This window comes from Aedes aegypti, chromosome 2 (assembly GCF_002204515.2).
Source record: "Aedes aegypti strain LVP_AGWG chromosome 2, AaegL5.0 Primary Assembly, whole genome shotgun sequence".
NCBI lineage: Eukaryota > Metazoa > Arthropoda > Insecta > Diptera > Culicidae > Aedes > Aedes aegypti.
In genome coordinates this window covers 86,620,555-86,741,695 of record NC_035108.1, presented here as the reverse complement: position 1 = coordinate 86,741,695, position 121,141 = coordinate 86,620,555, and the positions used below count along the sequence as shown (strand labels likewise).

Sequence of the window (121,141 nt, the reverse complement as noted above, 5' to 3'; positions counted from 1 at the left end):
TTATTTTCTGCTCCCGTGAATTTGAGAATAACTAATTATCTGTCAACTCTGTTCTGAAATAACTACTCGACTGTCAAAGCTCAAATGGGTCGACCGCAAAGTTCAATTTAACCATTTGAGGGGAAAATAACTATCGAAATGTCAAATTTTAACTAATGGTTAAACGAATTGGTGAAACGGTCCACAGCCTTAACTATAAAACTTGTAGCCAAGAAATGCCAAAATTGAAACACCCCTTGTTGAATTATAGCTAGCGTGAAAAGCTGGATATCTAATTTTGGTATGATACCAAAATATGGTATGCATAAGTTATTGGGGAGTTATTTGTTCCTCCTTGGGTATATTTTTCTGGAAAAATACCTGGAACAATCCTTGTACAAATTGCTAAATTTATGGAGAATTACCTGGAAAAGTCTGGAGAAATCACCAGTGAAGTCTCTGGTAGAACTCTGTGGAGAAATCCCTGGAGTAATGAATTACCCAAGTAACACATTTTGTCATAAACGTGGTCAAAATACACCTTTCATACATCGCCGCTGTTTTAGTTCGAATGTGCAATACTAAATATCATACACCTTTATAACCGAAAAAGCGCAGACGGTGAATGATTTAAAACATCTTTCATAGTCCAATTAGATGTTTTAAAATACATACTTCATACTTCTCATAGCATTCTGTTGTGTTATATCAAAGTTATATCATACATCATTAAAACCTATAAGTTGTTATCAAGTTATTAAGACGTGATTATCCGTATAAGAAAACAAGTGCATTTGGGGTGTTAGGTGTTTGAAATGTTTTGACAGCTCAAAAAACAAAAACAAAAAAAAAATATCATTCATTGAATTCCAATGGTGCAGATAACGTGATGAAAAACAAGCATCTTGCTGCATGAGATTTACTTGGGATATTTGTTTTTTTCAAGTTACGAGTTTGAAAATATAAAGTAATATTTGTGCATGTATGGTGTATGTTTTTTTAGGTGCCGTATTAGATTTTAGGTGAAACTGAGTGTTGTACTCCTCGTTTATTGATGCGCCACTTAAAACATGCGCAATTGCAACTTATGTTCAGTGAAATATATCCGATTGTGTGATTTTTTTTTCTTTGGAGGAACAAGCGAGAAACATGGTGGATTCAACTAGATGCCTAAAACTTCAAAAAGGTTAAAACTTTTTGTAATGGTTATTGGATTAGGTACTTAAAAATACAATTGGTTGATGTGTTTTTTTTTTTTTTCAATAGAACGTAATATTTAAAAAATCAAACTTTTTAGCTGGGTCGAACATATTCCTGGCGTTTCGTGCTGAAAACCGTAATTCAGCTAAATGTCAATTGCTTGCAATGAAAGCTCTACAGTTATTAATTTTTCTGATCGGTGCTGTAACATGGCATTGTTTTAAAAGACACGGGTGTTGGAAGCAATTGTGTGTTTGAATGAAGTTATAACTACGTATTCAGTACGTGTTCAAAATAACAAATATATATGCTGCTCAATTCATTGAAAATGTCAAATTTCGTCGTTGAGATGAAATGCTCTTTGCCATTGAAAAAAAATCACATCTGAAGAACTTTCATTTGCGCACCATTTTCGTGTATATGTTCAGTCATTTTTCTTCTCCGCTTGCATTAACTATCATTTTACTAATTTGTTAGATACAGATTTAGTTTTGCTACAAGTTTCTGCATCCATCTTCGGGGAGAAACTGAGATGTCATAGAGACACATGCTAAAAATGTTTTTCATTTGACAGAAAAAAACATAACTATAACATCTCTATCAAAACAATCAAACAATAATGTACGAAATATGTATTCAAGAGCAACTTTATATCAAAATTGGCATAAACTGAAGTTTGGTTATGGGGAGTGCTTTAATTAAGTAATATATACGTTTGTCAATTAGGAATATAACATAAACATTGGATCTGAGTTTGCAGAATGGATATGTTCTTCTAAAACATCTCGGGAACGGTTTTAGAACAGAAGATGTATTGGATTTCATCTTTAACATCTGATTATAACATCATTTTCGGATAGCTCACCGAGAAGATGTTTTCTGTGTTACTTGGGTAATTCGTTCTGGCTTCCAAACAAGTAGGGGGAGATCCCCCCATGCCGGACAGCACCCAATACCGGACAAAGTTGAAACATTGAGAAATCATGGTCCAATCAAGATGGTGTATTAGTAGAAAAGAAAGCTATTATGTAGACTAATGTTTGCGTAGAATAACACATCCTTGAAATATGCATCCCTTTTTAAAAAAGTAGAAAAGTTTGAAAATCTTTAAAAAATTGACGTGTCTTCTTAATTTTGAGCCTATTTAGTAATTATTTTGAATATGAAAAAGTAAGAGGTTGTTTCATAGATACGACCGCCAAGTTGACGTTGGATAAAGTTTGCTTCTTCTATTTCCGGGCTTGAGATCGTTACGAACTTATAAAAGATTCTACTTATATAAATCCAATAAATTTTCATACTATTTGTTGCATGTCAATTCTGACGTATTATGGACATTGTGTGTTATTATTTGGTTGATTCGGTTACCACTTCAACACCGATAGAATCGGTCGATGGAAGAAGGAGCATGAGCGGTAACTCTTGCTCCCTAAACAAAGATTCCGGCTGAACGTTAGGTCCAACGTGAATGGTAATAACCTAGCCGGTCGGAAATTTATACAACATTTTACTCAAATGGAGAAAACTTTCGATTTTTGACGATAGACTGTCGAAAATTGGGAAAATGTGGAGCCCTTTCTTACCCAACCAAAGTCATTCATATTGTCTTCCTCGATTCCTTTGGGTTGGCTAGTGCACTATAAAAGCAGATCAATTTCTGCTTCTTCGCGCATTCTTCTTTTGACGTTAACTACGTCTTACGGCGATATATTGGGTGTCAACTAAAAATCTAAAATGTTGGGACCGTCACGATATTATGTTAGAGTTTGAACTAAAAGAAGGCTGCAACTATGAAAATCGACTAAAATTCAAATGCAAAAAATCACTTGGCGTAGTTAACGTCATGCGGTCGTTTCTTGTACACAACCCCCTCTGATTTTTTTAATAAGTAGCTCTCTATTGCAGTCGATAGATTACCGGAGGATTTATTTTGAATGGATACATAATTTTCCATATAATCGAAAGTTGGTTTTCTGTTTTGGTGTAACTTTGATAATGGAGCATAATTCAAACAAAATTGAATGAATAATGAACATTTGTAGGGCATTGCATACCTCTAGGCGTTTAACGTTATATGGAAATTTCTGACTTATATTACAAAAATGGTCCCAGTTTGTGAAAATGCTTTTCGCTAAGCGATTTGAGGCCGTATTCAAGTTCTATGATAACTAGGCTGTCAAAGATAAGTTGCCAACTATTCAAAACTACATCAAATAGTGAGCGTAGAACAGATTGTTTGTAAGCGTTTCGAAAATGCTAAAATTGTGTCAATTTTAAATATTCGTATAAAAAGCCTCAAATGTTCTTGATTCAAAGGAAAACCGCTCTTACATGAAGTGAATATTCTTTAGTTTTGCATTCGTTTTGCTTAACTGATTAACAGAAATTTTGATATATCGGTTAGTTTGTGGTGGGTTACGCACTATCAAAGTTACCCGCATTATCTAAGATACCCCGTTTTACGGTACATGAAACTACAAAACGTCAAAACCTTATAACAGCAATAAAATGTGCTTTTCTATGAAAAATAAGACATACCTCGATATTTCCCAATTTTTCAACAGTTTAGTCATGAAAATCAATAGTTTCCATTGTTGGAGTCGATTCGTAGAAAAATTTCCAATCGATTGGTGCATGAACCATGAAAATCTATCCCGGCGTCAGTAAGTTATTAACAGTCAAAATCTAACCACTTTTCGTGACGCGAGCGATTTTTCGTTTTTCGAAATTGTACCCCAGTATGTTGCCGTAAGACGTTATCCAACGTCAAAAAAAAATCAATGTCTAGGTAGGACTTGGCATCTGTTCCTACGAACTCAGGCTTCAGCTTCATGGCTGCTAGTTTTTCAAACTCTGGGTTCTTCTTCACCCCTTGGAGCTGTGCGAGGGAGGCTTGACCCGTCTGGGCAGTGCTTTAACGCTTCCAGGACAGGGCCGCACATCCGAGTGTTCTGAAGTTACTCTGCGCAGTCAAGGTTCCCTTCGGGTCTATCAACTTGTAAAATCTCCAAGAGGTTCCATACGTAGACACCAACTGATGCATTGCTTTCTGCCATTTGGGAAGCTCTACCAGAACGAGGGGAGCTACGTGCAATCTGGTGATGTCAGTTGTCAACCAGAATTCGGCGATAAGAGAAAATTTAGTCATGGATGTCTCCTGAAATATGAGATTCATATGTTGAAGCTCGGGCGTGTACATGTCCAAAACTGGGACAAATAGCGCCTTCTTCAACCGGGGAAAGAATCCCAACTCCCTATTCAACTTCCTAAGGTCCTCTTCCTTGAATAAAGGCTTAATAGTTTCCTCCCACGAGATCGACTTGGCTTGCAATCCCAGAGTGTGACATAGAGCACGGATGCGTCGGTCTATGAAAATGTCCATTTGATTGACCGCGTACACATTGATGGTTTTGATGATCATTAGTAACGCAGCGTAGGCAGCGCATGTCATTGTTGCTGATGTATGCTTCGCGTAAGAAGCTGCTGACGCGCCAGTGTAGCCTGGGTGCTCCTTTGCCATGATCTCAAAGATTCCTTCAGTCTCGTTTTTCAATTCCACTCCAGTAGTGACGTCATTTCTATCGCAATCTCGAACGAGTGCAAGAGAAAGCAAAGCCTCTCTTTTTCTATCCTTCTAGACCCATGCTGGGCCCTGATCGTTGAACAGATTGTTAATAAACATTTTGAAACTTTGAAAAACTTATTAATTTTTTATATTCGTATATAAAGCCCCAAATGTTCTCAATTCTAATGAAAACAGCTTTTACATCATACCGTAAAACGGGGTATCTTTGATAATGCGGGTAACTTTGATAGTGCGTAACCCACCATATACTAAACAAAATATCATAATTTCTGTTAATCAGTTAAGCAAAACGAATGCAAAACTAAAGAATATCAGTATGACACTTCATGTAAGAGCGGTTTTCATTTGAATCAAGAACATTTGAGGCTATTTATACGAATATTAAAAATGCACAATTATAGCATTTTCGAAACGCTTACAAACAATCTGTTCTACGATCACTATTTCATGAAGTTTTGAATAGTTGGTCACTTTTCTTTGACAGCCTAGTTATCATAGAACTTGAATACGGTCTCAAATCTCTTAGCGAAAAGCATTTTCACAAACTGGGACCATTTTTGTAATCTAAGTCAGAAATTTCCATATAACGTTAAACGCCCAAATATACTGGGTGTCAATTAAAAATCTAAAATGTTGCAACCGTCACGAAATTATGTAAGATTTTAAATACTAATAACTCAGCCATTTATCGGTAGATTTTCGATATTTTCCCACTAATCGGTCGGAAATTTATACAACATTTTACTCAAATGGAGAAAACTTTTGATTTTTGACGATAGACTGTCGAAAATTGGGAAAATGTCGACCCCTTTCTTACCCAACCGAACTCATTCATATTGTCTTCCACGATTCCTTTGGGTTGGCTAGTGCACTATAAAAGCAGACCAATTTCTGCTTCTTCGCGCATTCTTCTTTTGATTTTAACTACATCTTACGGCAATATATTGGGTGTCAATTAAAAATGTAAAATGTTGGGACCGTCACGATATTATGTTAGAGTTTGAACTAAAAGAAGGCTGCAACTATGAATATCGACTAAAATTCAAATGCAAAAAATCACATGGCGTAGTTAACGTCATGCGGTCGTGTCTTGTACAAAACCCCCTCTGATTTTTAAAATAAGTACTGGCATCCTAGCTCTCTATTGCAGTCGATAGATTACCGAAGGATTTATTTTGAATGGATACATAATTTTCCATATAATCGAAAGTAAACAGAAATGGGGTAACTTTGATAATGGAGCATAAATCAAACAAACTTGAATGAATAATGAACATTTGTAGGGCATTGCATACCTCTAGGCGTTTAACGTTATATGGAAATTTCTGACTTATAATGTCACCCCACAGTTATGGATCAACTAATGGTCATTTTTCAGAACAATATGTGATTAATAATCATGGTGAAGCTGTACAAAACAAAATTACCTTCCTGGCACTGCAGAATATATTTGTTTTTGGGAATACACCTTAAAATTCCCGATTATTTACGAAAAAGTATCAATTTTGCTAGAAATTTCAAACGATGTTCACCCCACAGATGTGGATCAGTGGGAGAGGAGGATCCTTATTATGGATCAAATCGACTCATATTATGGGTCAAAACACTATAACAGCAATTTATCTGCGAGGAAAACGAATGGTGTTAGGCGGCAACCACATATTACGTAACGCTCTAGGGGAGGGGGAAGCGTTACGGCTCATACAAAAATTTAAAAAAAATCGTACAAAAAGCGTTACGGAGGGGGGGAGGGGGTCAAAAATGTCCAATTTTAGCGTTACGTAATAAATGGACGCCGCATTAGTGAAAGCATACGTTTTGGCGTTTGTTTCGGAATCGTCTTATCGTTGATTCATAACTGTGGTATGGTTTTCATTGCCCCACAGTTATGAATCAATGCTTCTGGGAATACGGTTAACATTTTATTTCGTAGGGACGGAAAAAATATGCCAGAGCATATTATAATTGATTGCGATGCTATGTAGATTTATGGTTCACGTAGGTAAAATGTGTTTTGGGTAATTCTAACTATATTTGAGAAGATATTCCAGTTTTAATGCAACTTTGATCCATATCTGTGTGCTATCTATAACTGTGGGGTGACTGTATTACAAAAATGGTCCCGGTTTGTGAAAATGCTTTTCGCTAAGAGATATGAGACCGTATTCAAGTTCTATGATAACTAGGCTGTCAAAGATAAGTTGCCAACTTTTCAAAACTACAGTCACCCCACAGTTAGGATAGCACACAGATATGGATCAAAGTTGGCTTAAATTGTGAATATCTCATCAAATAGAGTTGCAATTACGCAGAGCACATTTTATCTACGTGAACCATAAATCTGTACAGCATTGCAATCAATCATAATATCTTCGAGCATATTTTATTCGTCCGTATGAAATAAAATGTTTTCCGTATTCATAGAATCGTTGATTCATAACTGTGGGGCATTAAACCCGTACAGTCACCCCACAGTTATGGATCAACTAAGGGTCATTTTTCAGAACAAAGTAAGATTAAATATCATGGTGACGCTGTACGAATCAAAATTACGTTCCTGACACTGCAGTTTTTGGGAATATACATCAAAATTCGCGATTATTTACCAAAAAGTGTCGATTTCAATAGAAATTCCAAGTCATGTCCACCCCACAGATGTGGATCAGTGAGAGAGGAGGATTCCTATTATGGATCAAATCGACACATATTATGGATCAAAGCACTATAACAGCAATTTATATGCGAGGTAAACGAATGGTGTGTTAGTGAAAGCATACGTTTTGGCGTTTCTTTCGGAATCGTCTTATCTTTGATTCATAACTGTGGTATGGGTTTCAATGCCCCACAGTTATGAATCAACGCTTCTGAGAATACGATTGACATTTTATTTCCTACAGACGGAAAAATTATACTTAAGCATATTATGATTGATTATGATGCTGTACAGATTTATGGTTTACGTAGGTAAAATGTGTTCTGCGAAATTGCCCCTGTATTTGGTGAAATATTCCCGTTTTAATCGAACTTTGATCCATATCTGTGTGCTATCCATAACTGTGGGGTGACTGTACCAAAGTTATGAATCAACGATAAGACGATTCTGAAAGAAACGCCGAAATGTATACTTTCACTAACACACCATTCGTTTAGTTCACAGATAAATTGCTTTTGTAGTGTTCTGATTTATAATACGAGTCGATTTGATCCATATTAGGGACCCTCCTGTTCCACTGATCCACATCCGTGGGATGGACAACGTTTTAAATTTCTATCGAAATCAACACTTTTTCGTAAATAATCGCGATTTTTTAAATGAATTCTCGAAAACAATCATATTCGGCATTGCCAGGCGGGTAATTTTGTTTTGTAGAAGGTCACCATGATTTGTAGTCATATGTTCTTCTTAAAAATGACCCTTAGCTGATCCATAACTGTGGGGTGACTGTACATCAAATAGTGAGCGTAGAACAGATTATTTGTAAGCGTTTCGAAAATGCTAAAATTGTGTCAATTTTTAATATTCGTATAAATAGCTTCAAATGTTCTTGATTCAAATGAAAACCGCTCTTACATGTGTCATATTAATATTCTTTAATTTTGCATTCGTTTTGCTTAACTGTTTAACAGAAATTTTGATATTTCGGTTAGTATGTGGTGGGTTACGCACTATCAAAGTTACCCGCATTATCTAAGATACCCCGTTTTACGGTACATGAAACTACAAAACGTCAAAACCTTATAGCAGCAATAAAAATGTGCTTTTCTATGAAAAATAAGACATGCCTCGATATTTCCCAATTTTTCAACAGTTTAGTCATGAAAATCAATAGTTTTCATTGTTGGAGTAGATTCGTAGAAACATTTCCAATCGATTGGTATGAGAATCTTGCAAATCTATCCTGGCGTTAGTAAGTTATTAACAGTCAAAATCTAACCACTTTTCGTGACGCGAGCGATTTTTCGTTTTTCGAAATTGTACCCCAGTATGTTGCCGTAAGACGTTATCCAACGTCAAAAAATACTTTGGATCCCGCAAGCATGATCGAACATAATCCTTATTTGATAGTATGAATGTATTTTGTACCATAATTGAAGTAAATATGGACAAATTACAATTTTGGTCAAGCACTTCCTGTCCCTCAGTTTCGGACAGCTTGATTTGTTATATGATATCTTTGTAATTATTGCATCAGTGTCTCAAAATACTTTCATTTTTCATGGGTTCCGTCGACCATGGTATCAAACATGCAATAAAATTAAGAAGAATGAACATTCATAACAACATCGTAAAATGTGCTATTTTTCATCATATATGAAAGAGGTTTTTGATAGGCATCTTGCAAACTAAGAAAAACTCAAATTATTTTTGTAAATGTTGCAATTGCATTGAATTGGTAATTATAAACTATTCCTATAGTGTACACATTCAATGATGTTCAAATTTACAGAATTCGAGGCATTTCCAGATCGTGTCCGGTATTGGGTGCCACCTTTCAAGATCGATCAATTTGGTACTAAAATACATCATCAAAACACAATGTCAAAATTCATATTTATATTTTCAAATTTATTTTTGTACACTATAAAAATGATAATATTTATCATAAACGGGTAACACGAGCCCATAAAATCAATATTTTTCGAATTATGAATTTAGTGGCTTAAGTGTCCGGTACTGGGGGATCTCCCCCTATCTAGGGATTCCTCTAAGAGACCCCCTCCTCCCCCTTGGAGCGTGACGTAATTTGTGCATGACCCCTATTGACTGCAGTTGATAGACTGCCAAAAGATTTATTCTGAATGGATATATAATTTTTCATATAATCGAAAGTCGGTTTTCTGTTTTGGGGTAACTTTGATAGTGGAGTATAAATCGAACAAAATTGATTGAATTACGGAACATTTATAGGGCGTTGTATACCTCTAGGCGCTTAACGCTATATGGACATTTATGACTTAGATTACTAAAATGGCCCCAGTTTGCAAAAATGGCTTTCGCTAAGAGAATTGAGACCGAATTCATGTTCTACTACAACTAGGCGGCCAAGGATAAGTGACGAACTCATTATGTCTTCATCAAATAGTGATCGTAGAACAGATTGTTTGTAAGCGTTTCAAAAATGCTAAAATCTTATACAATTTTAAGAATTGCATATAAAACCTCAAATGTACTTTATTCCATCAAAAATAGCTTTGACATGAAGTATCATTCTAATACTCTTTACTTTTGCATTCGTTTTGCCCAACTGATTAACCTAAACATAGTTATTTCGTTTATTATGTTGTGGGTCTCGCACTATCAAAGTTACCCGCATTATCAAAGTTACCCCGTTTTACGGTAAATCAATTAATTTGATAAAACCTCGTTAGCGATGTAACGCCAATTTACTCGGTCCATGGCTGTGTCCCTCCAATTTCGAGTTTGGCCCACGCTCTCCAGATCTTGTTGGACCTGATCAAGCCACCTCGCTCGCTGTGCTCCCCGCCTTCTTGTGCCAACCGGATTCGACGCGAACACCATCTTTGCAGGATTGTTGTCCGGTAGTCTTGCAACATGCCATGCCCAGCGCACCCTTCCGGCTTTTGCAACCTTCTGGATACTGGGTTCGCCGTAGAGCCTAGCGAGCTCGTGGTTCATTCTCCGCTGCCACACACCGTTCTCCTGCAATCCGCCAAAGATCGTCCTAAGCACCCTTCGTTCGAACACTCCAAGTGCTTGCAGGTCCTCTTCCAGCATGGTCCATGCTTTATGTCCATAGAGGACCACCGGTCTTATAAGCGTTTTGTACATGGTACATTTGGTGCGTGGGTGAATCTTTCTCGACCGCAGCTTCTTCTGGAGCCCATAGTAGGCGCGACTTCCAATGATGATGCTTCTCCGTATTTCAAGGCAAAACCGCTAACAAGGATCCGAGGTAGACGAACTCATGAGATCCACCTCAAAATTATTCCCGTCTATCATCGTAACGCTGCTTCCTAGGCTGGCTCTGTCGCGCTCGGTTCCGCCTATCAGCATGTGCTATGTTTTTGACGCATTCACCACCAGGCCGACTTTTGTCGCTTCTCATTTCAGGCGCGGCTAGATGTTGTGAAAATCGTTCCTCGGTTATCGAACCAGGCTCTCCGTATGACACCTTATAGCGCGATGTTGAACAGCAGGCACGAAAGTCCATCATCCTTTCGAAATCCCCGGCGGGATTCGAACGAACTGGAATGTTCGCCCGAAATCTTCACGCTATTCTGCCCACCGTCCATCGTTGCTCATATTAGTCTTGTGAGCTTCCCGGGAAAGCTGTACTCGTCCATGATTGTCCATATCTCTTCGCGGTCGATGCTATCATAAGCCGCTTTTAAATCGACAGGTGATGCGTTGGGATTTGGTATTCACGCCATTTCTGGAGGATTTGGTCCGTCGTCGAGCGGCCGTTGATGAAACCAGCTTGATAACTTCCCACAAACTCATTTGTTATTGGTGATAGACGACGGAAGATAATCTAGGATAGCACTTTGTAAGCGGCATTCAGGATAGTGATCGCACGATACTTTTCACATTTCAATTTGTCGTTCTTCTTGTAGATGGGGCACCTGCTTCCACTCCTCCGGCAGCTGTTCCGTTTCCCAAATTCTGACAATCAGCCGGTGCAGACAAGCGGCCAACCTCTCTGGGCCCATTTTGATGAGTTCAGCTCCAATACCATCCTTACCAGCGGCCTTGTTGTTCTTGAGCTGGTTGATGGCATCCCAAGCAACCAAAATTTCGGATAACAGGGCATGTTTTGGCTTAATCAGCTCACTTTTTAAGTCATTACCCGAACTTTACAGTTCGCATAAGGTTCGTTTAAGTTGCCTTCAAACCTTCAAGTAAGATAGAAGTGGCGCGGTAAATGGCTGGGCATGGCGTACCATTGGTACCTCGCGTATCTGCAGGAATAAAATAGACCCCTTTGTGCGGTCCTTAGCCTCTTGCCCAGCAACTCCTATCCCTACCTCCTCGTGGTACTGGCCGGGGTACGAGTAGCCTTGGGGAAGATCGGGTAACCAACCCCCGGTGGGAACTTTGGTCGTATGCTGACAGGGAAGGGGGGGTTTGCTTTTGCAAACCTGGAGCGTCTGTACTCCACGTTAGGAGCGGCTCACAACAGCGTCTGTTCCCCATGTCAGGGGCGGCTGATCATCGTCCGAGTGCCAGAGAAGGACTCTAAGCTAAACTGCGCACTATGGCCCTCCGAACATTTAGGGGGAATGGTCCTCCGGAAATCTAGGGGGTTGGTGTCAGGCCCTGCAAGCCAACCGTTAAAACACATCAGCACAGGAACGTCAACGAGAGAATACGGACCGGAACAATCGGCAAAGACCACAGCGACGAAAATGGGCTAGCGATTGGAAACTCGGTACGTGGAACTGCAAATCTCTCAACTTCAACGTTTAGAGGTAATCATACCATCTACCAGAGCTGCGGCAACACACGCAAGCTGGGAACAGCTTTCATAGTGATGGGTGATATGCAAAGGCGCGTGATCGGCTGGTGGCCGATCAATGAACGAATGTGCAAGTTAAGAATCAAAGGCCGATTCTTTAACTTCAGCATAATCAACGTGCATAGCCCACACTCCGGAAGCACTGATGATGACAAGGACGCATTTTACGCGCAGCTCGAACGCGCCCAAGCCACGACGTCAAGATCATCATAGGAGATTTGAACGCTCAGGTTGGCCAGGAGGAGGAGTTCAGACCGACGATTGGAAAGTTCAGCGCCCACTGGCTGACGAACGAGAACGGCCTACGACTGTTAGATTTTGCCGCCTCCAAGAACATGGCCATTCGTAGCACCTATTTCCAGCACAGCCTCCCGCAGACAGAATCGCAAATCGACCACGTTTTGATCGATGGACGGCACTTTTCCGACATAACCGACGTCAGAACCTATCGTGGCGCCAACATTGACTCCGACCACTACCTGGTGATGGTGAAACTGCGCCCAAAACTATCCGTCATCAACAATGTACGGCACCGACGCCCGCCCCGGTACAATCTCGAGCGGCTGAAACAACCGGATGTCGCCAATGCGTACACGCAGCATCTTGAGGCAGCGTTGCCGGATGAGGGCGAGCTCGATAGGGCCCCTCTTGAGGACTGCTGGAGGACAGTCAAAGCAGCCATTAACGACGCTGCCGAAAGCGTTGTCGGATATGTGGAACGGAGCTCAAGAAACGATTGGTTCGACGAGGAGCGCCAGGAGGTTTTAGAGGAGAAGAATGCAGCGCGGGCTGCAATGCTGCAGCATGGTACGCGGCAAAACGTGGAACGACACAGACTAAAGCGGAAACAGCAAACCCGCCTATTCCGGGACAAAAAGCGCCGCCTGGAAGAGGTGGAATGCCAAGAGATGGAGTTGCTGTACCGTTCTCAAGAAACGCGGAAGTTCTATCAGAAGCTCAACACATCCCGCAAAGGCTTCGTGCCGCGAGCTGAGATGTGCCGGGATAAGGATGGGAGCATCTTGACGGACGACCGCGAGGTGATCGAAAGGTGGAAGCAGCACTACGATGAACATCTGAATGGCGCAGAGAACACAGGCACAGAAGGTCAGGACAGCGAAGGCGATGGCTACGTCAGCACAGCGGACAGCGGAAATCAACCAGCTCCCACGATGGGGGAAGTTAAGGATGCCATTCAACAGCTCAAGAACAACAAAGCCGCTGGCAAGGATGGTATCGGAGCCGAACTCATCAAGATGGGCCCGGACAGGTTGGCCGCTTGTCTGCATCGGCTGATAGTCAGAATCTGGGAAACGGAACAGCATTCCGGAGGCGTGGAAGCAAGGCGTTATATGCCCTATCTACAAAAAGGGCGACAAACTGGAGTGTGAAAATTATCGTGCAATCGCCTATAAAGTGTTATCCCAGATTCTCTTCCGTCGTCTATCACCTATAGCAAACGAGTTCGTGGGAAGTTATCAAGCAGGTTTCATCGACGGCCGCTCGACAACGGACCAGATCTTTTCCGTGCGGCAAATCCTCCAGAAATGCCGTGAGTACCAGGTCCCTACGCACCATTTGTTCATCGATTTCAAGGCGGCATACGATAGTATCGACCGCATAGAGCTATGGAAAATCATGGACGAGAACAGCTTTCCCGGGAAGTTCACAAGATTGATCAGAGCAACGATGGACGGTGTGCAAAACTGCGTGAAGATCTCGGGCGAACACTCCAGTTCGTTCGAGTCTCGGCGGGGACTACGACAGGGCGACGGACTTTCGTGCCTGTTGTTCAATATTGCGCTTGAAGGTGTCATGCGGAGAGCCAGACTTAACAGTCGAGGCACGATTTTCACGAGATCCGGACAATTTGTTTGCTTCGCGGACGACATGGATATTATTGGGAGAAAATTTGAAACGGTGGCAGATTTGTTCACCCGCCTGAAACACGAAGCAACAAGAGTCGGGGCCAGGGCCCGCCTAGGAAGCAGTGTTACGATAGACGGGGATACCTTCGAGGTGGTGGACGAGTTCGTCTACCTCGGATCCTTGTTGACGGCTGACAACAATGTTAGTCGGGAAATACGAAGGCGCATCATCAGCGGAAGTCGTGCCTATTATGGGCTCCAGAAGAAACTGCGGTCAAGAAAGATTCACCCCCGCACCAAATGCACGATGTACAAAACGCTCATAAGACCGGTAGTCCTCTATGGGCATGAGGATGGGACTATGCTCGAGGAGGAATTGCAAGCTCTTGGGGTTTTCGAACGCCGAGTGCTAAGGACGATCTTCGGCGGCGTACAGGAGAACGGCGTGTGGCGGCGAAGGATGAACCACGAGCTCGCTCAACTCTACGGCGAACCCAGTATCGTGAAGGTAGCTAAAGCTGGAATGATACGCTGGGCAGGGCATGTTGCAAGAATGCCGGACAACAACCCTGTAAAGATGGTGTTCGCTACGAATCCGGTCGGAACAAGAAGGCGTGGGGCGCAGCGAGCTAGGTGGATTGACCAGGTACACCAGGACCTGGAGAGCGTGGGTCACAGTTGAGGATGGAGAGAAGCGGTCATGAACCGAATGAATTGGCGAAATATTGTTGGCGAGGCTTTATCAAGATAATTGATGTAAAGCCAAATAAGTAAGTAAGTAGAAGTTCAATTCAAACTTGTTCTGAATTTTTTAGTTGACGAACTTTTGGCGGAAAAATCTGAAAGCTATTCAAAATGGCAATCTAGTCTCATCCCGGTCAGACAATTGTTGAGGATTATTCCGAATTACCTACTGTAGTTTACTACATTCTGAATTTCAACCAGATATAGATTGTTTGATCCGGTTTTATATTTCTATATCTGTAGGTTTGCATGTTACAAAAAAGATAATAAATATTTATCATAAGTGATAAATAACACGATAATAAGATCACATAAAACCAATAATTTTGGCATTATGAAATTAATATGCTTAGTTGTCCGGTACTTAGGAATCTCCACTGATTGCCCGGTCTACTCATACGACGTTCTGATTCCATTCGATAAAGTCTATAGTCTGCGTAAGTGCAGTGCACGCGATTGGTGCTACGGGCAACCGGCAATACTATGCCAGCTGAATATTAATGAGACGAGGAGGTCCTCATCAAATTGACAACATATTTACCCCATCAACCCAATCCATTAGTGCACGCTGACATTAAATCAGGTGGAAGCACGTACAAATTTGGCGCTATTACAACAGTCCCAGCTATACCAACCACGCGCGATGAGTCGGTATTGTCGAGGTCGTGAAACTATGAAATAATCGATCCACTGGATCGTACCACCGAAATCATGGTGTTCTTCATTCGAATAGTGGCAACCAGGACAGTTACTCGGATTAAACAAGTGTTAATTTGATAGAATACCATTTTTTTGGAGTGAAATATGCGCATCTATCTGCAAGTGAGTGAATCAAAGGAAATTAAATCTAAGTTAGTGAATTAACTAACAAGTTATTGTTCCCTAGATCTTCGTCGTCGTTGCGACATTTGTAACGGTCATGAAAGGACATTCCATTCCGGATCCACTGCGGAATTATAATGTGGACCTTCAGAAATTTGAATTCTTCAAATATCCCGGCAGATTAACACCGTATGGAGTGAGGCCGGGTAATCGTAATCCTTCGTTTGCGCAGAAGGCCGCAGCTGTGTTCACATACTTCAGGAAACTTGCCATTGGACCTCCGATGCAAAACTTCGGCGTCCGAGTCAATCAGAACAGAGCGCTGCATTTGAGGGCTGCCTATCAGAAACAGTTTGGCTACCGGGGCAAGAATCTCATAGCACTGATCGGAAATGGACATTCGCTGCAAGAGTTGAGGTATTACGGTGCGATAGGGCGTGATTTTGGCCCATATTAGTTAAGGAGCAAATTGATAGTTGGTGTATGAGTGAATGAAAACTGGTGAACTATTTATGTTTTGTGTGAAAACAAAGATAAGTCTTTTGAAATCTTTCAAATGTGAAAAACCATGAGCAATTCTCGCTGAAACCAGGCCGATATCGGCACCCATCGTTAGAATTGCAATTTTATGTCACCCATATGGTTCTCAACCTTTTCGGTGCTGTGACCCCCTTTGAAGTTTTATAAACGTCTCGCGGACCCTCAATCAAATGCAAAAAATCTGCTATTTTCCTTTGGAGGAGTTTACTAATAATTGCTAGGAATGTAGATTTCTGACTACTAGTATATTTTCAAAAGTATGACAAGGAACGATGTTGTCAAAATCCAACAAAAAATAATGCAGGGCAAGTAGGATAAACCCCTTGGGAGCCCTAAATTCTTTCACTTTAACATTGTGGATTTTTCTCCATCCGAAGGTCTGAAACTCTGCAGTACATCGCATTTATGTCCGGTTTTAGAATAGAGTAAAGAAATACTTGGGACAACAAAGATTAAGATGGTGAATTTTCCTAGGCTGAAACTTTGCAATTAAAATGCTTCTTCAAAATAACGCATTTTAGCACAAATATGAGCTCAATAGCTTTCAAAATATCCTGCCGACGTGAAACAAAAGTGCAATGAATAATATACATTCTTCAAATTCCAAATCCCACTAGCTTCTCAACCAGGGTGTCGACCCAATTTTGAAAATAAAATTCCATGACTTCCCCGTCGTTTTCCAGAAAAAATTACAGACCAACATGGATCTGTTTGTTTGGTAGAGTTTATGTTTTAGGTCGTATGAATAAACTGAGCAATAGTTTTAATGATAATTTTCATCAAGTTGATATGATAAAACTGAGCACTTAGGTATGTACTTTTCACACATGATAATTCGTATTAATAAAGCGGTAAAAGCTGAGTAGAAGCTAAGTAAATTTTGAATCATCTACTGATCATATTGAAATCTTCAAGCGCAAAAGTTACTTTTAAAATTGTAGAAAACGATGTATTTGGATATTGAACTACCTTAGACATTATTTCACAAGTTTCAGGCATAAAGGACAATTTTGGACACCTTGCATACATACCTACATACATAAGACGTCACTCTATTAAGATCATTACTATGCTTTGTTATTGGAAGAACTTTCTTCCTGAGTTTTTTTTATCCATTTCATTTGAAATTACAGCCATTGTCAAAAAACTTTTTTTGAAAAAATCATCAAGGAATTCAACAAAAAATTCTCAGAAATTCCAATTAAAATTCTTAAATGTATTTTTCCGAATATTCCTCCAATACTTATTTCTCCAGGAACTCCTCCAATATTTCTCTCAGAACCTCCTCAAATGTTTTATCCAATGACTTTAATATCACAAAAAAATATGTTTTAAGAACTCTTACGGTTTCCTCTATAAACTAGTCCAAAGATTTCTAACTAGCTTAAGAATTTTATAATTACACCTCTAGCAGGCTGAAGGAAAGAAAATCTTCTTGCTGGTGAATGATGGAAAAAAGTTTCTTCTCTTTGAAGAAATTGTTCACCGGAATTCACCTACAGGAATCTGTATTGAAGAATTTTTCAGTCATGATTTTTTTTCCTAGAAATTAATTCAGAATCCATAGGAATATTACAGAAATACTTCAAAAAAATGTTTAGGGATCACATAGACACTTTTTCCAAAATGTATTCATTTTTTCTTAAAATTCTTCACCATGATTCCGATGTAATTTTGTTTTAATTCAAGCAACCGTTCTCCCCAGAAATTTATTTAAATATTTTAACGGAATGAATTTTGGAATTGAATAACGCGCTAATAATAAGTTTTCAGAAGTTCGTTTTAATGTGTCGTGCTTCCAACAATCCTCGATTTGACTACACTAAGAATGAGTACTCTATGAGTATCTTCCAAGTACTTTTTTCGGGGGTTTGTGCTAACGTAAGAACTTCATGTAAACTCACAGAACGCGATGCGAGAACGGAAATAATACATATTGTTATTACAAACAATTAAAAAAGGATTTAAATTTACCTTTTTATTCGACCGATTTCGAGCTCGGTCTAGCCCAACTACGGGAAGATGTCCAACTCACCTTCCAAGTAATCTCACAAATTATCAAAGGATTATCGAGCAGATTCCTTCAAATTAATTTCCTGAAAGTTCTGCTTCCATGGATTTTATGGATTCATAAAGATATCTTAGATAATGATCTTTATATTTTTTGGAGAATTTTCTTTATATTCTCAGAACAAAAAACAAACTGGACATATCTGTAGGTAAGCTCCTGAATAAAATCCTGAAGTAACGCTTAGAATTCACGATATTTCCATAAAATCCTGGAAAGTTGAAATTGAAATACCAAAATTGAAATAGATAGCAAATTCGAAAATATCAATATTAGAGCACTTTGCGGTATTATCTTTATTGTTTCCAGAAACGACATGATAAAAATTTGAGTGCTCTTGAGATTTTGAGATACGGTTTTCATCTTCACCTAAATACGAGAATCTTCATTGGATGTTCTCTATATTTCGTTTTATCAGTTAAACTAGGATATGTTGGGCAAACTTGTAAAGATTGACATGATTTGATGAATTTAATCAAGATTTTGAAGAGAAGACAATGATTTGATCTATCAAACCTTAGAACTAAATATTAATAAAGCAAGCTACGCCAACTTTGAAGAAATTGTTCAGAGAGCACTCTTGATGCTTTTCATTTAAGAATTTTTTTATTCTAAGAAAGATAGTAAAGTACAGCTTACTCTTATATGCATATAAGCATCTTCTCAATCAACTTGTTTGATGTTCTTCTTCTTCTTCTTGGCGTTACGTCCCAACTGGGACAAAGCCTGCTTCTCAGGTTAGTGTTCTTATGAGCACTTCCACAGTTATTAACTGAGAGCTTTCTTTGCCGATTGACGATTGTTGCATGCGTATATCGTGTGGCAGGTACGAAGATGCTCTATGCCCTGGGAATCGAGAAAATTTCCTTTACGAAAAGATCCTCGACCAGCGGGATTCGAACCCACGACCCTCAGCATGGTCATGCTGAATAACTGCGCGTTTACCGCTACGGCTATCTGGGCCCCATCTGTTTGATGTTGTAGTATTGAATATTTTTCCCTGACCTTTAGTAAAATTCCCTGACTTTCCAGGTTTTTCCAGGTAGTCGACACCCTGTCAACAAAAATATTCCCAGGAGGCAATAGAGTCCAAAAGCCCTGTTTCAATTGTAGTACCAAACGCTTAAGTTTAGGCCAGAAATACATATTTACTCAATATTTTAATGCATTTCGTTGGTTTACGGTCAAAAATTTTTTTCCTTTTTTTTTTCCTAATTTATGAGATTTTGCCACACCACTTGATTTATACTTAAGTTTCAGGTGTGTTCTGTTCTCCCTGTCCCTTCTGAAATGTCAGATAGAAACAACCCCAGTGTTAAAAACATGAGCCTCTGTGGAGTTTTTGTCGACTAAGTGAACGTCAAACATGATCAAATGTGTCAAGGTTCAAATTTGAACCCATTTTTTTTTTTTTAAATTAAAGAATAAAGATGATATAGCTGCTATTTGCAAAAATAGTAACAAGAACACGCTCTACCGTGTTATTTAATAAAAATAAGTTTTTATCAAAAATTTAAGGACTCGATTGAAGATTTCATCAGAGATCGTCAGCTCTGGATAATCTGCACTGAATATATTAAGAGACTCGCTAATGGGCTTCTATGCTCTGCTATATTCTGCAGTGGGGAGAATTTGTCAAAAGTTACGCCAGGAAATCTTCGAAAGCAAGCGGATATCTATCCGTAAGGAATCTTCGCAGAAATCTACCGAAGATCACACAATCGATCGAAAATTTTACTTGAAAACTTAATGAAAAATCCACAAGACTTCCGCGGTTTTTGTAAAAGCTGTTAAAAAATTGCTTTATTCACTACTTCCAATAACCAACAAAGTTCTGAGAAATTTTTGGAGGATCTTGCCAGGAAGCTGGCAAAATCCGCCAAGAATTAAACTATTTTCAAGTCCACACTGAATTGAACTGGAACGGATCAGCGTTAAGTAATGATCCCTGGCTTTTTATGTAAGCCGACAGAATGACATTGAAGGTAATTTCACAGTATTATCACAATTGAAGGAAACAAAAAAGACAGCGTACATTTATTACGTAATGCTAAAATTGGAAATTTATGACCCTCTTCCGTAACGCTTTTTGTATGAAAAATTTCAATTTTTTGTATGAGCCATAACGCTTGGGCCTACTCCCTCTTTCCCCTAGAGAGTTACGTAACTTGTGGACGGTGCCTAATATATTACGAATAGAAAAACGACACTTATTCTCATTGGCTTCACGGACCCCCTGAGAGCTCTTCACGGCCCCCTAGGGGTCCGCGGACCACCGGTCGAGAAACCCTGTGCTAAAACTAAAGGGTGGTCGTTTCGGTTTCCTCAAATTGGTGGACCCCTCGTACGCCAGCTAGCTAACAGTTTACGAAAAAGCCCATTTTTTGGTAAAAATTTAATATTTCTTCAGGTGAAATGTTTCATTTTTCCCTTGGAACACAAAGCAAACTTAGTGTCATCGTATAGAGCCTAGAGGCTAGCTGTTGTAGCGAGTCATTCCACAGAAATAGTGCACGAATTGCATTGAAGTTGCGTGTGTGCTTATTCCAACGAGGGTCCTAATGAAATCCATTTTGAAGTGCTATTGTCTTATATACGATGAATAACTACTAGACACGACAACAGTGCACTATCAAACTTGTTACGTAACAGAAACAAAAGCGGAGGGCGCGATACGCAATACGCATCCACTTGCGGCAGTCACATATTCTGCAATCAAAAATCGCGATATGACCCACCCGCAGGGGCTAAACAAGTGCACCGCACTTTGGCGATCGGTTCGATAAAATCCAATGCACGCAATCTGTGCTATGGCCAACCGGCAATGTCATCCCAGTAGAATATCAATGAGATACACTCTCGTGCAAAAGTTTGGGGTCACCGCGTAAAAACATACAAAAGTGTTTGGTCCATATCTCTGTGATTACACGACTAATTGACACCTGAGAGAGACTCGCGAAGAGGAAAAATATCAACGTCATATGCAGCCAAGTTTCCCCTCTCACGAAACGTCAAATGCAGCCCACCGTTTTTATGGCTGAAAAAGTGAAAAGTATTGTGTTCAAAGTAAACTGTTATTAAAAACCTCAGTCGACGGAGCAGTTTTTTCCAAAGTTGCTGATAAATCTAAGCAGAAGATTAATTATTTCTAATGGCTGCTACGTTTGCTGGCATGAAATTTCACTCAAACGGCTATCTATGATTCGATGTGATGCAAACTCAATCATTTTTTGCTGAGAAGTTCATGTGAGGATTTGAACAGCATGCGCATAATTGATATAAACACAAAGTGGAATAAGAAAAAAACTCAGCAATCACAGAAAAAGAAGACCGTCTTCGCGAGTCTCGTCTCCGATTGACACTATCTATGGTTCATTCGAAGGGCAATGAGTAAATTTTACTTCGTAGATATTTTGACATGAACATTTTTGGATTTTTTTTAATCTTGTAGAAATTTAGCTACTTAAGATGATTGTAGAACGAAGCCACATTTCGAATTTTCAAGATCACAAGACTTAAGAACCAAACAACGATACGCATTGAAAATTTGATCGATTTTCAACGCGAATGTTGATATCGAAATATCTACGAGATCAATTCATTACCTTTGGAATGAGGCCATAGAGAGTTTCAATTCGACATGTAATCACAAAGGTATGAACAAAACACTTTCGTATGTTTTATAGCGGACGACCCCAAACTTTCGCACGGGAGTGTATAGGCGCTCAAAAAATTGTCATCGCATCTCGAATCAGGGTAATCCAGTAGGGCTAGTTTGCATTGGCTGTGCATTCGGAATTTGGCGCAATTGCAACATTCCCCGCCGAAAACCACGCGCGATGAGTCGTCACCATTGGAGTCATGACGAAATTGGGATCGCACCCCTCCAAAATCAAGGAGCGTTTCATTCGAATGGTGGCATCCAGAACAGTTGCTAGTTAGAATTACACAACTGCGAAATAAGTGAATTTTTCAACGGCGGATGGAAAATGAGAATCCTTTTACAGGTGAGTGAATCATTGTAAACCCAATCAAATCTAACAAATGAAATAACAAAATATCACGTTCCACAGATATTCGTTATCGTTGCGTCGTTGACAACGGCTCTAGGACGAGATACCATGCTGGAATCATTTCGGAAGAACAACAATTTGGACATTCATGAGTTTAAGTTTTTCAAATATCCCGGAGTGTTGACACCGAACGGAATCAAATATGGCGATCATAATCCAACGGTGACCGAGAAAGCTGCCGCGATCTTCAAGTACTTCAAGAATATCTTCATTGGAGTCCCGATGCCGGACTCTGGCTACAAATTCGACGAGGACCGAGCTCTCAGCCTGAGGGATGCCTATCAGAGGCGGTATGGGTATTTGGGTGAAAATCTAGTGGCACTGGTTGGGAATGGTTATCCGGCTCGAGATATGCTACGTTACGGTGCAATAGGACGTGATTTTGAGTCATTTTGAGTGTGTGATCAAAGGTATGAAAGCATTTCTGTGATGTGGATTAAAAACTGTTAAAACTAGTTTGGAGTTGATGTTATTGAGAGAAATCCTTATTATGTTCGTTGCTGTTCATTCTAAATGTCGGGAAATCAGTTAGATATAAAACCTACCTAGCAAGATATGTAGCCAAAGAAAGCAATTCTTATGCAAATTGGGTCATCACTTGATATTCTAACATTCATGGATGGTGTCAAAAAAATTGCAAGAGATTATAATGGTCTGACATGCTACGCCCAGTAGCACAATCGAAATACTTTCCTGATTAAACGTTTTCCGAACTGCAGTGAAAACAGAACCCACACTTCTTAGCACTGTGCGGCTAAATGCTTGGCAACACTTGGTCATTAAACGCACCAAGATGATGTGCCAGTTTCGTCTAAAGGGCATAGATACTTGATACTTGATGGGCTACAATCCGCTATGTTGAATCTACCCCGAATGGATAATTCTTCTCTACTGGGCTTGGTCCTGAGCCAATCGCTTCCAGTCACCCTGAACTTTGAGTGCCCTTAAGTCCTCTTCAACTTCAAAAAGCCAAAATGTGCGTGGCCTACCACGAAGCCGATGGCCTCGTCCGGGTTCTCTACTGAATATTATTTTTGCTTGTCATTCTTCCGGCATTCGTACCACGAGACCAGCCCAACGCAGCATGCCGTGTTTTATGAGCTTGACAATATCCACTTCTTTATATACTTGGTACAACTCATGAATCATGCGACGACGCCAGAGCATAGCATAGACTGACTGTACATGTCAATGGTTGCTACTCCGTGATTGATCGAACTGGTAAGAATTGCACTACGATCCAAATGAATAAGGGATGGGAGTTTCCGCTTACTCTCGAAGTGCAATTTTAGCAGATCTAATATTATTGATCAATAACGGCGCCGGCCAAGTCCTTACAGTCAGTTGGGATGGGGAAGGAATGTTAGGGTGTAATGATTGTTGCTTCTAGAGACCGAGAATACCTCTGCATCTCCACAATCACCACGGGAAGGATGTTTATTAGTGAGGGAGGAAAAGATCTGGGAGTCACCTCTGGTCGGTAATGCGATCCATGGACAAGGGGGAAATATACGACTTGTATTTAAAGCTAGTTTTGTATTTTTGTCTCGAGAAGTTTTTGGAAAAAATACGTCAACATCTATAATGTCGAACAATTCAAAATACGTTTTTATTAATGACGAAAACTGAAAATTACATGTATATATTTTAACTTATATGAAACAGGAATAATGCCGACACTTGTAGTGACGAACCATACATAGTTTGTTTGAAAATTACATATGAGTATTACTGTGCATTTTGTATCGATATGGTAGAAGTTTTAGAAAATACGTCAACATTCACAATGTCGAACAATTCAAAAGATAATTTTTAATAATGTCAAAAAGAGAAAAATATATGTATATTCAAATTGTATAAGAAAAAAGCATAATGCCGACACCTATAGTGGCAAACCATATGTTTTAATATTACATAAAAGTTCCGCTTTCAAGAAAATATGTGTTATCATAAGCATGAAACGAACTCACCAGTTGGTAATCCATTCTCGACTGAACACAAAACTGACACTGACAGCAAAACTTCTTGGCGTCCCGAAAATAAACCGTCTTGCTTGGGCCTTCCCAAATACGTACCCAGCAAGACGCTTCAAAACAGGGGAAAAAAATCTCCGGTGACGAAAACACGCGCGAATCCGTCAGCAAAATCAATCGGACGACGCAAAACCGAACTCCCCTCATGGTTCATATAGTGCAAATCAGAAAAAGCGCCCCTACCGGCCAAGCTCCCAACTAAAAGGACGATTCCCAACTCCTAAAGGTAGATCGTACTTTGTACTGAAACTTCGCCGAAGACAGCACTGTACTATCTCTTTTGGCATACGAGATATTCAACGACACCCCCAAAGTGATGAAATCCCACAAGCCCTGGGTCTCCTATAACGTCCTGGTGTGTCTTATAGGAGTGAGCGTAATAGGAGTGAGTTTAATAGGAGACCCGACTGTACTAAGAGAAAGCCTACCAGATTCTTTAACGTTCAATGCTCCGTCATCGTAATCATCGTCATCATAGAAACTTCAAAAGCATTTTTTCTGTACAAAACTAAAAATTATTTGATGAAAATGTGTTCACTGTATTTCGGATGGCGAATAGAACACAGTGAACACATTTTCCTGTAAATTTTTTCGATTTTGAACGATAAAATTGCTTTTGAAAAATAGGGGGCAGGAATTTTAAGGATCCTATAGGAAATCCGTAAAAGAATCACCAAACAAAATCCTGAAAAAATCTTTGGCATAATATCTGAAAGAAACTTAAATCTGAAACCTGAATTATTTTGCGTGATTTTTTCCAGTTCATGGTTGGTCGGATTCTCTTATCAATCCTTGTGAAAACAGTTTGGTTTATTTTTTTCATGATTCTTGTTATATCTTTTTTTTCAGTCATTTGGTCTGGAAATTAATCACATGTAGGTTTTGTTTGAAGCCCATCCCAGGTAAAGATTTAAGAATTACATTTTGGTTTGAAACAAAAATTAAAATAACTGAAAATACTAACTAAATTTGGACCTGGAACAACATGATAATTTCAAATCAAGTTGTTGAATGGCAAGCTAATAGTTCTGAGTTATTGGTTTGCATTCAAAGAACTAATATTAACATTACCAATTCATTCAAGGAGCAAATTTGTTATTATTTTGTTTTAACTTCTATTTCGAATAAATTAATAACAAGTTTAATTTTCTGAAACATAATCTGTAGTCTATCTCTACCTACCCAAGATTAGTGTTTAATTCAGTTAGCAAAATTATCTTCGATAACTTCAACCTAGAATTCTTTAGAGGTATCTTTCTAGAAACACTATGTAGGGCTTCAGAAAAGCCCTCAAGTATTCATCTAGTACTTCTTCTCGAATTATATCCTTCTATTTTTTGACGTAGGACTACGTCTTTGTTTTCTATATTGGGGTGCACTTTAAAAGTACGGATAATGAGACCTGTAACGAAATTAGGGGAGATTTTGAACGTTAATAACTCTGTTGTTTATGAACCAATGATTACGATTTTAGTATCATTCGATCAGAAATGTATCTACGCATCGTTAATAATATATCCGATAAGTGAATTTTGTTGTTTAACTATTGAAAATTTGATAAATGTCGACCCCTTTCTTATCCAACCAATCACGTTCGAGCATTTTTCGACGGTATCGCTTCCCACTATAAAAGCAAACGGGTCCCTGCTTCTTCCCTCAGTCTTCTTTTTGCGGTCGGACTGTGAACACGATCGGGCGAGTCATTCTCGCTTTGCTTTTGCACCAGCGTCACAGTCCAATTTGTGTCGTCGGAATAGGAAGACGCAAGATTGATTTGCGGCGGCGATGACGATGGCTTGGGCGCTTCTCCGAGCGGCGGACTACTGCCGCTCGGAGAAGCGTCCAAGCCATCGTCATCGCCGCTGCAAATTTATCTTCGCTCCCAGATTTCGACTCGGGATCGGTGGTCAAGGAGCAAGCCCGTTAGGAGCCAAATACCAGAAGCCCCCAGAGTTGCTGATCCGAGGAGCTGCTGCTAATCGAGCGTCGGACTAGTGAAATCGCTCAAGATTTCAAGAGTGAGCATCGTTTCCAGATTTCGACTTGTGCCCGGGGATCCAATACCCGTTGCTGTTGTGCGCCATCCACGTCACGAACCATTCAGCTGGTTCGTCGTATAAGCAAATTCCCCGTTTGACCATGGCAATCAACTGATAACATCCCGTAGTGCTATTTATCTGTGACCGTATCGAGGCTAAGAAAGGCATCGGCCCTTGTCAGGGCCAGGGCTGGCATCTCCTCAGTGAAAACAGAAAAACACAAAGAGCGCGCACTTTGTGTTGATCATGAATTTGAGTGCAGTGCGACAGCTACACTTTCTCACTGGTTCTTCCCTCTTTGACGCCTCTTTGTGTTTCTGCTCTCGCTGCAATGCATCCTTCGACACAAAGTGTTGATGGAAAATGGTGAACACACACTCTTTGTGTGGCTCATTGAGTACCTACCGAATGCTTCTATAGGAGCTTCTATTGGAATATATGGGAGTATTTTTGGAACGGGACCGACGAGTAGATGCCGGAAATCGATGTCCGTTGTCGTTTTGGAATCCAAGATGGCGACTTCCGGTTTGCAAAAATCCCTTCAAACCCATGCAATATGGGTAGTTTTGGAACGGGACCGACGAGTAGATGCCGGAAATCGATGTCCGTTGTCGTTTTGGAATCCAAGATGGCGACTTCCGGTTTGCAAAAATCCCTTCAAACCCATGCAATATGGGTAGTTTTGGAACGGGACCGACGAGTAGATGCCGGAAATCGATGTCCGTTGTCGTTTTGGAATCCAAGATGGCGACTTCCGGTTTGTGAAAAGCGCTTCAAACCCATGCAATATGGGTATTTTTGGAACGGGGCCGATGAGTAGATGGCGGAAATCAATGTCCGACGCCATTTTGGAATCCAAGATGGCGACTTCCGGTTTGTGAAAATCACTTTGAACCCATGCAATATGGGTATTTTTGGAACGGGGCCGACGAGTAGATGACGGAAATCGATGTCCGGTGTTGTTTTGGAATCCAAGATGGCGACTTCCGGTTTGTGAAAATCACTTTGAGCCCATGCAATATGGGTATTTTTGGAACGGGGCCGACGAGTAGATGGCGGAAATCAATGTCCGACGCCATTTTAGAATCCAAGATGGCGACTTCCGGTTTGTGAAAATCACTTTGAACCCATGCAATATGGGTATTTTTGGAACGGGACCGACGAGTAGATGCCGGAAATCGATGTCCGTTGTCGTTTTGGAATCCAAGATGGCGACTTCCGGTTTGTGAAAAGCGCTTCAAACCCATGCAATATGGGTATTTTTGGAACGGGGCCGATGAGTAGATGGCGGAAATCAATGTCCGACGCCATTTTGGAATCCAAGATGGCGACTTCCGGTTTGTGAAAATCACTTTGAACCCATGCAATATGGGTATTTTTGGAACGGGGCCGACGAGTAGATGACGGAAATCGATGTCCGGTGTTGTTTTGGAATCCAAGATGGCGACTTCCGGTTTGTGAAAATCACTTTGAGCCCATGCAATATGGGTATTTTTGGAACGGGGCCGACGAGTAGATGGCGGAAATCAATGTCCGACGCCATTTTGGAATCCAAGATGGCGACTTCCGGTTTGTGAAAATCACTTTGAACCCATGCAATATGGGTATTTTTGGAACGGGACCGACGAGTAGATGCCGGAAATCGGTTTGAAGCGCTTTTCACAAACCGGAAGTCGCCATCTTGGATTCCAAAATGGCATCAGACATCGATTTCCGTCATCTACTCGTCGGCCCCGTTCCAACAATACCCATATTGAATGGGTTCAAAGTGATTTTCACAAGCCGGAAGACGCCATCTTGGATTCCAAAACGACACCGGATATCGATTTCCGCAATCTACTCGTCGGCCCCGATCCAAAAATACCCATATTGCATAAGTTCAAAGTGATTTTCACAAACCGGAAGTCGCCATCTTGGATTCCAAAACGACAACGGACATCGATTTCCGTCATCTACTCGTCGGCCCCGTTCCAAAAATACCCATATTGCATGGGTTTGAAGCGCTTTCCACAAACCGGAAGTCGCCATCTTGGATTCCAAAACGACAACGGACATCAATTTCCGGCATCTACTCGTCGGTCCCTTTCCAAAAATACCCATATTGCATGGGTTTGAAGGGATTTTCACAAACCGGAAGTCGCCATCTTGGATTCCGACAACGACAACGGACATCGATTTCCGGCATCTACTCGTCGGCCCCGTTCCAAAAATACCCATATTGCATGGGTTTGAAGGGATTTTCACAAACCGGAAGTCGCCATCTTGGATTCCAAAACGACAACGGACATCGATTTCCGTCATCTACTCGTCAGCCCCGTTCCAAAAATACCCATATTGCATGGGTTTGAAGCGCTTTCCACAAACCGGAAGTCGCCATCTTGGATTCCAAAACGACAACGGACATCGATTTCCGTCATCTACTCATCGGCCCCGTTCCAAAAATACCCGTATCGCTTGGGTTCAAAGTGATTTTCACAAACCGGATGTCGCCATCTTGGATTCCAAAATGACGTCGGACATCGATTTCCGTCATCTACTCGTCGGCCCCGTTCCAAAAATACCCATATTGCATGGGTTTGAAGCGCTTTTCACAAACCGGAAGTCGCCATCTTGGATTCCAAAACGACAACGGACATCGATTTCCGGCATCTACTCGTCAGCCCCGTTCCAAAAATACCCATATTGCATGGGTTTGAAGCGCTTTTCACAAACCGGAAGTCGCCATCTTGAATTCCAAAACAACTACGGACATCGATATCCGACATCTATTCGTTGGTCTCGTTTTAAAAATACCCATGTTATAAGGTAAAAAGAGCCAAATTGTGTACACTTTGAGCATGTTTTGCCAACACACTCCGTCAGCATTACTCTTTGCGTAATCGCTTACACTCTCTTTCCTACTGCGTGCCCTCATTGTGTTCGTGTTGTTACACTTTGCGCGCGTCTGTCTCCTCTTTGTGCAGTGGTTAAATTCTGCTCTTTGCGCGCATTGTGCGAGTTTATGCCAGCCCTGGTCAGGGCCATCAAATTTGTGGAAAAGAGTTGAAGGAATAATATTTCCGACCTTATTACATCTTATATTCCTCAATTAATCTCTCAGTTTCGTACAAAATTTAATTTGTCATGAATAATTGATGGCACGACAATTTGAGACTATTCTTGGACGCTGCTGCAGTGCCGTCGGGGTGAGTGCTCAACATTTCACAACGATTGTAAACTAGAGTGGCATTTCCAACAGTGTCTTTGATTTGCCATATTTTATGAGAGCATTTCGATTATGAAAATTATCACATGTAACAAAATTGCGACATATTTAGAATGGTTTTCAAGAGAAGTTTTGATTGAACAATTTTCATCATTTTGGCACTCATTAATCAGAAATTCACCTTCATACTAATGAAAACTATTGATTATCAATAACTAACTATAGAATATTTAGTAAATGTCAAGCATTCCAACTATTCATGTTTGTTCAATTTCTCACGCATTATCATTTTTCGCAATTTAAAGTAATTCTAAGCCCAACACATTATTGGCACATACCCATTTTCCAGATTGGTCGACTAAAAGAGAAGAGCACGAATGGGAGGAGCATCATCTGCTAATCTAAGGGAAGCATGCTTCCTTCGCCGGATTCGGTTTCATTCCATTTTCGCTTTCGAGCTGGTAAGAGCTCCTCTGAACCTGCTTAACGAGGAGCACCTCATAGCCAGAAGCCTGCTGAGCTGTTGATCAGCATCTGGTTTATGAGATTTCGGCTCGTGATAAACTCATCTGTGGTGCAGTCAAGAATCAAGCAAGTTAGGCATCATTACGACTATTATTAGACAAATCGAGCGTCCGGCTTGTGGTATCGCTCAAGATTTCAAACATAAGCTACTTTTTCAGATTTCGACTTCAGCCGTGTGATCTAATACCTGTTGCTGATGTGTGCCATCCACACCACGAAACATTCAACTGGTTCGTCTTATAAGAAGAGAACTTATATAAATTTCCACACTTGCGTTGGGGATTCTTCGTTTAACCATGACAATCAACTGATAACATCCTGTAGTGCGATTCATCTATGACAGCATCCGAGCTAACAAAGCCTTTGGCTCTTTTCAGGGCCACCAAATGTGTGTAAGAGAGTTAACAGAGTAATATTTCCGACTTTATTTATCACATTGCCAAGCAATGAATAATATTTCCCTCAAACCATAAGATTAACAAAGCGATGACTGAAGCTTTCATTATAATCCTCGAATAACTTCCTATAGACACATTGCTGTTAAATATTCTTTAATTAGAATTACTTAGATTTTGCTTCAGCATGCTGAACAAGCCTCAATCACTACTGTTCTTTCCAATGCTACCATATATTTCAAAGGAGGTTACTAATATAATTTCAAAATGATCATACAACCTGAAGTGAAATTTCACATTTTCATAGATAAATATGACGAATTCATCGGATAAGGATAATGTATATTTGGGACATGATTAAACGTACACTTGGCTGCAAATCGTTATATGCATACATATTTACGAAAGTTTAGAGCACTGAAAACAGTATGAAGTCAAAACGAGCAACAAGAACGACATCAAATTCAGTTAAATTAACCATCGTGGTCCTACGTCACCAGTTCGTACAACCCCATAGGGATGTACCCTTAAAGTTTTTTGAGATTCTTTCCGAAAATTCTCCAGAAAATAAACAGAATATTTTTTATGAATCCTAAAGATATTACTCTTGAGATTTCGTTTGAAAATTGACAACTCCAATGAACCCTGTTAAGTCCGGCTCTCCGCATAACACCTTCAAGCGCAATATTGAACAACGTGCGCGAAAGTCCATCGCCTTGTCGTAGTCCCCGCCGAGACTCGAACGAAGTTTTGCATACCGTCCATCGTTGCTCTGATCAATCTTGTGAGCTTCCCGGGAAAGCTGTTCTCGTCCATGATTTTCCATAGCTCTACGCGGTCGATACTATCGTATGCCGCCTTGAAATCGATGAACAAATGGTGTGTAGGGACCTGGTACTCACGGCATTTCTGGAGGATTTGCCGCACGGAAAAGATCTGGTCCGTTGTCGAGCGGCCGTCGTTGAAACCTGCTTGATAACTTCCCACGAACTCGTTTGCTATAGGTGATAGACGACGGAAGAGAATCTGGGATAGCACTTTGTAGGCGGCGTTTAGGATGGTGATTGCACGATGATTTTCACACTCCAGTTTGTCTCCCTTTTTGTAGATAGGGCATATAACGCTTTGCTTCCACGCCTCCGGAATGCTGTTCCGTTTCCCAGATTCTGACTATCAGCCGATGCAGACAAGCGGCCAACCTGTCCGGGCCCATCTTGATGAGTTCGGCTCCGATACCATCCTTGCCAGCGGCTTTGTTGTTCTTGAGCTGTTGAATGGCATCCTTAACTTCCCCCATCGTGGGAGCTGGTTGATTTCCGCTGTCCGCTGTGCTGACGTAGCCATCGCCTTCGCTGTCCTGACCTTCTGTGCCTGTGTTCTCTGCGCCATTCAGGTGTTCATCGTAGTGCTGCTTCCACCTTTCGATCACCTCGCGTCCGTCCGTCAAGATGCTCCCATCCTTATCCCGGCACATCTCAGCTCGCGGCACGAAGCCTTTGCGGGATGTGTTGAGCTTCTGATAGAACTTCCGCGTTTCTTGAGAACGGTACAGCAACTCCATCTCTTGGCATTCCACCTCTTCCAGGCGGCGCTTTTTGTCCCGGAATAGGCGGGTTTGCTGTTTTCGCTTCAGTCTGTATCGTTCCACGTTTTGCCGCGTACCATGCTGCAGCATTGCAGCCCGCGCTGCATTCTTCTCCTCCAAAACCTCCTGGCACTCCTCGTCAAACCAATCGTTTCTTGAGCTCCGTTCCACATATCCGACAACGTTTTCGGCAGCGTCGTTAATGGCTGCTTTGACTGTCCTCCAGCAGTCCTCAAGAGGGGCCCTATCGAGCTCGCCCTCATCCGGCAACGCTGCCTCAAGATGCTGGGCGTACGCATTGGCGACATCCGGTTGTTTCAGCCGCTCGAGATTGTACCGGGGCGGGCGTCGATACCGTACATCATTGATGACGGATTGTTTTGGGCGCAGTTTCACCATCACCAGGTAGTGGTCGGAGTCAATGTTGGCGCCACGATAGGTTCTGACGTCGGTTATGTCGGAGAAGTGCCGTCCATCGATCAAAACGTGGTCGATTTGCGATTCTGTCTTCTGAGGTGATCTCCAGGTGTACCGATACGGGAGGCTGTGCTGAAAATAGGTGCTACGGATGGCCATATTCTTGGAGGCGGCAAAATCTCTAAGTCGTAGGCCGTTCTCGTTCGTCAGCCGGTGGGCGCTGAACTTTCCAATCGTCGGTCTGAACTCCTCCTCCTGGCCAACCTGAGCGTTCAAATCTCCTATGATGATCTTGACGTCGTGGCTTGGGCAGCGGTCGTACTCGCGTTCGAGCTGCGCGTAAAATGCGTCCTTGCCATCATCAGTGCTTCCGGAGTGTGGGCTATGCGCGTTGATTATGCTGAAGTTAAAGAATCAGCCTTTGATTCTTAACTTGCACATTCGTTCATTGATCGGCCACCACCCGATCACGCGCTTTTGCATATCACCCATCACTATGAACAGTTGGCAACCGCTCTTCGTGCGCGATATACGTGTTTCTCCTTAGCTCCAGTTGTTCGAAATTATCACGGTTTCTTGTGTGACAGAATTTTTGCATTCAACGCAAAATGACTGCGCACAGGAAAAACACCCTCGTTGTGGACTTCAGTACCCTGCCAAAGCGACCAGTTTTGGACCAGGTGGAGGAATTCCTCAAGAAAAAGCTCCAGCTTGACATGGCCGATGTCAAGAGCATCCAATTGCATCACCTCGAAAATTGTGTGTTCATTGAGATGAACAATGCAAGCGTAGCACCACGTCTTCACAAGCAACACCATCTACGACACTCGTTTATCTACGAAGGCGTGGATTATTTCGTCCCGGTGTACGTGGACGGTCCCACCACTACTATCAAAATACACGACCTGCCGCCGCAGATGCCGAATTCGATCATCACCAAAAACCTTCAGCAGTACGGCAAGGTACTCTCCATCCAGAACGATGTTTGGAAAAACTATTTCTCGGGCGTTCCGAATGGTGTTCGCGTAGTTCGTATGAGGATGGAGAAATCGCTGCCGGTATACATTACCGTTGACGGCCATCGCAGCTACGTTAGCTATCCGAAGGAACAACAACGAACTTCGTCGAGTAGTCGCTTTCTCAACTGTTGCAGGCCGTTTGCAGAAAAAAAGTGTTCGAAAGAGCTACGAAATCTCACCGAAAGCACCATAGATAAACTGAAAGCGGCTGGTTATGCTCCAATGTCTACATTGAATACAAATTTACGCATTTGTACGTCCTGCCGTTTAAACGTTGACAAACGGGCAATCTGTACATCATCGGTGGATCAGGTTGCAGGAAGTTCGAAAACAACAACAACTGAGGAATTACTAGATGCACCGACAACAACTGAGGAGTTACCAGAAGTACCAAGTGCAGATAGTCTTGCCACGGTACCATCAGCGACATCTGTTTCAACAAATCAATCAGAAGATGAGTGCATCCAGAAGGTCAACATCAAACGCTTCAACGAAGCTGGAATAAAAGTGACTCCGATTAAATGGACGAAGATGGGTTACGTCAATTATCCCGAGAAAAAATACCGTGAAATCAACGAAGCTGTACGAAGAAACCTCTTCAAATTAGGACCTGAGGATGTGGAAAATACAGACTACGATGAGGTAATTATGAATATGAAGGAAAGGTTCTCGAATCTAGCCACGACAAGGAAAGAAAAATTATTGATTTTGTCGATGCTGCCAAGCTCGTGGTCTATTCAAGACGCCATTGATGAGTTCAAAACCAATAGAAATACAGCAAAAGAGGCAAAACAATTCAAAAATAACTGTCTTGCAACCAAAAATGCTAGGTCGAGTACTTCATTAACAGATGAGACAAAAGAAAAAATAATTCAATATTTTGAAGACGATGAAGTAAGAAGAGCTATGCCTGGAAAAGATTATGTATCTGTAAAAAAAGATGGAAAGCGTCAAGCAATCCAAAAACGATTAATGATGACTACTTTGAAAGAAGCGTATACACGCTTCAAGGAAATTAACGAAAATATTAAGGTAGGTTTTTCCTCATTTGCAAGCCTTCGTCCAAGGCAATGCAAGCTTCTATCCAATTCAGGAACACATAATGTTTGTGTGTGCACAACACACGAAAATGTTAACCTAATCTTACATAGTTTGAAAAGAATCAATTTATCAAAGGATATTAAAATGTTAACTGGTAGTCTTTTGTGTGAAAATACAACATCAAATTGCTATCTACGATCTTGTTCGGATTGTCCAGATTCTTCATCATTGGAAAATACTTTATTCGCTGAGTTTGAAGAAAATTATATTGATCAGTTATCATTTGAACAATGGGTGACCACGGATAGGTGTGACCTAGAAACTATTGTAAAACCTGTAGATGAGTTTGTGTCATTTTTTTGCTTGAAATTAGAAAGTTTAATTCCTCACGACTTTATTAAAACAGAGCAATCCCGCTTTTTAAAAAATACGAAAAATACATTACAAGATGGTGAATTTTTAGTCATTTGTGATTTTTCTGAAAACTATAGCTTTGTATTGCAAGATGAAGTGCAGTCCCATCACTGGAACGTACAACAAGCTACAATTCATCCATTCGTTATTTATTTCAATGGAAGTACGCAAATTGAACATTTTAGTTTTATTGTAATTTCCAAAGATTTAAGACACGACTCAGTATCTGTAAATTTGTTCAAAATGATTAACTTTTTACGCGTTGATAAGGATAAAGAAATCAGAAAGAGCTCAGCGAGCAATATAATAACGCGAAAACGATCCAAGGAACCCAAAAATTTCACTGTTTCATTCCATTGTCAGAAAATAAAATTAAAGCAAAACTATACTCGAACTGTACTGATAATGATGCAAAAGTGTTCGATATTGTAAAAAAATTGAATAACAATAAATAAATAAATAAGTATTAATAAAATGTTTTCATGATCTCGCATACCCAAATCCAAAACTTTTAAAGTTTATATATAACATTTAGAAACTCATCGATCATACTCTAAAAAAAATATCCTGGTAAAAAAAAAATATTTTCGTGTAATCTGTTAATTCATTTTAATTTATACATATATACATATACATATAATATTTATACATATACATAATATTTATACATATAATATACATAATACTAATGAATACATGAAAACGACTTGTTTAATTCACGCAAGGCCCTTAACAATAAAATCAGCAACAAACTGCGGTTCCCGTAATAATTTACACCGAAAAAAAATTTTTTTTTTCTACTAAATGTGAAAATTGTGACATGTTTGAAATGTCATAACTTTTTTGTTTATTGGTTTACCATCACCAAATTTGTATGGTAGATAGCTAATATAATGGACCGTTTTCCCTCAAAAAATTACGTTGGGGTCCGATAGGGTTTTGAGATATTTGAGTTTTTGTGTCAAAAATTATGTTTTTTAATGCAAAAAAAAAATATTTTTTTTACTGTGTGTATTTTTTTTTGGAATCTTTATTTAGTTGTCTAACTTTGTTTCTTTAGTTGTCTAACAATCGAACGAACCGTTTTTGCTGTGCAGCTTTTTGAATATTTTTGAACCATTTTCACATACACCCTTTTGAAAAGTTAGTCGTGACTCAACTTGAAGATTTGATATCGGAAAATGACGATTTAGATGGAACTGGAAAACTGTGCAAAGTTTCAGCTCAATAGAAAAAAATGAATTAAAAAATTTACCAAATTTTGGTGCTATTGCTTGGAATCACTCTAATGGTAAATCTGGTCCTCGTTGCCTTCTTTTTAAAAGGCACAAATGCCTCTTCTACGGTTCGACGATCAATCGATATCGTCCGCAAAATCCAGGAGCATACGCAACCCGGTGACGATAGTACCGCTTCTTTGCACGCCTGCTCTCCTAATAAAGACTGGAACGCGCAAAAATTGGTAAAATTCAAATTGATGTCTTTCTATTGCAAATGCATTCAAAAAAGAAAACGTGAAATGCTACATTTGTAAGATGAGTGTATATACAACGGTTGCTATGATGAGTTTTCACCTTTTGCTCTCCAGTTTCCAAAATGACGTCCAAGTAAGAGGAACAGAGTGTCAAAATTTTGCTCGTGCTGCAAGAGAATCCGACGCTCTCGCACGAAATCTATGTGAGGGCGGATTTCAAGCAGCTTCTGGGACAGAAGTTTTATACCGCATCAGGAAAAGGGAAGATGGCCGAATTTTTCAGAACCATCAAACTATCGATATTCCCGAAACAATACCTCGTTCGGCATGTCATATGCTCGTGTGGTCTAAAAATTGACATTTCCATCACTACGAGAACCATCAATCATGATATTTACATCTAGGAGTGCCTCGAAAAGCGGCTACCCGAGCAATGTTGAATAGCGAAATTATAACAAATCATGTTACCTGGTTATCATTATTTGATAACTGATTTTTGACAACTACCGAAAAACTAAACATTACATATACTTTGCAATTGGATTAAATGGACAAATTGATGTGAAGTTTTGCGAAAAAGTTACACGTCTTCTCGGTGAGAATCGAACTCACGACTCCCTGATCTCTAGTTAGGGCGCGTTACCCCTACATCACGACAGGACTTATGGACGCAGAAGTTAAGGCGAAGTAGCCCGTCATTCGTTTTGGCAGCAATGGTGACTTTGCAGCGTACAATTTCAAACTGATAAAACTCATTCTTGATAGTTTATTTTGACTTGGAAAAGTATCACTGTACGCACCAACATACATAAACTATGCTGATACTTTTTCAGCTGTATCAGTGCAAAATCAACTTATTTGCTTTGATTTGAAATCGTGAGATGAATTAGCAACCATCATCAACGACGCGTGCAAATTTGAATGACGGCCTACTTCTCCTTAACTTGAATTCGATTTCAGCTCAATAATCTCGTGGCCCTTTCTCGCAAAGTGCACAACTCTTTCGGGAGAATTAGATGCCCATCCAAACCCAATGCTTTTTAATTATATCCCATGCCTAGCTCTCGGACTATTTTTCGTATTATTTTTTAGGTTTTGAAATAACACACCACACTCGCCAACGACTGTGCTTGTTTTGCTATCATCTTGGCTGAATTAACTGCCAACATAACAAAAATGAGAACTTAAATTTTGTTTGTCGAATAACAAAGTAATAGTAAATTACGTAAATTATTTTTATGAGTTTTATGGTATAAAATTTCGGAAAAAAAATGAGAGATGAGTGGTTTGGATTGAACTTAAGCTTCAAAGAATTTTACAAAATATTGTGTGACGAAAAGTCAACTTTGTCTACTAACACACGCATTAAAAAAAATGTAATGTGAAAGATGTGTGATAACATATGTTGTTATCAATCTGTTCTCATGTAAAAATAAAAACAATTCATATTCCTCTTCAACAATTGAAAAGGTCCTTAACATCGCAGAAAAAGACTCGTTGTAACCGAAGGTGGTTGCTGATGATTAGTCTGTTCTCAGACGCCCTAGTGTTCTCCCATCCGTTCAACAAATGCTCAAAGTACTTTTTCCACCTAGCAGCCACCAAGATTTTGTCTGTCAGCAAGTCACCTTCACGGTCATTGAACATGACGGGAGACGGCACTGTTTTTCTCCGTACGCCATTGACAGTTTCGTAAAATCTCCGCATATCATTTTGGCCCATGTTGTTGTTTGGTTCATCTTCTTTATACTGCTTTTTATTTCCACGGTGCATTTTTTTCTCGGCTGCTCTAGCTCCTTTTTACCGCTCTCTAGTTTGTCGGGTACCCACACAGTGTCGTAGCGTGCGGTTGGCCAGGTTGGCGACCGCCAAAGGCGCAAACCATCAGGGGGCGCCAAAATAATGACGCGTTTGGTAAAATATTTGGAGATGAATATTGAGTAAAGTCACCTCTTAAGTCAAAGTTGCAAGAAAAACATCGTTGACAAAAACATGACAAATTGAAAAAGCTTTTGATCGAATTCAAACAAAATATATTAGAAGCATTCCAAAAGTGGTTAGAGAGTTCGTTAATTGGAAATTATTTCAAGAAGATTTTATTGTTTTTAAATTTATTAAAGATTTTCTAAAATTGTTTTTTATGGCAATAATTTGTAAATCAGTTATGGGAGAAAATATTTTAGAAAATCAGTAGATATCTAGAAAACAAACACCTATCGAATGTTTGCACTCTGAAAGAAAAAATAAGGTAAATCAGTGAATGGCGAAGGATCAGAGAATTGTATAAAATTTAAATTAGAATATGAACAGCTATACTTTTTTATTTCTCCAAAAGAAAGAATTCCCCAAAAATTCTTGCATGAAAATTCTTGAAGTAAATTTTTGATTTTTTGTAGTGAGAATTACTTAAGAAATTCTTTAAAAAAACTGTTTCCGAGCGATTTCGAAGCTCAACGAAATATGGCTAATAAATTGCATTAAAAGGTTTCCTGAATATTTCGTTAGCAACATTGACCACATGTATCAGAAAACTATGTAAAAAGTCTACAATAGTTTATTTAAGAATAAAAATTTACTGAGATTTCAATAAAGTTAATAAATCCAGTAGTTTCGGCAAATTCATCTCTGAACATATATGTGTTATATGTGCTCTTCAAATTGCGGTGTGGCTTCGATTCATCTCAACCTTAAAACATTTTCTTAATAACCTCCGGACTATAAGACAGTTCAGCTGTTTTAGCAGAGTGAAAATGAAAGACACCTTTACTGGTTGGTGGTTGACAAAGGAATGAATAAATTTATTTTCAGGATCTCTTACATTCAATATCAGAAGGTTGCTATTATCGATTGTACTTCAACATCCCGCCTCAATTGATCAATCCCAGCATCGTTCGCAGTTTACTGAATCTCGGGGCAGGAAGGCCTTTCGTCATCAGATCCGCTAGTTGGTCCTCGGTTGGCTGATACTGTAATTTAATCTTCTTCTCTTGGATCAGGTCTCGCAGGAAAAAGTACTGGATATCGATTTGCTTCATCCTTCTAGACACTCCAGCGCTTCATCCTTCGACTTCATCAGGTAGACGACCGTTAAGTGGGTGAAGTCGTCCGTGAAGGTGATGAAATATTGCATGCCGTCCCACGACACAGGCGAGATGGGACCACAGACGTCGCTATGCACCAGCTCCAACGGACGGGTTGTCCGCTTTCCCTCACGGCTGACGAACGATTCTCGAGTTTGTTTGCCAGACATGGTTCACAAACCATCGACTCCGAACATCCAGGCTTCACGCTGCTCCCCAGATCGAGTCCATCCACCATTTTTCGGTTGATAAGCTTCATCAGGTTTCCGTTGCCAAGGTGACCATAGCGTTGATGCCACAAGTCCAGCTCCTTGGTTACCTTTCCTGTTACCATAGCACTGTTTGGCGTTGCTAGGTACTGGAAGTCCATCACATATAGCACACCAACTTGCTTGTCGGTTGCTACGACATCTTGATCGGCATCTTCAACGACTACCTTGCCTTTGTGGAAAATCACTTTCTTTCCCGAACTTTCCAGCCGACGCAGGGACATCAGATTCAGCGTCAGCTCTGGAACGAATAGAACGTTTTCCATACGCACATGGATGTACTTACCATCGACAGTCGAGTACACGTTGATTTCTCCACGTTGCCTAGCGACCAGGTTGACACCTTTCTTCGCTGTCGCGATCCAGACGGGCTTTTCCAGCACCTCCAGTTTTTGGAACAGTTCTCGTTGATTCGCCATGTGGTCTGAAGCCCCGCTATCCAGGTACCAGCTCCGCGATTTCTCATCCGAAGCTGACCCGGACCCGGCAACAAACGACACAGTTTTTGCAGCAGCACTGACCTTTGTAGATTTCTTCTTCTCGTGGTTCCGACCCTGCTCTTGACGCAGTTCAGATTCACGACAATCGGCTCGCTTGTGGCCAAATTTGCCACAGCCGAAGCACTTCAGACGGCACTTACCTCCGGACTTACCAGCAAACGCAACGTTGTCCGATTCTTGATTGGCCGACGAGTTTCTTCCCTTTCGCTTCGATTCAACGTCCAAATACTTCCCTTTCACGAATTCCAGGGTTAGCTTCTCTGAAACCGCCTCCATTGCCGTGTTCACCGACTCGTACGAAACCGGCATAGTGAGCATCAGGTGGCACACAATGTCTTCCTCGTCCATTTTCGCACCGGTTGACTTCAGCTCCCGAATGAACTGATCGAAGCGAAGAAAGTGGGATTCCAGACTCGAACGCTCATCGTGCTTCATCTCCAACAGTTTGCGCTTCAACATGAAACGATTCGTCAAGCTCTTCCGCTCGAAAACCTCATGCAGCCCGTTCCAGATTTCCATCGGACTCTTCTTGTCCTTGATATACTCCAGGTGACTATCCGTTTCCGGGATTTCCCAGAAGCCTTCCTCCTCCGCTGCCTTCTCGACACAGTGCGCGATTTCCAACTGCTCCAGGAATGCCAACATTCGGAACCTCCAATTGTTGAAACCCGTACCGTCGAAAGGCTTGATCTTGAGGAACTTCTCGTCGTCTCCCATCGTACCGGATTTTAACTGGCTTCGAGAATCTTCTTGGTTTGGGTTGTTCTGGGCCCAAAACCTTTTAGCAGAGTGAAAATGAAAGACACCTTTACTGGTTGGTGATTGACAAGGGAATGAATTAATTTATTTTCAGGATCTCTTACATTCAATATCAGAAGGTTGCTATGATCGATTGTACTTCAACAAACTGAAGGTAAATCGAAGCCACTCCTCAAATCTGCAAGAACACAAATATAGATAATCAGACAGCTATTCAACTCCAAACTAAAGATAGCTACCGTGCACCCCCGCTTCTTTGAATGGTACCTCATGCAAACCATCGGGGTTCTTTATTAAGTTGAACTTCTAATCACCTTACTAACAACAGAAAATCGTACTTCTGGTTACCCCTTTGGCTGTTTTGGTTTGATTCTGCCCCACACAATCAGAATGTACATATTACGAAATCACCTTTTACGTTATGCGATGCTTATATGCGCAAAGTTTCACGTATAAGATGTCGCGAAAAGGCCTTATGCGTACAAAAGTAAAGGCGATATACATGCATATTTTATATGATGAAAAGTAGTATGCAATGCGAGTGTGTATATTTTATAGCGAACTAGTCTGTACTCTTATGCGACTTAATTTGTACAAACAAAGTTGATTTGACAGCTGCTACGGATTAATCCGACTTTCATTATATGTGTATGCGGGACGAAACGAAATGCACATATAAACCCATAAAAAAGCGTTTTATGCGAGGAAACTCGTCAGTCAAATGATTTCGCACACCATGTTGTGCGCGTGTGATGCAATTTGTACAAATAAACGACTTTGTTCGTAAACTGTTATGCGACTATGGTTGTCTGGCGCGTTCCGTTCCACAGCCTTTAATTTCATTGTACCCCGTTCCATGAGCTAAATGACGTTTGAATCATTTTTAATTTGAACGATGTGTAAATTAGCGGGGTACAAATTAAAAAGTGTTCAGATTAAATGTGGTCAAACCAACGGAGGTACCCGGTAATTGCTACTGAAGATTTGAGGAAATGTTTCGATGCATCTTTACCATGAACAAGATTTCAAACATTTTGTATGCTTTCTGTCTTTCAAGCAATCCAATGATCAAGCTTTGTCATGAAGTTACCATAGACTTTTAAAAGTTATCGCTGATGTTTTTTTTCTGTAATGCTTCATGTAAACTTGTACAATATTAAAAAACAATTGAGCCCCTTACGCAAGGCCGCTCGAATGGCAGTTCGCCAATGGCGTCATAAGACCACGCTATGGCTCTGCGGGTACCAGACACTAACATCCGGCTTCTGGCAACATTCTTCTCATCCGTCACATTCTGGCATTCCTCATCAAATAAACCAACTCCTGGGTCGTCTCTGAGCAGTACCTATCACATCTCGATGCTGTGTTCATCGCACCGTGGATAGACTCCCACAGATTGTTGAGGTTGTCGCCTACGTTGGTTCTTCTTATCCGCTCATCAAGCTTCTGGCGGTACTCGTCTGCTTCACCTTCTGTTGATAAACGCTGGATATTGAAACGCAACGGTCGAAGTGCTCTTGTGTTTGCCACGGTAGATAACCGTGCACGAATACTGACAACGGGATAGTGATCAGAGCCGATGTTTGCACCTCTGAAGGTCCTCACATCGGTGACATCCGCGAAATGCCGACCGTCCACAAAAACGTGGTCTATTTGGTTGCAGAGCTCGCCATTTGAGTGCATCCAGGTGTGCCTTGCGTGCAAAGTAGGTGCTGCTAATGGCCATCCCTTTAGCTACATCGAAAGTTATTAATCTTAGGCCGTTGTCATTGGTGGCGGAGTGAAGGTTCTCCGTACCAATAATTGGACGGAAATAATCCTCTCTTCCGACCTGAGCGTTGGCATCCCCGATAACAACTTTTACGTCATGTTTTGGGCACTCTCCGTAGGATTGTCTTGTTTACCACTAATAATAACGACAGTCTTCAAACACGGAGCTTCATGTTTTAACCATTCGGTAATTTAAAACAGAATAAAATTTATTAGTTTCATCTAAAAATCATTAACTTAACAAATAATATCCCTAATATCATATTAATCACACGTTTTCATTGCCACATCAATTTATTGACGTATAAGTAGTCGCTTGGTACATTCCTTGGAATACTCGTGCCAAACTGCAAAAAGAACACAAATTTGTTAATTTCCTGTGATTCATCAATACATATCTGATACTTACAGCATAAGGCATAAGCAGAAGAAGAATACCGTCGCACTGATGAGATTGAACGCTCCCGGGTACCACGACATGGTTTGCTTATAGACGTAGGTGTAGATTGGTGCCGACGCCAGTGGAGTCAGCGACTCGATCGACGTCGTCAGTGAAAATATTTTTCCGATATCGCTCGGAGGGGCTGTATTTGATATTACTGCTCGTCCCATAGGACCAGCAATACCCTTCATCATCGAAACTCCAATTCCTGAAGAGAATTATTTTAGTCATGTTTGTCTTAGTTGTTACGAAACGAAGAATTTTCCAACCTAGATATAAATGCCACGGTTCGTAGGCTATCGCATGGATAGCACTGGCGATGGCATAACTGCAGAATCCGATCGCCGCAAGGACACTCTCCGATAGATTGAAAAGCTTCTTTACGCCGTAAATAGCGACGAGATTTCCGATGATCATAAACACTATGGCGGTGGCATCATAGAAGGAATACTCTTTGACGGTCCAACCGAATCGTTCTCGAAGAAACAAAAAGTATACCGTTCCAGAACCCTCTGAAATGATTACAGCAATTATCATTCGGTTCACTGTTTCGAAAAGCTTATCAACTTTACCCAATGCGAAAATACTAGCCCCAAGAGCTGCTATCACCAGCCAGATGATCATGCGATCAAAGTTGGGCCTTCGTTTGAAACACGTGTAGAACAGGTCACCAACCAACTCGAAGCGGAATATCTCCCGCAGCTTGTTCGTTGAGTTATCCAGCTCGTCCGGCTTTATGCTCTCCTCTATGTAGAATATTATGTACAAAATACCTAGGAAAATTGCTCCCGATGCAATTGCAAATACCGTAATCGCGTTCGTCCATCGAAGGATGTAACTACTGCTAAGGATTCCAAACAGGAGTCCTCCGAAGATGGCTGCCTCCAAAACACCCATTCTGAAATGAATTAAATTCTAGCCCATTAGTCTCCAAATTACAATGTTTTGAAATACTCACTTAACTGCTCGATTTTGTTCACTGGTCACATCGGTGATGTAGCAGAACACCCCCGTAATTAAGGCGCAGTTTCCGCCGGACAAAGCCGCCGGGATGTATGCCAGAATGTAATACCACGGATCGACCTCGTACTGACTGGACAGAAAGCATATCACCGCCACCAGGGTGTACGTAAAGAATGAACCGATAAACGTAGACATCAGAACCGGCTTGCGGCCATACTTGTCCGACCATGGACCGATGAACATACTACACAATGCCGGAATGATGGACTCGATCAGAGATTTGGCCATCAGGATGGTGGCCGCGTACGGTTGTACTTCCCGTTCCAGTTCTTCGATTTCGGGCTGGGTTTCATTTTCTGTGCCCAGCTGGGCACAAAGGGTTTCGTTGTGTTGGAAGGTGACCGTGCATGCTTGGTACACGACCTGGTTCGTGAAGACGGCCGCTGTGGGGGGAATGAAAACTGGTTATTACACAGTCAACCCTCCATGAATCGATATCGAAGGCACCATCTACTCGAAATTTCGAGTTATAGAACGGAAATCCTTTGTGATTCTATTTGAAGGGACCATCATAGTATCCATGAAATTTTGTTTCTAGTGGCTCTACCTCATTTGGCATAAAGCCATTTGGCATAAAGCCATTTGGCATAATGCCATTTGGCATAATGCCATTTGGCATAATAGCCATTTGGAACAACGGCCATTTGGCATAATCAACAAAAAATATTATTTTTTGTTTACATTTTAAAGCGTTAATTTTAATGCTTGAAATGTTTGTCTAAGACGAGTAAAATTAAAAGGAAGATATTGTCCATGATTTTTAGTCCAAAGAAGTTAATGTGAAGTACAAGGAATCACATTATGAGACTCGGTTGCATTTTGAAAACTAGATTACAGGGATATTCCAAATCGAGGTATTCTCGCAATGAAAAAAGTTTCACAGTATGTATTTGAAGCTGATGACAAAAGCATTAGCAACTTAAAGTCACATTTGAGGTTGAGCATATCGCCCAAGAGGTATCGTGTAGTTGAAGATCTAACCATATGAGATAACTTATTTAAATACAGTATCATTAGCAAGCTTTGAGTGTGATGAAACACAAACGCCGGATCGTTGCGTTTTTTTTGGGTGAATTAAGCCCGGTGTCTGGGATTCATTTTCTACGTAAACTTAATTATTTGTATGATTTATTGATAAAATAAAAAGCTGAAATTTGGCAAATCGACTAAACTAGAGGCGATCTGTCCACCAAAAATATCACATGTCGTTTTTATCGAAAAATGTACGTTTTATTCCATAGTCCTATCTACTGGTACATTACAACTATTGGTACCAGCACCCATACCATTTAATTCCACTAGAGTTTGTATCTTTTGTCATGTACAGTGTCGGTGTCGTGTACTAGACTCTAGTATACGACATAGAAGACGTCCTTCAGTTGAGGTTGAAATACGCGTATCTGTCAAAAGATACAAACTCTAGTGGAATTAAATGGTATAGGGTGCCGGTGCCATTAGTGGACTACCTAAGCTATAAAAAAATCATAACAAAATAACGAAAAACCTTAACAGAGATCTTTTGGCGTCAACAGAAAGATTTCAACCTCTACTATATGGGAAAAATATAAAAAGAGTGATAAAACTAATTTTTTAACATAAAATCGCTTGAGCCACTATTGGTACACGTGTTCCAGTAGTTGCGCTAGTGCTCCAGTAGTAGACGTTCGTTAATGATACAAGGAATTTGAAACAAAATGGTAAACTTTTACACAGGTTCAACATTTTTCTCTTAGAACGGCAACATATATCTTTCGAATGAAGCATAAAGCACATGTCCTTTTTATCGAAAAATGTACGTTTTATTCCATAGTCCAATCTACTGGTACATTACAACCTTTGGTACCGGCACCCTAGTACTAAATTCGGTTTTCATCTAAACTAAACAGCTTGAAGATTTATTACCTTCAAATTATGCCAAATGACCGTTTTGCCTAATGGCCATTATGCCAAATGACCATTATGCCAAAAGGCATTATGCCAAATGGGATAGAGCCGATTGAATACTCTGTTCACAGTGTTCGAAAACACGCAAAAGAGATAAAATTATCTCTTACAACTTTCAAGCATTTTTTTTATGGATTTTGAGTCAAATTTTAAATACGATTTATTTTCCCTAATTCTGTCTACCAAGCTTGCAAAAAGACTTTCAATTTGATATGAGATAAAATTGCACGACTAAATATCGAGGCAATCGAGTTTTTTAACATTCTTACAAAGTTTGACGATTATTTTATATGATATAAATATTCGACGAATGAAAACTGTTTAATGTATTAAATCAGCATACAAGCTGGTAAGCTTGCATGGAAGCTGACTGAAACCGATATGTAATGAATTTTCGACCGCCTATATCACAAAAACCTGACATTTTTTAAAACAGCATTGGATTTATTAGGATAAAAAAATGTGCACTGTGCTATCACAAACAATAGGTAGATTGAAAGTTCATAAAATTTTGGACAGCATTTTCACAGAACTTTTGACAGGATTTCACAGAATCGTATCCAGGACTATCATCTTGACAAAATTGTTAGGTAAACCTAGATGAATTTCTGACAGAAATTTGAGCAAAACAGACCTCTCTTGATTCCAGATTCCCGAACAGGATTTTAAAATTGTTCATGGGATCAGTGCTGTACAGTACACGACACTGAAGGCGGCCTTACAGTTGAGGTCGATATACGCATATGTGTCAAAGGACAAACTCTAGTGGAATTTATTCTGTCAAAGGACTCTAGTGGTATTAAATAGTATAGTACTAAATTCAGTTTTTCATTTACTTATAGCTAAACGTTTTTTTTAATTCTTCAGTAGGTATCATTCCAAATATTACATTCATTTCTTATATCTAGGTGTTCTGTGTTAGACAACACTTTCATCATAATTTGGTAAAACAAATTTAAGCATTAGCGTAACTTGAACTCAAATCTAGAGGGGGCTTGACCCTTCTGATCAAAAAAACCCCTAAGTAAAGTGTACACTTGGCATGAGAGTTAAAATTTTCTAGGGGGGGGCTTGAACTTTTCTAGGGGGGTCTAAGCCCCCCCTAGTTTCACCGTGTTTACGCCAATGAATTTAAGCTTTTATTAACATTTTGTTAACAACATATAACATTTCATTTGCCGTAACAGTTCAGATTTTTTACAGGTTAGTTAATTTATACTGCCTTTAAGAGAAAATAAATGCTTTTACAGCTAAACGTTAATAAGATCGAATCCAAAGGGATAAAAATGTAGTACTTCAAAATATTTGGTGTCGAAGATTCCACACATCTAGCACTAAAAGTTTTGGCATGCGAAATCCACGATCGACACAAATCTGCCTCGCTGAGAATGCTTGAAATATTTTTTGCTTTACATGCATTATCTGCCTAGTTATCTGGTGTCATTCGGGTTTGAAAAACTAGAAATCACAACATTTTCAAAAAAATTGACACGATTCTCATGCCACTCCAGTGTCGAAAAAAAAATATATTTATTTAATTGCTCTATGGGGAAATTTGAATATCCCTAGGAACATTTTTTTCCTATGGAATATGGACATGAGATACGTGAAAGAATTTTGAAAACCGGTTGAATCGTTGCTGAAATAGGGCTGATTGATATTTAAGGTACAACTGATATTTGATCCCGGTGCTCCCAGTGTTAAATAACAAAAGTACAAAAGTAGGTTTTCTTTATTAATAAAATATTGAAAAAAATCTATTGAACCTAGTGAAATTTTATACAAATCCCGATCGCGAGGCGTAAACCGCAGACATTACTGACCCCGCACAAATTTTGCATCTTGATTTGAAAAAAAAATGTCAGATTACCTCTTACAACTTACACTGTACATTACAACATCGTAATGTACAGTGGCCCAAATTCATATTCGTAATGGGCATTGTTGTCACTTCAAGTTAGTAAAAGACTATGATATGATTGATTGAATTAAGATTACTTTATCAATAATGAAGGTCTTAGGTGTCATCTATTGTTCGAAAATTATAAACTGTTTCCTTTTACTTTCATCTTTCGTACAATGTAAAAGTATTGAATTTGGGATTAAAACTGACCCGATTCGGACATCTATTGAAATTTAAATACACTGCACTTAAATCAAAATTTCAATGTTTTAAATGATTGTTCGAATAATGTATAATAACATTGTTCAGTTTGGGAATACTGAATGAGTTTTAATATCACATAACAAGTTAAGGTGTAACTACGAAGTGATATCTGCATCTTATACTTTAAAATCTTGTTTAGTTCAACAATTACAAAAAAAAAAATTTTGCGAGATCTATTATTTTGGTTCTTAAATGGACAAAGGTAAGGGATCGTTTAAATATTACGTAACGGGGAGGGCGTGTCTTCCGCAGTGTTATGTTCCATACAAAAAATTAAATTTTTCATACATAAGTTGTTACGTGGGGGAAAGAGGAAGTCTAAAATTGTCAAATTTTGCCTTACGTAATATTTGAATCATCCCTAATCCATAGCTGATGTTTCTATTATACAGCATGCATAATAATTATATTTTATTTATCACGACCGGTAGCACCAGTTCCAGGAGTAGTAGAAATACGATTGCCGTAATGTTCAGCATACACGTTATTTCAAATAGAGCAATTCTCGCTGAAACCAGGCCGTTGGTGTATTATTAGAGTCAGGTGAAAAATAGGAGTATTGTTTTGAGTGAAAAAAATTGGCGGCCATCTTGGTTTTAAGTAGTAGAATGAGTTTTTACCTTGTTAGCACTCAGCATGTTGAATTTTAATGCTATTATTACACTTACTCTTCTTCTTGTTCGATAAACGATTGAAAACTCGTTTATTTGTTGTACAAAAAATAATTTTCGAATTAATTGCACTCGCCATATACGTCTAAATCGTAGAACATGATTTAGAAAATCGTTTATTTCATAGGGTAAATACCATTGCTCACCTAGCTTTTGTAGCCTATCTAACGCAATTTTTTCTCAGCTTTCTGATGGTGATTTCAGAATTCAAAACGAGCGGTGCGCTAATGGTGAAAATACGATTTTTTTTTTTAATATGAGACATATCACGTGAAGAAATACCAAATATTTATTAAAAAATGGGATTTTTTGAAAACTGTTTGACTAGCTGGCATACGAGGGGTCTACCAATTTGAGAAGACCGAAAGGAACACCCTTAAGTTTTATCGAAAACTAGCGATCGATGACATAACATTGGAATTCTTACGATGGGTGCCGATGGCGGCCTGGTTTCAGCGAAAATTGCTAAAATTGCTCAGCAGGGCACATGCAAGTAAAAATATATCATAAAAAAAAAATAAACATAAAAAATAATGAATAAACTGCAACTAAGGGTCTAATTTTGAGAATAATTTGAATATGAATTCAAAGAGAGCTGAATATAGAGATGAATATATTTGACTTTGGAAATATGGACAACATGGGTAGGGTAGTTTATCGAATAACAAACTTCGTAATATAAATTATTTTAACAAATAAGTTCAAAATGAACTTTATTCTCTTGTTTAGAACAAAAACTTGGTATACCTTGATAAAAAATAACATTTTATATGAGGTCTGTGTCACTGTATAAGAAAGGAAAAAAAGAGACGGACACCATTCTGAGCCATTTACCTGCAAAGACTCTAACTTAACACTAGACAACGGACAAGCATACTCCTATGTCACAGCCGGGAAATATTCCTGACAAAAAGTTTCAATGGCTTAAGCGAGAATCAAACCCACACCACAGACACGCACCCCATGGCCTGATGCGCATAACTGTCTGACGACGCTAACCGCACAATCACGAAGCTTTGAATGTATGTTAGCTACCATGCGTCCACATCGTTCACGCTTTGGTGAACACTGAAGGAAACGCCTTGTGATTGTTGCCATTAACCACCGTGTTGAAATTGATCCCATATGCTACAGGTATTCCATCTACGCGGTATCCATGCACGCAGTACCAATTATCGCCCTACATATTGGTGATAGCTTTATAATATTCAAATTGACTTGATAGTTGTCAGTACATATCTCACATAACTCATGTCTCACCCTAAAAATCATTGAGAACCAAAATTGTAACTTGTTGTTTTTAAGCAAATGTATGAACAAAAACTAAAACTATCACCACTGGGAGATAGAGAAGCATCCTCTCTTTATCGTGAGATTGTTAAACAACTTTTAAATCGATTCGATTGCTCAGTAACAACAAGCTGCATACTTGGTTATCAATGGCTTTTAGGGCGAGATCAGAAATTAAGCGAGATATTATCCGTTTTCTAGAACAGTGAGCTACCACGCGTTTCTATTATTTTGATTACGCTTTGCTCCACTGAAGAACGCATGGAGACAATTCTTCTTCTTCTTGGCATTAACGTCCTCACTGGGACAAAGCCTGCTTCTCAGCTTAGTGTTTTTATAAGAACTTATACAGTTATTAACTGAGAGCTTTCTTTGCCAAAGTGGCCGTTTTTGCATTCGTATATCGTGTGGCAGATACGATGATACTTTATGCCCAGGGAAGTCAAGGAAATTTCCATTCCGAATAGATCCAGGACCGACCGGGAATCGAACCCAAACACCTTCAGTATGGCTTTCCTTTGTAGCCGCGGACTCTAACCACTCGGCTAAGGAAGACCCCATGGAGGCATGGAGACAATTACTTCCGTGTTTAACCAAATAAGTTTAATATCACCCATAATATCAATTACTGATTCTTTCATCTCAGTATCCATCTGATATCTCATATCTAATTGTAAATATTCTGATGTACGAATGATGCAAACACCTTTGCATCACTCTACACTTATATGTAGATATCTAATAACACTTACACGACACATTCCACGCGTAGAACAGCAACAGAATAGCCGGTTCCAGGATAAAGTAACGATACTTTCGCTCGAACTTATTTTGCTCGTCGCTGGACACTGTAGGCGTTTCGTCGAGATAACCACTCACTTCATCCATTATTGCTGCTGCTCGCCGGACTACGTCTAGTTCGGTTCGTACAAAGGTGTCGTTTTCAGCTTACCGCTGGCAAAAAGTGCAGTTATCAGCAATTTTCCCTACCGATGATTCTTATCACCATCTTACTATGGCTACGGATTACGGCGCTGTTCGTTGACTTTACACGCTCTTAATACTTTGGAGACTATTGCTGACTGACGACGGTCGCAACGCAACTAATTCCAATCAGTTGAACCTTAAAGCTGCGTAGGAATGTACAGACACTCAACACTAGAAGAGAAAATTTATATCAACTGTCGATGCTGAACTGTACTGTTACCATTTTCGCAACGTAGATCTAATGCATATGTACATTCTGATTCTAATTTGAATCAGACTTATATTGATGTACTCTGAACAAAGAATTCTAGCTACAGAATGACGCATCAATGAGCTGTGTGATGGTTTCTACTTGATAAATTGTCGAAAACGTATACTACATTCTAACAAACAAGAACAGTCGAAAAATGAATCCTTTCAAGTGATAAAGACTCATTTGATGTCCCAAATATGTGAACATTTTTAAAGGAAATGAAAAAAAGATACGCACCACACCTTATACATCAACTTAAGATGTATCTCATTTAGAAATCATCCATCAACTCTAATATACATTTACCTACATCTCATTGCCGATCCTAAATAACAATTTTTCACGCGTACCGAACTTTAAACATAGTCACGTTGATACTGCGCTTCTAATGCGTTATCACAGATGGTACTTCTTCGCACTTTCGTCTATCACTGTTTTCAGATGGGTTACGAATAATTGTAAATAGTCCAGGGGCAGACGGAAGCTAAATGACTGTTCGTCGCATTAGAGTCGCAAAACAAAAACAAATCCTGTTGGTATTAGGTTGCAAGAGAGGAATGTTTGTGCTGTATTCATTATATATAAGCGAACGAACGATGAGAAAGCACCTTGTAGTCGTGAGACGGTGAGCAGTGAGATATGAATGGTATTCGAGTAAAGTTACAAATACTCATATGAACCATGAACGTGAAGTGTTGCTATATACATATTAGATTTATTTAATGCTAATTGTAAATTATTAAATATATTTTAACTAAAGGATACATTAGAGTTGAATTAAATATTAAATTGAATACTATACCTTGCAATTTGAACTAGAATTTGCATTCTTCGATAGATACACGTACTTCGACCTCAACTGTTAAGCCGTCGTCTTCAGTATCGTGTAATCAGTGTTGCCACATTTATATCTGTACCGTAGGCTCAAAAATCTTTTTTATCAGTTCAAGAGATTCTGAAAATCTGTACCACACACAACATTAATTGTTGAAAGAAACTTTAATCTTAATTTATTTGGAAGTTTAACACAGTTTTTATTGAAATAATTTCGCTCTTTAAATATTGAATTCTATGGCAATATTTTCTTTCAATAATAGTTTCGTGGAAATTAGTATCGAATTTCAAGCATCTTTTGGATTTTGTTTTACAAAAATTGCCAACTCCAAAAATCTTTACCAATCTGTACTTTTCGGTGAAAATCTGTAATCTGTACCATACAGAATCTGTACCAAAAACTATTCGAAAATCTGTACCTTTCCAGATAAATCTGTACTTGTGGCAACACTGCGTGTAATAGACAAGTGTTCTACAGAAGATCATAGCGTGTTTCTTGCAAAGATTCCAGACACAAGCTTTAGGTGAAAGGTAACGGTCGTATTTTGGACCCCCTAAGGAAGTTATTTTAGTTTTTTTCCAATTAATTAATTGCACAGCGTAACCAACTCAAAGAACATGTCAAAATGTAGAGAAAAACTTCCTCAACGAGATAAAAATGCCCATACGTTCATGTAGGATCCAAAAAATGTCGAAAATAATTGAATTGTGAAGCATTGTTTATCATTATTTTGGACACACCAATACATTTTGGACCCTCATAGTATATATTTTGGACACCCGGCATTTTTTGCGAACTGGAAATCAACAAGGAGCCAGGCTGCTGTCAAGTTAATTTTTTTATGAAAATGATCTGAGTATGCATAGGAGTGTGCGGTCATTACTTAATCACGATAAAAAATGTTATGCATTTTATGTGACACAAGAACTTCCAACTTTTGAAAAAACGTTATACTTGGTCTTATTTATGGATAAGTTTAGGGATGGTACACAAATTATGTCACGCTATATTTTATTTTTTTCGAATTTTGGAAGTTATCCAAATCTTACATTAAAGTACCCATTTGAGTTAAATAGTACCCATACAAGGGACAAGCAGCTTCACTCATTTAATAAGTCGTACATTGTCCCGGTCGACAGAAAGGTAATTTTTAAGTTTTCTTGACGTCAGTTAGAACTAGGGGGAGATCCCCCAGTACCGGACACCTAAGCTTCTAAAATCATAACTAAAAAACTATTGATTTTTTGTGGTCTTGGTGCCCAATTATGATAAATATTATCATTATTGTAGCGTACAAAAATAAATATGGAAATAAAAATATGAATTTTCACATTGTATTTTGATGATGTATTTTAGTACCAAATTGACGTATCATAAAAGGTGACTCCCAATACCGGACACGATCTGGAAATGTCCCGAATTCTAAAAAATTGTATATCATCGAATGTTTTTACTTCAGGAATAGTATTTTATCAATAATTCAATGCATTTGCAACTTTCACAAGAATAATTTGAGCTTTACTGAGTCTGCAAGTTGGTCATGAAAAAACCTCTTTCATATATGACGGAAAACAACATTTTTTATATGTTGTTCTGAATTTTCATTCTTCTTATTTTTATTGCATGTTCGATACCAGGATCGATGAAATCCATGAAAAACGAATGTATTTTGAGTCACTGGTGCGAAAATTACAGATATCATGTAACAAATCAAACTGGCCGAAACTGGGGGACAGGAGGTGCTAGACCAAAATTGTAGTTTGATCATATTTAGTTTAAATATGGTACAAAATACATTCACACTTTCAAATTATGATTATATGCGATCATGCTTGCGTCTTTTAAATTATTTTGCCATGTTAAAAATAATTACTAATTAGGCTTAAATTTAGGGCGATACGTCAAATTTTTAAAAATTTTCATTCATCTCTACTTTTTTAAAAAGTCAAGCATATTTCAAGGATGTGATGTTCTACGCAAACATTACTCTCCATTATAGCTTCCTTTTCTTCTAATACACCATCTTGATTGGATCATGATTTCTCAATTTTCGAACTTTGTCCGGTATTGGGTGCTGTCCGGTACTGGGGATCTCCCCCTATAAGTGTTATGTCTTGTCTTGCGTCGCTTTTCGTGAATATCGTGCTGTTCTAACGTTAGCACAAATCACACAAATTGATAGTGAAAGTCGATTTACTCATTAAAGAGTATTCGTTTCGAGCTTTAACTATTGTGTATTTTTCACTCTTGATCTTCGAAATGAAAACGGGTTATAAAATCTCATTTTTAGGCGAACACTACCGCAGATTGAAGTTAGGTATTTAGAGAAAAGGTTAAGAGTATATGAAGAACAATATTAGAAAATTTTGTACACGCGATGTAATATGTTTATCACTGATATATATTTTTAATCTACGAGAATCCGTATAAATATTTTCAGCACACCAAACTCAATATCCCAGAATTGACCATAACCACAAATAATTCATTGCCCAGAAATTCAGGGTAATCGTACCGTGCAACCCCGCTGTTTTGTGTGATTCTGCATGTCGTTCCACGATGTTCCATTCCGTTTCATTCTGTTTCACGAGCTGAATGACGTTTGAATTATTTTAAATTTTAACGATTAGCAAATTATCGGGATGCAAACTAGAAAGTGTTCAGATTAAAAGATGTCTGTCCAACGCGTGTACCCGGTACTCTTGAGATGATACAAATCGGAGTAAAATAATATCTAATATACTTTAAAACATATCAAAACAATAGCCATCGAAGAAAGAATATAATAGAAAATAAAAATGTGGAATTATCTAGATATTTTATTAGGAATAACAGCGATTCGAACAACACAACACAAGAGGACATGTCCTCTCAAGGTAAGCCTTGGTGTAAGTGATATTTTGGTTTCGAGTTAAATATACTAAAAAGTTCTACTGATTATAAGAATTCCAACGGTATTTTTATGTGATTTTTACATCCAACAGAAAAAAATACATAATTCGTAGGAGATAGGCTTATTTTTTGGCTTGCATATAATTTGTAAGGAATGAAGAAATGCAAGAATAACTTCAAAGTCGTTTATCTCAAAACTAGTTTTTGTCATTTACTTTCATTTGTAATGAGGGATTCCACGGAGGCATGCAAGTCGATTCTGATCGACCATTTCAAAAATATCTGAAAATCTCAAATCTTCAAGTTGAGTCACGACTAACTTTTCAAAAGGGTGTATGTGAAAATGGTTCAAAAATATTCAAAAAGCTGCACAGCAAAAACGGTTCGTTCGATTGTTAGACAACTAAAGAAACAAAGTTAGAAAACTAAATAAAGATTCCAAAAAAAATACACACAGTTAAAAAAAATTTTTTTTTGCATTAAAAAACATCATTTTTGTCACAAAAACTCAAATATCTCAAAACCCTATCGGAATACCAACGTAATTTTTTGAGGGAAAACGGTCCATTATATTAGCTATCTACCATAAAAATTTGGTGATGGTAAGCCAATAAACAAAAAAGTTATGACATTTCAAATATTTCACAAATTTGACACTTAGTGAATTTTTTTTTTTTCGTTGTTAATTTTTTTTAGGACCGCAGTTTGTTGCTGAATTTTTTGTTAAGGGTACCACATGAGGTTAACAAGTTGTTTTCATGATATTTTATTGAATTATTCATAACTATTATAGCATCTATTAGAAAGTTAAACGCGATCCAGTGTTGTGATCTAAAGTCTTGATAGTGTCATATTTTTTATTGTACGTAACTGAAGAAAAATTCTCTCAATAGTGTTGAAACCTTTTGATAAAAGAAACCTATAAGAAATCTAATATTGAAGACAAAAGCTGCAAAAAGTTTACCTCGTAGAGAACAAGGCGGGTCTATACCCAGGTGATCTAGTATACGTAAAGCAGGTCGGTTTTCTCGGCGCTGGTTTTCTCCACAAAGTTAAAATCTGATTACACCTGGGTATAGACCCGCCTTGGTAGAGAATAGACTTTGTTAATCATATTTGGGAGAAAGCGAGTAACTTCAACAACATCAAAAACATGATAGGTACATACAGTGAGAGGCAAAATAAAGTGCCCACCTTACCAGTTTTCGAATTTCTCTCATTGATTTGGTTCAAATTAAAGTTAACACACCTAAATCTTTTGTGATATTTTATTTTTGATGTTCTTTTAAAGTTGCACTTACGAAATTTTGATAAAAAAAAAAGAATTTTACTTAAAGAAAAAGAAAATCAATTTGTATTGAAAAAAAAGTAGTGACAAAAATAAGTGCCCACTTCCTTCTTGGCCCCAGAAAAGATGATTTAAGAAAAATAAAAAGCAATTTAATAGTTAATGTGTCCTCCTTTGGCCTTAAGGACTTGCTGGAGGCTCTTCGGCATGCTTTTCACCAGGTTTTGTAGGTGTTGTGGATCTAGTTCTTCCCAGGCGCGCTCCAAGGCTTCAAAATAATTATTTTTGTTGGTAACACCAGTTTTTTCAACCCTGGCATCGAGAATCGCCCACAAATTCTCGATGGGGTTGAGGTCTGGGCTTTGTGGAGGCCATTCCAGCGGTTTAATCCGACAAGACCGGAAAAAAGACTTGGTCTTCTTTCCAGTATGCTTCGGGTCGTTGTTCTAGAGAAATATGAATTTCTCTTCAAGGCCCGTCTGGATCAGCGAAACCTCCAGATTTTCCAGCAAGATGTTAATGTAGGAATCTGCCATCATTATTCCGTCGATTTTCACGAGGTTTTCTACTCCACTCCATGAAAAACACCCCCAGACCATCACCAAAAGAACATCAAAAATAAAATATCACAAAAGATTTAGGTGTGTTAACTTTAATTTGAACCAAATCAATGAGAGAAATTCGAAAACTGGTGAGGTGGGCACTTTATTTTGCCTCTCACTGTACCATGAACATACTCACGAAAAAGCTAAAAATATACTACCACTATGGTTATAAAAGATTTAATTGTAAAATTTTTCTTCAGTCAAGCAAACGACACCAAACTAGTCAGTAAAAACTTGAAAGTGATTTTGTTTATTAAAATCAAACAGGCAGGCCGTTTGCAGAAAAAAAAGTGTTCGAAAGAGCTACGAAATCTCACCGAAAGCACCATAGATAAACTGAAAGCGGCTGGTTATGCTCCAATGTCTACATTGAATACAAATTTACGCATTTGTACGTCCTGCCGTTTAAACGTTGACAAACGGGCAATCTGTACATCATCGGTGGATCAGGTTGCAGGAAGTTCGAAAACAACAACAACTGAGGAATTACTAGATGCACCGACAACAACTGAGGAGTTACCAGAAGTACCAAGTGCAGATAGTCTTGCCACGGTACCATCAGCGACATCTGTTTCAACAAATCAATCAGAAGATGAGTGCATCCAGAAGGTCAACATCGAACGCTTCAACGAAGGGATAGCTGGAATAAAAGTGACTCCGATTAAATGGACGAAGATGGGTTACGTCAATTATCCCGAGAAAAAATACCGTGAAATCAACGAAGCTGTACGAAGAAACCTCTTCAAATTAGGACCTGAGGATGTGGAAAATACAGACTACGATGAGGTAATTATGAATATGAAGGAAAGGTTCTCGAATCTAGCCACGACAAGGAAAGAAAAATTATTGATTTTGTCGATGCTGCCAAGCTCGTGGTCTATTCAAGACGCCATTGATGAGTTCAAAACCAATAGAAATACAGCAAAAGAGGCAAAACAATTCAAAAATAACTGTCTTGCAACCAAAAATGCTAGGTCGAGTACTTCATTAACAGATGAGACAAAAGAAAAAATAATTCAATATTTTGAAGACGATGAAGTAAGTAGAGCTATGCCTGGCCAAAAAGATTATGTATCTGTAAAACAAGATGGAAAGCGTCAAGCAATCCAAAAACGATTAATGATGACTACTTTGAAAGAAGCGTATACACGCTTCAAGGAAATTAACGAAAATATTAAGGTAGGTTTTTCCTCATTTGCAAGCCTTCGTCCAAGGCAATGCAAGCTTCTGTCCAATTCAGGAACACATAATGTTTGTATGTGCACAACACACGAAAATATTAACCTAATCTTACATAGTTTGAAAAGAATCAATTTATCAAAGGATATTAAAATGTTAACTGGTAGTCTTTTGTGTGAAAATACAACATCAAATTGCTATCTACGATCTTGTTCGGATTGTCCAAATTCTTCATCATTGGAAAATACTTTATTCGCTGAGTTTGAAGAAAATTATATTGATCAGTTATCATTTGAGCAATGGGTGACCACGGATAGGTGTGACCTAGAAACTATTGTAAAACCTGTAGATGAGTTTGTGTCATTTTTTACTTGAAATTAGAAAGTTTAATTTCTCACGACTTTATTAAAACAGAGCAATCCCGCTTTTTAAAAAATACGAAAAATACATTACAAGATGGTGAATTTTTAGTCATTTGTGATTTTTCTGAAAACTATAGCTTTGTATTGCAAGATGAAGTGCAGTCCCATCACTGGAACGTACAACAAGCTACAATTCATCCATTCGTTATTTATTTCAATGGAAGTACGCAAATTGAACATTTTAGTTTTATTGTAATTTCCGAAGATTTAAGACACGACTCAGTATCTGTAAATTTGTTCATTGCCAAAATGATTAACTTTTTACGCGTTGATAAGGATAAAGAAATCAGAAAGATATATTTCATGTCTGATGGAGCAGCATCGCAGTACAAAAACCGTAAGAATTTTTCGAGCCTATGTCAATTTAAATCAAAGTACGGAATTGATGCAGAATGGCATTTCTTTGCTACGTCACATGGCAAAGGTCCTTGTGATGCTATTGGAGGAACCATAAAGCGCATGGCCACAAGAGCAAGTTTAGCCAAAGAACGTGAGCATCCAATTAAAACTGCAAAAGAACTATTTGATTGGGCGAATCGCAGAAAAGAAGAAGGTTTAACAAAATTATCATTTTGTTTTACTACTACTGAAGAGTACGAATTAACGGCATCAGAGCTCAGCGAGCAATATAATAACGCGAAAACGATCCAAGGAACCCAAAAATTTCACTGTTTCATTCCATTGTCAGAAAATAAAATTAAAGCAAAACTATACTCGAACTGTACTGATAATGATGCAAAAGTGTTCGATATTGTAAAAAAATTGAATAACAATAAATAAATAAATAAGTATTAATAAAATGTTTTCATGATCTCATAACGCATACCCAAATCCAAAACTTTTAGAGTTTATATATAACATTTAGAAACTCATCGATCATACTCTAAAAAAAATATCCTGGTAAAAAAAAAAATATTTTCGTGTAATCTGTTAATTCATTTTAATTTATACATATATACATATACATATAATATTTATACATATACATAATATTTATACATATAATATACATAATAATAATGAATACATGAAAACGACTTGTTTAATTCACGCAAGGCCCTTAACAATAAAATCAGCAACAAACTGCGGTTCCCGTAATAATTTACACCAAAACAAAATTTTTTTTTTCTACTAAATGTGAAAATTGTGACATGTTTGAAATGTCATAACTTTTTTGTTTATTGGTTTACCATCACCAATTTTTATGGTAGATAGCCAATATAATGGACCGTTTTCCCTCAAAAAATTACGTTGGTATTCCGATAGGGTTTTGAGATATTTAAGTTTTTGTGTCAAAAATGATGTTTTTTAATGCAAAAAAAAAAAATTTTTTTACTGTGTGTATTTTTTTTGGAATCTTTATTTAGTTTTCTAACTTTGTTTCTTTAGTTGTCTAACAATCGAACGAACCGTTTTTGCTGTGCAGCTTTTTGAATATTTTTGAACCATTTTCACAAACACCCTTTTGAAAAGTTAGTCGTGACTCAACTTGAAGATTTGATATCGGAAAATGACGATTTAGATGGAACTGGAAAACTGTGCAAAGTTTCAGCTCAATAGAAAAAAATGAATTAAAACATTTACCAAATTTTGGTGCTGTTGCTTGGAATCACTCTAATTCGAAACGAATGATTGAAATATTCCGTAAAACTGACACAAAATTCAAATCCTAACGAAGTTTTTCGAAACGAAACGAATTTTTTATGAACACTCCGCGATTTTTTTTTGTTTGCTTTCAATTTTGGTACACCTACACAAAGGTAGGGTGACTTCTTGTATTTTGACAGCTTCATTAAAATTGTTAGATAGGGTGGAACGGTCGTAAGTAATTATAAAAAATCAAACGAAGAAAATATTGCAACATGACATTAACAGCTTCAGCCAACGCGCAATGTTCGGCGCTGCGAAAAGTCAGTTGCGTAAACGGTATTCAGTCATGATTTGGGATCTTTTCGTGTTGGAAACTTTTCTGGCTTTCTGGCTACATGTCTCATGTTTGATAAAAGTCCATTCACAAATATCATAACGCTCAAAGGGATGGCTGAGTATATTTGGTCGGGGTTCTGCCAAACCGTACCAAGATTATCATAACCTTTCCACATTACAAATATCGAATAATTTAAACCGTCCCTCGTTGTGTAAATTCAAAATTTGTATCTGGCAGAATATGTAAAACTGAAATTATATCCAACCAGAGCGAACCATAGACCTAAGCTTGTCATTGGAGGTAATTTAGTATTCTGATTCAAAAAGGCTTTTTTTTAAATTCTTCCTAAAAAATTGCCAAGTGGCCATTCCGGACAACATTCAGGATCAACACCAACGGATTTTAGAATATAGTGTAAGCGAACAGCCATGTAAAATAAAGTATTGTTTCGGTGTACCATTGATATAAAAATCGTGTTTTTGTATGAACAAAAGGTATTAGCACGCGCTAAACGCTCGCCTTTGTTTTTTTATATAATATGTTGGAGAATCCATGCAGGAGCCGTAATGAAATAACAAGACATTTAAATTTGATGTTGTTTGAATAATTTGGTAGTACTTGGTGCGCTTTGGCTGTTCAGCAAATGACGTTTTAACCATCAAGCTTATTTGATCAGAGTGCGCATAACTTGTTTCGAGTTTTTAGCTCTCAATTCAACAGTTCGAAATGACCTAGAGGTAGCACGCCTAATCACCACTCGAAGGACACGAGTTCGAATCCCGATTCATATTTTTTACGTTGCCCGTAACAGACAGTCATAAAAATCAATCAATTTTCAGCTCATGTGACTATTTTTGAACTGTAGAGCAGAAGCAGTTTCATATACAATGAGAATTTCATGCCATTCCTGCTATCCATTTCCGTAAAGAATGTGAACTTGTTCAGCCAAGGTACTCTAAATGCGAGTAACTTGGTGCGCTCTGACAGAACAAATTCATGGTTTTCTTCGATCATCATATTTCTCAACTACATCATTGTTGTCTCATTCGAATCTTTGAACGCGTGAAGGCCTTGATTTAAGGTGAAACAGCTTGAAACCAAATTTAAATAATGCACCAAAACTTAGAAGGCACAAATCTCGCGAAAGAAGCATCACACTAGAGTGGAACTCCTATTTTGGCTTTGTGCACTAGCAGAAAGCTTAAAATAAGAAGATTGACTTTGTGCGTTCATTATTTCAGCAGATTGGTGCCTTTGAAATCGTGAGTAGGGCACAAGCCGGCCATTGTGCCTGCCATGTTTGGATTCCGAGATGTGTCACCTTAACATAATTTTTGTTAAAATAGGTAATCCATCCAGAGAAAGACATCCAGAATACGTTTTCGATTGTACAATTGTACATCGTACAATTGTACATCGTTCAATTGTACATCGTACAATTATACATCGTACAATTGTACAAATTTGTTGTTCACACAGGTCCCCAACATTACTTTATGGGCCACCCAGTAAACACAAACTCGTATACGATACCGCATAAGAGTACAAATGTGGAGACGATATACGTACATGCGCCATAAGGCTCCGTGCAAGATGTACGTATATCGCCTCCACATTTGTACTCTTATATCCCATCATAAACGATGGTGTGTTTACTGGGCAGTCCTATGGGAAATTACAAATCCTTCCCATTCGTAGTATATAAACATTTGTAACATGTATTTCAACATGCACGGCGATGAAACGAACCCGTTTGTCTTCTTTTATTCTTGTATGGCTGAAAATCATGAAAAACATTCAGCCAAACTAAAGTGACCAGACGTCCCGCTTTTCGCGGGACAGTCCCGCATTCTGAACATTTGTCCCGCGCTGAAAATTGTCCCCCGAAACGTCCCGCATTTCACTCAAATCATGAACATATTCCTCCTTTCTATATTAGTTCAAACAAATGAAAATTTTACAGCTGTCATTTTAAAGATTTTATTTTGAATCCATCTCTATTAATACTTGTGTACTGGACAGTAACAGAACAGAGTGAGGTAAGCTTCAGTAGTAGAAGTTTATAAGTAATTTTCACAACAAAAATCGTATCGGGTGATCCATGGTTATCTAAAACCAATTCAAACTCAAAGTATTCTAAAGATAGTCAGTGATAACAATATTTAGTAGATAATTCAAAACTACTGGATTTATTATATTCTTAATAACAGTTTTATGCGTTCACTCATGTCCTCACATTACTGTTCAAAATTTTCTAAGAAACGTACACAGGGTGATGTAAGAATCTACTCCCCAAGCTTACATTTTACACATCACATTTTACAGGGTTATGTGAGAATGAGAGGATTTTTTTTTTAAAAAGGAACTAACTAGAGAATGTAACAGAAACCCATTAAGATTAACGTTCGAGTTTTTCTTAGGATTGTGTAATAATTATCTTCCCTTAAATTCCAATGGTTCTATTGATGTTTTTGTGATTCCTTACATATAAATTTCAGCTTAAAATTTAAAATTGCGGTACTGTACTGTACTGTACTGAAATAGTAAAGGAGGAAGCACATTGAAGTTTTCCAAAGGTATAAAAAGGTTTTTTTAAACATTTGAGTAAATTTGTGATAAAAAAAAAATCATTGAGCTTGTTAGTGTAATATTTGTAATCTCGTATCTTTCAAGAATTTATTGGAATTTCAAATAAGTACCTAACATTTTTTTGTACATTTGCTCTTATCCTTTACATCTGACGATTTTTTTCTACTGTAGAATAATGGTAAAAAACCAGGATAATCTTGTCCCGCGTTGGACCAAATCACATGTGGTCACTTTAAGCCAAACCGAACTGAAAACCAATTTCTTCAATTCTTGTTCAGTCAAAATTAACCAAGTGCCTTTTAATTTGAAATCAAATTCAATTACATGGAAAATATATGATGATTTTCTTGAATATTCTATCTTGACTTACTGATAGGACACTTTTAGCCATTTGTGAGCGATAATAATAATTTTGAAAATAGTACTTTGCGATCTATTCGCAGGTAAGTGGACTATGAAGTTAAATATCTCAAAATAATGGTTTTGGTACTTGTTGCGGTTTAGCAGAACCCCGACCATTTAAAATGTTTAAAAAGATTGGATCAAAAAGATGTCGCAAACATTTAAAACAATCTCAAAAATATTGAGTGAGTTGTGCCTCAAGTAACTTAATGTTCAGATACGCATTACATTGTATTTAACAATCATGTAGTAATTACAATAACTACCATAAAACATGAAATGATGATTTTAGATTTTTTGATCGGTCAGCATACGATAGCTTTGTGGCTTGATTAGGGACACGAATCAATAAGTACCCATGGGAACACTAAGCTGAGAAGCAAGTTCTGTCCCAGTTGAAACACAACGTCAGAAAGAAGATGAAAAAAACGGTGAAATTACCGAAATAATTGCTGTAGTTTTTACTGTAGCAACAAATTGAGTTAAATGAAGATAAGTTTTGAAAAACTGCAAGAGTAATATATTCCAAGAGATATTGCTGGAAACTGAACAAGGACTTCCTGGTCGTGTTTATTTAGGAGCTCCTAATAAATTTCCTGAAAAAATCCCCCGAGAAGCTGTCCATTAACTCTTGTAGGAATCATTCTGTAAACAGGGTGTCCATGCGGGACAGGGAACCCGGGAATTACAAATGGTCGGGAAAATATGGGAAATATCCGAAAATTTGAACACCACACCGGGAGAATATGAATTCAAAAGATAAGAATACCGGTTTGTTTCAATCACTATCGGTGAAAATAGAAAACAGCCTGTCAACTCGTAACTAGTTATTCATTTTTAAAAAATAATTTATGAAACCGTTGGTTTCCTAGGGTTATGTTTGGTAGATTTTTCTAACAACACACCGATTTCTTGTGAAATCATTTGTAGATTTATTGTCGAAAGTTATTGAACAAACTCATAGGAGATCTTTTAGAACATCAAAATTCTTTGGAGGGTACTAAAGGAATCCTGGCAATGTTCATGATGAGATGCTTGATTGATTTCCATTTAAATTCATGGCAAATTTTCAATGGGATCTTTGCAGGAATCTCAACAGAGTCGAGGCAATAATTTGCAAGTTTTTTCGAAAGATAATTGGTAGATTGCTTATAAGGTTTTTAGTGGATTATAGAAAAGATTCTTAGCTGTTTTTTTTTAATTCTTAGAAGATCTATTTGAATTTTGGGCATATTTGGGCACTCCGTTTGATGGTTTTTAGAGTAACCGATGATACTGATTAAGTACTGTTCATTTTATAAAGCGAACACCTTGTGCATTCTGCATAGTTTTAATTAATCAATGAAATTTTAATCGGTTTTCTGTACACCGTTTGACTGGTATTGTACAATGTTGTGATAATGAAAAAACCATCAAAAAATTAAAATTCACACGAATATGGAACAACGTTTTGAAGGTTATCGAAATCAATGATTGTTAGAAATTGGCTTGAAAATTCGACAATCTATATTTATATTTTCAAAAAAGGCTTGTTATTCGGAAGCATCACCAATCAGAAGTCTGATGGAAAAAATCAAGTAATTTTTGGAGCAAACATTTAATAGATATATTGAAATATGTTTTCCTGGATATTTTTAGAGAAAATATTTTAAATTTGAAGCGAACTTATATGAGTAGATTTTTTTGGTTTAAAGTACGTCATGACGGAAGTGCTAATATAGTAATAATGTGAAAAATAACTATCGGCTTCATATAGTTACTTATTTAGTCCCCACGTCACATTTAAAGAACAATAGAAAAACAATTGTTTTATTTTAGAAGACCTTTCAAAGCACAATGACAATCATAAAAATTGGCAACACAGCTGTAACAAAATCGATTTTGTTTTCACATATTATTTTCATAATATGTTATTATGAGATTAATAATTGAATTATTCAGGGAAAAACGTTTACTATTTGCTGTAGATCGATAAATATGCGTAAATGATTTTAAAAGTATGAGACTTTTAAGTAGAACGACCATCAAGAGTAAAATTTATACTTAAGACTGTGATTAAAACTCACGATTTAGCTCTCGTTTATGCATATGTAGTTTCTTAAGTAATCTAAAGTAGTTTTGAATACGCTTTTACTTATATCTGAAGCTGGGAGTGAAAGGATGGTGTACCAGCAAATTTGGCCAAAATGGATAAATCAATTATGTTATCAAATGTCAGAGAATGAAGCAATATAATTCATTTCTTATACGGCTACACCTTTAGTAGAATAGTAAAGGATACAAACATACATTTTGTTCATAAATTGAGCATTTTTGTTATGCGAAAAATAATGTTAAACTTTGATGAACAGCTTTTCTTAGGAGTTTTTGAAAAAACTATTTAGCTCTTCAACCAAAAGCATTTTCTAAGATCTTATATTTTCATAGCATTGTAGAAAATAGTTGAAAGATGCACAGAAAACCGATTACGATTTTACCAATAAATATAAAAGATATAGCATAAACAAAGTGTGCACTTTATAAAATGAACAATCACTAATTCGAAGAACACGCCAAACCGTTCCCATAGGGGACGTGAGCTGGAAGGAAGGACCTTTCAAGTAATATTGTTTCATGTGGTATGCCCTCTTCAACATCTAGTCCAATTTTAGTAACCCGCCGTTCCTTTACGATATCCATCTATCTAGTTTTCATTGCTTTCTTTTCTTTGCTCCCTATTACTTAGAGCGAAAACAGACCGATATGCCGGTAGGGACTTCTTCACCTTGGAAATTGGATGTTGCTAAAAGTCAATGTTGCTCGTCGTAAGTCGTAATCTGTTCGGTAAAAATAACTGGGTTTTGGAACTACCGAAAAAGTCAGTAAACTAAAAAAAAATGTCATAAATCGAAAAACAGAAATTTTTTACTGACATTTTGCAGAGAGCTTTCTTCTTATATCATATATCGATAAAAAATAAAACGTGGTAAAATTTGCTTTTTAATTACGCGTGGCGACAGTTTTCATTTTACTGACTTTTTCGGTAGTTCCAAAACCCAGTAAAATTTTACCGACCCCAGTAATTTAATCTAAGTGTGTACTAAGCCATCTGAGGCCGTTAGAACCAGACAACCGTTTGTGCTGAAAATTCAACTCACTGGTCACAACTATCAATAGTGGCAACTGGCAATCAATCAATAGTGATCGTCCATGTTCTTTTGAGGGTTAGAGCTACGATGATACTGTTAGATTAATTCGTCAGCTACAATTTTGCCGAATACCGTATTCAAATTGGACGCCTCAGTAATTGATTCTTAATTTTTGTGTAAGTTGAAAATCTTCGGCTTCAGTTGAGTTGCTCTGCACTCTACAGTAGACCTATTCATATTTTCAAAAATGTCTGGAAACTCCCCAGTCAACCAATACTTTGATTTTTCATTGCGAAATGAACTTCTGGCCAAAATTTCATTCAATTTAGAGTATATTTAGTTGTGCTTCAAATCAATTATGTGTTTTTAAGCTTTTTTAAAGCTTTAAAAAATCATAACTACCGAACGAAACATCAAAATTTATCGGAAATACCTCTACATAGTAGTTTATCCAATTCTACGAACTTTTGCCGAACACGATTTTATGATTGGAGCAAGTTTTAATATAGTTTGGTTGAGGTTTGTATCTCGAGGTTCTTGAAAATCACTAGTTTTAGGTAGTTTTCTCTCTGAAAAACATACCTGCATGGAAATTTCGAATTTTTAATTTCCAGACTTGATGACAATGCATACCTTAAAGTCAATCCCGTTCAAAGTTACCATTTATTTTACGAAAATAAATTGTAAAAAATAAGTAATTATAAAGCGCATTTGTAAATCCACTGTGGGTAAGCCAAGAGCACCACCGTGAGCTTCAAGGAATACAAAAAATGAACACGTTAGCACTGCTCTTTCTCAGTCGATGATGATGATTGTTTTCAAATCGTTCTAAATGATCAGTGAAATGCGATCTAAACAATCATCACTCGGAAAGAAAAAGCAATGCTAACTTGTTCAATTCATTCGTTTCCGGTACATGTGTCATGCGTGATTTAACTATCATCAGATTGCGAAGCGGTGCTCGATCTTTGGGCATTTATTTTAATTTATTGCCTTAAGCATCATGTAGTCTTTTCATGGTCAATGAATTCAGAAATGTATTTTGTTTTATTCCCGTTGACTAGGGCCTGAAAAAATAATGCCAATGGGTGTTTTATATACCATGTATACTGAGAAAACTGTGATTTCTGGGTACTGCGGAGTACAAATTTGGATCAAACAATGTTAAAGCTCAATTTAATCTTATTAGCGTGTTCGAGAAACTTTAACAGAATAGAATTAGCTTTCAAATAGTGGTAATAGCAAGTGGTTTTGATTTTCCACATGCTAGTTATGATTTCTTAAACCTTGAAATAAGCCCAAAAACACATTTTCAACTTGAAGCATACTGAAATCTTTATCAAATGAGCTGAAAATTTGACGAGACATTGTTGTTGGCATGAGAATTCCGAATACTGCTTGACCGGTAGATTTCCAGGCATTTTTTAAAATATGAACAGGTCTACTCTGCAGGCATCACTGGATATACGCAGTGAAACATAGCAGCCATGATTTACCTTTTGCACCAGATGCAGCAATGTAGCCTGTTTAGAAGATATGCACTGTTGAAGAATTTCCATTTGGATATACCGTTTTGTCTCAAATTCCGAACAGACTAATATTCCGAACACTCGGTTTTTGTATGGCGATTCGGTTGAAATGTTTCGCTGAAATATGTCACCAAATAACAAGGAAATGGTAGTCATTTGCGATTCTATTTTAACATCTCCAATATAATTAATTCCGCGGGAGTACTGATGATTCTCTAGTTTGAGACCAGTAGAACAAGCTCAGATAAATTTATTTGTGGAATTATTCATTTGAATACGATTTATTCGTGCTGTCTGGAATTTGAATCAAGGTGTTCGGAATATGAGACAGTATGAGCACAGTGTTCGGCATTTGAATCAAAATGTTGTTCCACACTTTTACGTAAAAACAATACTAAAACAAACTTAATCAACATTATTATCGGTATACCCAACAGCTAACAGTTAGACTTTGTGGAGAAATTGAAATTTACACAAACATCAGTCCATTTATGCCAATCAGATACATTTGAAGTCACTGTTGGCCTTAAGTGTTCGGAATATGAGTCAAAACGGTAAATCAATAAATAATTACTGAGTCGTCCGATTTGAATACGGTCTTTGGCAAAGCTGACAAATGTATCTAACAACTTATCAGCGTAGCTCTAACCCTCAAGAGCACATGGGCTCTAACACTAAGACCGATTGAATGAATTGCTTGCTTTTCCCATAGTAATTCCCTTACAAACTTTGAAAGGCTTGTGCAGTCTCATTTTTCCTCCAAATGAGCTCAAATTTTGGGAGGATACTCAGAGTTTGATCTGGAATCGAATGACCGGTGTGGAATAAAAACAATTTTTTGAACCACCTTAATAATCATGCTCAGCAATAGCCTCTGTCCTAGTAGAGACGTAGTATATAGTTTTGGACAAGAATTATAAGATCGCTGATAAGTTTGGATTATTGATATTGTGCCATGTGGGAATTAGAATAAGGAATGTGTTTGAGGATGTCAAAAACTAGACTTACATTTACACTGAAGCACCCCTGAACATCTTTCACAAAACATACGATGCTGTTGAAAATATATTTAGATGAACGAATCTCTAAGATGTCGTTAACTGCACTGAGCAAAACGAAACGTGTTTGATACATTTATGGCATTTATTGTATCATCGGGGGTGTTTCATTATTGAAACAAGTAAATATGCCTCAAATGATGACAAGTGATTATCTCCCTGTAAAAGAATAATTGGGGTTTTGCTAAAAAAAAAAACTATTGCAGCGCAATTTAAAAGCGGTTACCCAATCTGTAACCACTGCACTTGAGCCTGCGCACAATCTATTCAATTTCCCCATGCCACAGTTATTTGTGTACCTACATTGGCAATGCAAAGCCGTGTTCTATCCCATACAATGCTCGTTCAGTAGCACTTTGTTGTGCTCAGGCAGCGGCCGGGAGCCACTAGTTTGCTTGCATCTCACCTCCATTATCAGGGATCTGCTAGACAATGAGTTGCAATTTAACGTGAAACGACGAACGTCACCGGTGGAAGGATGGATGATCCTTACGAGGATAACCTTCTCGTAAGGGTAAGCGATGGAAATCGTTCTTCTAGACGAGGGCTTTTCATCCTGGAGCCTCCGATCTTCCTCATTTTCTTTGCACTGAATGTATCAAGTGAGTATAGATTTGATTGTGCTTGTGTGATCGTTCTAAATTGTTTCCCCATTAGCTGCCGTATTCACCGATCAGCTGGTTTATCAGGCGTGCACAGTTTCGCTCGGTATCAACCGGACCGAGTGCGATAAGCTAGGCAAGGAATATGAATCTCCTGAAGTGCAAGCCCTGGAGGCAAGAGTTCAACCCTACTCGGCAGATATTCTGATGGCAGAATCGCTCGCGGATTCCCTTTTACCGGCCTTTATGAATCTTTTTATTGGACCGTGGTCTGATCGATTCGGCCGCAAGCCGGTACTGTTGCTCACCTTCACCGGCTGTATGCTGTCTCACCTGTTCATAACTGTGATATGTGCTCTGACGAGCTGGTACCGGCTAGATCCGTGGTATTATGCCATTTCATTTGTGCCTTCTGCGTTGTCCGGTGCTACTTGTACGATGCTAACGAGTGTGTTTTGTTATTTAGCTGATGTTACCAGTGAGCAAGAACGTGGGAACAAGTGCGTGGAGTTGGTTGAGTATAGCGGAATGATTTTAATGTCATATTCTCTTCTAGGATGTCCATCATGGAGGCTGCACTGTACAGTGGAATGCTTTTGGGGAACATAAGTAGCAGCTTCATTCTCAGAATGACTAACGCTCTTACGGTGTTTGGAGTTTCTACCGCATCGGCAATACTAGCCGTGTTGTATATAGTTTTTTATATAGAAGAAAGTATTCAAATCACTGCAGAGGATCGCCGGAGGACGTGCTGTTCCAAGTTGAGATATCAGTTCCGCCCAAGTATGGTGCTAGATACTTTCAAAACGTGCTTTAGTTGGAGAACAAACTACGGCAGGGCGACTATCCTACTCGGTATACTTACGCTGGGCGGGAACATATTTGCCTTTGAGGCCAACAACACCGTTTTTTTCCTATTCGTGCGGAAACAGTTTAACTGGGCCGTCCGGAAGTACTCATTTTACGCTTCAGCCGAAACAGTGCTCCTGGTGTTGGGTAACCTGTTGGCTACGTATGTGCTAGAAAGGCTAATAGGATTAACTGAGGCTGCCATCGCTTCGATCGGGTTTTTCAGCTGGATGCTGAACAGTATTGTTATCGCAGTGGCTACTGAACCGTGGCATTTGTACTTGGGTAAGTTATTTGTTTTTAAATTTTAAGGTGTCGATTAGAGTAAGGTGAGGCAAAAGTTCGACATTAATTGAATTATCAATAATTCCAGAAAAAAAAACTATAATACTTGAGAAGCAATAAATACCACTCAGTTGACCCTCTTCACATTGACTACAACTTTGCTGAACAAAGTTGCGTCGAAATATTTACCAATGTATAGTTATAATAGTTTTCCTCACGCGCATACCTAGAAGAACACTTTTATCGAACTTGAATGAATCAACAATTTTTATTCACAGGTTTCTAGTTTATAGTTTGACCATCCAGAAAATTTCTGGAACAAAACACTCTGTTGGTGAAAACTTAAAAAAAATGAGGTGGGTAATGTCTGTTACATTACCGCGGGGTTGACGTAGAACTACTATGGACACAACTTCGATCAATTCTGGGTCAGGCACTAACCACCAGAAACTGAATGCGTTTGCATTTGATTATGCAGCTCAGTTTGATACTAAAATAATAATTTTCTATGCAGAAGTGTAATAGGAATTTGAAAACTAAGAGCGTTACGTTGGCATGAAATATTTTAAACTCTTATAACTTTTTGCTGGCTTAACGAATTTCCTTGATTAGCACTTCAATCAAAAGACAAGGCATCAAAGGGTCATGTCGTTTACTTACTCAATCCGGCATACCTGTCCAAATAGTTTAATACCTGTTTTGAAAGGGAGCGTTGATTTCAAACAAATCTATAAATAGGGGTGCAAGAGAAAAATTGACGTCATTTGCTTTTCACTCTCCGCTTGGATCGCATCTCAGCAGGCAACAGATCAGCTTGCTCTTACCGGGCGTGCTTCTCAGGCACAGACATCGATACCGAAGGAAACGTAGCTCAATCTTGAGCGATTCCATATACCCAAAGATTGGCAGCTTTTCAGATCATCCGATTATGAGGCTTCTTGTAGTGTTACCAAACGGGATTGTATCTTGACTGTACCGATACTGCGATTATCACGAGGAGCTCTTACAAGCTCAAAAGTTTAATTGAAATGAACCGAATCAGTCGAAAGTAGTATGTTTTACATAATTTGAATGGCAGACGATGTTCCTCCCTTTCGTATTCTTCGCCTTCTTCTGTTCGATTGATCTGGGACTTAAGTTATATGAAGTTGATGGTTAGGGATTTACATATTCTTGAAAATTCATGGACGCGTTTGGATGGACAATAAAACATTATTTCAATAATTTACAATAAATGATAAAAAAAAAACAACACATGCTTTGCCTTCGAGCAAATTTTAAATATTTCTGGTCAATATGCGTAAAATTTATGGAAATCGAAATTTGAAACCCAATACAAGCGTTAATATGAATTCTTCTTCTTCTTGGTATTACGTCCTCACTGGGACAGAGCCTGCTTCTCAGCGTAGTGTTCTTATGAGCACTTTCACAGTTGTTAACTGAGAGCATTCGTATCTTGTGTGGCAGGTACGATTATACTCTATGCCCAGGGAAGTCAAGGAAATTTCCATTACGAAAAGATCCTGGACCGACCGGGATTTGAACCCAGACACCTTCAGCATGGCTTTGCTTTGTAGCCGCGGACTCTAACCACTCGGCTAATGAATGCTCTGCTCTATATAATATGACATTTGTAATGGATTTCTTTATTGAAACTAACATGTAGGAAAATTTCAAATCAATAGATGCTTATTACAAGTGGTTAAGAAACAGTTTAGTGAACAGTATTTAAAATCTGTTGCAATTGTTAGAAATGCCATACAATGCTGAGTACTATGATGTTATTACGGTCCGACGGCGCTGCAGCGGCGTCCACGAGTAAATTCTCAAATTTTATGAGATTATGTGGGATAAATTATGTGAACCAAATAAAGTTTTGTGCAACACCGCTAGATTTAGATCATGATAGATAAATCAGGAAATATTATTCAATAAACCCTTTTAACAACGTTTGTTGGCCCTCACAAGGGCCGATTGAGCTTGTATGCTGTTACAGATGAATAGCAATACGGGATGTTTTCAGTTGATTGCCATGATTAACCAGGAAAAGCCCAACGAATGTGTATTTGTGAAAAAGTTCTCTGTTTATACGACAAACCAGCTGAATATTTCATGGGTAGCGGATCACAGGGATTTAGTCGAAATCTGCAAACGTAACTCAATCTTGAAATCTTGAGCGATGATGATGAGAGATGCTGGATTGGCAGCTTGAAGATTAACAGCTCAGCAGGTTTCTAGCAGCGAGATATTTCTCGCTAAGCAAATTCAAAGGAGCTCTTACCAGCTCGAAAGCGGAAATGGAATGAAACTGAATCCGACGCAGTGTTGCCACATTTTTTCCTACTCTCATCTGTGTTTTCGGCTGAAAAAATCTTTTTTATCCTAAGTGAACCTCCAAAAATCTTGGTAAAAATCTGTGTCGCAAAAATACCCAAATTTTTTATTTTTTTGCATGTCAACAATTTTTAATTTAAACTTATTCTTCTAAAAGTAAGTATAATAATTTCTAATATATTAAAATAATTAAGTTTTTGAGAAAAAAAAACAGAGTAAAGGCATTTCTGATTTATATCTCCCAAAATCGTGTCCTAAACTCGAGAAATGTCCTAAAATCTTAAAAATCTTTTTTATCTCAAAAATCTGTGATCTGTGATCACAGATATCTGTACGCAAGAACAGGAAAAAATCTGTGTAATTACAGATAAATCTGTGTATGTGGCATCACTGATCCGTCGAAGAAAACATGTTTTATAACCTTAGAATAGCAGATGATGCCCCTCCCTTTTGTGCTCTTCGCTTTCTGATCGACCAATCTGGGAAATGGGTATGTGCCAAAAATGTGTTGAGCTTAGAATTACTTGAAAATTGCGGAGAATGCTAATGCGTGAGCCATTCATCGAACATGAATAGTTGGAAGGGTTGACATTTACTATATATTCAGTACATTTTTTTTTTCTGTTCGGAACATAAACCACTGCGACCAATATTTGATCTATTGTAGTATATCCCGTGTCCTTTGTGTAGTGCATGTCGTGTTACTTTGTCACTATCGAGAAGTGATAAAGTATTCGGTTTTTTTACAGTTGTCATTCCTAACTTGATCACAGGAAAGGATTCTAATTGAAAGGTTCCGCTTTTTAAACCCTTCGAAGGGTGTGGTGGGTACACTCTCCGCAGGCGCGCCCCTTTATCAGTCAAAATCGGATCCCTTGATAAAGTCGAGAAGTGACACCGATATTGTCCATGCATCAGAATCCTAGTCCTTACTTCTTCAAACTAGAGAACAATAAATAAAAGATTAGAAAACAACTTGTTGATTTCGACTCATTTTTATCCTTGTCTCAAGGTCATTCTCAGCTACTGGAAAACCGAGACTTGTCACTTTTAACAAGGGTTAAAATGTAACAAGGACTAATAGTGTTCCTTTGATTACTATAGCATCCTGTTCTCTTCGTTTGAAGCAGTCAGGACTAGGGTTCATTGGTAGATCTTTACCCCATAACGCACCACGAAAAGGTGATCTACCCGCGTTATGGTTCAGTACATAGTTATTGGTAATCAATAGTTTTCTTTATTATTAAGGTAAATTTCTGATCCATGGGTGCCAAAATTATTACAATTCTTCAATGAGATTGTCTTTCCAAAAGCATTCTAAAGATGTCGCAATTTTGTTACATTTGATATTTTTTCTAATCAAAATGTTCCCATAAAATATGGAACATCAAAGACGCTGTTGAAAGTGCCATTCTATTTTACAATCGTTGTGAAATGTTGAGCACTCACCCCGACGGCACTGCAGCAGCGTCCGCGAAAACTGTCTCAATTTGTTGAGTCATAAATTATTCATGACAACTGAAATTTTGTATGAAGCTGTGAAATTAATTTCGGAACATAAGACGTCATAAATAATTTCGGAAATATTTCTCTTTTAACTCTTTTTCACTTATCAGTACATCTCGCAGTGTTATTTATCTGTAAGAGCATCGAAGCTAACAAACCCATCGGCTCTTTTCAGGGCCATCAAGGCTTTGTTAGCTTCGATGCTCTTACAGATAAATAACACTGCGAGATGTACTGATAACATGGTAAAACGGGGAATCCTCAACTCAAATGTATAAATGTGAGCAACTTATTTGCTTATACGACGAAGCAGCTGAATGTTTCGTGGCGTGTATGGCGCACAACAGCAACGGGTAGTGGTTCACCGGGCTAAAGTCGAAATCTGGAAACGTTGCTCACTTTTGAAATCTTGAGCGATTTCACTAGTCCAACGCTTGATTAGCAGCTCCTCGGACCAGCAACTCAGGGGGCTTCTGTTGTTCTTAACGGGATTGCTTCTTGATCACCAATGCTGATTTTATCACGAGTCGAAATCTTAAAGCGCGGGTCTACAGCTCCTCGGCCGATGAAATTTTCGGCGGCGATGACGATGGCTGGGTGAACGCAAACAAGCGGTGAACCGCAAAGCGAGAATGACTCGCCCGACCGTGTTCATAGTTCGACCGCAAACTCTCCTGTGGGCTGCTTCTTCTTCTCTTTCTTCTTGGCGGCGGTGATGGCATTGGCTTCGGAAGGCATCTTCTCTCGCTCGCTCGACAGTTTGATTTAAGCGAAGCAAGACAAACTGGGGGGTACTTCGCTATCGATGTCCGTACCTGAGAAGCACGCCTGGTCAGAGCAAGCCGATCTGTTGCCTGCTGAGATGCGATCCAAGCGGAGAGTGAAAAGCAAATGACGTCAACTTTTCGCTAGCACCCCTATTTATAGATTTGCTTAAAATTAACGTTCTCTTTTAGAACAGCTATGAAACTATTTGGGTAGGTATGTGGGTTTCAGTAAATAAATGACATGAACCATTAATGTCTTGTCTTTCGATTGAGGTGCAAATCAAAGAAATTCGTTAAGCCTTCAAAAAGTTATTAACGTTGAAAATATTTCATGCCAACGTAACGCTCTTGGTTTTGAAATTCCAATTTTACTCCTGTATAAAAAAGAAAGACGCAGTTCTACGTCAAAACATTTGTGGAGATTTATATTGAAAAAATCTGGGTAGCCGTTGAAGAACAACATATTATCGAGCACGATAGTTTGGCTGTGTAAGACGTTAAGAAATACGTACAACTGAAAAAGGTGGCTAACAAGATATCTTTTCTTAATTGTTCAGCCATGAGCCAAAAACATTCATTCATTTAACAGAAAAAGTCTCTTTCTTCAATAACGTTTGAACTACCGTAATCCGGGGTAACATTGATCAGCGGGGTAAAATTGATCGCAATGACCCTCTTCGTAAAAAGCTCGAATCAACATTTGTTGATGAAATATTTTCAATGCATGAATGGCGATTCTCTTTCTTCTAATCATGAGCTAATAAACAATAAGGTTTTTGCGAAAATAAAGTTGTGTTCATGCGTAAATTTTTCAACTTTTGTAAAGAATGATTTTCATGATTATGGATGACACCATAAAAGAATCATGTCTCACATAAGTTCTGTAAACGATATGAGCAAGAGAAATGCGGTTGTTACTAAAAATGACACCGCCGAAAACGACTCCGTTGTCAAAATTTTCATAAATATGTTCAATAAAACATAATTCACAAATTATTATAAATCGTGAAGAATTTCCTTAGGAAATTGCATACATTTAGGCGTATTCCACAATTCAAGGTGTTTTTAATTTTAACATAACTCAAAAAGTAAATGACTTATAAGAGTTTGACCTTCATATTCGGCTTCAGGGATCATGATTTTAGTAAGTAATGATATTTTCAATATTATCGAACGCTGTTTTCATGGTGTGATCAATGTTACCCCATATCAGCTAAATCAAAAACTCACTTAAAACATTTTTTTAAACATGCTTTAAACTTTCAGAAAACAAAATACAGTACATAAACACGAACAATGGGTGGCAGTACTTGTTTTAAAAATATAAAATTTGCAACACATGCATTTTCAAATCAAATGTTTAAGAAATATTCAAAAAAATGATCAATGTTACCCCGGATTACGGTACTATTTGTTTCGAATTGAGCTAGAAATCTTAAAAAAAATTATCCCACTTTATTCTATATCATTTTTATCTTTCAGCAATCACGATTTGCATGCTCAAGGGAGCTACCGACCCGATGACCAGGGCGTTCATCTCCAAAGGGGCTTCTCCGGAGGATATGGGAAGTATATTTTCGTTCTCGTCGACATTCGAAGCGTTGATGCCTCTGGGAGCTGCCCCACTTTATACCAACGTTTACAAACACACCCTTAGTTGGCATCCGGGAGCCTTTAGTTGGATTAGTACGGGAGTGTACGGTTTGTGCTACTGTCTAACGATGTGAGTGGATGGGGGGTTATGTTGCTGGTGGTACATTTCAAATAACGAAGTTTCTTCATAATTTCAGGTGCGTTTGTGTTCTACAAGCTATGAGGCACCTTTCAACTTATCCATCCATAGACTGATATTCGTAGTTTAGTTACAGGTAATGTGATTCGTGTGATATTGTTAAGTTTATTGATGCATGTGATTGTTAGTTGATGAAAATGAAATAAACATATTTCATATACCCTTTAGAATGTCTATTTATTTATTTGATATATGATTGGCTACGATTGACGGTGAATAATTTACGCCGTACCTACTTATAGTTTAACACTAGAGTAATCAGATTTTCCATATCTATTTGCGTCATTGGAGGTCATGTTCAATATCACCCTTTTTGGGGGAATACTTGAATGACCAAAAATCTTTCTTCTGCAATTTATTTGGTTATTTATCTTTACATTGACCGGAGCTCGAACAAAATTGCAGTCTAATTCATTAGGGAATTTTGTATTTTCAATTACTATTTTGTTATTTTAATTAATTTATTAAAAGACTCGTAACTCTTTATTTCAATGTCTTTTAGAAAATATGATTTGAATCCGAAACAGAAGAATAATTGAAATTTGGTTACAGTATGCTTTTGCGAATGGTCGAAAATGTTTGCCCAGAAAGAAATTAGGATAGCTTAGATAAAATTACACACTATATTACCAACAAGGATATCTGCCAACTGAAAACATTTTTCTTTTGGGAAACAGAAAATTTATAAGATATTACGATATATTTCAATTAAAATCGAATAAATTAAATAAAGTAAATAGCATAGCATAGACTGACTGTACATATCAATGGTTGCTTCTCTGGATCTGGTAAGAATTGCTCTTCGATCCAAATGAATGAGGAATGGGTCTTTCCGCTTACTCTTTTTTGTTTCGTTGTTTGTTATTTACAAGGGGCAATCTACAAACAGACCCCCTGAGAAGATAAATCATGGAGTGCGGAGATGACGCACCAAAGACGACCCGCTAAAACCAGCCCATGCACTGTACTTAAGCAATTATTGTTGAATTGCTCAAGTGGTGCACAGTGCATCGACATTACCCTTGGTCTCAGACCCTTATCTCCCCGGAACCACCTTACGGTATTTCTTCTTTGGCCCCTCAGTGCATATGGCACAACACATGTAGCAGAAGTAGCCTAGGCAAAATGCTTCTCCTAGCCGACTTAAACAATGTTACAAGGGACCAGCCTCGGTAGGGCTACTCCTCTGCAGCCAACTCATGGTCGGCGCGCTATAGGCGCTGTAATTCTGACATATTGTGAGTGACAGCCGTAGTTACTGCATTCCAGCACTCGGCATCTGCACACTTTCTCTCTATTATATTGTCGGGGGACGCATGTAGCGAGCATGCGATCCCTCACAACATAAAACGCGAGCAATCGTACACGACATGCTTCGCTGTGTCCTCCACACCGGAGATTCTGAGTGCCCGAACCTATGCAGGTACTGTCTATAGCAACCGCTTACTCTCGAAGTGTTAGTGTGTAATGATTGTTGAGACCGAGAATCCACAATTCCGTCGCTCACCCTACAGGAGCATGCAACGGAATCAAAAGACCACACACTACTATAGGTACTATGAATAGGCTATCAAAGATAAGAGACAAACTCTATAAAATGTCATCATAAAGTGACCATAGAACAGACTATTAGTAAGCATTTGAAAAATGCTAAAATCATATCAATTTTAATATTCAAAACTAAAACGTCAAATGTTCTTCATTCCAACGCAAATAGCTTTGACATTAAGAGTCATACTAATACTAATTCTTTTTGCATTCGTTCTGTTTGAGTCATTTACATAAATTTTGTGTTCTTCGTTTAGAATGTTTAGGGTTCCGTATTAAACACCTAAAAATAAATGTAATTTTAAGTTTATTTTCATGCACATTTTTGTAGCATCGAAGTGACCGCAAATTTTAACTATCAACCCTGTATTTTTTAATCTAATTAGCTTTAAGATTAAACAATCATTTAAAATTCAATTATGTTCAATTAAAATTTAACTGAAAATTCATTTAACTATACACGACCGTGTTTCTCTATACAGCAGCCCTCATTTTACACGTCATTGAAATCACTACACCTCTTTAAATTTTGAATTGAAATGAAATGTAAAAACTTGTTTTCTGTGTATAAATGTTACCCGCATTATCAAAGATACCTCGTTTTACGGAATGAAAAATTATGACTTAGGGAAATATCCAATTTTGCTCGAACATGAACAAAAATACTCTTAAGTTGTTTTGCGGTTGAGGGAGGGTCATCATTTTGAATTATCATATTTTGTTTTTGAACTTCTTAGGCTAGCGTTTTTAGAATTATAAAATATTAATCAATCCATACATCTTGAAATAATTTATACAACATAAAAATAATGTAATATTTCGTAATTTGAGACATTACTCTTAGCAGAATGATATTTAGCCAAATAAAATGATAGAGCCATTTTTTTTCAATATTCGCGATGCAAATCGGAAATACGTCCCATAGAACCAATCTTACCAAACTGAATCTAAAGTAATAATGAAAGTGTGTTTTTTTTTTTCAGGCAAGGCCTTAGTTTTTGAAATAGTATTACATTCAATGTAAAAAGAAAGCTTAATTATGTACCGGATAGCAAAAATCAAACCTTTTTGCAAAATACTAATAACACAGCTTGTAAATGTTACAGCACACAGCTTTATTTCTTAAGTGGAAAAATGTCTGAGGATAAAATTATCCGAGCTTACGAAATAACCGTTTCTCTATCTTTTGAAATTTTTGTTCCTTAAGCTGTATAGTTTTCACAGTAACAATTCTGGTTGATTTCGCTTGTTCATCAGTAATTGGACACACCTGAAATGAAAATGACAATTTAATAATTTTTAATGACTATTATAGTTTTGATAACGATTTTTAGAAAACTGGTATTTAAGTATCACGCTCTGTATAAACAAATAGGTAATGAAAATTTAATTAACAACGTGTTTTCCAGATGAAATCAACCTGTAAAAATGCTAAACTGCTACGGTAAATGAAATGTAAGATGTTTTTAACGAAATGTCCATTGAATCTTAATTTAGTTTTACTAAATTGGGATGATAGTGATGCCTAACACAGAACACCTAGATGTAAGAAATGAATCTTATATTTGAAATGATACTTATAACAAGAAGTTTATTCCCTGCAACAGAAAAAAAAAACTTCAATAATAGTTGGAATTACATAGTTTTTTTTTTAATTTCTTTATAAGTATTAGGGGAAGAGCACCAATTTTCGACCTAGCACTAATTTTCGACCTATTCATACGATTTTGGCCTACTTTGTATGAAAGTCCGAAAATTGGCACAGAATTCTTGTAGGTCAAAAATTAGTGCTTTTCCCCTATTTCAAACATTACATTCATTTCTTATATCTACGTGTTCTGTGTTATTAGAAAACACTACCATCCTAATTTTGTAAAACAAATTTAAGGTTTTTTTTTTAACATTTTGTTAACAAAATATTACATTTCATTTGCCGTAGCAGTTCAGATTTTTTACAGGTGAGTTGATTTCACCTGCATATAAGAGAAAGAAAAATAACGTTTTCAATTTACTTAACCTAACTTATCCTAAATATATAACGCATTAATCTTGGCAATAGAAGATTGCAACGATTTTTGCCTGAAATTAGGGGAACATGGTCCAATTCGGACCTAGTAACAGTTTTTTGGCCATATCTTTTCAGTATGATGAACGACATGAAAAATTTTATGTTTACGTAAACGCCTGATTCAGCGCGCACACTTTTCTCTCAGAGAGTTTTGGGATATCTCCTATCGGGACATGCCTAGACATGTTTGAACAAAATGCTCCAGAAGGTCCAAATTGGACCAACCCTGTTCCAATTCGGACCCGCCATGTTCTAATTCGGACCACCCTAAGTTTTATCGTTTTTACTATGGTAGTTATAAAATATAACTCCGATTTGTTTGGTATCAAAGCTTTTTGAGCTTCTTCTGTAAGCTCAAGCATAAAAAATAAACCCAATTTGTGAATTTTTTTTATTTAATTCGAATCAGATTGAGCTCAAGTAAAATGTAAATTTCTTAAAAAAAACGAGGGTGAAATCCAAAACTGGTTCAAATCAAAGTAAAGTTTACTCTCCCTAACTCGATTTCAAATGGACCATCATATATGGGAGATATCGAGATAAAGAACATATGTATTTTTTTTATTTTGGAGCTTTTTGTTATTTTGACAAAATACATTAAAAAACTCTTGAATAAAGTAAAATTTCAACACATTTAAACTTTGCATGAAAATATCGGGTTAAAAAGGTGGACTAGAAAGTTTCTCAGCAATCGTAAACGTCTTTTTGTATCGTATTGTCGAACTAGTTTGGGAAGCCGTATTCAAAAAAGGCTGGAGATGCTTTTCAAGTAGCTGGATTATTGATTCCTTTATTTTTTGGTAGTCTGCCGTATTTCTTATATTTTTTCGAAGACTTTTTCTTTGCCGCACCAGAAACAAAGACATCATCGATCAATATTACAACCTTTGTGATTTTCTACCAAGCCGAGAGAAGACTTTCACGGGGTGGAGCTCTTGGAATAGACTTAGTGCTCGTTGAAAACAAGAGGTCCCTTTTGGACCATATCAAAAGGTCCGGATTGGACCAACACACATTTCGTGATTTTCAAACAAGTTGAGCGAAAACAGTGCATAGATATATCAAAGCCATATGATCAGACGAAAGTTTAGGCTTGGAGGATTCGATTATAAAATAACACAGAAACATTGGAGATTTATTGTCACTTACAGAGGCTTTGAAAAAATGATAACCGACAGCACACCAGAGCAATTCAGAACAACAAACTATTGTAAAAGTCAAACGAATTAACTGAAAGGCGGCAAATTTATTGTGTTAGATCCAAGCCAGACGGTGGGTAGAACAACGGTACTTACGATCTCTACAGTTACGCCAGTATTGAGAAATGCTTGATGGTCCGAATTAGAACAGGGTCCGAATTGGACCAGGTTCCCCTAGTAATTATTTTATTTGACATTTGTTTCAATGTTTCATCATTGGATAGTCTATGTACTACATTGATACCAGGGAGGAAGCTTCAGAAATATTTTCAAAATTTTATTTTGAATTCTCTGCAGAGCTTTCTTCCTGGTATTACAACAGCTAGTCCATATTGGTACAGCATACAACATGGCTGACCTGAAAATTTGTTTGAATATCAAAAGCTTGTTCTTAAGACAAAGTTTTGATTTTCTTTTAATAAGAGGATAGAGACATTTTACATATTTATTACATTTGGCTTTGTGATTTTTGAAAGTTAAATTGTTATCTAGCATGAGCCCTAGATACTTAACTTCATCTGACCAATTTATTGGAAGCCCTCTCATCGTGACAACATGTCTACTTGAAGGTTTCAAATAAAGAGCTTTTGGTTTATGTGGGAATATTATTAGTTGAGTTTTGGAAGCATTAGGAGAAATCTTCCATTTTTGCAAGTATGAAGAAAAAATATCCAAACTTTTTTGTAATCGACTACAGATGACTCGCAGTCTTCGTCCTTTGGCGGAGAGGCCTGTGTCATCCGCAAACAAGGATTTTTGACATCCTTGAGGTAACTCAGGTAAGTCAGATGTGAAAATATTGTACAATATTGATCCCAAAATGCTGCCTTGAGGAACACCAGCTCTTACAGGAAGTCTTTCAGATCTGGAGTTCTGATAATTAACCTCAAGTGTACGATTTGACAGATAACTTTGAATTATTCTAACAATGTATGTTGGAAGATTAAAGTTTTTTCAATTTTACAATCAAACCTTCATGCCAAACACTGTCGAATGCTTTTTCTATGTTTAGAAGAGCAAGACCAGTAGAATAGCCTTCAGATTTGTTGGAACGGATCAAATTTGTTACACGAAAAAGTTGAAAAGTGGTCGAATGTCCTTGGCGGAATCCGAACTGTTCATTGGCAAAAATTGAATTCTCGTTGATGTGGGCCATCATTCTGTTCAAAATAACCTTTTCAAAAAGTTTACTGATGGAGGAAAGCAAACTGATTGTATGATAGCTAGAAGCTTCTGCAGGATTTTTGTCTGGTTTTAAAATTGGAACAACCTTAGCATTTTTCCATTTGTCAGGAAAATATGCTAATTGAAAACATTTGTTGAATATATCAACTAAAAATGATAAGCTACTTTCTGGAAGTTTCTTGATGAGGATGTAGAAAATTCCATCATCGCCAGGAGTTTTCATATTTTTGAATTTTTTAATAAAAGTTCTCACTTCTTCCAAACCAGTCTCCCAGGCGTTTTCGAAAACGTTCTCTTGATTGAGAATATTTTTGAAGTCCTGAGTAACTTGATTTTCAATTGGACTAGTAAGTCCTAAATTGAAATTGTGCGCACTTTCAAACTGCATAGCAATTTTTTGGGGTTTCACATTTGTTTTGATTCCGCCGGTGCTACGCCACCCGAAAATTATCCAGAAAGAAGTTATTTCATAGTGATGTTTTGTGATGTAATGAAAAATTAGGATACAAGTGAGAGTGCATATGAAATTAAGCTTTTACAGTGCTGCGATCGGGCGTGTACTGTGCTTAATTTGAGAGTAGTTATTGTGGTACGGAAATCCGGCAGTTTTCGGATAAATATCGTGCTAGACGTTGAACGGTGGACCAGTATGAATAAGGCGCTTTCATCAAGAAATGACAGACATCCGGTGAGTTCGTTCCCTTATAACAAAAACCGGATTTTAGATGTTACGATCGTCGTATTTAGATTTTTGCGTTTCATGAGACATAATTCATTGATTTTTGGGTGGGCTTGCATTTGTAATTTCAGCCGGTCGTTTAGTTGTAGAGTTTACCATGCGTTTAAGTCGCGTTTTTTTTTTGTTTTTCCGGATCGCCTTTTTTTCCTTGGAGTGCGCGTTTTAACCAGTTTGTTTGTTGTTAAACCCTTGCCTTTTTTTTTTGACTGTACAATTTGATGACCCTGGAGGGATTGGTGCTGTTTTTTTAATGTTAAACGAGCAGTGAATTAATACGGTGAAACGCGTAATCGAAATAATGTTCCTTATACTGTAAATAAAATGCTGTTTTCTCTTTTGATTGCCGGCGTTCAAAAGACTAAACTACTAACCATTAACCAACAAATGCTCTGGGTTCATCGCCAGCTTTTCAGGCGAATCCTAATACCTAATACCCCTTCCAACCCCCAACTCCGTAGCACTTATGAGGGTGTCACTGAGTCGGAGGCCTCTCGTTAAGTAAGTGCTACATCAACATTTCCTTCCCCAATCCCAAGTTACGGTAAAGATGGGCGTGGCCGGGAATAGCGATATTTATGGTTTTGGTATTCTTATTTAAGATTGGATTAAGGTCAACTCCCAAGCCTTGTTCCGGAAAGTGGTCTAAATGAGACTATCAAATAATAAACATAAATATTGCTAGTATCCAATCTACGAAGTATACCGTAACTACGCTAACGCTAACTTTCAAACTGCATAGCAATTTTTTGAGCTTTTTCGCAATTAGTTAGTAATAATTTGTTTTCCTCTTTCAATGCCGGTATTGGTTTCTGAGGTTTTTTCAAGATTTTAGATAATTTCCAAAAGGGCTTAGAGCCAGGGTTCAATTGAGAAATCTTATTTTCAAAATTTTTGTTTCTTAATTGTGCAAAACATTTCTTGATTTCTTTCTGCAAATCCTGCCATATAATTTTCATAGCAGGATCGCGAGTGCGTTGAAATTGCCTTCTTCTCACGTTTTTAAGACGGATCGAAAGTTTAAGATCATCGTCTATAATCACGGATTCAAATTTTACTTCACATTTTGGAATTGCAATGCTCCTGGCTTCAACAATGGAATTTGTCAAAGTTTCAAGAGCATTGGCAATATCAAGTTTAGTTTGTGATGAAATGTTAACATCAAGATTAGAGTCAATATACGTTTCATATATATTCCAGTCGGCTTGAAAATAATTGAAAGTGGAGTTGATAGGATTGAGAATCGCTTCATGAGATATTTGAAATGTATCAGGGACATGATCAGAATCAAAATCAGCATGAGTAACTAATTGGCTACAAAGATGACTAGAGTCAGTTAAGACCAAGTCAATCGTAGATGGATTTCTAGAAGAGGAAACATGTAGGGCTATCAGGGTATTGAATTGAGAAATATCCTGAAGAGCACTCATCAAATAAAATTCTGCCGTTGGAATTACTTTGAGAATCATTCCATGAAGGGTTTACATAGTTGTAGCGCCAAACGTACAACTATTCAGACAGACTGCTTCAAGGTTGATTTAACGATTTATTCCTCTACTAACAGCATCATTTTTTCTTAGCTAGCTTAGCTTAGCTTAGACTGACTACACATATCAATGGTTGCTATTCCGTGATTGACCGAAGTCAGTGAAAATGCACAAAGAATCAACTAGAAGTTCAGCTGGGATAGGCCATAATCTTCTTCAGTGTGCATAATTCAGTGCCTCTATTTATACAAGGTCAATAACGGCGCCGGCCACGTCCTTGCAGTCAGGTGGGATTGAGGGAAGGAATGTTAGTGTGTAACCTTTGCTATTTGGAGACCGTGTTTGCCTCTGCATCTCCACAAAGGTTACTGGGAGGGATGTTTGTTAATGGGGAGGATCGTTGGGTCAAAGGATTCACTTTGATAAGCGATTAGACCATGATAAACAATGATTTGTGAGATATATACATGCTTATACGTAAATATAATTGTTCATATAATTTCTATGTAGAGGAAAATTATGCCGACACTTGAGGTGACGAACCATTCAAAGTTTGTTGAACAAATACCTAAATGTAACATTCCTACAGCTGTCAGTACGAAAGCATGTGTTATTATATTTTACTCATTTGAAAAGAAACAAAAGACTCAATTGGTTGGGACATCATAGAACACTCTTATTCTTATGCCGACACTTACAGTGGCGAACCATCCAAAGTTTGTTGAATAAAGTGGACCTTTCGCAAGTCTACACTTGTAGTGTCGAACCATTCAAAGTTTTTTTAATTACAAAAATAAAGGTATATAAGGGGTGTTCTGAAAAAAAAAAATGTTAAACATAAATAAATCATGAATCAGAGTTTGTGTCGACACTCACAGTGACGAACCATCCATAGTTTGTTGAAACATCATATTTACATCCCACCATTGTAACGATTAAATGTGCAGTCATACATATTTTATAGATTAGAAATAGTAGCATGAAACGAGCTCACCAATTGATCCGTTATCCTTGACTGAGCGGCCACAATCCATTTTCAGCTTCACTCGTTTGCTCGGCTAGCACCCAGAAAAAAAAAAAAAAAAAAAAAAAAAAAAAAAAAGGCGCGCGACTCGAAAAAAAAACACGGACGACAGCTCGGGCTTTCTTGACGCACTGCCCAGGAGCAAGCGTCAAGGTCGTCGAAAGATCAAAAAGAACGAACCGATCGCGGCACTTTTTAACTTACTCCAACCGAACTCCCCGATCACGCCACTTTTTCACTTACGAGACCGACGCGCGACATGTTTGATCCTGCCCTCGTCGCTCGCTCCGGCAAAAGCAAGCGTCAAGGTCGAAAGATCAAACAGAACTAACCGATCGCGGCACTTTTTCACTTACTCCAACCGAACTCCCCGATCACGCCACTTTTTCACTTACTAGACCGACGCGCGACATGTTTGATCCTGCCCTCGTCGCTCGCTCCGGCAAAAGCAAGCATCAAGGTCGAAAGATCAAACAGAACTAACCGATCGCGGCACTTTTTCACTCACTCCAACCGAACTTCCCGATCACGCCACTTTTTCACTTACGAGACCGACGCGCGACATGTTTGATCCTGCCCTCGTCGCTCGCTCCGGCAAAAGCAAGCGTCAAGGTCGAAAGATCAAACAGAACTCTCTACTAACAGCATCATTTTTTCACCCAAAAAATATTTCAAAACGCAATACCTGTTTTGTTTTCTTATAATTTTGCAACATTTTTTCACTAGGTCTCAAAAACCGATTTTGAGATTGGTCATCTGGATCCGGAGATTTCTCCATATCTCTTGGGGACTGACTTGTCGCTTTAACTCACGTAAACATCTCATGCTACAGATTTTTTTTTTCATTTTCTGTTATTCGCTATTCAAAACAATACTTTAAAGATAGTCTTTTGTGAAATAATGATTTGTTGTTGGTTGTTGGTGCAACCGTTTTTCAGTAATAAGCATTTATGTTTCTGGTATCACTATAGTATACGGTACGTATACGGTCGAAAAAGGTTTTAACATTTTTTTAAAAACATCATACTGTAAACTTTAGATTTCTTGGAGACAACAACTTAACCGATTCGGATGTTTTTTTTTTTTTGAGAGAACCTCATTATTTGACCATGTATAGCCCACATATTTATGGATAAGATAAATTGACTAAAACCAATGTGGTGGCCAAAGGAACTTAATATGGTAATATCGAAATATCTTCTAAACCATATAATTGGTAGTCAATATTGATACAGATTATGAAAATATAAAAGTTTTTTGAGAGCTTGAATGGTGCAAAAATATAAAAAAATAAAAACGAAATAGTAAGAGCTGTTTGAATAATATTTTGTGGTCAAAATATCAAGCTGCTGGTAAGGATTTATCGGAATTACAAAATTTTATAATTTGCCACAGACACGCCACGTTCAATACCATGCGCAGGACAAATATTTTGTACACAGCGAAGGTATAAAAAATTTGAATCCTATGAAATCCTAGAAATTGAAAGAGACTGAGGGATCTAAACACAAAGGGGAGCAAGTGAAATTTTGGTAAATTTTGAGTTAAGTATATTACAAAATTTACTGTTTCGAAGTTTCCTAACGATGTTTTCAGTGATTTTTAAGCTAACAGAAAAAAAAATATAATTCTTGGGAGACTGGCTTGTTTTGTTGATTCCCACACAATTTGTATTAAATGAAAAATTGCTGAAAAATTTCAAAGTACCTAGATTTTCTTAAAACTAGGCTTTTGTCATTGACACCCCTTTGCTTCATGTCAGTCGTTACCACAAGACTAAGAAAGCTTTTTATAAAATAAATTTGACAAAACTAGACCAAACTGCTTGCCCATACAATCAGTGAGGTTTATCTAATTTCCCTATGCATTTCTATGGGTGAACAGCAAGAATTTTGTAAATTTGTGTAGTTATTTTTCTTTGTGCCCGGGCTAATCGCAAAACTTTTCTGCAGAAACTGAAAATTTTCGAAAAAGGTTTCATCGCTCAAAAATTCCTCCAAATATTTCGCTTGTTTTTTTTAACAACCCTACAAAAAAATCTCACATAAAATCTTCATAATCTGCTCTAAATATTTTATGAATTATGCCACAAAATATTAGTGGAAATTTGATCAAATATTTTGTTAAGAATTAACTATGAACTATTTCCACAAATTCTAACGACAATTTTGATCTTCTAGAGAGTGTGTTGTGGGAGTTATATGGAAATATTCTGAAAACTTTCAAAAGCTTCAGCAAAGTTTTGAATGATCATATCTAGATTTCGTGGACGAATCGACTGTATCATTAAATATTAGAATTCACGGATACGCAGTGTTGGAATGATGAAAACTAGTTTTATTTAAACCCAACGGGGATTGTATCCACTGAAGAAGACACAATCTCCGTATCAAAACGTTGGGTTAAGATTAAGTTCGTTTTAATCATTCTTAGACTGCGTAGCCGTGAATTCCAGTATTGTATCAAGAGTGATCGGGGCCTTCCTTAGCCGAGTGGTTAGAGTCCGCGGCTACACAGCAAAGCCTTGCTGAAAGTGTCTGGTTTAGATTCTTGGGAGGCCCAGGATCATTTCGTAATGAAAATTTCCTTCACTTTCAAGGACATTGAGTATCATCGTACTTGCCACACGATATATGAATGCGAAAATGACCGCTTTGGCACAGAAAGCTCTCAATAACTGTGGAAGTGCTCATAAGAACACTAAGTTGAAAAGCATGCTTTGTCTCAGTGAGGACGTAATACCAAGAAGAAGAAGATGAAGAAGAAGAAGAAAAAGAAGAAAATCTAGAGTGATCGCACTCTACACGATGCGACTGGTATTAGATCAATCCATCACTTCTTTCAGGGATTCTTCAATAATTTTCTGATTATGCTCTATGGATGTTTCAGAAACTTCTCAAAAAAATTCCAGGAATGCTCACGGCAATTTGTCTCAGAACATTTACAGGCATGGCCGTAGTTTTTTTCCTTCATTGATTCATTCAGATATGTCATAAAGGTTTGGTCCATTAGTTTTGTAACTGTTAAATAAGTTTCTTGTAAAAATTAGTAGAGTTGGTTTTCCAGGATTTTTATTATAGATATTCTCAATCCTTCTTCAAAAGAGCCAGAACTGTTGGGGGTCATGCACAAACCATGTCGCGCTTCACTAGGCACGACAAAACCTTAGAGTGTATTCTATCTTCCATACGAATGAGTACGACCCTGATCGAGTGTGATTGTATATAGAATCGTACTCAGTTTTGTGTAACTTCGTTTAAGCGTGATGTTTGAAACCTCCATACATTGCATAAATGCAGATATAATGGTTGTATCAAATTTAGACATATGTATGTGACATGAGCATGATCATAGATGACCGTACAATTCGTAGTTGTAATCATAGATGACCGTACAAATAGTAGCTACTACTTCGATTGTTTTGGTCAATCACAAGTTGCACAGAGATTCAATGTATGGGACTCGGGATCAGCTTACCATTCTCAGTGTGCACAAATCGAGAGCTCAAATATTTTAAAATCAATAACGGCGGCCACGTATTTACGGTTATCGGGGAAGAGATACCTCTGCATCTCCACAGTTGTCGTGGAAAGGATATTGGGTTAGTGGGATAAGGAATAAATCTGGGAATCACCAATGTTTGGTGATGCGATCCATGATATAATCACGCCTAACTGAATTTGCGTAATAATTCGATAATCGCATTGTACGCCCACGCAAGAGCAAGTGACGCGATCAATAGATAAGACATTACAAACGAATCGCGGCACTTTTTCACTACGATGCGAACACGACGTGCGACATGTTTGATCCTGCCCTCGTCGTCCACCCCCGCAGGAGCAAGCGTCAAGGTCGAAGGATCAAACACTACTCTTAGACATATGTATGTGACATAAAGCGTATTTTCTTGCAATACGTTGAATATTGTTCAGAAGAGCTTCATTCCCAACTAGGTACTATGTAATTAACACATATTTACAATATTAGGGTGATTGATACTTACACAAGAACAACAAGTGCTCCACCGTAAAGGCCAGATTCAAACAAGTAGACCATTCCCGGACTGCTACCCACAGTTTCTTTGTAAAAATAGCCATAAAGTGGTTCTGATCCAATAGTAACTAATCCTATGACGGACATTGCCAGGGCATAGAATTTTGCAATTTCATTGGATGGTAGCAAGTAGGCACAAACCGAAAGCATTGCCGCTTGTTCCGTTCCTTTGAAAAAAGTGAGACTTGTTGCCATATAGAACTGCCATCCAACTGTTGAGAATCCTTTTATGGTTGAACATAAGATGTTACTGATGGTGGAAATCAGCGCTAGAAGTGTATCAGGCCAACTGAATATCTGTAATTATAATAAAAAAGCTGTTAGTAACAGTATTAAAACCGAAAATATTATTTCTACCCTTTTGAAAGATAATATCCCAATGGTATTCGCAACTATTTTTAACCCGCTTTCCGACAACTGAAAATAGCTGTATTGCTTTTTGCTCCATTCCAAATGACGATGGGCATAGGTGTATGCTACAGAATTGTTGCCAGCAGCCAATTCCACGATTGCTATGAACCCAACGATCAACACCAAGATCTGCCACACAAATCTTGATCTTTTACAAACTACCGCCTGCCTAACATCTTCTATCAAGCTCAAAGAGAACAACGTTTGCAAATTGCTTCCAAGTTCATTGTCAGCACCGGGAATAATACTGTCGTCAATGAACAGCACAATGTAGATAAGTCCGAACAGTATGCAAATGGTTGAAATCATAAATACTGTAGTCGAGTCAGTCCATTCCAAAATGTATCTGCAACTAAACGATCCCAATGCAGCTCCAGCAACCATAACGGCACTCATGAACCCCATTTTGATGGTCCGAATCTGGTCATTGGATATATCTGATATGAACGCATAAATTGTTGCTACTAGAATAGCAATTCCACCAGTAATCGAAAACGGAATGAAAGCTATAGCGTAGAACCACAGATTGACCTGAACGAAAGACGACAGATAGTTCAACCCTGTCAGTACAACATATGTAACGAACAAACCTGGAAAATTTTCAAATTGAAATTTTATTGTGTAAACAACATTAATCACTCCAGTTCCTTACCGCAACCAGTTATCACAACGACGGGCTTTCTACCGTAACGGTCAGACCACGCTCCCAAAAGTAACGCGCCGAATACCGGTATCACCGACTTGATAGCTACTATCACTGTATTCACACTTGCCGCCACGGGTTTCACCTGAGCTTCAATTTCCTGAACAACGGGTGAATTCGCTTCTGTTCCCACCAGTAGACACTCACTCCGCTGGAATCCTTGTTCGCAGCATGTTTGGTAGATTATTTGATGGGACAGTTCAATCTCTACGAAGACAACAAATCATTAAAACGCGTTTGACCTACATTACCCAGCGACACTCCCCTCTCTCACCTGATAAGCTCAACGCAAAGCAAAATAAAAACACTGCCGGCTCGAAGTTCACTAGACGGGAAGTACGCTCGCGCCAACGGGCCGAACGGCTTAGACGAAGACCTTCGCTGGCTAGGATCTCCTCTTCTCCACTGGAGTACATGCTTCCCGAGCTGAATGTGGTTTCGTCCATGGTGGCTGCCGCCGGCATACTGACGATCTGTTGAAAGGTGTTACCAGAAGAAAGCATTTCTGCGAATGTTCGGCTATTATCGTTAGAATGGAGGTTATCTTTCGGGAGTTGCATCGCTTGATGTATCGTCAGAACGTGCAGGGATGAATCCTTGTGATGACGAAAGATTCTAGGAGATTGCATCTCTTTTGTGGATGTATCAATCCTTTTGTGTCAGTGGACCAAATGTAAAGGGGTGTAAAGGACGAACACGAAATTATTGCGACACCGAATATGTAATGCCAATTTTCTTATAATGTTTAGAATCAAACCAAAATTTTAGGGTAGTTTTAGACATATATTTACTTTAAAAATCAAAAGAAAAGTTAATCGATGGAGCCTTGAGTGTAAAATTGTAGGCATTTTCGTTTGATGCCCTCCATCAAAGTCTTTACAGTGTCATCCGGTACCAGTTTCTCAGTTTTTTTTTTTGACGTTGGATAACGTCTTACGGCAACATACTGGGGTACAATTTCGAAAAACGAAAAATCGCTCGCGTCACGAAAAGTGGTTAGATTTTGACTGTTAATAACTTACTAATGCTGGGATAGATTTTCAAGATTCGTGCACCAATCGATTGGAAATCTTTCTACGAATCTACTCCAACAATGAAAATTATTGATTTCCATGACTAAACTATTGAAAAATTGGGAAATTTCGAGATATGTCTTATTTTTCATGGAAAGCACATTTTTCTTGCTGTTATAAGGTTTTGACGTTTTGATGTTTACATGTAGGTACACTAAAGTGACCAGACGTCCCGGATTGTGCTGGACAGTCTCGGATTTGAGCAACCTGTCCCGCATTACCAAGCGTCCCGGATTGTAGAAATAGCCAAGAATAATCAAATTTGTACTTTAAATATAAACAATGAAATGCAATTTATTTTCATACGCAAATTGAAAATAAAAATTCACATACTAGTCGGTTTTCGCCATGAATCAACAAACTTATAATCCAGATTCATACAGGATCCTTACAAATTGCTGTAACTATTTGGTTTCTTATAGGAATTTATGAAATCTACAGATTTAGCTATAGTCAGAGTCCCAACACAATTCTGGTGAAAATCAGAATCTTCACAGTAGGTGTTCATAGGTGAAAATTTTCACAATATTTTAGCCAAATTTGATCAAAATACTTACAGAATACGGAACAACATTTATCATATTTTCAGCATATGATTTAATGCAGAATTTTCTCTCGGCACTGTTGAAAACTTTCTCTTGATTTTTTTCAGAAGCTACCAATAATTTGTGTTTGTTCTGTTGTCAAGAATTTTTTCAATTCCTGCAAAGATTTTGCCCATAATCAATTCTAGATTATGAGGATTTGTTTAGCATACTAACTCGCCGAATCTAAATATGAACCATTCTAGATTTAGATTCTTTCTTTTAGAATATAGAGTTCAAAATCTTAAAAGGATCCATTTCGAAACAACATACATTTTTGCCTCAATGTTTTTGAAACTGGGTTAAAAAGCTGACAACATACTGATTGAAAACCCTTCAGAATTCTGGCTCAAAAATAAAACAATGCAGGTCTCAATTTATACATGTTTTGTTATTCTTTATTCATTTCATTTATTTAGTTAACATATTAATTGAATCAACAATTTCACGCATGTTATTCTTAATATTTTCAATATCGAACAAACAACAGGTTACGAAAATAAAAGTGGAATTTTGATTAAAAGTGCAAAAAATCCTGTACAGTGAGTTTTTTATTATTTATTTTAAAAATTAATAATAAGAAAATGAGTACTGTTCAATGTTATTTACACTAATTTTCAAAAGTTTATAATTGGTGTCCCGCATTGAAGTCTAAAATATCTGGTCACTTTAATGTACACGCAACTTAAACATCGATTTGAGTAATGAGGAGAACATAGAGTTCGCGGTTCATGGAGAAGTACCTCAACCTCAAACTGGCTTCGAAACTCACTAAAGCAACCAATCTTAGTGGATTATGCGTGGACTAGCGATGGGCGATTTTGAATCGATGTTCCAAACATCGATATTTTCGTTCCGATTAATCGATTTTTTGAATCGATATTAGGATTACTCAAAATCGAGTGAATCGATTTTCTTCATTCGATTTTTGTTTCGATTCCCAAGTATGAAATTGATTCGATTTTTTTAATGAGTTGATGAATCATAGGCCTAGTTTGAAAGCGTTGAATGTATAATTTTTAGTTTCAATCGTTATTTATTTGAAGGAATTATGTATCCAAATACAATTGCCTTTAGTCTATTTTTGAGAGCTTGTTTTTTGTAAATGTTATAATGAGCCTTGGAATTGAATCGATACAAAAACATCGATTAAAATGATTCGATTAAATCGATGGATCGATTCACCATATTGAATTCGAATCGATTCAGTAAAATCGATGTTCTGGTTAAATTTGCCCAACGCTAGCGTGGACCTAACGTTCAACCGGAATCTTTGTTTAAGGAGCAAGAGTTACCGCTTATGCTTCTTCTTCCATCGACCGATTCTATCGGTGTTGAAGTGGTAACCGAACCACCAAAATAATAACACACAATGTCCATAATATGTCAGAATTGACATGCAACAAATAGTATGAAAATTGATTGGATTTTTATGAGTAGAAATCTTTCATAAGTTTGTGACGGTCTCAAGCCAGGAAATAGAAGAAGCTAACGTTATCCAACGTCAACTTGGCGGTCGTATCTCGGAAACAACCTCTTACTTTTTTTCATTTTCTTAACATGTCCTTCTCGTCTTTGACTGTCTTCTTGCTCTTCCGAAGTTCCCGCTTCGTTATTGTCCAGTACTGTTCTACCGGGCGCAGCTCCGGACAGTTTAGCGGATTCATGTTCTTTGGAACAAAATGGTCGGAATTGACCTCATACCACTCCAGGACAATTTTAGAATAGTGGCATGATGCCAAAACTGGCCAAAATAGCGGAGCTTCGTCATGCTGCTGCAAGAATGGCAAAAGGCGCTTCTCGAGGCACTCAGATTTGTAGATCTCGCCATTTACTGTGCCCTTTGTCACACAAGACTCACTCCTCAGTCCGCAAGAGCAGATGGCCTGCCAAATGAGATATTTGGAGGCGAGCTTCGACATTTTTTTCATTTTAAATTTGTCGTCCACATCGAACTTGCTCTTGCCGGTGAATAACTCCAACCCCGGAATTTGCTTAAAATCGGCTTTTATATACGTTTCGTCGTCTTATTTTGTCAGCATCTTCTCGTAGAGCTTCCGTGCCCGAGTTTTAGCCGTCGATTGTTGCGGTTCATCGTGGTTTGGGAAGTTCTGTACCTTGTATGTATGTAGTCCAGCTCTCTTCTTTGCATTCTGAACGTAGCTCTGCGACATGCCGATCTTTTTAGCCAAATCACGACTTGAGACGTTGGGATTTGCTTTAATCATCCGCTTCACCTATCCCTCTGTCTTTTTGTTCTCCGGTTCCGGTTTTCTTCCAGTTCCTTTGCCGTGGTCCAACGTCAACCGCTCTGGAGACGGTTGAATGGTGAATATTCAACATTTTTCCCAACTGCCGGTGCGACAGGTCAGGAAATTCCAGGTGTTTGGAAGGAATTTGTTCTCTCGACTCGCGTTGGTTCACCTCCATTTTCGTTGAATCGAAAAATACGACTTCGAGTTTGACAGCATGTAAAAAATACACATCAATGAGAAACACACTTAGATTTATTTAGTGGGGTCGGTAAAATTTTACTGGGTTTTGGAACTACCGAAAAAGTCAGTAAAATGAAAACTGTCGCCACGCGTAATTGAAAAGCAAATTTCACCATGTTTTATTTTTTATCGATACATGGTATGAAATTTCAGTAAAAAATCTTTGTTTTTCGATTTCTGACATTTTTTTTGTTTACTGACTTTTTCGGTAGTTCAAAAACCCAGTAATTTTTATCAAACAGATTGAGTGAGAAGTGTGTTAAATTTGGTTGATATTTACCCAATGGTAGAAAAGTTATTAAGAAGATTTGCTTGTTTTTTTTGCTCCCATACAATGTGTATGAATCTATATAAATAAAAATGGAATGGTGTTTGTATGTCACGAAATGGCTTCAGAACGGGTCATCGGATTTGCATAATTCTTTTACTGTTGTATTCGACAGCGGATGCGACGTGTTCGTGCGGGCAAAAAGTCTAGGAAAGCTTTCGGAATAGTCAGTAAAACGGGAGAAAACTAATCTGTCTTTTTGTATGGGAAATTTAATGCAATTTTTCAACAGCCTACTTGATGGCAAAACGAAGTTTGCAGGGACGACTAGTAGGGAATAAAAAATTGCCGAAAAAACTTCAAAGTGATTTTCTCAAAACTAACTTCCTCACGAACAAAGCTATTTGGTATCGCGTACACTGTTAAGGTGGTGTGTTAAGGTTGTGGGCTTCGTAGCCGTGCGGTTAGTGTCACCGAGGCATTTATCCGCATCGTGCTAAGGAGTGTGGGTTCGATTCCCGCCTCAGGTCGAAAAACTTTCGAAAGGAATGTTTTCCGACTGTGCCACTGGGCGTTGCATGCTAGTCCGTTGTCTAGTTTGGTGCTTCCTTCAAAGGGCAAATAGTCCACTGGAAGCATTAACGTGTAGTGTCTTTTTAAATATCCATCGTATTGAGCTTTGATCATGGAGAATTTGCAATTATCCCACTATTGCAGTGAATGATGCTTATACAAGCCGATGCCAAACAATTTTTTCCCTAGACGGATAATAGATTTAGATAAACCTTGATCGTTTATGGGCAATAATGCAATGAAATTATTTCTTTACCTTCGACTACCATTGTCATTATCATACCGGTCGTAATCAGTTTTGATTCATCTCACGACTAACGGTTCACTGTGGTATAGTGAGTGGTCAAAATACACCATTTCAACGTTATAATAACATGTTTAACTATATTATTTAGTTAATCGGGCATTCCTTTCCATTCCAACAGTTTGTATAAAGTTCCAGGACACATTGACATTGAAGGAAATGAAATGACAGACGAGCTTGCAAAACAAGCTTCAGATTCACAATTCAAGGGCCCGGAACCATTCTGTGGCATATCGTACTGCGCACAAAATATTGAATTGAAACGATGGGAGCAACAAAGAGTGATGACCAATTGGATGGTCTCCACAAGGTGTAATCAATCTAGAAGATTTTTAGTATCAAGTTATATATATATAACTATCACTAGAAGACCTTTAGAGCTCAACAAGAGAGCTCTCTGTACTTACACTGGTCTAGTAACTGGACACTATCCGAGTAGGTATCATTTGGAGAATATTGGCCAGGCTCAGAATGATATCTGTCGTTTCTGTGACATGGAACGCTAGACCTCGGAACATCTGCTCTGCAGTTGTAGTGCTGCATACATGTGCAGATCCAAATTTCTGAACGAGGGTTATTTACAAACAAGTGAAATTCGGACTGCAAATCCCAAAAAAGCTCTTTTTTGTCTGACTAGGAAAAGACGCGTCTAAGTGCTTAAGCTGCTCACGTGATTCACAGTTGCCAGTTTTTGTTTCTTTTCAATGATGCGAACAGTAAAAAGGGGCATGCCATAAAATGTCAATCTAATGGAAGCCGTAGCTCAATCGTCCCAAAAAAAAAAACAGCAAATGAAAAATTAAATTTGATACTATATTATTTAACTCCAACTACAGTATTGGACAACAAAAATGCACCAAGTATGTTCTTAACTTTCAACTTTAATTATTTCCCCATGAAGAAAAGAGACGAAAATATGTGATTAGTATTTGCTAACTGTCATTGCGAGGTAAATAATAATATGCAAACATATTATTTGCCTTGCCGTTTGTTGTATGCACCAAACTGTACTTGAAACTGAGTTAATGAAATTGTTGGAAAAATGATACGGACACAAAAAAATTCACCAAACTGAAAATTCATATCGAACTTTAATACACAGACAAACAGACGTCACACTCTCATCATTGTCATTGTAATTCAATTCATTTCTCATGCAAAATGAAGCTTATATTTATGGTAATTAGTTGCGTAGACATTTGTTTTGATGACTGATGTGCATCGGGGTTAATAATCGATCAAAGTAATAAGTCGATCAATCGGGATTTTAGACGATTATTGATTGAGTTCTGCCATTACCTAGATCGTCCGGATTTCTGAATGTTCGAACACGAATCCTAAGTAACATTGGTAGCTGGATAACAGTTTATTCAGCTGAAATGAAGCTGTATAAACAGCATCTTAGCTGAATGAGCTGTTATTGAGCCACCGATGCTACTTGGGATTGTACGCTCCAGTTCCTCCCATAAGTGCTCTATCGGATTCAAGTCCGGGGATTGTGAAAGCCACTCCAAGAAAGTCACATTTTCCTAGCAAATCAGGATTTTACCAGCTTGGAGGTATGTTTCGGGCACAGACAAACAGACGTCACACTCTCACTGCTGTCCATCGACCAACTTTTTAACGTTCGACCACCGACAACGCTCGCGTCGTTTACGTTCGTGTTTGAATAGTCGTAGACGTATCGTACTCAAAGCTCTCAAAGAAATGTTGGGACGAACCTCTTCTAGATGGTGGGAACACACCGGTGGAACACATATGCTCACTTAAGGATTTCGGAATGGATTTTTATGTAAAAACATAACGAGTTACCTGTCCATGCTTTAACAAAAATGTAAAATGTGCTTCAGTTAAGTAAAATATGAATTGTAAATATTTAGCTTCAAGATAGTTGTGAAAATTGCGCAAGCGGGGTAAAACCGACACTAGACTTTTGGTTTTCTCTCAATTTCTTTTCAATTTACTCAAAATTATATCATACCAGATAAAGTCAAAAATTTATCTTTGATCATAGCTTCATGACTAATTACATTTTTTTTTTACTTGCCCTTGAAGCTAATTTAGTTAATTTGAAGCTGTCCAAACAACACATTTCTTTAAAAAAAAATAATAGTCAATGTTCTACAAACTTTTTATAAATTTGAATCTGGAGAGAACGATGCTAAAAGCTTCAAAATTGGCCAGAAAATTACGAAGTAATGATATCTTCATTGAACGTCATATTTTTAAACTTGAAAATGCACCTTCAAGTCATTGGCACCACCTCTAAATTTCATTTTTATTTAGCTAAAACCTTTTAGGTTTTAATATTTACGTGAGGCAGCGTTTATTTATTACGTAGCGCTTAAGGGGAAGATGAATCGAAGCCAAACCTCAAATTTTCAACAGCACAAATCTGGAGAACCAAACATTCGTTTGAGGTGAAAACCTAATCGATTGGTCACTTGCTGGTGGTCCCAGGCGCCTCTTTCACTCATACCTTTAGGCCTTAAGAATGCCTACTTGTAATACGGTTTAAAAGAAGGCTATCAATAAACAGAGGTGGGCATGAGTCTTGACGAACCTCAAGTCAGTAGTTTTATTTCTCCGCACCTCTTCAGCTGTTCCCAGCTGAAGACCACTGCGCACCGAATAAAGCTCCAATTCTAACGAGTCCGCAAAACAGCTCGCCCCGTCGTCGGCGTGCTAGGTATGCGCGTGCAACTCGCGAGTGAAGTTGAATGCGACAGTTTCGCTGGGATTTTTTTTTTATTACAGTACGGGTTTGGGCCGAAGGGTCACAGATTTTCAGGAAAATTTTTCCACAGGCAGGGCTCATGGATATATGAATAAAAAAAAATGAGAAAAATTCAGGGTCGCCTATTTTTCCGGAAAAATGCAAAGGTTTGCCATACATGCCTTTTCGTTTAAAAATCATGACTCAAGACTCATCATGACTTGTCGAACCGGATTCAAATTATCTCAAAAATATGAAATTTTTGAAATGGAATCAGTTTCCCAGGTCATTTTTCACTCTTTATGAAAACAAATAATGAAAACCCGATTAGCTATTCCAGCTTTCAAATAAAGTATATTTGTAAAGAGCGATCAATAAGATCCAATCCTGCAATATTTTTCAATACGCTCATTTTTCGTTCCTAAAACATGATCAAATATTGCTAGGATGAGCTGTTTGAACCATATATTTACAAATTTATAAGTTCATAAACAAAATTTCTTAAGAACGAAACTACATAGAAACAAAGTTTTCTTCAATCAGAATGTATGCAATTTTTTCCTGTTAGGTAACTACAAAATTGACAGTTAAATAAATGGGTAGACAATATGACAAATAGGTATTTACCAATTCAAGTTAAAGCGTTGAAATGGCTTGAGAATCATAAGTTTACCAAAAACTAACAAAGAGCAGTGAGAAAGTGCATATGTTGTCTATCAGCTGTATATTCCTCGTTGTTAATTTTTGGAAAGTGAAAAAAATTTTCCCGAAGCTGTTGAAATGGACAAAGTTCAATATTACGAATACAATTCTTTATGCTGTAACCCCTTCGGACTGGACGGCCACAAATCAGTAAGGACAAATCTTCGATCGACCAGTCAAGGCCTCATCAGTAAGTGTCATTCGAATGGAGTTCGGTGGATTACGGAAAAGATGAAAATTTGCGTGAAGTGCTCCATTACCGGTGACCAGAAGGCTCTCGTAACGGATCTTCCAGAAGCAATGGCGTTTGAGGAACAAGTTTCACCACTATCTTCGTTGGCGTCGCCAAAGGAAACTCCTTCCTCGGGTGAGTCAGTTGGTTCTACAAGAGCTTGCTAAATTCTTGGAAATTTCTTTTCAAGTAAAATCTTCACGTTTGGATGCTTCTAGTAGTAACTATCGCAATGCTTCTATGGACAAAATGTTCAATCAAATTTTGAGTAAAATAAAGACTTGGTTTCCGCCTAATATTGTCGAAATACAGAGGATTTTAATTCCGTTTTATTAAATTTGAACTCAGCTGTTACAAAAGCCGAACCTGACAAGCAAATTGAACTTCTAAAATTACTTCCTATGAATTGGTAATATGCCAAAGTTAAAGCTCATTTTGACGTGTCTCAACACGTTATAACTGAAACAAAAAAAATACAATTTAGGGATTCAACAACTTTCAAAAGTAAGACGACCCTCGCATGGATGAGATGTCTAAGACATAGTTTCAAATTCTACCTAAGGGATGATATCAGTCGGCCATTTCCTGGCTTGAAAGATACCATATCTATTAAGTTACCCAATGGAGTGCGCCAAAATGTCGAAAAACGCCTTTTGCCTGACCCTTTGGATACTTTATATAAACAATATTTGGAAACCTGTAAGAGTGAACAGGAATCTGTCTCATTCACATCGTTCTGGAAACTTAAACCAAAACAATGTGTTTATACAAAGGATTCATCGGCCATGAATGTTTGTGTTTGCATGATACATGAGAATATGAAATTCATGGTTGATGCATTGAAAAAAAACTAATTGCTTTGAAGTTCATAATACAGAAAAAAAACTTAACACCTTTTTGACTAGTCAAATGATATGTCCAGATAGTACAGATGATTGTTACTTGAGGTCCTGTGAGGATTGTAAATTAAAGAAATCAGATTTTGTTGCCAATCGCTTAGATGAAAACAACGTTGAAGAAGTTAAGTATTGTTTTTGGATTATTTCTCCTCGTTGTGAAATTATCAACAAAGAGAAAAAGGTAAATGATTTTATAGAAAACTTGAAAAATCTCACAGAGAAGTTTCTTGTGCATCAATTCAAAGTAGATAAACAAAATAAATTTATAAGAGCTAAAAAGGAATCACTAGTTGAAAACAAAGAAATAATGTGGCAGATGGATTTCGCGGAAAATTATTCGTGCGTGATACAAGATTCCATTCAAAGCCATTACTTTGTACGACCTCAAGTAACAATACATCTATATGTAATTTATTACAAAGACAAATCTTCGTTCAAAGTCTTAAATTTTGTTGTAATTGCTGACATAAAAAAGCATAACACGACATCAGTTTATGCTTTTCAAACAAAACTAATTTCAAGATTGAAAAATAAATTTCCTGAGCTTGAAAAAATCATTTATCTTTCTGATGGTTGTGGAGAGTAGTACAAAAATAAATCAAATTTCAAAAATGTATGCAACCATGAAAATGATTTTAAAATTAGAGCAGAATGGCACTTTTTCCCAACCTCACATGGAAAAGGTCCGTGTGATGGTATCGGTGGCAATATTAAGCGAATGGCTAGAGATGCTAGTATTAGAAAGTCAGCGGAAATTCATAACGCCAAACAATTTTTTGACTGGGCTGTGTCGCAAAAGATGAAAGATCAATTTAAAAAAGATTGGGAATTCATCTATGCAACTGAAAATGACTATTCAGAGGCTAAAAAAATAATTCAGGAGAGATTTTCTAACCTTGTTCCAATTCCTGGAACAAAAAAAAATATCATTCATTTATTCCAAAAGACGAACGAAGCATTTTTGCGAGTGAATTCTCAGATGCACATGAAAACCAAGAAAATACAGCATGCTTTGTTCTCAATGCTACAAAGAAACGAAAATCTTCTGGTGATAGCAACCAAAGGCAATCTTCCCGGTTGAAAAAATAGATAGTTTTAAGATAAAATGTAAGTTATGTACTGAATAATTGAATAAATAAAAATAAAGAAAAATATAATATGAATCTTATTTGTTCCATAGAAAAGAAAGAATCCCTTGGAATGGAAAAGAAACAGTGTTTTTTAGCTTTGCTTAACGGTGTAATGTTTCATGAAAAATATAATCCAATCCGACTTATACTTCATTTAAACCAATCCCATATCGTTTCTTTCAGATCTTTTAGAAAATTTGCAATTGCTTTGATAAAAAAAACCTTGTTTTTCTGATGCTTCGATTGAAATATGGGTTTTCAAAGAAAAGGCTAATATGGTCATTTTTCACAAAATTGACCATAACTCAGGAACAAAAAAAAAGTACATCCTAAAAGTTACTAGAATTGAAGCTCATAAAGTTTCCTTCTCAAAAATATTTTATTAAAAAATTTCCGCGAGTTCGGGCATAGATTTTCCAGCTTTTCTTTATGAATTTCCCCAACGGTGGAAAATTTTGTGGAAAACTTTTTCCAGTTCATTTTTTTTTGGATTTCTGAGAAAATTTGCTTAAATTTTCATATAAAAACTTTGTTTCTACAATGTTTCGTTCTTGAGTTATGATTTTTCAAAGAAAAGTCTTATATGGCACATCTGGACATTTTTCACAAAAATGGCCATAACTCAAAAACGAAAAAAAAGTGCATTCCAAAAATTTCAGTGATTAAAGCTTATAAAATTTCAAAATTTTCCACGAGTTCGGGCATAGTTTTTCCGGCTTTTCTTTACAAATTTTCCCAACGGTGGAAAATTTTGTGGAAAACTTTTTTCAGTTCATTTTTTTTTTTTGGATTTTTGAGAAAATTTGCTTAAATTTTCATGTAAAAACTTTGTTTCTACGATGCTTCGTTCTTGAGTTATGTTTTTTCAAAGTAAGTAGTGTCAAGGGATAACAAAAAATTTCCACCTGAGTTTTCCGGAGAAATAGGCGACCTTGATTTTTTCTCAATTTATTTTTTTATTCATATATCCATGAGCCCTGCCTGTGGAAAAAGTTTCATGAAAATCTGAGACCCTTCGGCCCAATTTGTACGATAATAAAAAAAAATCCCCTGGTGGCTGTTGGACGCACGGTGTGCAAACCCTCAGCGTTTGTACGTTTTAAACGACCGCTATCGTGATGCTAGTTAAAAGGTGAAGAGTCTGAACAATTTAATCTCTGGACACTCCGGCTGGGAGCACAGCTCTAGGATACCGGAGGACAATGCAGAATACTAAAATGTTATAAAAATTGAAATATTTGCATTACTTCCTTCGGTTATGGAAAAACAACTTTGAACTTGTGGAAGTGGAGTCCAAAACTATCCCACTAGAGACCGAACCCAGCCGAATGCCTTCGTTCGTAATGCAGAGTAAGTTCTCTGGAACTTCTCACTGTAATTACCGTCATTACGCTTTGTTTCGCGTTCTGCGTGCAATAAATTGCGATCTGACCGTTTCGCATGAGTACAGGCTTGTATTTAGTCTATCGTGATGCACGACTCATGCCACAGGCTAACGCTCGATCCGGCTCTGTACATTCTGCTCAATGCATGCGAACATCATCGTGAAGTCACAACTCACAAGTAACATTCCACGGTGCGAGTGGAACAGAAATCCGAACCCCAGTCGAACGAACCCCTTAACAGCTGATTTTGTTTGTTTGACTCGCAGTTCCACGCTGGAGTTGAGATAAGATTGCAGCGCTTGCGTACGGCCAAGCTTTTGCGCGCGCGTAATCTTGATCGCGAGACATTGGCACTGCTGACCCGATTGCACGAGGAAGCGTGCCTCCTTCTTCGTAATGAAGCCGTGAAATGTGTTTACAGTGTGTTTGAATGAGGAGCAACATATCAGTGTTGCAGTTTGTAAACAATCACGCGTATTGTTCGTTTCCGATATCGATAGCAGCTGAACGATCAATTAGAGTTCGATTGTGAGATTGCAATTCAGTCGCTAAATGGAGTCTAGGAGAGTGCTTGCTCTTTTGATATCGTTGGATGTGAATGACTCATTGAAGTACATCCCAGACACTACTGGTTCGGAAGTGATTCATCGTGGTTCCATTTTTGGCAGTTCGATTTGATTAGAAAGCACTTTTTTTATCATCGATAATGAGTCCTACCGTTACTTATCACGCCGTAATTCACATTGTCGCAAGATAAGCTTATAGAGAGTATTGCAAAGAGCTGTTGGTGGCAAACAAAGGATAGTTCGCCATTACCTGGCACTCAATGTAGGATCCAAATGCGAATCAACCATGGACAGCGAAGGTAGCAGTAAAACAACGTCCACCGCGAGTGTAAACTGTATTGACGAAGATACACCTTTGCTGGCGCGGTCGAATAGTGGTTCGGGTTCCAGTTCAGCGACTAGTGTCGTAGCGGAAACCAGCAAAAAACGGCAATGCCTTTCATTGGAGCCCGTTGCAGTGGCGCTTTGTTTCGGATGGAGCATGTCAGGTTGCTTGTTTTGTGTGGCTTAAATCATGGTGCCTCCGAAGACCGTTATTATCAGAAAAAAGTCTCCATAGAATCTGTGATCATCAGTCGTTTTCTGTGGCAAAGCTGCATGTCTGAGCAAAATTTAAAAAAATCTTTGGGGCCCGTTTTGAAGTTACTCACTTTTGAAGGTACAGTTAGGTCTCCCTTTAGACACTGCCACCCAAAGTTAACCCGCATTCGGATGCAGAAAGAGACTCGCAATAAGTGAATTTTTTTGTCATTATTTTAATGACAAACATCGATCATGCGTATTGGCAATGCAATTCCAATGGCTGGATTTTGTAGTCACCTTGCCAAATTGATGACATGTTTTTCTGGTAATCATGGTAAATGAATTTCGTTCAAACATCACTGATTTTCTTCGAATTTGAAGACTTCGACCTTCAAAAGAGCGTAACTTAAAAAAGGTTCTAAGACTTTTTTTTAAAAATTTTGCCCTGGAATGCAGCTTGACCATAGAAAACGACTAAGGAGCCCAGATTTGATGGAGTTTTATTTCTAATAATAACGGTCTGGGGGAACACCGCGTTCAAGTGACTTGGCGAAAAAATGTCTGATTGATGCGATTTGCTTTGTATCGTTTCATATTTGTCCTCCGGTGGATGATGCAGGAATCGTTCTGTCCAATCAGATCATTCATCAGACGTGTTGGTACATGGGATACAATGCCAGCCTGTGTGCAACGTTGGGTGCCAATTCCAATGCGACGGGCGCGAAGGAATTGGAAGCCTTGGTGCAGCCAACGGTGGCGAAAATTACCATGACCAGTAGCATTATTACCTCGGTGATTCCGGCGCTATGCGGGCTGTTTTTGGGCCCATGGTCGGACAAGTTCGGGAGGAAACCGGTGATGATTATTCCATGCGTGGGTAAGTTTGACTGTCTCTTCAAAACTTTGTTCTGAATCCTCCATGGAACCTTTCTGGAATTACAACACCTAGTACATAGCTGGATTGAAAATTTGTTTAAAGACCAGAAGCTCATTCTTATGAAAAAGCTTCGATTTTCTTTTAATAAGTTAAATTATATTTTTGTTACATTTGATTTTTGAAAGTTGGATTGTTATCTACCACGAGCTCTAGATTCTAAACTTTATTGGAAACAATAGAAATATAAGTAGTAGAACGCTAGTGGCGCTATTGTCCCAAAAAAGAATTCTTAAAAAACATCGACAGACCTGCCCGAGCACCTTATCAGATATTCGTCAACAAGGATAAACAAAAATCAAAGCTGTATTTGAATGGTCCAAGAGGGCCATTGCTCTTATAGCAGCATGATTCCAACGCCTCATTATGCACGCGTAGAATGGATATACCGTTTTGCTTCGAATTGCCGGACGCTTCGAAAGCCGGACACTATGACTTTTTTTGCATTTTTAATTATATAAATACAAATTTTTCTATGTTACTTATGTACAAAACTGTTCTTCAACTTTAATTGTATGCTATAGTTGTTAACATATCGCAGTAGGCTGCAATATATTAAAAATAAAAATAAAAAAACAAAATGCGTATCGATAGTTCACACATTTCAGTCCTCGTTAGACTGCATCTTGCAATTGCTATTGAATAAAGATTCGATTTCAAATGAATTGAAAACAGTGTTATTGTGCGAAATCACGTTACAAATGAAGAGCCAACTTTTGTGTCCTATTCCTGTGAAGTGAAAATGACGAAAAATGCTCCGATTAATGGTTTTATGTGAAAAACTCTCAGTGTCCGGATTAAGAAGCAAATTATTTGACTGCTTCGAAAGCCGAACGCACAAGAATATTTTAAAGAAAACTAAGTTTAATCTAGTTCATTGGAAGCTGTCGTGTCTAGTTAACCAACGAACATTAATTTTTGAACATTACAAAGAAGAAATTGTGTTACTTTTGTGACTGGTCCATTAAATCAAGAGTGTTACCATGAATCAAACTATAGGTGGGGTAATGCATTATGAATCCAGGCGCTAGCATAAGGTGAGTGGAGCATTTTTTTAATAGCTTTGTGTACCTTTCAGGCAGCTTCAGCGTTTTTTCCGAATCGAGACTTGAATTTTATACTAAATATGCGAATATTATGTCAAATAGAAGTGTCCGGGATTCGAAGCAAAAGTGTCCGGAATTCGAAACAACCTATTGATAGTGTCCGGATTTCGAATCAAGACACATCTCATGTTTTTGCATATTTAAACATTTTTTGCATAATATATCACTATTTTTATTACACCATACAATAGAATAAACATTTAACTTAATGATAAACCACAAACAATAATGGAAATATATATTATGAATAATAAAAATGGTGGTTGAAGTTAACCCGGTGCTTAAGTGTCCGGATTTCGAGTCAAAACGGTATGAAGCATCCGATGCACTGTTTGTCGTGGGACAAAGAGTTCGTCGGATGTTGTTACAAGTAGCGATCAACTTGAATCATGCCACATTCACGCTATTATTTTTCGCTCAATCAATGTCCGAATGATTTTAGAATCACCAACAGCATATCTGGAAGTAAATCACTAAATAAAAGTGGAAAAATCATCAAATTGATAAAACTTTGATTTGTGAACAACTAATCGCTAGCACACGGCTAGATTGTTTACCGAACATATACCCTTTCCATCAACATTCCACAAAATCCCGTAACAACTATGAAAGGTCGTAGAGTTCTCTGCATCTTTCTTAAGTAGGTGTTCAATCAATCATCCTTTCCAATTCCCCAGCTTTCGCAAGGACATGGCCAGGACAGCTCTCGACTATTGGAGGATGCGTCAATCTTGTCTGAGAGTTAGAGGTTAGTCCCAAATTTCTGACTTTGGTAACGGACGGGAAGGAGGCAGCCCTCATACAATGGACTAGGACTGTACCACCTACGAATTTGTGCGAAAAGCTTAATGCTAATGCTAATGCCAACTAATCGCTAGCACACGTGCAACACGATGCATTATTCACGGAGCGTAGATTGTTGTGATAACTTGACGACAAAAGGTTAACCGTTGTTGCAGGGTAACGAACAACCGCGATGCATCATGAATTTTGTCATGATCACTAGATTTCCATCCTTGTTCGTCAATAGTAGTTTACGCAACAAGGTGCAGAATGAAGATTTTTACAGCACGAGTTGTACGGTAATCCTCGTTGGATAATTACGACGAGTGCTGTAAAAATCGAGTTCTGCACCGAGTTGCGTACAACATTTTTTGCAATTTTATGAAAGGTTAGTTGAAGAATAATTTTTAAACTATTTTTCATTAATCTGCACATGGCCGCCCATAGCCGTGTTTGAAAAATTCGGATCATAGTAGGTTGTATTGAGCAATTGTCACAATTTTTCAAACCATCGTTCGAATCGGATAGCATCATTACTTGAAACAATGAGCGATTCCGGTTCTGATGGTCCGATTGCTATTGAGTCGGCAGCGGAAGTGGCTCTGGCTGGTCTCCTACCGGAGAACTCTAATATAACATTTCGGCAGCTACTTCCGTCACCAGCAGATTACACATGACACTGCTCTCGTCGATCTTCTGCGTCTCAACTGCCAGATTCTGGGGTAGATATTTCTATTCTGAAGAGGCATGGAGGATGCCAAGTACCTCGGCTGCAAGATCGTCTGTTTCGAGTTCAGTGCGAATAACGGCGGGAAAAGTAATGGAATTTCTACCTGAGCGGAAGAGGAAACCTGAACAAAAATAATAGACCTCTCCGTGTTTCTTCATAAGAATCATAGTTATATAAATGGTTGTGCTTCAATACGTTACTGAAAAGCGTTGTGTAATGAACCATTACACAACTCAAATGCGTTGCGTAATGAGTCATTACCATACGCTTTTCAGTTAGGTAATAGACTCATACGACAATGCGAGAAAGAAGGCCATTCCATGACGGGTTGGCGTGACCAAAAACAGCCTATTACGATGAGAAATTGCAAAAAACAATCTTGCCAGAAAACTATGAAGGATCAATAGTATACAGGCAAACATCGAAACTCCTATAAGACATCAACTAGGAATCATATGAGCTTTGAGTGAATTACACCAATTGTTTGAATTTAATAAACCAAGAATTTCGTCTCTTCTATGTATTCCAACCCTCTGGACAGAATCTCAATTAAGAGAATCATAAAAGTAGACTTGTGTAAATATTGTACCTTCTAATTGCGCCCTAATTGCTTACCTTTGACAAATACGCGTATTTCAATTACCTCTTGTACCTTTCTTTAGTGTCCGTTACTCGTATTAACTGTATCCATAGATTCTCTTCTAGAATTTCAAACTTCTCAAATGCAACAGATATTTCGCGAAGAAATTCTTTAAGATATTTTCAAGGATTTCACCCGAAATGAAATCTGAAAATATGGCCAAGAATTTTTCATGAAGCAATCCTCCTGAATCAATCTCACTTTAAACTTCCAATAAACAAAATCTTTGTGATTTTTAATAGTGTCCAATAAATTCTAAGTAAATTTCACGTGTCATAATAATTTATTGTAATCTTTCGTATGAAATTTGTATTTAAATGTCTATTTACATTTATGAACTTGTTAAGAAGAAGAAGAACTTGTTAAGATGAAAATTCATTATATGATTCGTGAATGTTAATATTTGATCGGATAGGTCCATGGAACAAACCTGCCAATGAACTTCCAATAAACAAAGGTAGACTGACTGATACATTAACAAAATATTCGATGACAGATCGATATTATCGAACTTGAATGAACCTAAAATTTCACTTCGCAGGGTTTTAGTTTATGGTCGTTTCAGAAAATCCTTTGCTCAAAATATTCTATCGATAAAAATTTGAAAAAAAAAAACAAGTCTAAATGTTTTATAAGAAAAACTCCAATGTGGACGATTTATCAGGCAAAGTATGAGGAGCTTGAGTTTGAGCTGGTTGATTGGCCGCCCGTGGTTGCTACTCCAGTATCTCCAGTTCAGCTGCACTTACACACAAGGATCCAACCAGATGACTGCTTGGGACTTATATTTTTAGGCAACAATGGTGCCTGCCACGTCAGAATGCAGACCAATGAAAGGAAGGGGGAGGAATTCATGATGCATTAAACTGGTTCCCACAATAGACTGGATATACCCCTGCATCTACGCCAGTTCATGCGGGAAGGTGTATGGCAGGTATAATTTTATGGCAGAGAGGCTAGAAAGGCGTGCTATAATGAGGGAAGAATGGGTGCGTTGGGAAACGGTTGTTTTTGTCCGTCTCTGGTTCTAGCAAATGCTATGAACTGTGATAGATCAACTGTGATAGATAAGGAGTAGAAGATAGAACCAAGTGGAATATACAAATGCAAAGAACGAGGAAAGGAACGGGACTGGGATTGAACCCATTACTTTCTGCTTACGAAGCAGAAGCGATAACCATTGGGCCATCAACCCCGTCCACCGATTCATCAGGCATAGTATGCCTACACTTGAAGTCTAAAACAATTTAAATTAGATTAGAAGAAGTAAAATTGAACGTTTTTTTGCTCTCTTTTTGAGGCTCATGTGACATATGGCATTACGGAGCTGAATAAATTTTTAAACATTTTTCATGTTAACATTGTGACTTTAAGTAGATGAAAAAACCGAATTTAGTACTATACCATTTAATTCCACTATAGTTTGTATCCTTTGACAGATACGCGTATTTCGACCTCAACTGTAAGGCCGTTTTCAGTGTCGTGTACTAGACTCGAGTCGAGTACTAAATTCGGTTTTTTCATCTACTTATAGGTATTCTACTAAACAGCTCAAAGATTTATTATCATTCTGACTTTGCTATCTATGACAGTGTTGATAATCAATTTACTCGATGTTTTGGCATGTTGTTTGTTGGCCTTATACTGTAAAGATACCAGTCCTGAAAGCGCTGAATGGACGATTCCAATAAGTCGATACATTACCTTGATGAAGTCTCGACTAGTACAATATTTCATGGGATGCATATTTATTTATTTTTTTGAATCCTGTACTGGTTGGATGTTTTTAGAATTATCAAATAGAATTTTGACATAATGTTATCCTTGAGACAACAACAATTTTTAGAAACAATAATATATATTTTTACTCATCCTCAATGTAAATTTGAAACTAGGTTTGGAAAATAAATGTGGAATGTGAGGAACGGTTTATTTAAATGATATCTTTTTATGGCCTTGACAACATGATTTGAGAAGAAGAAAAACCCTCAACAGTTCATCAAATATTTCCTAAAATATATGTTTATTCGTAATTCAATTATATTGAATGTCAAAACAAATTAGGAAAAATTAAAAATAGCTACAAGATAAAGCTACATCAAAAAAATGTTAATGATTCAAATCGAAATATAGCTCTCTTGAAAATTTTTACACGAGGCAGTAGCGCAACCAAGGGGGGTTTTGTAAAATTGAAGCTTATGTTTTTTTTTGTGAAAGTAAATAAACCGATGGTAAAAAACTTCGAGAAGAAAAATTTAAAAATATTTTACATAAACCTTATAAAAAGAATTAACGTTTGCAAGCTTCAACTTCTCTCGTATACCTAAAGCATGCATTTGGATGTTAATTAACACCGCTAGGTAAAAGGAATCTTTTGTAGCAGGTGAAACTTTCCAAAACTTTTCCGAAATAGGGTTTTGTTCCACTTTGCACTTTTTCACCGATATCGCATGGGTGAACACGATTTGAGAGAAATGCTTAGCGATCGACACCAGTCACATCACTTTACGATACAAGTTTCTTCCCGCCCTACTGTGTGACTTACTTCGCCGGGTACTTATTTTCACTATGGAAAACCTTTGTACTTCTTCACTGAAAGTTTTCATTTCAATCAGATGCCGTAAAACTTCTATAATTCACGAAATTTTATGAAATTTCTTCTAAGACCGCGTATAATTGAGAATTTTCAATCCATCGTAGGGTAAAAGCACCGGTTTTGGCGAGCCTAAGTGAGAATGTCAGTAAAATTTATATGGGAAGTCGTATTTATACTACAAATATGTCAAACACAAGCTTTCAATCCATATTATGTATGAAAAATATCAAAATTGAGCTAAAACCATTTTTTTGCTTTGAAAATTTCGTTGGTCAATACAGGCCACTATAACCAGTTTCGACCATAGATTTAACTGTGGTTCATATTGATTTCTTATGGGAGTGGTCAAATTAGAAGTACCCTGGCCAAATGAGGTGTATGGGAGTAAGAATTACAAGAAAAATAAATTATTTTACTTATGTTTTGCATCAATTCGGACGAGTAAATAAATGTAGCTCTATCATTTGAATGTGATCTATTGAACACATAAGGTTTCATGCTGGTTAGCTATGTAATACGGTGTATAATCCACTATGGCTACAACTGGCGTAAGGCCAAAACCGGTGCTGCTACTACTGCTTGTATTGTACTATTCCTATATCCGTTAAGCCTAGCCGTCTCAAAAATATAATCCAGTTCTTTTGATTTTCCAGTTTCACTTAAAGGAAGGGTTTGCATTCTATGTGTCATATGATGAAAAGCCGCCATTTTATGTTGATAAGTGTGGTTGGAAGTACTCGGAAGAACTCGCATAGTATTAGTTGGTTTCCGGTAAATTTCAAATTCATGTTATTATTATCCCCCTTTTCAATTTTTGACCAAGACATGACAGGTATACTCCTGTCGAAAAATTTTCCTAGGTAGATTGATTGTGTAGGTACTTATCTGGTGTTGGTATTCAAGGCAGAGAGATGCGAAGATTTCTTCAGTGGATACGAGTAACTGACACTGAAGAAGACTGCAAGTGGTAGTCGAAATACGCGTATCTGTCAAAGATAAGCATTTAGGAGCGGAATTAAAAGGTACACGGTACTCCATCTACTTTTAAGTTTCTCTATTTGAGATTCTGCTCAGAGGATTCGAACATTCAGTAAAGAGTTGTAATGGCTTCCACGCTTTCCAAATCAAATACTTTTATCAAGCTGAAGAAGTCGATCGCAGGGTTAAAAAAGGACATAGCATTTTTAAGTGAGTGTCGTAAGCTTAATCTCACACCAAAGAGTCATAAAATTAAGGAGGTCAGGTCCCCCAGGACATTATTAAGAAAATGGAATCAGAATATTTACGATCCAGTGTCAAGAAGTTGCACTCAAAACTGAACTCACAAACATTGAAGTGCTATAGTTTACATTTGAATTTGGCCAAACAATACCCTTGGGAATTTCCACTTTTCCTTACCAAGGTGATACAAGCAGAGAAGTGCGAAGCACGTAAAAAGAAAGATATTCACTCAAAAAAATAGCAATTTTAAAGAATAAGCAGCACAATAAAGTGGTAACAGCATTGCCGAAAGTCCATTCTATTGAAGATTTTGTGGTCAATCGCTCGACGCAGCAGTTCTCAGAAGAACATTATTGACACTTCTCAATAAGGGATTAGCATATGCGGTTGCCACAAAACCAGATATTGAACAGACAATAATTGATGTTGAATCCGCCATTACAATACAATACCAATAGAGTTGCAATAATCAGCTAGAAATGACACTGAAGAGGCATTAAAAGGAAAGAAATTTCAATTAAGAGGTCAAAATTGTGATGAGGATAAAGTTTTGAGTGAACTTCGGGATAAGTCGGTATACTATGTAAAAGTGGACAAGGGCAATGCAGTGGTTATTTTGGATAAATATGATTATGATAATCAAATGAACGAAAAAATAACCACTGGTCCCTATAGGCATTTTAGAGTTGATCCACTTCCCACAATGGTGTAAAAATGTAGAAAAAACTTTAAAAGAATGTAAGCCACTTCTTGGAGATAACACTAGCCGCCTCAAAGTTTCTAATCCAGTTCTACCAAGAATTAAAGGATTGCCAAAAATTCACAAACCTGGCAATGAAATGAGAGAAATTATGTCAGCAGAAGGGTCTCCTACACATAAACTTGCTAAGTGGCTGGTTAAGGAATTCCAATCCATGCCCAAACCTTTTGAAAGCCGTTCAGTTAACAATACTCAGGAGTTTGCAAGCCAACTTCAGGCTTCTGGGTATATTCAAGATGATGAAATTATGGTTTCTTTTGATGTTAAAGCATTATTTCCTAGTGTGCCAGTTAAAGAAGCCATAAACCTTTTGGAAGAATGGCTACTTAACCAACACAATGAGTCAAATTGGAAAAACAGAGTTCGGTATTATATCAAATTAACCCGACTTTGTATGGAAGAGAACTATTTTAGCTTCCGTGGTAAATTTTATAAACAGACAAAAGGTGCACCTATGGGTAATCCATTGTCTCCGTTTTTGAGCGAGTTGTTTATGGCCAATTTTGAAAGCATTTTGAAAAAGAAAGATTTGTTACCACAGCGGTGGTGGAGATATGTAGATGATGTGTTTAGCATTATCAAAAAGGATTATTTGCCCAAAATTTTAGAAGCAATTAACAGTATTCACAAAGATATAAAATTTACTCATGAAGAGGAAAAGGATAATAAACTACCTTTTTTGGATTTGCTAATTACTAGGGAATCGTCTCACTTTGAATTTGAAATTTACCGGAAACCAACTAATACTATGCGAGTTATTCCGAGTACTTCCAACCACACTTATCAACATAAAATGGCGGCTTTTCATCATATGATACATAGAATGCAAACCCTTCCTTTAAGTGAAACTGGAAAATCAAAAGAACTGGATTATATTTTTGAGACGGCTAGGCAGTAGTAGATAAGAGGGCAAGAAATAAATATAGGAAAAGTATTTTTTCAATTTTTGACCAAGACATGACAGGTATACTCCTGTCGAAAAATTTTCCTAGGTAGATTGATTGTGTAGGTACTTATCTGGTGTTAGTATTCAAGGCAGAGAGATGCGAAGATTTCTTCAGTGGATACGAGTAACTGACACTGAAGAAGACTGCAAGTGGTAGTCGAAATACGCGTATCTGTCAAAGATAAGCATTTAGGAGCGGAATTAAAAGGTACACGGTACTCCATCTACTTTTAAGTTTTTCGGTTCCTTTGATTATTCACTGCAATACTGGGAAAACTGTAGGTTCTCACTGATCGAAGCTCAATACGTTGGATACTAGCACATCACCCTACGCTTATGGGAATGAAAGAACATCGAGGTGTCAACAAATATTGAATTCTTCAAAAAATTTTGCTGTTGAAAATTTTACTGTTCAAATATGAATGGTTGAATGCAATTACAATATTCTTACACTGAATCAATCTACATCATTCGCAGTTTGCTCGAAAGTTTAGATGCACATACATTAGCGTTCCAACACTCTTTGCCTGTGCTACACTTTATTTTTTTTTTTTTTTTTCAAGTTTTTCGATGAACACAATGATCTTTCAGCGCTATAAGTTGCAGTAAGATGCATTTCAATTACAATAAGTAGTTGACCGAAGGCAAATCAGCATTGCAGATATCAAATCATTTCCAGCTTGTAAATGAATATTTGGATTTCTCAGCTAAGGAACTTCCTATATATTTCCCAGCGTTTTGATTTGTAATCATTAGAAAGTAAAGAATTGCCTTCCCGGGAATTGACATGCGAGGAAATTTTGATTTATAAAACTCTTCGGGGGTCTTAAAATTAGAAGACCATATCAGTTTATAAAATATATTAAGTATTTATTTATTTATTTATTTATTTAACTAAAAATTTTGAAAGAGGGAAAAACCCCTTTGAGTGATATCAATTGGAAATCGTTCTCAAAAGGGCACAAAACCTCTTTATCTTTTCTTATTACGTTACAAAAATAATTCTTAAAACTAAAGGCTCAACCGGAAGTGATCCATATCAGAGCCGAATTCTTGAAAAGGAAGTAACCAAAAAGGGAGGATTATTGCAGGGTACAAAGGAAGGTTATTTTCTTGATTTCTGAAACGAAAGAGATAAAAAGCAAAGCAGTATCAAACAATATAACTAATATCTCTGAGAAAGTTGTATAAAATTTCTAACATAGGAAGCGATTTGCTACCAAGAATATCACGAACAGATATAGGTACTGTAATTTCTAAACTTTTGTATTTTTCTATTATTTTTTTCCTAGGCAAAATATATTTTTTGCAATAAAAAACTATGTGATCGATATCTTGATAAGATTCTCCACAATCACATAAATTTGAATCAATTATGTTAATACGATATAAATGACTATTACAAATATAATGATTAGAAATAAGTCTTGAAAACATGCAAATGAAATTTCTTCCGACAGACAGTTTTTTAAACCAGGTACTTTCATCCACAATTGGAAAAATGGAATGACACCATCGACCTTTATCACTAGAATCCCAATCAATTTGCCAAGAATCTAAAGCATTTCTTTTGATTTTAGAAAATATATTAAGTAGTTTTGTCTCAAAATTCATTTTATTGTACAGGGAATGTTCGTATATTGTTTATTTGCTAAGATAAATCCAATGCAATCCTTCAACATGGTGCAATCAAAACACAATTAAAGGATAATGTTCTGCCAAGCACAACTACGAATGTAGTTGAATGTGCATACTTCAGACTCAGTACGACGCAGCAAATGCTTTGGATGAAACGAGTAATATTATTTTTTTTTGCCGGTAAACATGTTTAACCCGTATAGGCCTGAGTGAAAGAAAAATAACTAAAATTCTCACCGCTCAGCGAATACTTAATGGATTTCAATTATTTTTTTGTCAGTATACTCGTATACATATCTAGTTTCTAAAAGTGGTCAGTGAATCTCGGGATTGTTCCTGTGGCCGGAGTTATTGCGGTGAATCACTGGGTCAGGTCGGGTTACAAGGGTTCTGTGCTGCTGTGCCCCTGGAGGTAGGCAAATTTCAAGTCACAGATAATTTCCAGAATCGGCTATAATGCGGCCACTACATCAAGGAGTTTTAAGAAAAACGCATCAGCGTAAACCTTCTGACAATCGATAAAATTGAATAATTATGTCAACTGCATTTGATTGATCCTACAAATTACCATTTTTGGGCCCCAAGAATGCTTCAAATTTATGACTAAGTGCACAATTTGTATCTAAACATCTGTATCAAGCTTATGGTAACGCATTTTAGTGAACTATTATGTTCGATCTATACTTTTAGAGATTTGAAACGGTTTAGCACCTATCAAATCTAGAGACGGTTCTTTAGGGCATTAAGTTCGAGTGGCCACATTTGGTACAGTCTAAACAGCGAAAAACTATTTATTTATATGGTTGAATATCAGATATTAATGATTTATGCAAACTAAAATGATTGCCATTGGAAATAAATAAAGATAACTTGACATGTCCCAAAAAATTGCCTTTTTCTACCCGACTTGACCCAGTAACCCACTGCAATAACTCCGGCTACAGGAGTATTCCCGAGTTCCTCTGGCCACTTCTAGAAACTAGATATGTGGGCCAGTATAGTGACAAAAAAATATTTAAATCCGTTAAGTATTCGCTAAGTGGTAAGGGTTTTAGTACTTTTGCTTTCACTCAGGCCTATACGGGTTAAAAGATAGAATGGTCACAGTAGTGTATACAGTTAGCAATGACGACACCAAAAAAAAAAGACACCATAAACTATAAACTAAAACCCTGCGAAGGAAAATTTTAAGGTTCATTCAAGTTCGATAATATTTTCGTTCCAGGTATACGTGTCCTGTCTTCGCGAGTTGGAAGGAAATTTTGATTCTCATAATGAATTTTAAGATCTCCTGCCCGAATCAAATTGAAATTTGGAAATACTGACTACAGCTTATGACATCCCTTTGCTTCACAAGTGAATCGAGGAATCAAATGCTAACATATTTTCCCTTTCTTTACAGGATACATCGTTTCCTACGTAACAAAAGCCATCATTTGCCAAGCTTCCTCCCTATTACCCCTCAATCCGTGGCTATACGTGTACGCCGACATTCCAGCGGCCATTTCCGGTGGAACTACGGTCTTTTATGCCGGTATGTTCAGCTACCTTGCTGACGTAAGCAACGAAGGTAACCGTGCGGTGCGGATGGGCATGCTACAAGGATCTTCCCTCGGAGGTGCCTTCGTCGGGATGTTATCCAGCAGCTTCATCCTCCAATTGACCAATACCGCTACGGTGTTTATGATTTCCGCTAGCATGATGCTCTTTGGCATGGCTTATGTGCTGTTTCTGATAGAAGATAGCGTGGATCGTTCAACGGATAATTTGAGATTGGGCCGTTACCGCAAATTTAGAGAGATATTCCGTTTGGACCTGGTGATGGATATCTTTAACACGTTCTTCAAGGCGCGATCCGGATATGACAGGGGCATCATTTGGTTGACCGTGGTTATCGGTGCGTTTTCGGTGCTTGGCTCCGGAGGAAGCAACATATTCTATTTGTTCACCCGAAACAAGTTCAACTGGACTCTGGAGCAGTATACAATGTGGCAGTCGGCGGATCTGCTCTCGATCATCGTAGGAAACTTTTTGGGAATCTTGATTCTGAAGAAAGTGTTTAAACTTCCGGACATCGCGATCGCTTTCGTTTCGGTGCTGTGCTTTTCGGGAGATAGTTTTATCAAGGGACTAGCCAGTCATGGCTGGCAGTTGTATCTGGCTACTGGGGTAACACCACTGAAAGGAACTGAGGGAGCGGCCTTGATGACCCTGTCATCGAATATTCTACCCTCGCACGACATTGCCAAGGTATACTCCATGGCAATGTCCTTGACGGCTACAGTTCCACTGGCTGCTGCTCCACTGTTCACGTACATCTACAACCAAACACTGACGACAGCGCCAGAAGCGTTCAACTTTGTGGCCTCCGGAATCTACGCAGTGAATATTTTGTTTGTGGGGTGAGTGAATGTGTTGGAAATTTGAATCAGACGTGAATTTAATTGACGATTATTATTTTTTCACAGGATCATTCACATTTTATTGAAAAATCGACAATGTCACCAAAGGCTCCATCCTGTGGAGGAGAGTGACCGCGAAGTGATAGCATAAGTTTTCAAGTCTGTGATCTGTTGTAAAGTATTATTTGTGTAATATATAAGAATGAAACATTGCAAAGCATGATTGATATAACTTCTTGGTTGTAGTATGTTCTCGGAGATGATGGCGCACCAAATTACATAAGAAAAATCCGAACACTAAGATCCTGAATGTACACGTCCATACTTACTTGCAAAAACCCTAGTTTGGTTTTGAAGAATTAGTTTGATATTTTGTGTCACGCCCGTTTGTAGTTAGCCAAACATTGTAGTTTTGTTTGGGTTCCCAGTACAAAAAATGAATTGTGTTGTGGTTTTTTGCCAACATTTTATTGAAATTAGCTGAAATTTTTTGAAATAAAATAATTGAAATTTTTTTGAAATCACTAAAATTTAATTGTAGAAATAGGTCAGAAACAGATTAACATATATTTCTGAAGTTCTTCAAAACTGTAATTAATCTCAAACATTCTATTACTAGTGTGTATGATCTATGTGAAGTATGAAACTTCTAGGAATGGTGCGATAGACTGACAGGCTTTCGATTATTAGGTCAGACAGGCAATATCAAACTTTTCTGATGCTAGTTTAAGTTCACGAAAATAAAAATTGGAGCTGATATTCTTCACCTTTCTTAAGAATCTTGCAGCTATTGCTGCTTTATCATTCACACACCGTTTACCTCGAATAGCAATGCCACCAGAATTCGATTTCACTGTTAACTAAAGTAAGACTCGACAAAAAAATAATTTGGATTGAAACCCTCATAGAGGAAGTACGGATGGCAGTAGAGTACAGTAAGTTAAAGATTTGAAAATGTTCTCTATAGAAATAAAGAATTCATGTCCGGAATGGGTATTTGTGTAAATGGTCTCATAATCCAATTGACTCTGTAATGCTCAGTAGCATATAAGCTCAAAAAAGCAGTAAGTTAATATAAATTCGAATGTAATTATGGTTTGTCACTGAACGCATTTAATGACGCTTAACGGTATTCGAATGTATTAATAATTACTTAAAAAGGGCGTGATTCAAAATTTTCCTGATAAATTATTTCAAAAATTCGTGTGAAGGTTAACCCTTAAAAGCTCGAAACGAGCCTTGAAATTTTAAATGGCCAAAATTCGGAGACCAGTAGTACAATTCATTTGAAGTAAATTTTCAAGTAAATGCGGTTAGTTGTCCTCACAATCCCTTCTGACCCATCTAGGCAACGAAAAAAGCTTGCACACGAGGGTTCTTAAATTGACATCAAACGGATATTTCAACATCCAAATGAGCTAGAAGGTTAGTGTCTTCGACAAAGTGATCCAACATATCAAGGGGTATCTGACGATGCAAAATTAAATCTCTCGGTGGTGACAAATTTCATTTAATCATCTGTATCTCAAAATCCTTATCAGCTAGACGGTTGGTGCCTTCGGTAAATCTGTACATCAGATTAAGGGCTATCTGGTGGTGAAAAATCTTAGGAATTCTTAGGTGGTTCTAGGTGGTCATAGTAAAAAGAAATCGTAAATCTTCCCTACCTCAAGATCCTTATCAGCTAGAAGGTTGGTGTCTTCGGCAAGAATATTCAGCAGATTATGTGCAATCACATTGCTTCACAACAGTGCTTCAAGAGATTATAGTCTTTGTCACGGGAAGTCATGGAAACCAACGTTTAATATGGTTCTATAGCTCAATACAAAGATAATGAACATAAAGTTATCGCCATCTATCGGATTATTCCTCA

At 37.9% G+C, this 121,141-nt stretch overlaps 6 protein-coding genes across 9 annotated transcripts; 4 read left to right on the top strand and 2 right to left on the bottom strand.

The window, feature by feature from the left end:
- The first annotated feature begins 14,895 nt into the window (after positions 1-14,895).
- LOC5571824 lies at positions 14,896-16,302 on the top strand. Its single transcript, XM_001659906.2, has 2 exons — positions 14,896-15,677; positions 15,742-16,302. The coding sequence occupies exons 1-2, from the start codon at positions 15,660-15,662 to the stop codon at positions 16,132-16,134; spliced, it is 411 nt and encodes a 136-aa protein (XP_001659956.1). The 5' UTR covers positions 14,896-15,659; the 3' UTR covers positions 16,135-16,302.
- Positions 16,303-21,848: 5,546 nt separating this feature from the next.
- LOC5571823 lies at positions 21,849-22,813 on the top strand. The gene is made up of 2 exons (XM_001659905.2): positions 21,849-22,292; positions 22,359-22,813. Exons 1-2 carry the CDS (start codon positions 22,275-22,277, stop codon positions 22,752-22,754), a joined length of 414 nt encoding a protein of 137 aa, XP_001659955.1. The 5' UTR covers positions 21,849-22,274; the 3' UTR covers positions 22,755-22,813.
- Positions 22,814-43,051: 20,238 nt separating this feature from the next.
- On the bottom strand, positions 43,052-69,483 carry LOC5571822 (tetracycline resistance protein, class D). 4 transcript variants are annotated; one of them, XM_021841451.1, is made up of 7 exons: positions 69,465-69,483; positions 51,173-51,578; positions 44,284-44,731; positions 43,898-44,223; positions 43,595-43,837; positions 43,293-43,533; positions 43,052-43,230 (listed from the first exon to the last, which is right to left on the bottom strand). In XM_021841451.1, exons 2-7 carry the CDS (start codon positions 51,306-51,308, stop codon positions 43,173-43,175), a joined length of 1,452 nt encoding a protein of 483 aa, XP_021697143.1. In that variant the 5' UTR covers positions 51,309-51,578; positions 69,465-69,483; the 3' UTR covers positions 43,052-43,172. The 4 variants fall into 4 exon arrangements, with proteins under 4 accessions (XP_021697143.1, XP_001659954.2, XP_021697141.1 ...); XM_001659904.2 differs by lacking the exon at positions 69,465-69,483 and adding an exon at positions 51,967-52,181; XM_021841449.1 differs by lacking the exon at positions 69,465-69,483 and adding an exon at positions 51,971-52,181.
- Positions 69,484-69,824: 341 nt separating this feature from the next.
- LOC5571821 (proton-coupled folate transporter) lies at positions 69,825-77,819 on the top strand. Its single transcript, XM_001659903.2, has 5 exons — positions 69,825-70,116; positions 70,172-70,616; positions 70,673-71,250; positions 77,340-77,580; positions 77,648-77,819. The coding sequence occupies exons 1-5, from the start codon at positions 69,993-69,995 to the stop codon at positions 77,703-77,705; spliced, it is 1,446 nt and encodes a 481-aa protein (XP_001659953.1). The 5' UTR covers positions 69,825-69,992; the 3' UTR covers positions 77,706-77,819.
- Positions 77,820-79,953: 2,134 nt separating this feature from the next.
- LOC5571820 (proton-coupled folate transporter) lies at positions 79,954-105,325 on the bottom strand. The gene is made up of 6 exons (XM_021841448.1): positions 105,241-105,325; positions 92,338-92,536; positions 92,013-92,270; positions 91,307-91,950; positions 90,900-91,246; positions 79,954-80,467 (listed from the first exon to the last, which is right to left on the bottom strand). Exons 2-6 carry the CDS (start codon positions 92,525-92,527, stop codon positions 80,416-80,418), a joined length of 1,491 nt encoding a protein of 496 aa, XP_021697140.1. The 5' UTR covers positions 92,528-92,536; positions 105,241-105,325; the 3' UTR covers positions 79,954-80,415.
- LOC5571819 (proton-coupled folate transporter) lies at positions 105,254-119,500 on the top strand. Its single transcript, XM_001659901.2, has 4 exons — positions 105,254-105,478; positions 106,132-106,389; positions 118,269-119,268; positions 119,335-119,500. The coding sequence occupies exons 1-4, from the start codon at positions 105,277-105,279 to the stop codon at positions 119,417-119,419; spliced, it is 1,545 nt and encodes a 514-aa protein (XP_001659951.1). The 5' UTR covers positions 105,254-105,276; the 3' UTR covers positions 119,420-119,500.
- The last annotated feature ends 1,641 nt before the right edge of the window (positions 119,501-121,141 follow it).

What these genes read in the sequence shown, in the direction of transcription:
- LOC5571821 (XM_001659903.2), top strand. Translation starts at nt 69,993, where the DNA reads ATGGATGATCCTTACGAGGATAACCTTCTCGTAAGGGTAAGCGATGGA. An exon ending in CTTTGCACTGAATGTATCAA is followed by an intron (nt 70,117 to 70,171) that starts GTGAGTATAGAT and finishes TTTCCCCATTAG; the next exon opens with CTGCCGTATTCACCGATCAG. An exon ending in ACCGTGGCATTTGTACTTGG is followed by an intron (nt 71,251 to 77,339) that starts GTAAGTTATTTG and finishes TTTATCTTTCAG; the next exon opens with CAATCACGATTTGCATGCTC.
- LOC5571819 (XM_001659901.2), top strand. Translation starts at nt 105,277, where the DNA reads ATGGACAGCGAAGGTAGCAGTAAAACAACGTCCACCGCGAGTGTAAAC. An exon ending in TTTCGGATGGAGCATGTCAG is followed by an intron (nt 105,479 to 106,131) that starts GTTGCTTGTTTT and finishes TGGATGATGCAG; the next exon opens with GAATCGTTCTGTCCAATCAG. An exon ending in GATGATTATTCCATGCGTGG is followed by an intron (nt 106,390 to 118,268) that starts GTAAGTTTGACT and finishes CTTTCTTTACAG; the next exon opens with GATACATCGTTTCCTACGTA.
- LOC5571822 (XM_021841451.1), bottom strand. Translation starts at nt 51,308, where the DNA reads ATGGATGAAGTGAGTGGTTATCTCGACGAAACGCCTACAGTGTCCAGC. An exon ending in GAACAAAATCGAGCAGTTAA is followed by an intron (nt 44,224 to 44,283) that starts GTGAGTATTTCA and finishes AATTCATTTCAG; the next exon opens with AATGGGTGTTTTGGAGGCAG. An exon ending in TTCTGCTTATGCCTTATGCT is followed by an intron (nt 43,231 to 43,292) that starts GTAAGTATCAGA and finishes TTCTTTTTGCAG; the next exon opens with TTTGGCACGAGTATTCCAAG.
- LOC5571820 (XM_021841448.1), bottom strand. Translation starts at nt 92,527, where the DNA reads ATGCCGGCGGCAGCCACCATGGACGAAACCACATTCAGCTCGGGAAGC. An exon ending in GGATATTATCTTTCAAAAGG is followed by an intron (nt 91,247 to 91,306) that starts GTAGAAATAATA and finishes TTATAATTACAG; the next exon opens with ATATTCAGTTGGCCTGATAC. An exon ending in GGAGCACTTGTTGTTCTTGT is followed by an intron (nt 80,468 to 90,899) that starts GTAAGTATCAAT and finishes TTTTCATTTCAG; the next exon opens with GTGTGTCCAATTACTGATGA.